At 47.3% G+C, this 144,179-nt stretch overlaps 1 protein-coding gene across 3 annotated transcripts; it reads left to right on the top strand.

Moving 5' to 3' along the window:
- Positions 1 to 65,201: 65,201 nt before the first annotated feature.
- LOC111152667 (ST8 alpha-N-acetyl-neuraminide alpha-2,8-sialyltransferase 2) lies at positions 65,202 to 127,290 on the top strand. 3 transcript variants are annotated; one of them, XM_022511220.1, is made up of 6 exons: positions 65,202 to 65,299; positions 98,074 to 98,136; positions 101,830 to 101,958; positions 105,672 to 105,929; positions 111,149 to 111,442; positions 126,743 to 127,290. In XM_022511220.1, exons 1-6 carry the CDS (start codon positions 65,202 to 65,204, stop codon positions 127,026 to 127,028), a joined length of 1,128 nt encoding a protein of 375 aa, XP_022366928.1. In that variant the 3' UTR covers positions 127,029 to 127,290. The 3 variants fall into 3 exon arrangements, with proteins under 3 accessions (XP_022366928.1, XP_022366929.1, XP_022366930.1); XM_022511221.1 differs by lacking the exon at positions 98,074 to 98,136 and having other exon boundaries at positions 126,743 to 127,028; XM_022511222.1 differs by lacking the exon at positions 101,830 to 101,958 and having other exon boundaries at positions 126,743 to 127,028.
- Positions 127,291 to 144,179: the final 16,889 nt, after the last annotated feature.

The following is a 144,179-nucleotide window of genomic DNA, read 5'->3' as shown; positions in this document are numbered from 1 at the left end:
TAATCAAGGCTTGCCATTACCTCACTGGGCAGCTGGTGTGGAGAGAGCTTGGGAAAGGCTGGTAGGAGGCTGCAAGCCTCTCAGCTCCCTGTGTGGACAGCAGAGCTGCAGCTGGGCCACTGAAGGGGCCACCTCCCGGCTACTGGATGTAAGCCTGAAGCAGGCTGTGTCCCGAAAAAGCTTCTGTTATGAGGGAGCCCATATACCACCGTCTTTTCTGGAGGCTGAGGGTTAAGTTTCATCATTCAGCTACAGAAACCCAACCACAGTGACTTAACCAAATACAAGGTTATTTTCCCCCATAAGCAGGAGCCGAGGGGAGGCTGTCCAACAGTGATACAGAAGTCCACAGTGCCATCGCTGTCCCAGGCTCCACCATCTATAAAATGTAGCTTTTATTACTCATGCTTGCCCCCTCACACCTCCCCTCAACATCCCTGGCCAGAAGAACAAACAAAGAGGAAGCAGAAAGGAGTTGACAGCTCTGTCAGAAAAGCACAAACTTCCTCTGAAATCCAATTTATATGGGCTGGAACAAGCCAACCGTAAGAGTTAAGAGCACTGACTCAAAAAATTAATTGGGTTCAAATCCAGGATCCGCCATTTAATAGGTGTGTTCTTGGGTTATTTACTTAACCTCTCTGTATCTCAGTTTTCTCAGGAGTCAAAGAGGGATAATAGTACCTACCTCCTAGAAAGTGCTTATAATCATGCCTGGTCTGTCATAAGTGCAACAGGAGTATTTGCTAAATAAACACTTGACCATGTCCTGCAGGGAGTCAGGAAAGGCAAGTACTTTAGCTGGGTATATTATTAACCTGAACAAAAACAGAGTCCATTTAACAAGTAGGAAAGAAAGAATGAGTCCAGAGGAGGCACTCCGCCATGTCTGCCACAGCCAACAAGATGGGCAGGGGCAGAATTGAGTCTGACAGGTGACGTGAGCAAGAGAAGGAAGAGTCAGAGGGCTCTCTGAACCAAAATCTTTCATCAGGGTTAGGGGAGAGGGAGGCTGGGAAACACAAAGGCACAGTCAGAGTGGGGCCTAGAAGCTACAGGAAAAGAAGAGAAATATGATATCATCATAAGAGCGCTCACATATTGGAGCTCCCACCTCTACCTGTCAAGTACTTCACACATTATCTCACTTAAAGCATAGTTATCCCCATTTTACAGATGATGTAACTGAGCTTCTAAGTTCTTCAATAAATTGCCCAACATCACCCAGCCTGTAGGTGGTACCACCAGTCTTAGACCATATATCCAACAGCCACCCACGGCCTTGACATTGACCTTCTGCCCCTGAGGTTTTGACGGACAATCTTGGGTGAAGAGCTGGTCCTCAGCACAGAATGAAGGTCTGCAAATGCCTGAGATCATCCTATGTGACAATGCACTTGTCCTCACTCAACGGTGCTTGGCTGCAGGGGTTTGCTATGACGGGTCTGGATGGGGAGGTTAACCAAGAGACCAAAGTGCAATGTTCTGGAGGCCTGGCAAGAGAAGGTGCTCAGAAGGAAGGTGCTAACTAGACCTATGCCACACTTTAAATGTGCGATAATGCAAGAATAGGCGAATACAATAGTAGGTATATGTGGCGGATACTTGCAGAAGGTTGACTCTTTAAATTCAAAGCAATATCCTAGTTAGTAGTAGGGGGTGCAGGATGGGATGTGGGGATTGCAAACAGAGCACAATTTCCAGGAAGAAGAGGCAGGGTAGGCTGGATGGAGGTCAAGCCTTGCCTTCAAAGATGGTTCCTAGGTACTCGGGACCAGGGGGCAAAAACAAGGCGATCAGAAGAAATGCCTAGGGATGCCTGGGTGGCTCAGTCAGTTAAGCAGCTGACTCTTAATTTCTGCTCAGGTCATGATCTAAGGGTCCTGGGATCAAACCCCATGGCAGTCTCCATGATTAGCAGGGAGTCTCCTTAAGGATTCTCTCTTCCTGTGCCCCTCCCCTCACTCCCGTTCCACCTCTCTCTCTCTCTCTCTCTCTCAACTAAATAAGTCTTTAGAAGAAGAAGAAGAAGAACAAGAAGAAGGGGGAAGGGAGGGGAAGAGGAGAAGAAGAAAGGAGAAGGAGAAAAAGGAGGAGAAAAGATGCCTAGACTCATATATATACTCAAGACATCACACAAGCAGTAAGGTGGGCCTCCTGAGCAGGTAACTTGCTAGATTAGCAGTCTGGAGATCCTGCTATGCCAGGAATACTGACCCTTTAGTTGCTGGACTGTGGAGAGGTCTAGGTGTCCAAGAGGATCCCACGGAAGGGGGTGATGGCAGCAAGTTTCCAATTCCTAAGGAAGCATTTCAGTATTTTAGCAAATAGCATATCTGCACCAGTGCCTTCTAGTGAAATGTCAGCCCTACACTTAAATCCAGACACCATCCCCACCACTGTGGGCTTATATTGCCAGAGGGCCCCTGTCCTGCTCAGAAGGGCTCAGGAAAGAGCAGGGCCTAATCTGCAGGTATAGGTTCTCAGTTCCCACAGACCATGAGACAGAGCTGACCCCCTTTCCCTCTGTTCTTTCTTTAAATTTTCCAGTCTCTAAAGCAGTGGGTAGGAATTGTCTGCTTTCTGCTTTGACATATATGTGGAGATCAGGTAGCTGTTTGGGGGTCCTGACAGGGACTGAGGGCAGGCCCAGGTGAGTTCCAGAGCCCCTGCCTTCCTGACACAGGCATCATGGAAGGTATACCACCCATGCTCTACTAATTGCTTTATATCTTTAGGCAGCAGAATTTTTCATAAAAACCCAATTCTGTTTCTACCAAGTCACCGTCATCCCCACCCTCAGAAGTTGCTTTCCACCACCAGCAATTTCAAAATTGATCTTTGCAATGACTCCTCACTTAAATCAGCTTCTGGGTTTTAAAGGGTAAGAAAATGTCTCTTACTCATTTAGACTAAAATAATGTGCCCATTAACCGTGTTAGAGGCATGCAAAGTCTACGGCCTAGAAATTATCCATTAGCCTCATTTCAAGCTCTCCCACCTGCCAGCCTTCCTCCCAGACGGCCTCAGGAGTTCTGTATTTCAGACTTCATCTTGGCATTCCCCTCCTCTAAAGACTAACCTTCCAAAGCTCTCCACTGCCTTAAGGGTAAAATCCAGAATCCCCAGCCTGAGATCTGACCTTAATCTTTTCTCTTTCACTGTGTCACTCCCTTACTACCAGCTTGGGAACTCCAGACTCCGGCTCTACCAGACATTTCACAACTTGATCCCACTGATTCAGTGTCTTCCATCTGGAGAGATCTCACCCCTTCTCCACCTGTCAAATCCTAGCCGTCCTTCAAGGGAGGGACTTAATTCCAATTTACTCTAAGCAGTCCTTCCAAATCCTCCCAGACTGGAGGATTACGTGTACTGTGTGCTCTCTCCCTCTACATCTAGTTCTCATCTGTTACAGCAGCCCAGCACATCTCTCCTGGGCCCCAGCTGATCAGCTAATCCTTTATTCTCCAACTCTGTCTAATTTCCGTTATTCCTCGAAGGCAACTTTATCTATTGTGTTTTTGACGCTTCCATAAATGTTCATTCCTGGACTCACCTCTCTCCCCTAATCCATCCAACAAATTCAGACTCATCCTCCTAAAGCAGTGGTTCTTGACCTTGGCTGCAAGTTAGAACCGTATGGAAATCATTCAGAAAGCCTGATGCCCGGGCTTCACCCCACAGTAACTAAACCAGATCCTCTGGTGGTGAGATCCAGATGTCGGTGCTTTCAGAGCTGCTCCAGATGATACCAAGGTGCTGCCAAAGTTGACAACACCTGTTCTGGAATGATCTCAAGGTTGTACCTACTTCATTCAGATTATTATTTGTATCCTGAGAGCTTAGTTTGATGCTTGTAACTAAGTTTTTGTTGAATGACTAAATAAGTAAGTGGATGGATAGGTAAATGGATGGAAGGAAGGAAAAATGGAAAGATGGACAGATGTTGTGCTACTCGGGAAAAATCCTAGGCTGCCTTCCACTGCTAAACTTAACCACTGGAAGGAAATATTAACCCCACACTCTTAGCAACACAACCTCTCTTGGTTTGTAAACTGGCCTCCATACACTCAGGGCAAGGAAAAAGGGATGAGGCAGCCCACTCCAGATTGGTAGGTGGCAGGTTCAATAAACAAGGGAACTTAACAGATGAGGCAGGTCTCAGGCATCCATAGGACAAGATCTCCACACCTGCTCACCAGAATCTTTAAAGTCAATATAGAGGCCTTAATGGGATTCAGTCACACATACCATCCAGAGGGTCTCAATAGAACCTTACTCTCAAGGCTACGTCATTGAAAATGGCTCTAATGGCATGAACAGTGGGCAGGGCAGACATTCCAAGAGCAAGGGAGGGCTTGAGGATCTTCCAGTTGCCTGGGTCTATCTCATGGGTCAACCAGTGGTCAGGTCCTCTATATGACCACCTCCACAACACTCTATACACAACATAGGTGCCGAGTGAATATTTGTAGAATTTTTATAATTTTATTTAAATTCCAGTTAGTAAACATACAGTGTAATATGAGGAATATTTGTAGACTTAACCTGAGTAGTGGTTTCACTCAGTTGTCAGGTTATCCATGGAGAACAGTTCTCCAACTCTGCCTACAGAACACTCCAGTCTTGGCCTAAACCAAAATGGAGTATGACTAAAACTGAAGTCGGTAAAAGTCAACCTTCTAATTTGCAGGGGAACTTGAAATTTTCTGTTTTAAATTTCTCCTTCAAAATGCTTTCTTAAAATGTGCCTCCCTACCACTGACTTCTTTTGCTAGCAAGTATTCATTAATCAATAGAATGATAAAACCTAAGAGCAGATTAATAAAGGAAAATCTCTAAAATATGATCAGAAAATAACATCCAGAGAACGTTTCTTCTGGTCAAGTTAAGCATCTTTCCTTACGTTCTGTCCTTCCTCCTTTCTTTCCTCCCTTCTTCCTTTCCACAGATATTTATTTAGCATGTACTAAATATTAGCATTATTTATTTAGACGTTTATTTAGCATGCCAGGCACTGCTAAGATTAATGGTATAATACAGATATGGTCTTTTCCCACAGGAGAGGTACTCTGAATATGTGAATATTCCATGATTCTCACAAGGTATGCTGTGACTTTCAGGACCCTAACACTTTGACCAGGTGAACACCACTGACACATTGATATTTCACAGTCAGAGCTCAATTAAATATCGTCCACACGGTTAATGGTCAGTTTAAGTGGCCCATGCTTGGTGAGTGAGCAGAGCCCCCAGAACGCAGGAGTAGCTGGGCTGAGCTTGGGTGTTCCCCCTCAGAACCCTGCAGTACCTTGGGAACCTGCAAGCCTCCACAGTCAGGCCATCAGATTCCCAGATCTTCTTGGGTTTTGTGCTACTTGGCCCTCTATCATCATACCAGCAGAACCCCTGAGAGTTTCTATCTCTAAATCCATAACTGTCTTGCTGTGGAAAGGCTTAAGGCTTATAAACCTTAAGGCTTATAAAGAGAAAAAACAAAAGAATGTCATGGAAAACCATGGATCAACCAAGTTAGCTGGATGGAATTGTGTGCAAGGACAATCCTTCCTAAGCCCAGATTTCTCAACTATCCCAATAGCCAACAGAGGTGGTGGTGCTCCTTCAGATCTGGTAGGAAGCAGGTCTCTCCCAAAACTGCTTTCCATTCTTATTGGGGCCCCTGGCTTGTACTTGTGGCCTCAGAAGTCTTAGCATTTCCATGCAACTGCCCTGTCCACAGCATCTCTGCACCTAAACCCTGTTCCTATTTACCACCAAAGAACCCAATGCTGGGCTTCTGGTCTACCTGATGCCTCTCTGCAAAGCCTCTGTCCCTCCTCCTGAGGACTGTGTGCTACAGCTTCCACTCCTAAGTACAGTCTTTTCCTCTCCATGGGACATTCAGTCAATGTATTTAGTTCTGTGAACCATTTACTGATCTGCTGCCAAATCCTACTCTTGAACAAAGCTAGACTTCTTAATTTATTGATTTTACTGAGTGCTGAGCTCCTCCCTCCAGTATCTGAAAGAACATTCATTTTACTTTAGGGCTCCTCACCACTGTCTGAGGCCTCATGGAAAGTCACTCCTGATCTCAGAGCCTAGATTTCACTGTGGTTCACCTAGCAAATTTCTATTTTGCATACAAGAGACCTGGCTAACATCCAACTATGACATGAAGCCGGGGAGAGAAAGGCCTATGGTCTGCTCACACTATAGTCAAGTCATTCTTGGAGGATTCATCATTCAACTGGAGGAAGGAATGGAATTTTCCAAAGGCCACTTAATTGTGCTCTTATAGACTACAGTATTTTAAACATTAATACTCTGTAATAAAAGAAAGTAGGAGAAATTTGGATTAATCAAAGGCAGGAGTTGGAAGAGAGGACACATTATAGAGATTGATGATTTGGGTTAGATAATCACAGACAGCTATGCATTTGGTCAAGAAAGTAATTTGTAAACTATAGTCCTAAGATACTAGGGTCCCATGGGGGTGCTTCAGGTCTTCAAGGATTCCATACACGTTTCTTCAGAAATTCTGTAGAGTTACCTCCTTCTCAAGAGGTCTAAAAAAACTCACATATTCAAAGGTTATGTTTCCAAAATTTTGCTATCATTTGGACCCCTGTGGTTTCATTTGTGTGCTTACTTGCCAACTTTACAGTAAGGATCATAAATATGAACATATAAACGAAATTTACTTGTGTTGAACACACAATATGCACCATGTAGGACATTAAGAATGTGTGCAGAGGGGCTCCTGGGTGGCTCAGTGGGTTAAAGCCTCTGCCTTCAGCTCAGGTCATGATTCCAGGGTCCTGGGATCGAGTCCCACATCGGGCTCTCTGCTTGGCAGGGAGCCTGCTTCCTCCTCTCTCTCTCTCTCTGCCTGCCTCTCTGCCTACTTGTGATCTCTGTCAAATAAATAAATAAATAAAATCTTAAAAAAAGAAAAAAAAAGAATGTGTGCAGAAAAAAATGTGCTTTAGTGTATTTATTGTTTTCTCTTATGAAAAACTGAATGAAAAATTATTTTTGAAAAAAAAAAAATGTGTGAAAACGTTTTCTCATTTCCCTTATAGCCAGAGCCCAAATTCCTCCTGGGTAGGGAATTGTCTTTACTTTCTTGTTTTTTTCTTGCAAGCCCCACTATGTTTATATTTATTTGTTTGTTTTGTTAACCAGTTCCCCTTCTCATCAGAATCCATTAGTCATGTGGCTTCCATTGTCCCCCCACAATCACTCTTCTAGCACATTCTATCACTCTTCCTTCTGTCCAAGAAGCAGGCCTGAACGGATGCACTAATGGCGTCCTGTGTCCTTTGGCTTTTTGTTGAGCAGGCCAATGGAAAATCTCCAGCTACACCATCAGGAAAAGAACAGCATGAAGTCCTGGTAATGCATCCCTTCTTCTCTCCCACTGGTGTGCCATGGCCCAGCTGGGTCCTTCAGCTGCTGAAGGCCACTTCTGCTCTCCTGGCAAGCCTCCCTTTACAAGTGTCTCTCCTCCAAGTCTCAATAGCTCCTCCAGCCTCCAGTCCCTCCAGGCTGGGTTGAAATAACAGCTCAAGTTCCACTAACTCTGGGTTTCTGTACTACCTCTTACGGTTTCCCTACACCATCCTGCACCTTTGTGAACAAACAAACCTATCTCAAATTACCTTATTTTTGGTGTGCCATCTACTTCCTGCTACAACTTTCGCTATACATCCATCCCCTTCCCATGATGGAAACCATCCATGTGCACTTACATGCTTCTGTTTATATGTGTTCTTGCAAAAATGGTGTTTTATATGCACACATTTGAACTTTCTCATAAATGTATTGAGTTATAGATTTCATTCTGCTTCTTACCTTTCTCACTAATAACATTTTTTTAAAAGTTCATCCTCATTGCTATGGCTACAGCTAATCTGTTGTCTTTAAACTGCTATCTTTTGCTCTGTTACTTGCACCCTCTACATTTACCTATCTAATCTCTGGATGATGGATGGACACCCAGGTGGTCTCCAACACCATAACAAATACTGCAATGAAGAGTCTTATACATGCCCCTTGGGAGCTGTGTCAGAATTTCTTTGGACTACACAGAGAAGGATAGAATTGCTGAGTCATTCTGTGTGCATCTTAAGATAAAAGTACCAGGTATGCTCTATGCACATGTACACCATCTGCTCTCCTGACAGCAGTGTCAAAGAGCTCATTCCAAAATCCCCACCAACACTTGGCATATCCAGCTTTCTAGTTTCGCCAGCCTACTAGAAATAAGGTAATATCTTATGTTATAATTTGCCTTTGATTATTAATAATTTAAGCATCTTCTCAGATATGTTTGGTTTCCTCATCCACAAATTATATGTTCACTTTGCTTTGATTATTTTTCTATTGGAGTTGCTAGATCTCTTATTTATCCACAAGGAGTTCCTTATTTATTATTTTTTTTCTATTTATCTTTTTTTAATTTTATTTTTAATAAACATATATTTTTATCCCCAGGGGTACAGGTCTGTGCCTTATTTATTATTTTTAATACTCTATTGGCTTCAGTTAGCCACTATTTTGTGTAAAATTTCTTATGCCTTCATTAATAAGTGAAATGGGGCTATAAATTTCTTTTTTCCTATTGTCCTTACAATTAATTGTTCCTTATAAGAATCTGATGGCTCCTCATCATTACACCCTGGTCCATATCACCACTATTCTGCAATAGTGGTGTACCCATAAAAGGTACTCAGTGTGGGAGAGTAGAAAGACACTGGGTTTTGGAATGGAATCCCCACGTGGGGTGTGATAATTAACTGTTTTTGTATATATCCTCCCTGTTAAACCGTATTTCCAGTACCTGGCACATGTATGCATAAAATAAATATTTAATTCATTGGTGAATTGGAAACCTGTCCTTCTGCTTACTAGCTTTACGATTTGGGGAACATAGGGAACCTCATCTCTAGCATCAGGATAATAAGACAAAATCATGTCCCACATTTGTGGTAAGGGTTAAATAGAACAATGCATGTAGGATGCCCAGCCCCAAGGTCTGATGCATTATGGTACCCATGTGTGGGTGGAGGGCAGCTCAGGGATAATCCCCCAACCTATTTAAAAGTAGAACTCAGGACACCAACTTGTCAAAAACAGGGCTGATGTTTCAGGGTAGAGGAATTCCACATTAACTAGTGCATTCGTCTACATAGGAACACAGATCCAATAGGAGAGTGCCCTCCCTAACTTTTGGGGATCCCAATACTGATTAGCATGTGAACAGGGCCCTAATTAGAGAAGAGCCCAAAGGGAAGAAGAGAGGGAGTCTCTCTTCTGGTCCATGGATCTGCTCCCCACACCTTTTACATCCATTTGTCTCCACTGATTAGTGCATGAATGGGGCATTGATTACCAGGCCATGCTATTGTGCAGCCTTTCAATGGAGTGGCTTCATGCGGGGATTTATTAGTAATTAAGCCTTGAATAAATGTTTTGCAAATGGGGTCTCTCCTGATGAATAGGAAAGGCTTTGAGGGTTGAGAAACCCTCAATGCTAGGACTATCGAGGCCTGCAATGTATGCTTGCACTTCTACGTAATTGTATGTTTGTCCACTTCAAGGCTTCCAGAGCCCCAGCTGGTAGATAACAACCAGCTCAAATGCAGGTCTGCTCTCCAGGTTGTGCCCTTTCCTGAAAGAAGTGGGTATATTTTGTGGATTATTTATCTTGGCTGTTGCCCGTACAATGGCTCCCTCAGTGTATCTTTCTAGAGAGAGATGCTGCACAGGCAGGCCTGTATAGAAGTTCCTAGGTCACAGGAGGGCTCCAATTCTCCATGGTGCCTTGGACCTACCTTAATCCTTCACACCAGGCTTGGTCTGGCCCACAGTCCTCAAGGTGTGATGACTCTTAGCCTCCTGTGGTGTTCTCAACTTTGATACTATTAACATTTGGAGCCAGTTAATTTCTTATCATCAAGGGCTGTCTTTAGCATTGCAGCATGTGTCAAGGTATCCATATCTCCACCTTCTAAATGCCAAGAGTACATCAAACAACCAAAAAGTCAGCAGGCATTGCCAAATGTCTCTGGAGGACAAAACTGCCCCCAGCTGAGAACTGCTCCCTCTGCTGGAATGGATTTCCAAGTGATTTTGACAAAAAAATACTGGACTGACTTGGGAAAAAAAGTCTCTGTGGATCAGTGATTTTTAAGGTGATAAAGGAGTTTGCTTAAAAAAAATCTATTAATTCATGACTTCATCTATTTATTCCACTCTTCCTTGGCATCCTCCCCTGTTCTGGCACTGTTCTGGGTGCTGGACATCAACAGAGAACAAGACACATGAGGTCCCTGCCCTCATGCAGCTTGCCTTCCAGATTCGGTGGTGGTGGGGGGGGTCAGGCTGACAATAAACAAGTCAACAAATGAACCATTTCAGGTTTAGGTGAGTACTGTGTAGCCGATATGATCAAGAGTGACCTCAGTGAGGGATGGAGTGGGTCCCTATTTTAGGCAGGAGGTCAGGGAAGGCTTGAAAGATAAGATGGAGCCAGCCAAAGGATTCTTCAGTGGGGAAGAGTTTTCCAGGCAGACAGAATGGGGAGGGCAAAAAAGAATAAAACAATGTGGGAAGGAGGGTCAGGCAGGTTGAAGGAGGAGTCTGGTGTGGCTAAGCTAAGGACTAAGCTGCAGTGTGGGAGGAGGTAGACTTTGGAGGGGAAGTTGGGAGACGCATCATCATCTGGATTGTACTTTATGGGAAATTACCCACCACCACCACCACCACTCCTGCCATTACTCCTCCCAATACTCCAATTCCAACACTTCTTTGGTCCCACGAGAGCCTCCAACCCCACTCTCTTGCTATCCACTACTTTAACTTCTTACTCTGCTTCTTTCTCAGCTCACATTAGTGGCTTATCACTAGTAACACTTCCTTTTATACCTCTTCAATTCTCTTCCCTTCTTTCTGCCATGGCACTTGCCTAGCAAATTCCAACCCTGCTTAAAAACATCATGTTTGCCTTGGGGTTGCTGAGTGTAACAGGAGAGAAACTCAGGAAGACTTGTTTGACATTAAAGTTATGCTCAGAACTTCAAGGGAACCATCAGCCCTGCTGGTTTCCCTACCCTAGTTCTTAGTCAACTCGCAATCCCTCTCCTCAAGACAACCATTCCGTACCTTTTCTTCCCACCTTAAACCACCTACATCTTTCCTTCCGCTTCACTTTCAGCTAATGAGGTTGCTTTCTATTTCTCTCATTCTCTCTCTCTCTCTCTCTCTCTCTCTTAAAAAACAAGAAAAAGAATAGTATTTCTCCAGTAATTTCCTTGCCTCCTCCTTCAGATACTGTCACATTCAAAACACCATTAGCCAAGTCTCAGTCATTGGTCAGAAGATCGTAACATAGTCCTTTGTAATTCGTGTGAGTTACAGTCTTCACTGATAAGACATGGCAATAGAGATTTTATTTTTTGCCCCCTTCATTTTTTAAATGGAAAACTGTAAATAGCATTTTGTGAGCAGGGTATCAATGTAAAAAGAAGACTGTTTGTTTTAAGCACAATGTTTAAGTTAGGTCTTGACTTTCTGGACATTCACTCTTATCACCTCTTTTCCCCATCAGCTCTGGCCACTGTAGCAATGATGAGAACCAAAGCAAAGATCAGCACTGTGTACAGCTGCATATCAGACATGCCAGCTCAGCTCACAGTGCTTATTTCCATATCAGGGCCTGAAACAGGTAAATCCCTTAAACCAGACAATATTGAACATGTCAGGACTGACAATTCTCTGAGGCTGAGACACCCCTGAACCATAAGGAACAGTAGCTAGTAATGTACCTTCTGAGTAGGATACAGTATAATGGAGAAATCAGCCTTAGAGATCTTTACACCTACTGGATCCAGGGACAGTAAATGCCATTCAATCAATCAAACAATCATTTATTCCTTACTAATTACAAGCCTGGTCACACCCCCTCACTGTGCCAGTGCTGGAGATAAAAGAGGCAATATTGTAGATATGGATTTATGATCCCAGGAGACTTACTACCTTTTATTTAGAACCTGCTATGGGCCAGTGACAGAGAGGAATTATTGGGAATGCAGCTCTTGTACTTAGAGTCCTCCAGCCAACACCCCACAGAGTTTATACCAGTCTTCTGATTCAGGAGGAACCAGTGGATGGAGTGAGCTGGGAGGGAATTCAAGTCAAGGACAAATCAGGTGAAACATACCTTCCCCCAGCCCCAGAACCCACATGAGGGCTTTGGGGTGTGTGGATTATATCACACCCTTTGGGGTTAGGCATGTGCTGATTCAAATCACTTCCTGAGAAGATTAAAATATTCAGATTGAGTCCATCTGCAGAGCCGCCTTCCATTCAGGGTGTTTTTTTACAATTGTTTCAGCAGCGCTCGGGACCCAGCTGTCCAGGGACAGGCCATCATCTGAGGATGGTCATTATCACAGGTCAAAACTCACGTCTCAGAAAATGTGGTGTTATCTCTTGAAGGCAGGAGGCAAAATACATTTTGTTCTCATCACAGGGACAGGAAAATTCCCTTTCAGAGAAGGCACTGCCAGGAGCTGGTGTATGCAAGAGCACAGGGCTGACCCTTATTGATTGTAGAGACAGGAGTAAAGACAGGGCTGGCTATTTTGAGCAGCAAAGTGAATATAGTTATTTCCATGGATGGCCATTAATAATGGTAAATTAGACAAAAGCAAAGTGCTTCCTGATGCCTGGCTGAATTATATTTCTGATGTAATGAAATTCTGATGTCAACATCTTGAAGTCTAGAAAACAGACGGCCATGCACACCCCACGCTCTTACTCTTGGCATCTAAGGATGTAGCATGTACGGCAGACACCAAGCCCCCACTTTGAACTGTGGGCTCGGCTTTGATTCATGCTACCTCTTCTGAGTGAGGGAACCTAGCCAGCACCCTCTCCCTGGCCCTGATCTTAGTTAGGATGGAGTCTCAGGGGTTTAACTTGGGGCAACTAGAGAGTTTACTTGAAATGGCCAAAGGCAAGAAGATTTCGACTGTGTGTAAGATGCACATGAGAAGAGCCATGAGGGAGGAGGATAACGGGCAGCACTTTTCATTCATTCATTTAGCATTTCATAAATACACATGGTACACACACTCTGGGCCAGGCTCTGCAACTGGCAATGGGAACTCAGTGATGAACAAAATGCTGCTTGCAAGTCTTCTGAGCTGATGGGCAGGATGGTTTAGCAGGAAAAGCATGCACATGCTAGGCAGTCAGGTCCAGGCCACTGTAGGGATAGCTGATGGTCTCCCCATACTCCATAACCCATACTCTATCCCTGTCCTCCACTTTACATGAGTGGAGGCCTGGGGTGTGAGAGGGTGTGATAGTACTTCCACCTCTGGAGATGGACCCCATTCGCTGAGGCTGATCACAAAATCCAGAACTACAATCAGCCTACAGGTTCCCTGCCCTTCACCTCATGCTTCAGAAAGTCTAGCTCTGATACCTGCTTCAAGTATGCATTTCACTGTGAGAGTCTGAGTGACTGAGGTGACAGACCCAGAAGAAATCTACACCTCCCATGATAGACCACACCCAAACTCCGCTCCCTAGGACTGCTCTGTCCTCTTTCCCAATTCTTCCTCCCAAAGGCACTTTGTGCTGGCCATGGGCATGTACCTAGGCCACATGTGGAATCTGGACACTAGAGCAGGGCCTAGATACTAGAGCACATGCATGTGAGCCTTTTGTAGTATGGGATTTGTAGTATGGGATTTTTGCAGTATGGGATGGAACATGGGGTAAACAAAAAAAAAAAAAAGTGGACTATTACCTAGAAGCCTCTGTTTGTATGCTTGCCTGGAAGCCATGAAGGTTAGTGCAAGCCTAATATACCCCATTTTCATCAACTCTGCAAACAACTCAGGAGTGGGCAAGGAAGTATGATTAGTTCAATCAGAGTGAACTTTAGGAATTTTGTGGATTGTAAAGGAAGGATTGTGGAGGAAGGAAAACCATCTAGGACTCTAGGACTACTCTTGCCTAATGCCTGCCCTACTCCTGAAGGTTTTAGGTTTTGGAAGTCAATCAATTCCCTTTATCATTTAAGCCAGTTTAGATTGGATTTTCCCTTTCTTACAACCAAAAACATCCCAATAGGGTCCCACTGCCATCAGCTACCAGCTGTGTAGTTAGAAGCCAGCAAGACGTTTTCATCTCAACAAAGTTCACTTTCCTCAAATGTACAATTAGGTTGACAACCTAAATGTCACTGGGCACCCTGGAGGAAAGAGTGAAATCATAAGAGGAAAAAATTGTCTAACATGGTAACTGGCATGTAGTAGGTGCTCTGTAAACATCACTTCCCTTTTGATCAATGTCAACGAAAGAACTCAGGCAAACTTTCTAGGGAAATCTGTGGCATGCCACAAACACTTACTAGACCTCCTTTTAAGCATTAGGTTCCACATCAAGGGCTGATGATCCAAACATGAAAGTCAGAGGCTCTGTCCTTAAAGGGCAGACAAACTCATGGAATGGCAGGCAAGCGAGACAAGTACACAATTGTGCCAGCATGTAATGATGCTGTGCTCATTGGTCTGAGACCTACCCAGGGCTTGGCACAGAGTAGATGCCCCAGTGTTTGTTAAATGATTAACATGTGAACAAACCGGGGATTAAAGAACAGGTTAGATGTGTATAAATAAAGAGAAATCTGGAAGGCATTTTGAGTTAAAAATTGTTTCAGTTGTTATTAACAGGAACCTAATTTCCATGGCTTCTATATATGGAGATTTTCTCTCTCCTGTAAAGTTCAGAGGCCAGATTCCAGGGCTTGCCATGGTAGCTCCATGGCACCCTTACTTTTTTCTATCTTTCTCCTTGCTTTGTATAACTTCCTTGTCAAGGTTTTCCCAAAGGTCCTTGAAGGCTGCAATAGCTCCAGCCATTATAACCATATTCCAGCCAACAGTCAGGAGGAAGAGGAAAAGGTGAAATGATAAAAGGGCACTTACTCCAGCTGTCTGTCCTCCCTTTTCAGGACACTCCACTTAAAATCATTAGCTAGAATTTAACTCTGCAAACACACCTACTGACCATGAAAAAATGGTCAGCTAGGCACAATGATGTCTCCATAATATAGATTGATTGGTAGCAAAGAAGGGGAGGATGGAGGTTGAGGCAAAAACCAGCTACTACTCTTGCCAGGGGCACCATAAGAGAAGAGATGAAGAGGCTAATAAACAGGCCATTACCAGGAGCAGGGAGAGGGTCAGTCTGGTTGGAGTAGAAGGTAACAAAGAGATGGCAAGTTGGGATTTGGGATAGGCCAGAGGTTCTCAAGCTTTAGCAAGAATCACAGGTACCTGGTTGTTCCAAGTGTTGTTCCAACACAGATTGCCGGACTGAACGCCCAGGGTTTTTGATTCTATAGGTCTGGAGGGGAGCCCTAAACATTTGCATTTCTAACAAGTTTTCAGGTAATATCAATGCTGCTGGTCTGGGGACCACACTTTGAGAAGCATTTTTGGATGAACTTAGGACTTTATCCTCTAAGCAACATAGAACCCCTTAAAGCTTTTGAGTTGGTAAAAAATAATAATAATAAAAATAATGAATGAACTGATTTGTAAAGTTTCCTTCTACCAGAAGAGTCTGTGGCATGGGCTGGAGAGCATGGAGATGGAGGCAGAGGCTGAGATGGTGGGAAGGTGGAAACGAGATCAGCATTTGGGATATGCTTGGGCTGCCTTGACTATATTAGAGACAGCAATCCCATCAAGACTCTGACCTCCAAGCCCCATCCTTGTCAGCTGTGAGCAAACCAATCAAGATAGCCACCTTCTGCCCAGAATAACTCTGGTACTAAAGGTGTGTTGGTATTGACTGATTTAAAAAAAAAAAAAAAGCGAAGATACGTGACCCTGTCTCCTTACCATATCCAACTGCAGTCCAAAGCAGCTTAGACTAAGAAATGAGAAGCAGCTGGGGGACCCACAGACAAATGATGATCATGGTTAGAAGTGAGAAGATGGTAGGAAGAAATGAGGTCCCGGGATCCCCATTCCTTCCAGCTTTGAGTCTCCTCCTACTTTCTCTTTGTTTTGCCCAAACCTGACTTTGGACCTCCTTGGGGATACAGGATAGCCAATTGAGGATTTGGACCAACCCAAGTTTAACCTGAGTTCTACCTTTGAAGCAGGATGGTGGCCACTCTCTGGGAGACCTTTGTAAATTAGTGAAGGCACCCTCTGGGCACAGCTTGACAGCCAGGCTGTGGTTAGATTTCAGGCCCCATTTGTCCATGTGGCCGAGCACCCTTATGCAAGACACAGCCAGTAGAACTCAAGAGGTGGTCCTTGAAGGTCCTGAGGTGACTTACCTTCAGGAGCCCTGGGTTTCTCTTCTGTTGGATGGGATGGTAAGGGAGAGGCCCCAGATTTGTTGAGCAGGTTGAATGGAATAAACCAGATAAAGTATCAGGCATACAGTCAGTGCCCAGCGAGCACGGTTTTCCTTCCAGATTTCCTTTTGAATCAGTGAGGACAGCCGGGTGGGTTAAACCTTTTGGGCTGCCGGGGAATCATCTGCTCCTCTAAATCTTGGCACAGCTGCCCCTGCTTGGCATTTGCAGCACTGTGCCTGCTGCCTCTCTGCCAGCAACTCATTGTCTGGCACAAGGAAAGAGTGCCCAGCTCCTCCTGCGACAAGGAGATCAGCAAACGGAGACCAGCTGAGCTCCCACAGTCAGCACATTAGCTCCCTTAATACTGCCAGCTTCAGGGGTCGCAGAGCCCCTGATTGCAAGTCTAAAATCCCAGTGACTTCCCTCCCTTTTCATTAATTTTCTAAGCTCCAGCGTAGCTTAGATAATGCCCCGCCAGGTGCAAGGACTTCTCTAAACCACTTTGCTTGCCAATCTAACCCATAGTGGGGTCCCTGGGCAGCTTGCTCAGGTGCTGGAGAGGCCAGGAGGGGCAGGGACATCATTTCAGCAAGCCCTGTAGGTGTGAGTTGATGTGGAGAGTTTTCACCATTGATGACTCTCTTTCTAAAGGGGCAAGCCAAGAGTCTGAAGCGCCAAATACCAATTAAATCACAAAAGAAGTGGGAGCAGCCAGAGGATGACTGGGGAGGGAAGGCACTGTCACAGATTCTCCAAGGGCCACTTACCCCACTTGCCTGAGGCTGAGCAAGGCTTGCTGGATGGGGACTTCTCTCAGTCCACACATTATTGTAACAAATGCAGAGAACCAATTATGGGTTAGGCATAGACAATCCAGAGATGAATGAGACCTAGTGAACGAGCTCACATTTTAGTCAGGGGGAGAGACCTGTAAATGGAGCATGGCCATGCAATATGGCAAATGCTCTAATAGAGATTGGTATGGGGTGTCATGAGTGCACAAAGGAATGTCTAGCTCTGCCTGTGGAGAGTAGAAGCTTCAGAAGGGAAGTGGTATTGGGGCTGGTTCCTGATGGATGGGCAGGAATTTGCAAGGCAGAGAAGATGGGAATATCATGCCAGGAACAGGAACAGCACAGGACAAGCACAGAATCCTAAAACATGGTATGGGTGGAGGAACACATAGGGCAATGGGCCAGGGAAGTCGAGAGATTAAAAGGGTCTTTAAAACCAACAGTCCTGGAGGCAGGAGTGGGCAAATGAGAGAGAAGTCTTGCAGACCAACAAGTAAGAAGAAAAAATCATTAAACAGCTCTGTCATACCACACACACTTACCCCATCTCCATTTTTCAGGGCTAGAGAAGGGCAGGCTGGTAGGATGATGAAGCTCTAGGTGTTGCGTGCTTGATACCATATCTAGGCTGGCAAGAAGCAGAAGATAAATCCTAAACTCTGAGTTCAGTGCAGAGGGCAAGGAGCTGGGAACAGGAGTTTAAGTTGAAAGATCTGCAAGGAGGCAATGGATGGGAAAAAAGAAGTTCAGCTGAGCAAGAGGTGAGAGCATCTGGGACTTGACTATGCCCAGGGCTTTTTATCTGCATGATCGCCTTATGCTGTATCAGTGAGGTGGTCTGACGGTTCTCTAATTGCCTATAACTAGATTCATTTGGTATCAAAGACCGTCTGCCCTCTGCCCCCGATCCATGCCTGCATGTAGTAGTTAGTGTGTGGAAAGGCAGCCAGCAGGGAGATACCAGGGGCATACAGTCTGAATCTTATAGGTACAAGGTTGTGTGGGTTAATGGTTATGGATTTTATAGGGTCTGACCCTGCTCGAGGACTTTGAATGGGGAGCATGGGAACCAGATGCAGGGCTTAGAATAGATGTGAGCTATCCTCCAGCCAATCAGGGGAAACCAACATCATGCCAATTTGATTTCTCCCAAATCAATGTGATGGAGAGAATACACAGGTGAGCCCCACCAGTAATGCAAAGAACAATGCATCTGGGGCTTCTAGGAAAAGGAGCTGATTTTTCACTGTGTATTGGCAATGTCTGAATAGTCTAAATGGTGTCTCTGAGACCCTAAGGGCAATAGGCTAGGGGACAGGCCATGGCAATTCAACCCAATAAATATTTATGGATGCCTACTTTAAGATGGGCTCTGTGCTAGACACCAAAAAAGAGGAGAACAATATCAACATAAGCCTGACCCCACCCCCAACAAGCCTACAGTCGAGTTGGGAAATAGGAAATTAAACCATAGTTACAACTGACCTGTGCCAGGTGTATGATTGAGAAAGCATGGGTAGCCATGGAAACCTGCCCCAGGGACCTAGTATGGGGCGGTGCAGTGTGAAGGCTGTTCTGGGCGGAAGAAAGAGTATACAGGGCTCTGAGATTGTGGACTGGCACAGATGAGCAGTGAGAGAAGGGCCCAAGCTGGTCTGGGAAGTAGGTATGGGCCAGAAAGGAGTCCTGAGGTCATGATCAGGAAAATAGATGTTATGTGGAAATCACGAGAATCCATTGAAGGAGGTAAAGCAGGGGAACAGCATCACTATCTGGGGTAATAATTTACCTTATGGAAAAGGGCTGGCAAGATGGCAGGTAAAATATCTGTTAAATGATTACTGTATAATTAGACAGGAGATGATGGAACTGGCTTTGAACATAGCAAGGGAGACAGAGGGAAGTATAATGGCTTAAGAGACACCTAGGAAGTAGGATGGGCAGGATTTGGATACAAAGCAATGATGGAGACATGGGGTGAGGGAGCTTGTACGAGGCTGGATAATGACTTAGAGTGATACCAAGTCCTAATCCTTGGAACCTATAAATGATACCTTATATAGCAAAGCCTTTGCAGATGTGATTGAGTTAAGGATTTTAAAATGGGGAGATTATCCTAGATTATCAGGCGGGTCCTAAATGCAGCCACAAGTGCCCTTATTAGTAAGAGGCAGAAGGAAATTTGACGCAGAGAAGAAGGCAGTGTGACTGTGGAGCAGAGATCAGAGATATGTTGCCACAAGCTAAGGAATGCTGACTGGAACTTGAAAGAGTCAAGATATAGTTTCTCCCCTAGAGCCTCCAGAGGAAGCACAACCCTGCAGACATCTTGGTTTCAGCCCAGTGAAACCAGATTTTGGACTTCTGGCCTCCAAATTATGAGAAAAAAATTTCCTATTGTTCTAAGCTTCCACATTGTGGAAATTTGTTGCAGCAGCCACAGAAAAATAGCAGAGCACAGAAGAATAAAATCTATCTACGAGTTTCCTAGCTTGGGCAGCTGGGGGGATGGTGGTGCCCTCCTTGGAAATGGCAAAGCCAGAAGAAAGCGGGTAGGAAAGAGGGGCTCAAATGGCCATGTTGAATGTGAGTGTTCTGTGAGCCATTGGAGAGTAGGTGTCTAGTGGCTGGTTGGAAATATAGGATGATGCTCATGGCTAACATCCGGGCTAAAGTCTACACCCAGTCAAGAACCACTTGTGTAGAGAAGAGAAGAAAGCTTAAGTCAAACACCGCAGGCCACTGGCACCTGTAGCAGTGGGTTTCTAAGTGCAGTCCCTGGACCACCAGCATAAGCATCACCTGGGAACTTAATAGAGACGTAAATTCTCAGGACCCGCCCCAGACCTCCTGAATCAGAACTTCTAGGGGAAGGGGCGCCTGGGTGGCTCAGTGGGTTAAAACCTCTGCCTTCGGCTCAGGTCATGATCCCAGGGTTCTGGGATCGAGCCCCGTGTAGGGCTCTCTGTTCAGCAGGGAACCTGCTTCCTCCTCTCTCTCTGCTTGCCTCTCTGCCTACTTGTGATCTCTGTCAAATAAATAAATAAAAATCTTAAAAAAAAAAAAAAAAAAACAACTTCCAGGGGTAGGGTCCAGGAGCTTTCCAGGTGATTTGAATGCACAGAAACATTTTGGAGAATCACTCAGTTAAAGGACTGCCTTCAGAGGCAAAGAAGTTCTCCCCCAAAAAAGAGACTGAGTAGGGGGCGCCTGGGTGGCTCAGTGGGTTAAAGCCTCTGCCTTCGGCTCAGGTCATGATCCCAGGGTCCTGGGATCGAGCCCCGCATCGGGCTCTCTGCTCAGCGGGGAGCCTGCTTCCTCCTCTCTCTCTGCCTGCCTCTCTGCCTACTTGTGATCTCTGCCTGTCAAATAAATAAATAAAATCTTAAAAAAAAAAGAGAGATTGAGTAGAAGTAGCCATCAAATTATGTGGAGATCCAGGAAAATATGCTAAACTGACATCCAAAGGAGGCAATAAGTTTCGTAAAGAGAGTAATACTACCAGAAGATCAAAGAGATGAGGGCTGAAAAACACGCATTGGTTATAGTGACCAGTTGGTCTTTGTTGGCCTTGATAAGAGCACTGTCAGTGGGGCGGTGGAATTATGATGGATTGCAGAGACCCAGGAATGGGTGAAAATAAGGATGTAGGAACAAAGAGTAAGAAAGAACTATTAATGGAATATTGATGAGGCGTGGGGGTGGAAGGGTGGGACTGAGGCTAGATGGGAAATACAGATACAAAGGAGATTGTTTTCCATTTATTTTTATTTTTCAGGGTAGGGATGACTTCAGAATCTTTGAACATGGAGCAAAAGGAGGCAGGATTGAAGAAGAAGTTGAAGATACAGGGCAAAAGAGCAAAAAGAGCCCAGGTGCTGAGGAGGCAGGAGGGAACGAAGCCCAAAGTACAGGAGGCTGGGCGGCCCTGGATGCAAAGAAAAAGGAGAAAGTTATATTCAGGTGTAAATCCTTCTGCAGGTTTGCAGAAGCTTGAGGACATTTTGAGGACATTTGCCTGTGGTGTAGCTTTTCTCTGGAGGTAGTGCTTAAGATCACCTGCTGAGACAAGTTGGGGGGTTGGAGGGCTCAGTAAAGGCCACGGCATACAATGGGATACAATAGGACAGAGAGCCAGCTGGAGAGAATAGCGCTAGTTCTGGGCCATGCCTTAGTTCCACGTAGAGCTAATTGTTGGAAATTCATCACGGCCTCAGTTTGCAGGCTTATTTGATTATCTTTTTTTTCCACAATGCTCAGCAGAAAGGCTAGGAGTGGAAGTGGGACAGGGTTCAGCTTTTGTGGGAAGGGTGAGGGGGAAGGATTTGCATTGAGGGTGCTGTCAAAAGAGTGGCTGATACCATGGGAAGATCCTGGACTGGGAGCTAGACAGGGCAGGCAGGAAGGATGGAGCTCTGAGGTACAGGGAACACAGATAGGCCAAATGTCAGGGAACAACGATGACTGTAACAGGTGACAAATGTGGGCCAACACGGGGATGGGGTTGTGATTCTGATGGAAGCAGACTGGAGTCACACTCAGAGGAAGTGTCTGGTCAGGGCCATCCAGTGGAGCTAGGATGCGGTAACTGAGCTCAGAGGGTTGCGGTGTGGTGCTGGAGAGACCCCTCTTGGGTGGGAAGTATCAAGACCCCGTGGTGCTGGGCTGTTCTTGCCTTGCACATGACCCCTGCCAGATGTGGTGTTGGAGGCTAATGAAGCCAAGCTTGCTTTATTGTTGGTGCTTTTACTGATAGTAGTACATACCATGAAGTCAATGTCTGTAACTTGCCTCATCTGAGCCCACATTTTGGAGACAGTGGTGGGGTGTGGGGAGAAAGAAAATGTATCATCATCTATTAGAAGCAATTTCTCTGTTCTTCCTCCACTCTCCTTCCCCACTCCCTGTCTGGCCCTTTATTCCCTTCCAAGGGGTTTCCTCACCTCTTTCTCCTTCCCAAGCTGGTGCTGAGCTGGGAGGAAAGCCAACATAGCCTCACAGCAGGGAGAAGCAGGACTTCTGGTCACCCACTGTCCTCTGGGTGCCTGTGCCCTCTGCTAGGCAGACTCTCCTTTCATCTCCTCACTGGGTTTTTGTGCCAATGTTTGCTGACAGGGAACTGCTACTGTTTCTTAGGGATCTTGCTGAGGTCCAGAGTGGTCTGAAGTCCCCCCGCCTTCACGTAGGAGGCTCCGAGATGCTGGGCCACTTCATGGCAACATTCTGGACACTAGGATTTCTCAGTATTTTGTGTACCCCACTGGTGCATGCAGAAATTTCTGAGGTTGCACCAACCCATGGGTGGGCATGGGCAACTGGGCATTATCTCAGGGGCAAACATCCCCACCAGTGCCACACCCTATGCACGAATGCCAACCTGGGAGCAGGCCTTTTCTGAGAGACCTGTGGTTTTCCTGGGGGACACTCTGGGAACCAAGGAGCAAACCCTCTTGGTCTAGGACTCACTGAAATTGATGAGGGACCAGAAAGCTGGCTGAGGACAAAACAAAAGGCTGACACCTGGCAACCTTCCCCCACCCCCACTCCTGGGTGGGACATATGTGACAGTCTTTAGGAATCGCCCAACTATCTTAATGTTAATACCTTCCTAAGAAGGGGGAAACGACCTTGACAATGGCAAGGCCTCTGGTATCCGGTATCCTGTAGGTCTTCTTTAGCATATGAAAGTTCTATTGAAACCTCCATTTTTCCTTACCTGCACTAACCCCACATACAGAACCCGCCACCCTTCAGAACCGCGAGGCAGCTCTTTCTGCCAGCGGGTCCTGCCCTCATGCTTTAATACACCACCATTTTGCACCAAAGATGTCTCAAGAATTCTTTCTTGGTCATCAGCTCTGGGCTCCACCCCACTGAACCTCACCTACATTCTAAAACTTCATCAAAATGGTCTGGATGTTTCTACAAATCCCACTCAGCCTCCCAGAGGAGTTGGGGAGGAGCAAGGACACTTATCTGACTTCTTGCCCTTTGCATGCTTTCCCATTTCTCTGTCTTCCCAGCAACGGAGGGGCCTTCTACTTCCTCTTTCTGTCTAGTACAAGCTCTCCCTCCGACAACTCTTTCCTCATTTGCATCTTTGTTCTTCCCTTCCTCAGGCAATGAGGGCAGAAATGTCAAAGAAAAAAAAAACTGGGTTACTAAGAAGAGAGATAACTTGAGCAGTACTTTAAAAGTATGATTCCACTTGTATTAATAATTTACTTACACATATTGTTTCATAAAGTTGCATGGAGAGCCTACAAGAGAGTTTTGTTATCACCATTCCACAGATGGGGAGACTGAGGCTGGGCAAGCCTAGTAACACTCCCAGTCTCACACAGCGAGTAAGTGAGGGACGGGGACCTCAACCCGGGTCCATCTGATCCAGAGCCTGTAGTCTTCACTAGACTGCCCTGCCTTGACTAGCCCACCCAGATTCTGTCTGTCTCCAAATCCCAGAAGATACGGGCCTGGTTTTTACTATGTGCTTCTGGTGCCCCAAAGTTAGCTTCTTCAGCATTTCTCCCTAACAGCAACTGGAGGATGGAAAGGACTGGTTTACCCTCTCTCCAGAGGCTAAACCATTGGGAGAGAGGCCTGGGTTGATAATCATCCAGGTTACCCCAGATCAGTCATACCAATTATCAAAATATGGAAAACCGAATTGTTAAAATATTTCTATTCCAACTGGTAAATAGCTGACATCCTCAAGCCCTGTAATCACTGTCCTCCCATGCCTCATGCTGGTTGGTTGGTATCCAAGCCATACTCAGGGATAAATATATTGAATATGGCCCCTAGAAGGGGAAAAGAAAAGTTTCACCCTACCAGGATTGGACATACGTGTATAAGTGCTACCTTGAGCTACTGATGGTTCCATAAAATGAGAGTCATTTTCTATAACATTAGTGAGACAACTTATGTGAAAGCGCAGAGCATATTACCTACCACTTAGCAGGTGTTCACTAAACATTAACTCCACTATAATCTAAGTTATGTTGCTAAACATCTCCCTTGAGGGAGAGTTTGGAGCCCAGCAATTCCCAGAGTTGATAGAACTGACACATTCTTTTAAGAGGCAACAGTAGAGCATTTTCATTTATGTCCCTCAAGTGGAGACATGAATCAGATATGGCTAGAATTAAAGCAATTGTCTGGCCATCCGAACTGCTGGACCCGAGTGGGCACTAGCTGATAGGCAAAAGCAAAGTGAAAGAGGAAAGAGATTTGTTGCCAACAGCACAAGCCAGTGTACTCCCACCAAGTCCTCCATGCGGACGAATATTGGACGCTCACATTTACCGAGAGGTTTGTCCTCTTTGAATCCTCACATCCACTATAGAAAGACTGACAGCATTCCCATTTTCTGATATTTGGAAAATATCTGAAGTTTAGAAACCATGGGTAGCTTGTCCAAAGTCACACAGGTATCAGGACATAGAGTCAAAAATCCCACCAACACTGTCTTCTTCTAAGGCATTAGTCTGAGCCCTCCGCCACACACCCAGGTATCCCCCACTGGTGTGGTTTGTTTTAACAGACTTTTTACAAGGAGATTACAAAAGTAATGACCCAAATATTCACATATTCCAAATTGGACATGTTTTTAATGGAATCCACCCACAACCCAGAGAGGTCAGCAAGGTCTGTGATGATGGGAACAAAGCATAATGAGATGCAACGAACAGAACACCCACACCCATGGCTGCCAAGGGAAACAAGGAAAGAAGGTATGGGCTGATAAGACAAGGGATAGCCAAAGCCCTCTCACTGCCTCAAGTGCTTCCACTGTGGGTGGAGAATTGTTTGGTGCCAAGGATATGCTCTGCCCATTGATGGCAGCCCTGGATGAGAAGGGTTGGCCTTGGCATGGAAGGGAGCTGTGAGCAATAAGGCAGCTCAATGTCCACGGTGAGGCTGGTGACCAGATCAATGCAGCAGGAACACACATCCTGGACTGTGCATGTTTTCAACCAACATCAACACAGAGGGGGTGGGCTGAGGGGCACATACCAGAGGAATTGTAGCCTGGAGTCTGTTTATATGTTCACACAGCACCTCTAATATCCAGCCTTTGCTAATGTGTGCCTATGTGTGTGTGTTTGGCTCTTTGTTTTCAGAGTGCTCTCTCAGACAGGGTGGTTTTTTAATTGGGTGAGGATTTTGAAGACATTCTGTTAATCCAGGTCACTGGAGTCCAGTCTTTTCATGATCCGATGAAAGAATGAGATTTTTTTCCTTTTCTTTCTCCCTCACTAGAATTAGCTGCTTTCCAACTGGTCTCCCTGTCTCCAAACTGGACCACTGTATCCATCCTTGAATCCACTTCCTAAGATGCTTTCATAAATACAGATCTATGTTTGCAGCATGCTGCTGCCTGCTGTAATCTGTCCACAGATGGATGATGTTCTGAACATGGAAATGTGGCCAATAAGTTTGAGGAAGTGCTGCAAACCATACCTCTCTGTGTTTCACAAGGCACAGTGGTCTATTAAAGGGAAGAGAGACATTTTCCTGTGTTTTTGGTCTTCTCAAAAAGTTGGACTACAGAAATATGCTTAGCCCTCTTTAAATATCTGCTAAAATCTTGGACTACATCTTGTAGAACAAGCTTTAGAAAAGGTCTGCCTAAAAAATAATATCCATACTCTTTAACTTGATGTTCAGAACTTTCCAGAATTTTGACCTAATATTCTTTTCCAATAGTGGTAAGAGTTCAGAGCCATGAATCAGACAGATCCCGGTTCAGATTACAATGCTGGCGTTTAATTGCATGTGACCTTGGCTTTAGTTACTCCTCTACTCTGTGTCACAGGATCGTTATCTATAACGATGCCTACCTAGAAGGGTTATATAGAGGACTGAGATGAGAGCATCAATGAAAAGCCCATGGTAGAATATCTAGTCTATAGAAAAGAACTCGATTAATGGCATTTCTATTATTATGATGGTCCTATAAAGCCCCTTTGCCAACATGCTGTGACTCACTCCAACCAATCTACTTGCCTTTTTCCAAATATTGCCCTGGAGTGTCCAAACTTCTAAGCACCTTCCACATGGAAGCTTCTCTCTCTTCCTCATTTCCATGAAGCAAAACTCCTTCCCATTATTCATAGCACAAGCAAATGGCAATCACATATTCAGTTTCCCTGCTGTGTGAATTAGTAGGGTCTTTTTCATTCCTTTCACACCTAGCTTCTGTATTTATGAGGGCACTTAATCCTCCTAACCAGTGTGGCTTTAAGTCCATGCCTGCCTTGTAATGCAGTGAGATGGGCTTAAGTTTTGTAGCCAGAAAGCCTTGAACTTCCCCCAGAAGGGTGGCCCTGTGACATTGGATAAGTGTGTTCCCTATCTACAAACTGGAATGAGTATTCTGATAGGATTGCTACAAGGACTTAGGGAGACAGCACATCAAGTATCTAGTGCTAGCATTAACTCATGTTCCCTCCTCTCAATATTTACCTCACCCCCATCATGCAATTACATACATAAACCAGCACATGTGAGGGACATAAAGAATAGTGAACTGACTGGTCACGCAGCCTTGATAAATTTATAGTATCTTTTAAATCAACATTGACGGTCATACCTACTTACCTAGTCTCTAATTTACCTTGCTTTGTCCAAAAAAGAGTGAGGCCATTTCTGAGCACATAGTATCTAGCTTTCCTTTAAAACTTCCAGAAGTTTTCTGTTCCAGAAGAACATGCTGGGAAGTCAAGACGGAAAGCAAAAAATAAGATTTCTTCTCTGTACTGATGTAGTGCCTCTTGTTTCTGGTTCCCTCAGAGCCAGTATATTTATCCCCTTTGATGACAATACTGATTAGGATTTTTGTTTTATGGTTTGACCACATGGTTAATGCTGCAGAGGAATGGTAGAAATCTAGTCACTAATGGGTGAGAGATCACAGATTGATTTGTTGGTCTGTTAGACTAATCTTCAGTTCTGGTCAATGAAGAACTTCATGTCCATAAGGAATGAGATCAACTCTTTGAAATCTGGGTGAGCAAAGTCTTGTGTTTTGTATTTACTTTTAACTTCTGGCGGAAGTTATAGAACTGAAGCTACAAACCCTCTCTGTATGACTGTCTATAACTGAGAAAGGCCTTGATATCTCACTGTAAGAATGTGAAGTAGTATCTGACTTCTGGAGAATATTGATAAATTAAATTGTATTTCTTCATTTAAAGGAGCACTCTTCTGACTTGTGTATAAACATAAATAATCATACAATTGGAATACTCCTAAAAATCCCACAAAATTAAAACACTGAATTTCTGATACTTTAATATGCTACACATAAAAAAAAATCCTTCTTACACAAGTTGTTAGCTCAGAAACACTCTGAGGATCTAAGCTCACATTATGATAAGTTTTGGCAAATCACATTACTATAAGGAAAAAAACAGCTATTTTAGCAGTGTTAAGTATATAATACAATAGTATATTTCAACTTACTTTGGTTTGTTTTTGCAAGAAAAAAGTCTTAAGTCCCCTAAATTTATACAGGGTTGCTAACCAAATAAGCTGACATTACACCCAATGATGTTTAAGATTATAAAAGAGGTAAATTTGTGTTCAACTAAATTTAGTCATTATCTGACAAAGTTTTCATATCAACAGTAATTATATTTTATTTTGAGCCAGTTTGGACATAATTTCCAAGATCTTTAGGTGAATTGAAACTTTAGAAAAATATCAAACTGAGCTAATTAATGGATAGTTCTTAGATGGCTAGATATTTTCTAAAATAGAATACTGAAACATTAATTACAAAGTATAACAAAATTTAAGTATTTTTGCTTATTTTTATATGTTATATAGTTATATATTCAGGTCATGTTAATAAAAATATTCATCTTAATGTGTAAAAGTGATGTCTGTGGCTAAATAAAATTGTATTATATGTATCACAAGCTTTGTTAGTCTGCTAAATGTTCATATATGACAGACAATTCTCAATTATCTACACCCCAATTTTCTTTGTAAAATAGAAGTTAGTTACTTTAGTTACAAGTCATAATTAATATGGACAGTTGAGACTATATTAGAGGCCATAGTGAGAAGCATCTCTGTGCTTTCATTTTTCAAACAATCTATTCCAGAATATGAAACAGGGTAAGCGAAGGACAAAACTTGGAAAGTGAATTCTCTTTGCCTGGGCTTATAATACCTAAATCTGAAGAGAAGCCATGAAAATGTTAACATTTTGGCAAACTTCCTCTTGTTTTGAAAGGTTAACTTGGTTTATTGACCAATGTCGTTATCCACAATAAAGAGGAATATTCTTTACATCTGTGTAATCTGCCTAGCTAGCAAAGGTGCTTTATCTTATCAGAATAATTTTTTATGCTTCTGCCTGTGCTTTAGGTTTACTTCATTATGTCCTCGATTATTAAAAAAACAAAGGTTCGTGACTTGTGAAACAGCTAAAATCCTTTATAGGTCTGTTATTTTAAAATATGTAATACTTGGGGCGCCTGGGTGGCTCAGTGGGTTAAAGCCTCTGCCTTCGGCTCAGGTCATGATCCCAGAGTCCTGGGATCGAGCCCCACATCGGGCTCTCCGCTCAGCAGGGAGCCTCCTTCCTCCTCTCTCTCTCTGCCTGCCTCTCTGCCTACTTGTGATCTCTGTCTGTCAAATAAATAAATAAAATCTTTAAAAAAAATAAAAAAAATTAAAAAAAATATGTAATACTTGCTTTGAGAAATGGGTAGCCAATCATTACTTTTCAGGCATCCAATGATCCTATCTAAGGATCCAGTTCTTCTCTGGTAACTCATTAGATTCTGCCTTCCCTAGATTGGATCCTAATTTAGAAAAAATAAAATAAAATGCTTAGGGGGTTTTCTAGACCTATTTTTGAGAATTCCCAACTGGCCACTGAAAAATTATAAAGGCTTGCTCTTTCACCTTACAAAAAGACAGATGCTGAAAGAATTAGGTTTGTTTGATGTGAATCACATTCTTTGATTGGATTCAGTATTGTGAGAGATGCATTTGAAGAGTTTTCAGATGAGAAAGGCTGCCCAGCCTTCCCTGCCTAAGACAAGTTCCTGCTCCCCATACAGAGGAGGCCCTGACAGGGGCCTGCCCTCTGGTCAACACAACGGTAAAAGTGTCTTGGTGTCCCTCTTCCATCTTAGTTTCTACAGGGTGAGGAAATGTAGGCATCCAAAGGATTTGGGGTAGGTAAGAATTCAGGGATTGAAGGGTATACAGACAAGCTTCTTGAAAGCTTTCCCTCCTCCCCATGCTCACAAGACCACCTTCTTCTAGATGCTTCTTTCTACGGCTGACCCTTGAACTCCATGGGTCCACTTACACAGGCATTTTTTTTTTCAATAAATACACCACCATATTAAAAATGTATTTTCTCTTCCATATGATTTTCTTAATAACATTTTCTTTTCTCTAGCTTACTTGATTATAAGAATATGATATATGTGTAACATACATAAGCTATGCGTTAATCAACTATTTGTTATTGATAAGGTTTCAGATCAACAATAGGCTATTTGTAATTGTGTTTTGGGGGAGTAAACAGTTACATGCAAGCTTTCAACATCGTGGGAGGTCAGCACTCCTACCCCCTTTATAGTTCAAGGTCAACTGTATGTGTAATGAGAGTGACCTTTAGAAATCACGGAGAAACAGAACCACTTGGGTGGCTGGGTGGGAGGGTGAATGGTGGATGGATGAATAGATGGATTGGTGGGTGGGTGGATGGGTGGGTGGGTAGATAGGTGGATAGGTCTGCTACAGCAGGAATTTGGTCTTACGAAGTGTACGTCCCTGTAGGCCGTTGTCTTCTCATCTGATCCTGCACTTGGTCCTCAGGACAGGCAGTTGGGAAGGGAAGAGAGTTGTAATAAGAGAGAGAGAATGGAAAAGATGGCACTCACAGGATGTGCTGAAATCTATGTTAACCCTGAAGAACAGGTATCCTGCAGAAGCTGGGTTTAGGGCATAGGGAAAATACGGCCGTTTTTGCACACACCGTAAGAAACTGTGGATTTCTCAGGTTCTCTCTAGCACATTTTCCAGGACATTTTTCTCCCCTAGTAGTTAGTCCTTAAATTGATCTAGGGGTTCTTTTTTTTTTTTTTTTTTTTTAAGATCTTAATGTTTATTTGACAGACAGTGATCACAAGTAGGCAGAGAGGCAGGCAGAGAGAGAGAGGAGGAAGCAGGCTCCCTGCCAAGCAGAGAGCCCGATGTGGGGCTCGATCCCAGGACCCTGGGATCATGACCTGAGCCAAAGGCAGAGGCTTTAACCCACTGAGCCACCCAGGCACCCTTATCTAGGGGTTCTATCAAGTAGGCATTGCCCCACTCAGCCTGAAGGAGGAGCTCACAAGGGCCTACTGTCTTCCTTCCTCTCTGACTATTCTCCCCCACCCACCCCCAGCCTATAGAATTGTTATAAGTCTGTGTTTACAGAAGAGAAAGAGCTGCTTGGCAAACAATCTTCCAGAATTTTTCCACCACACTATTGGGCCGTGGCTCCTTAATCTTGAAAACCAATCACATGTTGTCTTTTCCTCTTTTCCTCTGACTCTGCTATGGTCATCACCTTGCAGGACTGAAGTGAACTTACATCTGCTTTCTGGGGCTGAGGGGCAAAGAGAAGGTGAGGAAAGGTGGAAACAGCAAAAAGATCTTGAGGAGCAAATGGGGAAATGCAGAATGTAGGGGGACTTATCAGACTTATCCCAGAATTTTCCCCACCACCCAAATACTCAAAAACAAGGACTCCCTGGGCAATAATTTCAACAAATACTTTCCAGTAAAGAAACAAACCTACTGCACACACTGCCTTTGAGTCCACTGAGACATTCCTCCTGACCACCATCTATGTGTCTTAGTGTGACACCCCCCGCAATAAGATCCTACTAAGTGACATAAAGAAAAGGAAAAGCCATTGGTGATAATAAAAGCTAAAGCCATACTAGAAATCTACTGTCCACCTCCCACTAGCTGAGCTCATCTGTCACCCGTGCCTAGAAAACCCAAAACATGAAGACAGAAGGGACAGTTTGATGATGCACTGGTCCAGCATGGGTGGGGCCAAATCAATGGGCTGATATGGGCTGCATTCTTGGTGGTTTTAGAAAGAAAGCATCCACCCATCCAATCCAGCTTCTTAGCCGGCTGCTAGCAAATTGCTCGCCATTCCCACACTCCTTGCAGCCTTTTCAGATGAGCTTTCAAACCTAATTAAGCTTAGCATTATCATTGTTTTTATCACATTAAGTTCCCACTTGGCCCTCAGCAGCAGAGACCACAAAGTCAGCACTGCATCTTTAAACAGAAACAACAGATTTTGGTTCAATTAAAAATTCATTAAAATGCAAATTAGTTTGTAAATTTTTTTTCCCTCCTTCTGATGATTCCTCTACATGGCTTTTTAATCATAGCTAGCGCTGAAGGGGAGGTGAACCTGTAGCTAGGAAGGAATAGAGAGGGAGAGTCAAAACTCTGGATCCCCTCTCACCGCTGTAGGATGAAGGATTCTCTGAGAGCCTCACCCACCTTGTCACCCCTCCACCACCCCATTTGTTCCCCAGAGGGGACTGGTTTCATCCTCACTGTCCCCCTGTGCTGGACTGATAAACGCAATCAATTTTCTGATCTCAAGCTTACTGAATAATGTTATCTTAAGGGAAACACCATGATAAAATGAGTAATTAACTTTATCCACCTACATTTCCCTGGCTGTCCTATAATATTTTGGTAATGCTTTCAGGGATCTTCCTCCACTAACAGCACAATGAAATTTGACTTGGGGCTCTGCAATGACTTAAAATGACAACTAACCTTCCAAGTGCTTAGCCAAGTAACCAAGTAAACTTTTTGCCCCAAATCTTCAGAATCACAGAGAAACATCTACAAACTAATAGCAATGTCCACTAAACACGGGACCTATAATGCTTTACGTGTACTTTCTCACCAATCTACCCAGCAACCTTAGTGAGCTCCCTATTTGTTACGCTCAGCATATAATGGGGAAACTGAGGCTTAGGGATCTGGAGGTTACCTGCCCAATGCTGCATCACTAGAAAGGCAAGACCTGACCTCATGTCCCTTGGATCCCAATCACCATCACACTAAATCCATGATACTTTGTTTCCATTTTCATAGAACTTGTCCAGCTTATTGTTTCGCTGATTGACCAGCTGTTACATTGAATTGATCCTAAGACAGGTTGGATGCATACAGGGACACTGCCTTTCAAGAAGACAATGCCATGCTGCCTCCGACGGGAGCAGAAATGTTCCCAGCACTCTGTATGCTGTGGGAAACAGGCAACTACTGCAAGTTCATTAGATGCCCCTAATTGCTAAGAACACGTTCAGGAAGTATGGTAAATGCAACTTAATTGAGAACTAATTAACTTGTTATAGTTACCTCGTTACATGCCAATTAAATGTCTAAATATTCTTTTCTTCTCAGATAAAGGAATTAAAAAAAAAAAAAAGAAAGAAAGAAAGAAAAGAAAATCCATGAAGAAGCTGGATCCCCAAATGAGAGAATTCGGGTAGTAGGGCCTGGGAAGGTATCAAAACCCTGAAGGGGCAGCAATAGGGCTTCCTGATCCGGAAGAAGTCACGCTCATTAACACCATTTTAAAGGAAGATGTTCAAAGACAGCGGGCTGATTTTGACTTTGAGAAGAATTCTCCATTAAATCTGGTGTGAAATGGGATTTGGCCTCAAAGGCCCCAAGAGACAGGACCTGGCAAGGGCTGTTCTACCACCCAGCTGCTGTCTAGCTATTTAAGGTTTGGGCTTCTTATCCCTTTGTTTGCTTTTAATCTGCCCTTTTCCATGAAAATCCAAGGAGACCTTCCACGTAGCAGTATGCTGTTATCAGGAGCATATTGCCAGAGCCGGGCTCAGTTGCAACTCAGCTCCCAAGTAATCATCCGCTCTTAATCTGTTTTCAATGGCCATGTCGTTTAACATCTCCTCGACAGAGTTTCTGGAAACTCTTCCAAAGAGAATCAGCCGTAGTGGAGGAGCCCAGAGGTGCCTCCCCAGGGAGCAAGGAGAAAGAAGTCGGTTCATAGGACTCTACCTTCAGCCCGGATGTTTCTTTCTAAGTGACATCCGTTTAAATCACAGAAAGGCAAATTCTGCCTCCCCCCCCACCCACCCCCCCATGTCAGAATCTCAGATCAATATCCAGCCCTGGCAAAAGAGGGAGGCAGATCTTGTTCTCACCAGCTCGCCCCTGTCGGAACTGATAGGCAGTGAGTCAGGGCTGTCTTATGGAGATCGGATGGTGTTGCATGAGGAAAGGGCGTATCTGGTTTTCCATCTTAATTAAATCAGGCACCGCTGCTCTGAAATGTTCCACTTGAGTCCCTCAACCTCTCCAGTTTGATAATCAGTGCCCGTTCCAGGGCTTTCTGGCTCCACGTCTCGCTGAAGAATGTCCCAACCGCATCATCCCTAGGGTTTTTCCATTCTTCCTTTCTCACAGCCAGTGTTCATTCCCTCTTCTGGGGGCTGCTGGTGAGGACATAACTCGCAGCAGTCTGAAGCTAACTGCTCATCCAGTCTGTCCCCCCTGTCTGACCCTCCAAACCCCACAGTCCAGGTGGGTTTCTGCAAAAGATCTTGATGAGGCTCCTTAGTTCAGGCCTTTGTGAAGACAACAGAATTAATTGAAAATAATGAGCCCACCCTATAGAATGAAAAATTATAATCCACTTATTATACAGTCCATTTAAGTGGTGGCGCACACAGCAAACTATAAATAACACACAGTGATATTCTGATACGAATTTCCAATATCTTTTCACGACACCAACGAGGGCAACCCCTCCTTAGTATCAGGAGAAGCTTGCCTGCCTCTGATTCATCTGGGTTTTTGAAATTTACTCAGTTGCCTAGGTTTGGCCACTTTGCTTTCACGGAGCCTCCGACTCCTTTCTTATCCCACTTCAGTCTGTTCTGGGATGTGGCTTCTTTGTGTGAAGCCTTTGCTTGCCACTCTTTGCAGGAAACACTCAATCTCTGTTTATGCATTTGTTCAAAGTTCACTTTAAGTACAGAGTATTTATCAACTGTATTGCTCTGCAAAGCGCCTGCCGCCGGTTACTCATTATAGGGAATGGCTTCGCTTCCTATTTTGCATGGCCCTGAAGCTTTCTGTCTGTCTCTCTCGTTTGAGCGCTCTGTTTTCTTTGGCTAGCTGCCTCCATGCTCCGTCTGCAACCTGATGATCGTGGCATATTTCAAACTCTACTCCTGGAGGGTGGGGAAGGTGACTACCAGTTTGGGACTGACATGAAAAGAGCTCTTCCATCGGATGGCAACGTGGTGACTATGTTAAAATACTCCTCGTGGAAGCAGCACCCTGGTAACGGGGGTTCAAGCAAAGCTTGGGGGATGGAGGTAAAGGTGGAGGCCACGGAGAGGTGTGGTTTCTGCCAGGGAATGGTTCTCTCAATCCCAGCTACATGTTGCAGTCTGCTGGAGCACATCTGAAAATTCTGATACCTCTGTCCCATCCCAGAGGACTTGACTGAATTATAGGAAAAGAGGGAGCCTGGACATCCGTTGTTTCAAATTACCCAGGTGAAACTGAGAACCACTGGACTGCAAGTCTGAGCAGTCCGACTCCAAATCCGAGTCAACAAGAAACAGCCAAGCTTCACATTTAGGGGAGAGTAAGACTTGACCTCAAGTCCAAAGGGCCAGCAATAGGATTGGAGTCCATGGTGCAAAGCCAAGAATTTAAAGTGGGGGCAGAAATGAAACACAGTATTTTTTTAAAAAGCCAACCAGACAAGAGCCACAAGGACCCACAGTGACCTCTGCAAGAGCCATGGCCTGGTGGGGTCCAAGTGCAGCCTCAGAGGCCAAGGTGTCTGGAGCCCCAGTTGGTCTACACGGCTTTATGTCTGAGGCAGGACCCATGGGATCTGTGATTTCTTACTTACACCTCTTAGACACCGTTCTGCCTGTGGTAGCTAAGGGTCGAACCACTTCCTGCCATTGCTACAGATTGTAATGACCAATACAATGGCGTAAAGTGATAGAGTGTTAGAGCCCCAAGAAGTAATGTAGTCTGACCTCCTCCATTACATCAGAATGAGATCAGAGCCTGTTTCTCCTCCCCAAGATCTCCATTATAAAGACTTAAACTCTAGTCAGATGTTCATAAACAAGCACAATGGCTTAGAATATTAATAAGAAAGTTTCAGTTGTCATCAACTCTGTTACTACAGGGAAATGGGAGAGAATCCTTTATTCAGCCTTTCCTGAACATCATTGTGTTTGAAAAGTGCCCAAGGAGGAGTGTATTAAAAACTAAAACTCCTGGGCCCACTGCAGAGAGTCCCACTCAGTAAGTCAGGGAAGGGGTCCCAGGAATCTGCATTCTTATCATGTGAGATGCCTTACTTACTACTACAGGATTTCTGGTACATGTGGTTCTAGAGCCAGGTTTTAAGAGATCCCAGTTCAAGCAATGCTATCATCATGTGATTCCTGAGCAGAAAAAAGCAATACTCCAAATTCAGTCATCATGGCAGTCACCAACCACGGTTGTACAATAGAGTCACCTGGGCAGCATTTTGAAAAACACTAATGCCTGGACCTCAACCCAAACCAATTAAATCAGAATCTCTGAGGGCTGAGGCCTTGTATTAGTCAGACATTGCTATAATAATGCTGTATAGGGGTGCCTGGGTAGCTCAGTCGTTAAGCGTCTGCCTTCGGCTCAGGTCATGGTGCCAGGGGCCAGGGATCGAATCCCAAGTCAGGCTCCCTGCTCTGCGGGAGAGCCTGCTTCTCCCTCTCCCACTGCTTGTGTTCCGCCTCTCTCTGTCAAATAAATAAAACCATTTTTTTTAAAATGATGCTGTATAATAAACATCTCAAAACACACTGGCTCAAAACAAGAAACATTTGTTTCTCCCTTGCAAGTCTAGGGCTGGACTGCAGTCAACTCACCTAGGCTGGGCTCAGCTGGGCAAACCCCACAGACTACAGGTGGCATTCAGGTCAGCTCTAAGTATATTTCATTCTCTCTAGACCAGTAGCTACCTAGCATATGCTCTCATGACAGATCACTGGTGTATAAGAGACAAGCCAAACTAAGCATTTGTAAGGTTTCTGATCATGTCACGTCTAGTAACACTCCATTGGCCAAAGCAAGTGCTATGGCCAAGCCCCATATCAATAGGATGGGAAAAAATATTCTGCTTAATGGTCCAAACTACCACAAGGCTCCATTCCAGACCAATTAAATAAAAATTTCTGGGTGGAGTAAGAACAATGAAAAAATGCCCTAAAATGTGCAGCTGGGGTTGGATTCTTCTTTATAAAGCATGATTCAGGTTCCAGACCAACCCACAGATAAGTAGTTAACCCTGCATGAAGAAATTATAGGACTATATAATTAGAATAAAAGATGTCACATGAGTGACAATAAAATTATTAATAATAGAGAAAACAATAAAACTCAAGCAAAGTGCATTATTTGTCCATGTCAGCCCTTCATAGATTTGGACCCAGGGTTCTGCACTGCCGACCCCCAGCTCCTTCCTTCTCTGAGCTTTAGCGACTTATTCTACTGATTGTTGTCCACATGCCATGGTTTCAATTTCCCACACCATCTGACCTCACTTTTCTCCAAATGCACTCTATAGGTTATATGAGCACCCCTTAAATCCTGGATCCCTTTGCCACCCCACACACACAGTGCTCCTACTATGGTCTTGATACAGGAATAAATTAGCCTCTGTCCACATCTTGAGACCAAATTCCTGTTAATTCAGCTCAAGGAAGACCAGCAGGGAGGGGGCAGCTCCCCCCCAGCCCAGCTCTGGTGCAGCAACCATGGCTCACTGTCAAGACCAATTCCTCAGGCAAGTGTCCTCCCTTTGGGGTCTACGACCAGCTTTGCCTCTGACTCCCTGAGTTCCATTAGACAAGTCACTTCCTCCCTTTTCCATCCCAGTTTCCTCATCTGGAAAAAGGGGTATCTGGAGACGGCCATGCCCTTTCTACTTTAACCTTGAGTACAGGCTTATGCAGGCTCAAGAGTGGCCTTCAGAAAATGACATGGAGATCATTCATCCAACTGCCTTTGCCCTACCCAACGAGGTCTGTGTGGTCTGGCCCTGCCTCCCTCTCTGTCTCCTCTCTCCACATGCTTTACCATGGGCCTGCCATATTGACCTCCTGGACATCCCTAGAATACACCACATTCTTCCCCTCTCACCAGCCTTTATACATCTGCTCTTTCCTCTGCCTGGGACTGTCTTCCTGGGGTCATCAACCATCCTGATTTGCATAAAACTCCCCTGATTTAAGCACTGAAGTTCCCCCTTCCCAGGAAATGCCTTTGTCTCAAGCAAATAGGACAGTTGACCACTCTACTGTCCTAAATAGTCGTGGGCTGGCTTTTCCTTTCTATTCAGGCTCTGCTCCAATGTTACATCTTTTTTTTTAAGATTTTATTTTATTTCTTTATTTTTTTAATTTGACAGAGAGAGAGAGAGAGAGAGGGTCAGAGGGAGAAGCAGACTCCCCGCCAAGCAGGGAGACTAATCCAGGGCTCGATCCCAGGACTCTGGGATCATGACCTGAGCCAAAAGCCAATGCTTAACCAACTGAGCCACCCAGGCGCCCCTCCAATGTTACATCTCTAGCGAAGATTTTGTAGATCACTGTTATGAAACAGTCCACCCAACTTCTTTTCATTTTTTTTTTTTTTTAGAAAGAGAGAGAGAGAGCATTGTGAGCAGGGGATGCAGGGGGTAGAGGGGCAAAGGGAAAGGGAGAGAGACAATCTTAAGCCAGCTCCACACCCAGCATGGAACCCGATGTGGGGCTCAATCTCATGACCCTGAGATCATGAGTTGAAATCAAGAGTCAGATGCTTGGGGCATCTGGGTGGCTCAGTTTGTTGTGCATCTGCCTTTGGCTCAGGTCCTGATCCCAGGGTCCTGGGGTCAAGTCCCACATAGGCTCCCTGCTCACCAGGGAGTCTGCTTCTCCCTCTCACTTTACAAAAAAGAAGAAAGGAAAGAAAGAAAGAAAGAGAGAAAGAAAGAAAGGAAGAAAGGAGTCAGATGTTTAACCAACTAAGCCACCCATGCACCCCTCTTTTCACTTTTTATCACTTACCGTATGCTGAACTTGGCTGACATTTATTTATTCTCTATCTCCTCCTTCTATCTAGAGATGAGAAGGCTAGTCTTATTCCCCATTTAGAAGGAAGTCTGGCACATGGGGGCATTCTGTAAGTATTTTCTGTTGGAGTGATTTTAGGTAAACTGAATTGGTGTCTTTTCTTCTCCAATTACAGACTGGAGTCCGGGGGTGTTCCTTTGAACACCACACTCTCCTAGAACATTTTAGGAGGCCGACTGGTCCTTGAGTCCCAGGAGTTTGGACTTTTGCTCACATCATTACTTGTTTAACATCAGAACAATCTGCCCAGAGATGCAATAGCCCAGGCAGCAAAGAGAATTCCATTAGCTATTTAAACCTGAAGCAAACTTTCATGGAGAAACATGGGACCTGCTAAGCACAAATTTAGAGAAGAGAGGTATGGTATGCCCACGAATCAGAATCGCTCAGGATCACACATCTACTCTTTAATCACAATGAACATGGCAGCCAGGTATAAAGTGCCAATCTGCAAGGTATTTTTCCTCATTGCATCCTCACACCTCTATAAAAGTTAGATGACATTACTTCACTTTAGAAACGAGGTAACCAGGGAACAGAGAGAGGAAGTAATTCACATCAACTGGTAAATGGCAGCAGATATTTGAAGAAAAGTCTGTCTGACACTAGAGACTTTTGTCTTCTCTCAAGACTAAGTTGCTCCCTTATTTCACTAGCTATGCGGAAACTTAAAACTATAGTAGGGTGTTTCCATAATAACTTGCAAAACTCCGTGTTGTAATGTTTCATTAAAAATATAGGGTGCAAACATGTATGTATGCTTTCTTAACATTTACATTTTTTTCAAATTGTACATAGGAAAAATGTTTAATCTAAACCAAAATAATACAGTGGTTGTGCTAAGTAACGGGTTTTTAAGTAGTGTTTTTAAGTTAGTTTCCAAATATGTGGTATTTTTACATTAAAGAAAATTGATGTAGTTATTCAAAGGGAAAGTTGCCAATACCTTGTTTACCTTGATAAGGTGAGAGGAGAGCTCTGGAGATGTCTGATCTGTAACTTCATTTGGTTCTTCAGTGTCTGGAAGACAAGAGGAGACTGTAGAATGAAAGCAGCTTTTCAGCAAGAAGTTGGACGTATAACAGAGAAAGGTTGGGTGGGGATGGGCAGTGTTTGCTTGACATCAAAACTAAGTCAGGGTCTCACTGACAAGGGCCAAAGACCCCTGTGGTCTAACCACCCTGAGTTAGTGCCCCAGGATTAGGGCACTGGCAGGCAAGGGCCTTGAACCAAAATCATTCCAGAAAAAAGGTGGAGAATGAATTTGGTGCCCAACCCCCCTTTTATTCACAGGACAAAATACCAGGCATGATTTCCTTTTGTCTTAGGTATTTTGGATCTGATGAGTTTCCTTAGAAGCTCTTAGTATGGCTCAGCCTTCAGATGCTCTGATGAAATGTATGTTCGACCATGAACAAGTTTTGTGTGCGCTTTCAACTCAGTATATTTTCCAAACGCAAAAATTGGAGAATAGTGAAAGAAGGACTTCTATGCACGGGGAAATTTTATTGTTTAAGATTTTTAAATAATTTCTATGAAATAGACTTTTTTATGTAATTTTTTATTATGTTATGTTAGTTACCATACCATCATTAGTTTTTGATACAGTGTTCCATGATTCATTGTTTGAGTACAGCACCCAGTGCACCGTGCAATCTGTGCCCTCCTTAACACCCATCACTGGGCTCACCTATCCCCCCACTCCCCTCCCCTCTAAAACCCTCAGTTTGATTCCTGGAGTCCATAGACTCTCATGGTTCATCTCCCTCTCTGATTTTCCCTCTTCATTTTTCCCTTCCTTCTCTAATGTCCTCTATGCTATTCCTTATGTTCCACAAATAAGTGAAACAGTGTAATAATTGTCTTTCTCTGTTTGACTTATTCCACTCAGCATAATTCCCTCCAGTTCCATCCATGTTGATGCAAATATTGGGTATTCATCTTTTCTCATGGCTGAGTAATATTCCCCTGTATATATGTACCACAACTTCTTTATCCATTCATCTGTTGAAGGGCAGCAACTTCTTTCAAAACACATCTCCAAAGGCAAGGGAAACAAAAGCAAACATGAACTTTTGGGATTTCATCAAAATAAAAAGCTTCTGCATAACAAAGGAAACAGCCAATAAAACAAACAGAAAACCCATGGAATGGGAGAACACATCCGCAAATGACACTACAAATAAGGGGCTGGTATCCAAGATCTACAAAGAACTTCTCAAACTCAACACCTAAAAAACAAATCATCAAGTCAATATATGGGCAGAAGACATGAATGGACACTTCTCCAAAGACATACAAATGGCTAACAGACACAAGAAAAAGTGTTCAACATCATTAGCCATCAGGGAAATTCAAATCAAAACCACCCTGTGATACCACCAGACACCAGTTAGAATCGCAAAAATTGACAAGGCAAGAAACAGCAAATGTTGGAGAGGTCGTGGAGAAAGGGAAACCCTCTTACACTGTTGGGGGGAATGCAAGTTGGTGCAGCCACTTTGGAAAACAGTGTAAAGTTTCCTCAAAAAGTTAAAAATAGAGCTACCCTATGACCCAGCAATTGCACTACTGGGTATTTACCCCAACGATACAGATGTAGTGAAAAGAAGGGCCCTATGCCCCTCAATGTTCATAGCAGCAATGTCCACAATAGCCAAACTATGAAATAGAGTTTTATAGAACCCGGACCATGTACAATAGGTGGATTTCTGTGGATGGTGGAAGTATTGATTATAGATTCTATATTTCCTATAGATAGGAAAGGAATTAAATATCTCCCTTTGAACAGCATCCTTATGACAAGTTTAAAGACCAAAAAAAAAAATCCCAAGAATATTACAAATTTCTCAGTGTAGTTTGCACGTGTTTTGTCCCGAGTTATTTTACCATTATGGTGTGATACATTAGCAGAACATCATAGTGGAATCGCGGATCATCCTGGAGAGGTGGTGGGATACACTGGGATGAATATGGGTGTTCAAGTCAGGTACACAAGGACTGAAACCACAGACTGGGTGGCTTCCACAACAGATACTTATTTTGTCACAATGCTGAAGGCTGGAAGTCCAAGATCAAGGTGCCTGCATGATTGGGTTCTGGTCAGAACACTCCTCCTCATTTGTAGACAGCCACCTTCTCGCTGTGTCCTCATATGGAGGAAAGAAAGAGCAATCTCTCTGATGTCACTTCTTATAAGAGTGCTAAGCCCATCATGAAAGTCCCTACCCTCATGACTTCATCCTAACCTAATTATCTCCCTATGGCCTCATTGCCAAATACCATTTTATTGGGAATTGGGGCTTCAACCTATGAATTTGAGGGGAGACACAAAACATTCATTCCATAACACTCAGGCTCACCATTCGGTAGCTAAGGGGTCTTAAGCAGGCTATGTAACCTGAGTTCCAATTTTGTCACCTCCAAAGCTGAAAGAGTTGGGCAGCTCTCCAAGTTAAATGAAAACCTCAACATAGTTCATGGCACATAGTTCACCCCACATATGTTACAGGTGCAGAATACTTTTTTCACAGACAGAAGCACCATCTACACAGGTGACAAGGGCAGAACTACTTCTGATAAGGCAACCCTTCCACCTGGGTATCACTTCTCTCTGGAAGCAACACTAGGACCCAGGACTTCAGAGGACATCATTTAAGAACTGCTTATGTGGCATAAGTCCACCACGCCTGCTGGGTGGTGATCCCACCCTCAGTTCCGGGGTCCTAAGTATATAATGCACATTCATGTGAAGACACTGTCATAACTCAGGCAAGCCTGGACTCCTGGGGCCACATCCACACCCTCCAGACAGGTGTCTTTCTCTGCACCCCCATCTTATCCCAATGCCCTATCTCCTCTCTTTGATGTCTGTACATGCTTCCCTCTCCAAGAATGGACTTAGAGTGATTCTCAGCCCCCTTTCAACTTGTGTTTAAAACTCTGCCCCCTCCACAAGAAAGGAAAGGAATCCAAAAGATGTATTTCTTTGACATTCCAGGTTAAAAAATTTGGGACATCACAGTGTGTGTATGTACCATGGGTCTCAGTGTAGACAAACTTAACTAGAATTAGGAGTCTTATTTTTCTCTTAAAGAGTTGTACGCGGGTTAAAAAGTGTATGATTCGTAAGTTTTGCATTAGTATCATTTCTATGCTGCCGAATGCATAATTCTGACTCACAGTTCTCACTGAACCTATAAGGAAGAGGATTTATTTTATCCTTTCATTTTATTCATTTCTTTCCCTTCCCTTTCAGTGTTTCCTTAGGACTGTGTCATGGGCAAAATTTCGCCTGTGGTTAGATATGGGATTACAGCGGTGGGAGTTGGGCATCTGGGTACCAGTCTCCCATTGGATGGTACCTACACCTGGGTGGGATGAGGATGTTTCTGAAGAGAGTTGTGACCCCGGCCAAAATATTTCTAGCCAAGGCAGACAAAGACTTAGCCCTAAGGTATTAAGACCTCCTCCTTAATGTTTTGTATTTTTGCTCAGTAGCTTAGACAATGTATTTTCCTTTTAATCTGACTACCCTGAAGTTTATAAGTAGTTTCCACCATGAAGAGCCGTTCACAGAAGAAACATAAGATGTTCATTCTCACATATAATGAAATAATTTGCATTTAAAACAACAAAATACCAATTTTTTTTCCACCTAGCAGATGGCAAAGATCAACAAGTTTGATACAACGCTATATTAACAGGTGTGGAGAAACATTATGAAGGAAGAGTATATTTGCATAGCTCTTTGGCAATGGCCACTAAAATGTAAAGTGTATATGATTACCAATTCAGCAGTTCTGCTCCAGCCATGTGAACATGGCTGGAGAAAACCACATGCCTGTACAGACTGGATTCCCATTAGGTTTGCCCTCAAATCTTAAACAGGAATCCAGATCCTGCTCAGAGGTTATACCACTCTTTTCCTGGTCTCACGACTTCCTGCTTTTCTAGATGATCACATCATTTGGACACCTGACTTCTTAAACCACCAACTTCTCTCAGTTGGAGACCCCTTCTCAGTCTTCATGGAGAAAGAGATGCAGATACAAACTGATTTTCCCAATTAAAAAATTGTGGCAGGTCTATCATGGGAAGGGAAGACAGCGTAGGATTTGCTAGGTCAGCCTCAGAGGTAAATGGGTTTAAATATCACCTATTAGCATGACATTTTGGCCAAGTCATATAAACTCTCTAAAATTCAGTGTCTTTGCCCATGCCCTTGAAGAAAAGAGAAGAATCAAGAATGACCAAAGTTTCATACAAATAGGTAGCATTTAAATCATTTACCCCTGAGGCTGACTCATCACCAAATTCTGCGCTGTCTTCTCTGCCCAGACAGATCCTCCACAAATTTTCGGTATGTTGTTTCCTCTGGGTTTGTTTTCTTACAGTTATGAGAAATAAACTAACTTCCCTACTTGCCCTCAAAGCCTCTTGTCAGGAAGTAACTTTTTTTTTTATTAGAAAAGAGATTTTATTAGACAGAAACAGGAATGAGGCCCTAGGCAGGTCTTTGTATCTTCAAAGGCAAGGGCCTTCTACTAATTTCCTCCTACAAGTACTTTCACAGAAGGGGAACATTCAAAGACATAACAGGGAGAAGAAATATCCACACTCCTTCTTCTTGATTGTTTCAGGTTAATAACCCAGTATTTGTGCAAATGGATTGACTCTGATGGCCACATGAATATGCGCCTGCCAAAAAAGATTACTCCCAAAATGCGCACAACATGGACAAGTCAGTGCCACACTGGGATGGGGTCATAATCTGCCTGTCACTCACTGTCTCCCTAAAGACATCAGATGGCATTACCTCCCCAGCTTCTGGGCCATCAGATGGGCCATTAAATCGGAATTTATCCTGTGTGTGTACAAAATGCACTTGATTTAGTCAACTTAAGAGAGTCTGAAAGCCCACAGTGGGTTCCATAAAGTTTTTAAAATTATCTCCTTATCAAAGAGGCTGTGAGCCCCAGCCAGCATGCACATACAGGAGCTGGGGGAATATTCATGGGTGCTTGATCAAGGGAGCCAGACATAAGACTGGATTGAGCAGGGCTGTGGGTGTCATTATTGTGTACCCTTGAATAGTGTAGGGTCCTTCCTCCTGGGACTCAGGAACCTCTTCAATCTGAAACTCACTGAAACCAAGAATATAAGTAAGGAGGTGTAATATCTTATTGAGGTGATTGCCCCCAGCCTTCTGCTCATCCATCCTTGGATTCTTCCGCCTGTAAAGCTTAGGAGCACCCTGCTTGGAGTCCACATATTTCATTTCTAGTGCCATTGTGTTCTATTACCTGTCTCCATAAAGTTCTGAATTTTCTGTGGTCAAGCTTCTTGGATGCCACTCCTGTCCTGGTCCTCATCATGATAAATGTCCCCACCTGGTCTCCATTATTCCCATCTCTATCATCCCCATTGCTCCCAGTGTGCCCAGTTCAGTGACAGCTCCTCTTACTACAAGCCCTAGCTTACAGAGGAGTGACACCACTGAACTTTCTAGTGATGCTGGTGCCTCCTCACCACTGGTCTTAGAAAATGGTATATTCTTTGACACTTCCTTAGAATATCTGTTGAATCTCCTGGCTTTATATAGTATACCCACTCCAGTCCTTCCTAAGGGACGTACAGCTATTAACTTACACAGCTAAACAGCAGGGGGAAGTAAATACTCAAATGTTTGGAGGACTGTTGGACACAGGACTGAGTTAACACTGACACTCATAAACCTAAAACATCACTAACCTCGCATGCTCTGTTAGAATGGGGAGCACATGGGGGTCAGGTAATAAGTGGAGGTCTGGCTGAGTTCTGGCTTATAGTAGATCCTCGGGGTCCATGAACCCTTGTAGTAGTCACTTCTGGAACCCAAATGCATATTTAGGGCTTACATACTCAGGAATGGATGCAACCCCCATATTGGGTTCTTGATCTATGGGGTGAGAACTAGCATAGTGGGGAATACCAAGCGGAAGCCTCTGGAACAGTATTCTTGTTTGGAGGTAATTCTCCATAATTCTGGCATTTCTGCTCATCCTTTGAGCCAAAGGCCCTGCAAAAAAAATGTTTCTATAACAGACAGCCTTCAGAGCTAGAAAGAGTGTCTCCCTAAAGATAGAAATCCCAGGAAACATTCCAGGATAATAAAGTCTCCCTCCTCCCAGGAGAGGATTTTCTTACCTTCCAGGATAGGAAGTCTAATCTTTTTCTGGAGAGAAGGATGGGCATGTTTGCCAGCAACCATTATAAGATTTAGCCTCTCCTAAGCTCAATGTTTCTTGGCTGTGGCACGGACCTGCATGTACAGCAACCCCTAGGCCCACCCCACATCACCCCCATGGAACTTGGTGGGTAATGGTAATCCATGCAAACATATTGTGCCATGACTAATAGATTGTCTAAATTCATTTTGTCTCATTGTTCTCTTACCAAATTTATGGAAATGGAGAAAGCAAATTTTAGGAACTGCTTGACTGCTTGACTTGACACATCCTCCTTCTCCAACACAAGATAGCAAATCTTTCTTTAGGATGGCAGAAATTAGTGACACTCTTAAAGACCTGAAGCTGGGATTGGCAAATTACAGCCCACGGGCCAAACCCAGCCCACCACGTGTTTCTCTATATAAAGTTTTATTGGAACACAGCCATGCTCATGTGTTTATACATTGTCTGTGGCTGTTTTTGTACTACAGCAATAGTATTAAACAGTTATAACAGAGATTATGTGGCCACAAAGCATAAAATATTTATTATTTGGTGCTTTAAAGCTTTGCTAAGTCCCCATTTTAGGATTGCAGAGAATGCAATCCCCATTATACCTCAGATGAATTCATCAATCTGGCCTCTGGAAAAACCCAAATGGATCCTGAAAAATGACAATAAACTACCACAAACTCAACCAAGAAGTAGCCCTAATAGCAGCTGTTGTGTCAGATGTATCGACTTGGTTAGGAAAAATAAACATGGCCTCAGGTGCATGAGGTGAAAAGAGGAACTGAAACAGTTTGCATTCACATGGAATGGGCAACACTATAAATTCATAGTTCTGTTCCAGGGATAGAGGAACCCTCCTGATAAAAGGGATATAGATGATTTGGACATCCCACAGAGCACCACATCTATCTTCTACATTGATTACAGTGATAATTGGGCCATATAAGAAAGAGTTGGCTAGCACACTGGATGAGTTGGTATGACACATGGTCCTAATGGTGGAAGGTAAACTGTGCCTAAGCAGGGCCTGCTACATCAATACAATTTGTAGGGTTACAGTGCTCAGGGATATGCCAAGATATCTTCCAAGTCAAAGATAAAAGATTACATTTTATATCTCCAGGCTTGAAGAAGGAAGGAAACACAATGCCTGGTAAGCTTCACCAAGTTCTGGGTGTATCATATTCCACATCTTGTAGCACTGTTCCAGCCTATATACTGGATAAATTGAACACTGTATACTTTGAGTGGAGCCCAGAGCCTGGGCTGGTCTATAGTGAAAGCACATTGCTATTTCTGCCATATGACCCAGAAGTACCTGTAATACGGAGTTATTGATGGTGGGGAAAGTTGCTGTGTGAAGCAGATGGTATATTCCAGTTAAAGAACCACAGTTCAGGTCCCTAGGATTTGGGCAAGGCTTTGGTATCTACAGTGGAGAACTGTATACCTTTTGACAACAGCTACTAACAGAGATGAAGCACCTGACCATGGAAACATCACAGGTGACCATGAGTCCAGAACTTTCCATTATGACCTAAGCCTGTCAGACCTGTCATATCCTAAGGTTGGGTGGGCCCAGTAGCAATCCATCATAAAATGGAAAGGATACTACTGCACAACAATGTGTTCAGCGGGGCACAAGCAAGCTACATGAACAGAGAGCCCAGATATCCATGATTTCTCCCTCAGCCCATGCCCGCAGCTGTATCAGAACCATGGATGGCTAGCTAAAGAAAGAAAAGGCCAAACCTTGGCTTATAGATGGATCGCTTCTATGAGCTACATGCTTGTGTTCCCTTAAAATGCATATGTTGAAGCCTTAACCCTCAATATGATAGTATGGGGTGGGGGGAATCTTTGGGAAGTAAATGGATTTAGATGGGTTGTGAGGGTAGGGCCATTGTGATGGGATAAGTGTCCTTAAGGGGAGGAAGAAGCCAAAGTCCCTCTCTCTGCCATGAGAGGATAGAGAGTGAAGGCAGCTGTCTAAAAGCCAGGAAGAGAGCCCTCAGCAAGAACTGAATCTATGAGAAAATAAGTATCTATTGTTTAAGCTACACAGTTCACAGTATTTTGTTTAGTAGCCTGAGTTAAGACAGCTTGGTATGTGAGTGTAAGCCAAAAATGGATGACAGTTGCACAAGAACCTCACTTGGGGTGGGGGTGCCTTGAAAGACAGTGGTGAGGACAATTCTTCCAATTGGTGGCACGTCTAGCCTTTCACTTCATTGTCTACTTTGCATGGAAGGAGAAATGACCAAAGGTGAGAATATATATATGTCTCATGGCTAATGTGACTAGCCTGGCTGGATAGTCAGGAGTCTGGACGGGAAGATCTGGAGATTAAAAACAGAGATTTGGGTAGTGGCATATGGATGGACATATGGCAGTGGGCACAAGGTGTGAAGATCTTTATATCAAATGTTAATATCTACCAGTGAGCATCCACAATGGATGAGGCACAAAATAGCCATGGGGACAAAATAACTCAGCCATTTGGATCATCCACCCTAGGTTATTGGTCACATGAATAGAGTGGCCACAGAGAGAGGGGTGAATGCTATGCACGGTCTCAACAGCATGGGATCCCACTTACCAAAGCTAGTAAATCACGGCTGCTTCTGAGAATCCATTTGCCAGACACAGAGAAAACTCTGAGTGCCTAATATGGCAGCAAACTAAGGAATACAGCTGGCCACTTCAATTCTTCCCTTCCAGAAGAGCTAGAGGTTCCTTTTCGGAGGAATAGATATATATTTCAAATATGAATTTGCCTTTCCTGCCCATCTGGCCTTGGCCAGCACCACTTTCCAGAGGCTTAAAATGTTTGATCCACCAATGTGAGATCTTACATAACATTGCATCATAAGAGACATACTTTGCAGCAAAGGAGGTGAGGAAGTTGGCTCATACCACATAATGCACCACCCAGAAGCTGCCAGACTTATAGAGCAATGGAATGGCATCTGAAGTTTCCACTGAAGCACCCTTGGATGCAATATTCCCCAAGGATGGTGTACCATTCTCCAGGATGCAGGACACACATTGAATTAGAGACCTGTATATGGCACTGTGTGCCCAATGGAAAGAATGCATGGGTCTGGGAACCAACAGATGGAAGCAGGAATGACCTTATTTGACATCCCTCCCCCTGGAGAAATTTGTGTTTTCCCTCCCTATAACTGGGTTCCACAGAGTTAGAGGAACTATCTCCCAAGGGGGACACACTTTTGCCAGAGCCAGAGCAAGAAACTCATTGATTTATAAGCTGTGGTCACCATAGGGGCACTTCAAACTCCTTCCATCCATTAACAAACAGCCGAAGCAAGGAATCACCATCTCAACAGATGATTGTCCCTGAATGTGAGGGGAGGTAAAGCTCCAGGTGATCTGCGTGGTGCCTCTCAGTCCGTCCTCCCTTCCAAATGGGAAGGTGAGAGGATAAGTGCATGACCCTGGCCTGAGGAAGACACTGTGATGAAGGACTCAGACCTCTGGGTCACTGTGGCAGGTAAGCCATCAAGACCAACAGAAGTGAGGTGAAGGAAGTCTAGAGAACAATGAGCTCCAGGTGGGCCCCAAGACCAGCTGCTACAGGTCTTTCTACTCTTCTCCTACGTTTCCCACAGGAGGGAGGAGCACACTGGGATCTTGAGAATGTACATGAAGAAGTGGATCTGAGTAGTACAAAGAGAGGACCATGGTCCCAGAGCCATCCTCCAAGGTCCCTGTGAAAGAGAGGACCTATTGCAGCTACGGGAAGTGCTGTCACAGGACAATTTCTAGTTACCAGCTCCTCCAGCCTTTCTCAGCTGCAGAAAGTGACATGCCTTTCTCAGCCAAGGGCATGCCTTTCTTAGGGCAGCACATCGAATGACCCATTGTGGGGAGTATAAACATCCAGCATTTTCCACTCAATGGGGAAAAACTATGATTGGCCAAATATGGTCAAGGGTTCTCCATGTGGTGGGCCAAGCTTTTGTTAGGCCCACATAGCAGTCCCACCCCCTTACTACCAGCCCAGCCCGGCTTCCTTTACCTCTTTTCCAAATGAGCTGCCCAGAATCCCATTCAAGAAAGGACATGGTGTCCAGTATGGAAGGTGCAGTCAGCAGCCTCCAGTGCCAGCTCCTTCCAGGTCTGTGTCGGGGCATAGAGTCACCAAGCAGAAGTCACCCCCCTCTTGGGGGCACCTGCATCCAGCAGCTCAGCAAGCGGGGCTATAGAAGCTTTGCCATTTCAGCCCCATTCAAGACACATCTCCTGGACAGTATTTGCTCCAGAGTCCCCCCACCCCTGCACCATCCCGGTTAGATGAGGCTGTATTGGCTTGCACTGCAGTTCAATTCACTTTCTGCCCAATCCTGCTCCCTCCTCCTCCTTTCACAGGTGTTGATCCCTAATAAACATCTTGCAACCCAAACTCTGTTTCAGAGAACCCAACCTGCAGCAAAGAGAAGGGGGAAATATGAATTAAAGTCACCCCAAATCATAGTCCCAACCATAAATACAGAGTGTGTCTCAGAGACATGATAGCTCTGTCATAAGTATATGAAATCAGCCAAATAAATTGTAAACTGTTAAGTCACCCTTCTGTTTACTCAATGACAGTGTCAAAATCTCAATGTTTTCATCAGAATAAAATATAAAAGCCTGCCAGTACTTCATCTAAGTGATGTGTAGTCCCCAAACATTTTAAGAATGCTACATTTATGCCATCCAGACATCCTGACATCCACTACTCTCCTATATATACCTCCAGATCTCCCACCCTGGGTATTGGCTATCTATTGTTACATAACAAATTATGACAAGTGCAACAGCTCAAAGCAACACACATTTATTATCTCACAGTTTCTATGGGTCAGGAATCTAGGCACAGCTCTTTTTTCAGAGTCTCCCACAGGATGCAATCAAAATGTTGTCCAGAGTGGGGTCTCACCTAAGAGGCTCAACAGGAGAAGTTTGCTCAATGGTTGTTGGAAAGATTCGATTCCCTGTGGGCTATTGGACTGAGGGCCTCAGTTCTCCACTGGCTGGAGCTAGGGGCCATCCTCCCTTCCCTGCTAGGTGGGCCTTTCTGATATACTGGTTGCCTTCATCAACGTGAACAAGCCAAAAAAGCAACAGAGCCCAAAAGCAAGATGAAAGTCACAATCTTTTGTGACCTAATCATGGAATTGACCTCCCCTCAATGTTGCTGGATTCTGCGGGTTGAAACAAGTTACTCACGCAGAAGGGTTATACAAGGCTGTGAATTCGAGGAGGCAGACGTCCCTGGGCGCCATCTTGGAGGATACCCACTGAACCATGCAAATATGTGCGTGTTAATGTTTGCAATGTGGGATCATATTGTTTTATAATCTCCAACTTCCTAACATGCAAACCAACTTCTACATACACAAATAGCACCAAGCTATGATTGTTAATGACCACGTGGTACTCCACAGCATACCTATCACGTGATTTTTTTCACAAACACCTACTGCTGCTAGCCATTGGGTTGTTCTCAATACTTCATTTCTATAAATGACCTTGTTATAAACATCTTTGTAACTAGACACATCCACATTCATTTATGTATTTCCTTAGGAAAAAATTTCCAAAGATGGGCAGAATCATTGGGTTGAGGGCATGTGCTTTTTAAAGACTTCTGTTACTTTATGAGATGTTTCCAACTGCAATTAATGGACTCGTTTGGCTAACAAGAGGCCACCATTCGTCTCTATAACTCATACCGCTAACTGCTCCCAGAGCATGCGGTCTGTGCAGGAGAAGCAGGCCTCCATGGGTCTGCATACTTCTATTCTCACTGACCACTAATTCACCTTACAGAATAAGTGTCTCCTCTAATAGGGCTTCTGTATATCGCTAAAACGACCACCAGAGAAGTTGTTCCAACCTACCCTCCTGTGAACAGTATATGGGAATCTCCCCATTTATTGAAAATCTATTATATGAGAAGGTGCTGACCCATCATCAGTAAAGTATGCACATTCTGGGTTCTTTTTCCCAATACTATGGGCTTCACATTAAATCAGTTCCTAGATGTCCTTAGAGCCAGGCAGAGATCACAAGTATATGAATCAGACTAGATAGAAAATGTGTGGTGGAGCCTGTTGAGAGCTGGGAAGTCTGTGGTCCCCTAAAGATTTCCAGACTAAAAAAAAAAATTTTTTTTTTTAATTTTATTTGTTTATTTGACAGACAGAGATCACAAGTTGGCAGAGAGGCAGGCAGAGAGAGAGGGGTGAGCGGCTCCTGAGCAGAAAGCCCCATGTGGGGCTTGATCCCAGGACCCTGAGATCATGACCTGAGCCGAAAGCAGAGGCTTAACCCACTGAACCACCCAGGCACCCATCAGAAATATTTTTAAACACTTTGCTGGTCCAAGAAAATATTTGGGAGCCTCGGATTAAACTTGAGCTGTGAGTTTATGATCCATGATTTACACTTGAGAGAAAGTTAGTGGAGAACAGTTATTACCTCTGAACATGGGGGAAAAAAAAGCATTGCCTAAGCAAAGCCAATTGCCTCATACAGGTGACCCAAAAGCAAAATATCCTTACTACAAAAAAAAAGGTCTCATACAAAATGGGCCAGTAGGTACTGCAAGATGGACAAAGGGCACAAAAATTAATAAGCTTTCTCTTCTTGGGAAGCAAACTAGGTGTCATAAAAAGCATAAATGAACGAATAAAGGATGACAGGTTTTGGGTACCGTGTTCACTTCCTCCTTATCTGCTGCAGGAGCAGAGCTCACCCGCTTTCAGAACCTGGGAGCAGTGGGAGATACACTTATAAATACTCCCACACTTGCCGTGAATCGGAGTCGCTTCAACTCCGCATCCCTGGGGGACTGACTATATGAATCCATTAAGTTAATGAGGGGTTGGGTGCAGCTGTATCTGTGCGACATGTGACAAGCATCACCTCATACATGCATCAGGGATCTTTTCCAAAGACTCCGGGGGAAAATCTCCAGATTTTCCAAATTTCTTCCTATCAGGGCACTGGGTACAGTGCTGGACTCCTAAAGGGAAGGTACTGAACAGTGCCTCCTGGCCCCTGCGTGAGCTGTGAGGATACAGGTGCAGTACGAATATCACGCTCTTCCTCCATCCCCAAGGAAGTGGATTTTCTATTTTATATACCTGCCGTGGGCGGGGAGGGGCAGGGAGAGAAAGGCTGATTCTTGGTCTAATTAATATGTCAGGATAGCTGGGGAAGTGGAAACATTTCATAATTTCTCACTCTCCAATTTAAACAGCTAGAAATGCACATCGACTGTAGTTGTGCCCAAATCAGGGACAGGGCAAGCTGTTGATCAATTATTGATTTTCACTGATTGTGCAATGTGTCCATCTATCATTGATTTCCATTATTGATTATCTGAAGAACTGCTCAAATTTCCTTTCTTCACCAAGGCTAGAAGAGGCATTAAGAAAAGAACCCCTCTGCAGAGATAACTGGGATCATCCAACCAGTTTCTGGTGATTCATGTCCACCCCCGTTTCATTGGCTTTGACTACTGATAGCATTCAACACCCCAAGATAGTGTATCTACTTCTTTTTTTTTTTAATTTTTTATTTCTTTTCAGCGTAACAGTATTCATTGTTTTTGCACCACACCCAGTGCTCCATGCAATCCGTGCCCTCCATAATACCCACCACCAGGCTCACCCAACCTCCCACCTCCTGCCCCTTCAAAACCCTCAGATTCTTTTTCAGAGTCTATAGTCTCGAGTCAATTATCATATGGTTTCACTTATTTGTGGAGCGTAACAAATAACATGGAGGACAAGGGGAGATGGAGAGGAGAAGGGAGTTGAGGGAAATTGGAAGGGGAGGTGAACCATGAGTGTGTCTACTTCTTAATCTCAACTCCAGTTACATGCTTGAAACTGGCTGATGGGAGCAGGCTTCCATGGGTCTAACACAGGTCAATAAGCAAAATACAAGATTTGCGTCCTCTGGGTGTTTGTGTCCTTTCTCTGTTCTCATTCTATTTCTCTCTGACCCTCCCTGGCCCCGCGTCTACACCGCACAGGCTCAGCCCTGTCGTGGCGCTTCATTTTGGAGACCCTCGTCTAGCACAGTGCCACCTGGTGGCCCCTCTCCGCTGTTGCAACAGGACAACAAAAACCAGGGAAGACCACCACCTGGGTGGTGGGCTTGAATACACCCGATATCGACCCCATGCAAGAAATCAAATGACGCAGAAAGCCAGAGAGAGATTCCTCCTTTTGAGGAATGGCCCATAATTTCCCAAGTTGTATGAAAGCACAGGAAGGATTGATTCTGCGAAGACTGTTTTACAAATATCAAAACTATACTCCTCTCCACGCTGGCTCTCAAAATACCTTTTCTATTGTATTTTGTCAGCGGACAAGGATCACTTTTGAGTGGTTAACCACTCCCTACGGAAGCCTTCTCTTTACTGGCTTCTGAAAGCGAGACTGTAAAACGGTTTTCTATTATCTAGCAAATCATGATGAATCATCAATATTATTGATACTTAAGAGTTTATCTGTTCAAATGGCTGCAGCCACCTTGGAAGGGTAATTCCTGCTTTGAGGGAGGGCCCTGGCTCTCACAATGGCGAGCTGCGCGCTACAGTCCTGGATCCCCAAGGGTCGTCTGCCGGTGAGGAAAAAAAAAAATAAAGAACAAAGTGGCAATCATCCTTTTTTTTTTTTTTTCTTTTTTAAACTACGCTTTGGTAATGACAACAAAAATGTGTGTTTGGTATGATTTTTAAATTTCTTCACCTTTAAAGTAGATGCTGCTGAATGATTTCCACCCTATCATTATTTGTGGTCAATTCCATTCTAGAAACAGAGAATAGAAGTTCTTTTCTTGCTAGTTTCATCTTTCCTGTTGGGTTTCCTCATGCCATGTGAGCCCCTAATGGATCTTGAAATAAATGCTGTGTTGTTTTGGTTCCTTGTTTGTGGGCACACCTCGGCCAGGGTCCAGCTGTAGTCTGAGCGGTGGGACGCTCATCCTGCAGGAAGGGCACTGACCCCTCCCAGAGGCTGGCCAACAGGAGGGAAGAAAGGGGAGGGGAATATGTGTTCCCCTTTACTGGGCCTGGAACCATAAGAGAATATTATCTTTTTTTAAAAAGATTTTATTTATTTATCTGACAGAGATTATAAGTAGGTGGAGAGGCAGGCAGAGAGAGAGGAGGAAGCAGGATCCCTGCTGAGCAGAGAGCCTGATGCTGGGCTTGATCCCAGGACTCTGGGATCATGACCTGAGCCAAAGGCAGAGGCTTAACCACTGAGACTCTCAGGTGCCCCGAGAATATTATCTTTTGACATGAGCCTTGCTACAGAACGCAAAATCTTCCTGAAATACCTGAGAGTCAGGAAGTGGGCAATTCAGGTGGAAAGGGAGAAGGGCAATGCTGGAAATGGGAGAGGTCCTTAGAACAAGCCAGACGAAGTCCCTTATAAACCTTCCAAGTTTTTAAATTACAAAGTAAGTACTACAGGACTCATCTTGAATGGTCCAAACTGGGGATTATTCACACAGAGACTGAGAGGAAAGGAAGGACGTTGTCAAGAAAGTGTTCAGAGTCCTATTGTCAATGGTGTCTTTTTGACCTTCCCTACGGAGGCAAGAACCACGATCCATACACAGCTGAATCAGTGCACGGGAGCCAGTGGGTCCCTCCGGTAAAATTTAGAGAGTTTGGCTGAGGATCTTATGGGCACTTAGAGAAGTGTAATAACCCACTATGGGGCCTTTCTGGATCTGAGACCCTGGCATTTTCCTTTTGGAATAAAACTGAAAGATCAAGCTTCCTAATCCCTCTTGGACCTATGTTCTGCTATATTGGGAAAATTACATAGCGGTTTTCTGACTCAGTATGTGAGTAACTTAAATGTTCATGGGGGTTGCTATTATCTGCCCTGTCTACCTCTTGTGATGTCACATGACTGGAGGCCATGGCTGCTCCCAGGGCCACTCAGGAAAATTTATTAAACTGCTTTCTGACCAAAAGGGTGACTCAGCACTTATCTGTCATCTCAGTGAATTTCCAGAGACCTGCAAAATGGACGGTGTTTCCTCCCTTGGATCAAATCTATAACTGGGGTTCTGTTACTGATCTAGGTCTTGGAAGCAAATAAATCATGGCTATTACCAATAATATGTTGATCCAAAGGCCGATACACAGCCATAAATCTCCATAATCATAGGGAATTGTCAAAATTATCTCCCTGTTGGTAAACATTTACTCTGAGCTTTAGTTATTTTTTATTTTTATTTTATTTTATTTAGAGAGGAGGAGAGAAGGAAGGGGAGGAAGGGAGAGAGAGAATCTTAAGCAGGCTCCACACCCAGAATGGAGCCTGACTCGGGGCTCAATCTCATGACACAGAGATCATGACCAGAGCCGAAATCTAGAGCCTGACACTTGACCGACTGAGCCACCCAGGCGCCCCTAAGCTTTAGTTACATGCAGGACCCCAATGCTCTCCGAAAAATATTTGTAAACAAAAAACATGCAACACTACTAGGTCATAAAGATCATCTCCCTCTCCCTTCAAAATGTTAACTATGATAAATGTTAGGTAGCAATAATGCCTTCTTAGAATCTGAAAGAGTTTGAGACAATTTGGATTTTACAGTTTGGATTAAAAAAAAAAACTGTTTAGAGAAACAAATTATTGCCTTCTTTTTCATTTCAATAAATTTCCTCCCACCAAAAAAAAAGGGGGGGATGGATATTCTTTTTTTTTTTTTTTAATTTATTTATTGGACAGACAGAGATCACAAGTAGGCAGAGAGAGAGGAGGAAGCAGGCTTCCCGAAGAGCAGAAAGCCCGATGCGGGGCTCGATCCCAGGACCCTGGGATCATGACCCGAGCCAAAGGCAGAGGCTTTAGCCCACTGAGCCACCCAGGTGCCCCAGGGGGTGGATATTCTAAAATATGAAGTGGTCACAGAGCTGACTTCGAGGTGAGGGTCATTCTTCTCAAAGAGAGCTTTGCACAGTAAAGTGACCTGATGATTACATAGAGCCAAGGGCTTTATGTAATGACTTGAAGAGGAAGGATTATGACCCTTGATTATGACCCTCATGTTGGTCTCCCTCTCTGCCCCTCATTTTAATGTATCCTCAGTATCACTGCATGCACAAAACCATGGGTAGCAGAGTTTGAGCCACAGTGAGGTCGAGGGGAGAGTCTGTCCCTTCAGCGCTGGGAGCTGGGGAGACCGGGGTGCCATGTGGGTGTGAAGCCACTGCTTGCTCTCCCTGCACACATCTCTCTGAGTCACCCCTTTGCTCCAAAAGCTGGGACTTGCCCGTGACGCAGAGCAATAAACAGAGAAGCCCAGGTTAGGTGACCACTGGGTGACATCAGGTGAGAACGTAGGAGAGGGACTCATCTCTGGGGCTTCCCAACGCCAGCGGGCAAAGTTCTTTAGACCGTGTTCTCCTTCCTCAGGAATATTGGGCAGCTGCTCACAAAACATCAGAGAAAGGTTGGAAATTGTTTGCAAAACCAATTTTCTTTACTAAATATGTGTGTTTCTCTTGGGTTATTAAGAAAGAATATTAAACTCTGGCAGAAAAAATATTCAGTGCAGTGCAAATAGGCACTACAAATTGTAATGACTTTTTTTTTTCCCTGATTACAGAGTAATTTATGGTCATCATAGAAAATTGATAAAATGGAGAAAAGTGTGGAGAAAAATAAAGATCAACCCAAATTTCAGCATCCGGAGATAACTGCTTTTGCATTATATATATATGCATATATATATGTATATCCTTTCTATTTTTGCATTATCCTAAATAATAAGCAGAAGTCCATATATAATGAACAGTTCCTTTATGCCAGCATGCTCCTAAGTACTTGAGTTATACGATCTTAGTTCATTCTTACCAAAACTCATGAGCTAAGTGTTATTATCTTCTCCATTTAATATCGGGAAAACTGGAACCTAGATCGAGATCACACAAAAAGCTAAGTTCCGAACAGCCATCTGCGTGTCTCAAAATCAGCTCAGAGCAAGAACCGCTTGGAGTGTGGTCCAGGGACCATGTGTGAACTGGACGTTCCTGGTCCACGCTGAGATGCGTCTAGACATTGAAGACAAGCCTTTAGAAACATTCATAGAAGTTTCACGTGTTGTGGCCTCCGCGTGATCAGTGACTCCCTCAATGAAGAGTGTGCAGGTGCTCGACGCACGTGGTGAGGGGCCCATGATGTTACTTGCATGCTGGTCACGTGGTCAGACACCTGTTACTCTGCGGTCGATGAGATTTAAAAACAAAGAAAAACCCCGGTCCTGTACCACAAGTAGTTTGCGAAGTTCAGCTCTAAAAACCTTGTTTTTAAATGTAGCTGTTGTTATAATTCAGCTGCGGGGAAGGGAAGCCCATGATCAGGAGGCCGTGGCCGTTGAAAAGATAATCTGTTATACAGGCCACGCCACACGGGAACACACGGGGAGGCTCCTGGGTCAGTCAGCAGGCAGAGGAGAGGGAAGAAAACGTGGCCAAGAGGCTTCCGGTTGGTTGTCATGGGAAGGAAGAGGTGAGTCGGGGTAAACAGGTTTAGGATTCACTCTGTGTAATTTCGGTGGGCTCTGGGGCACAGGGGGTGTCCCTGGTTGTCTTGTGTAGGGATTTGGGGTGATTTAGGGCAGGGGGATACTGGCCCAGAGAGTGAGAGTCCGTACAGGAAGTGGGTGGGGTGTGGGTCTGGATTGGCTTGGTTTGCATATGGAAGACACACTCCCTGTCAAATCCCTCACTCTCTCTAGGATTCACTAGCCCTGGGAGAGCAGTTTCCAAGGTGAGGGAAGGCCCAGATGTCAGCGCATTAGAGTAGAAAGATCTGCTTAGTACAAATCATGCCTCCTAGGATGCCTCCCTCGGGTGATAACAAGGAAAGAATGTGGCAAAAGAGGGTGCTAAGAAACAGGGAAGTGGGGTGCCTGGGTGGTTCAGTGGGTTAAGCCTCTGCCTTCCGCTCAGGTGATGATCTCAGGGTCCTGGGATCGAGCCCCGCATTGGGCTCTCTGCTCAGCAGGGACCTGCTTCCCCCTCCACTGCCCCCGCAACCCTGCGCCTGCCTCTCTGCCTACTTGTGATCTCTGTCAAATAAATAAATAAAATCTTAAAAAAGAAAGAAAGAAAGAAATGGAGAGAGAGAGAACTATGACAGTATGAAACTTGGCTGCACGAACAGGTCTTGTACCCGGCATTTCTGCCCAAGACACAATCATCTTAAGGCAGAGCTAATGCAGAGAGAAAAACCCTGCGGTGGTCTTTTCCGTCCCCATTGTGGCAGAGCACGCCCGTTGCCCCTCACATCTGCCCTCCCGTTCTTCCACAATGGGCTTCTCAGCTGAGTGCACAGAAGGCCAGAGTCGCCTGCAGCGAGGTGTAGCCACAGGACAGTGTTCTGGACCAAGGGGAGTGAGCCAAAGCCCTGTGCCGTAGGCTTCCGGAACTTTCCTTTCTTTTTATCTCTTCCTCCATTCTACCCCTGGGAATCTGGAGGTGATGAGCTATGAGAACGGGCCTCATCAAAGGGATGGCACACAGGAAAGCTGGAAGGACCTGAATCCTAAAGACTTTAGGGAGCTCCATGGCCAAACCAGCCCAGGCTGCCTACTGGGGGCATTTGCACATGAGAGAGAAACAAACTTGTTTTAAAGAAGCCATTGGCATTTGGGATTTACTTGCTTTACCTAATCCAAAAATGCTCACTGTCTCTTAATCCTTCTGTGGTTTTCCAGTCTACTTTGTCAAACCAGACTGGGAGAACTGGGAAGAGAGGATGACTAACCACAAAGGCTCCATGTGGGGTAGGGAGATGTAGAAGAGGACTCCCAATGGGACATTTTACAAGAAGCCTACTTGAGACCCAGGGCACTCTCTTCCGCCCAGTGCGCTGTGCCAGGATCCGGGCACGTTCACTTTCTGTTGAATGCTGCCATGGCTTTGGAGACTCTCCCATCTGGAGTTTCGTTTAGAAATGGTATTTTGCCAAGCATGCTCACCAGTTCATTGGGACAATGCCAACTTCTTGTTGCCGGTGGTCACCAGTATCGCGCTGGAGGCAGCTTGTGCTGATCGTGAAACAGAGCCATTATTAGAAATCAAAGCCTGCAAACTTTCAACAACATAAATTTATTAAAACAAAGGCCAAACATGCTCAGAACTCGTCACTTCCTAACTTTATTTTCTACCTTTCACCATTTTCCGTCCCCTTGAGATGATTCATCTGTTGTACGTATGTGGTAGGCATCCATGTCATGGCGGGTTAGGGCACACGCTTCCCAGTGTTTCTTTCAGTGACATGATGGTAGTGGCTTGACATTGACCATGGGGGGGAACATGTATTCATTGAATAATGTGGGACCAGAAGAGGAATAAATCTCCCTACCTCTTGGGACTTTCATTGAACTGTCATGGAAAATGACACAGAAGAGTGTAGGTACCGGAAACCTGGCACAGAGCTCAGCTCGGAGACAGGAGAGGCAGAATTCTGCTCTCAGTTCTCAAACTAGCAATGGACTTGTGGGCCATCTCCCGGTCTCTGGGTCCCAGGGTTTTCCATCTGTAAAAATTCCACAGGACTCCAACCTCCGTAAGGGCAGAAACTGTGCCTAGAGTTTATTCGAGACACGCCATGGTTGAGTGAGTGAAGGGACAGGGGTGCACCTTCTCTGCCCAATGCCCCAGCTCTGAGAATGCAGAGGTCCATGATCCAAACAGAGGCTAGAGAAAGTGACACGAGACAAAACAGAGAGCCAGGGAAGGCTGACCAGGGCCAGCTTCCTTAGATGCTCTTGGGGAGGGTCATGCTGGAGTTTGGGCAAAACTGGATGAGCTGATTCAGAGATCCCAGTCGTCATTTCGCTGAAGCACTGTTGAGAATCATGAGAGGACGTTCCTTTTCATTTATCTCTACCATCTGACCCTTGACTTCACTCTTTGGTTCAAAACCATCTCTAATCCTGACTGAAGAATTTGGAAAAATCCCAGCAAAAAATTGAACCTCTGCCCCCCCACCCTCTGCTATCACTTCCAGCTCCCCATGGAGCTCATGCCCACGTCCCTCCCAAGGTCTCTTGCAGATAATCCCAGAAACATTTACAACACTTGCCTGGGTATATTTCTTTTCTTTCTTCAGCTAATATACAATTTTGCTATTTACAAAAGCTACAAATGGAGTGCAAATATGCCCATTTATTTTCCCATATTGTTATCGCTGGATTCTGATTTTGAAGGGGGAAATGTTGCATTTGTGAGAACATTCAAATTTCATGTAAATTTCAAAAGGGAAGGCTGGTTCTCTCAGTTATGGGAGGTGCAGAAATACAATAGCTTATTAGTCTATTCCAACTAAGATACTCTGTGACTTTACACCCCGCCCCAGAAGACCCTCAACACTAAGAATCCACAGCTCCTCCTTCAGAGATAACGATAGAGCAAAACTGTTATCACTCTAGTTTTTTCTCAAACATTCTAAATGGCTTTCCAAGCAAGTTCAAGGGTGATTCGGTACCGGGTCTCAGAATTTTGGATAAGAAAAATTATTATTTATTGTTGAGGTTTTTATTTAAAGATTGGGTTAAAAGGACTGGTTTCTTCTGTGTGGACAGATGAAAACTTAAATTCACGATTATGGTCTCACCAATGGTGGAGGGTGGGCAGTGAGTGAAGATAAATTTGTTTCGCTAAACTTGACGTACCAGAATGAAAGGGATTCAGTAAAAATCAAACGTGGTGCCTATTTACAAATCCATTTAGAACTGTGCTGGAGAGGACCTTGGCATTCCCACAATCCCAGAAGTCACCAAGGCTCAGAGGAGGCCAGCTCCATTAAAATTTCCTTTCTGCTCACAGAGGAATCTTGGGAAATGAAGCCCCTTCTGAACCTCAGTTTCCTCCATAGTAAGATGAAGATGAAGATGATGGTACCTGTGAAAAGGATTGCCAAGAGAAGTCTTTATCACCCCCCAAGAAGCAGTTCAGATGAAAACACTCTGTATCTGGGGTGAGAAGCGTGGAGAGGTTAGTTGATGTGTAAATGATACATACGGTGTTTGGGTTTTTGGGAATTTCAGCTCTGGGTGGGGGTCCCCACTCTTGAGGTCAGCAGCTGGAAGGAGAAGCACACCTTTAGTCAGAGTCAGAGATAAGGAAGGGCTGCCTGATTCTGGGCCCTGAAGAGTTCCCTGCTCCTCTATCCCCCATTCATATGAACCTCCCAGAGTCTTGTCAGTTGCCTAAATAGCTAATCTACTCTATTAATTTGAGTTAAAATGTTAATGGGTGGTAATGACTTTTAATTTGCTGCCACTCCCATATAACTCTTGTATTTTAACCCCAATACTCAATAATTTAACCTAAAGAAGAGATTACTATTTCTTAGAAAGACCAACGCAGGAAAAGGGACTCATTTAAATAGAGAGGGCAGGAAGAGTGGAGGGACCTGGAGGGCTGAGCCAAGTGTGTGCCCATGTGGCCGTTTACACAGCTTCAGCAGACGTGACACTTGCTGCCAATTCAATCATCTTCCCTCTTTCCAGACCCCAGAAACAAACTCGGTTTTCAGAGACAACCTCGAGGCAGTGGGCACGTGCACAGACCACCATAAAAAGGAGCTGGCCCATGCGGATGCAGACGCAAGTGCTGCTTCCAGACAGTGTCCTGTGGTCAACTATCACGAGAGTCCCTACCACTCTCCAAGTAGAAGCCCGTCTCAGTGGCTCTCAGTGCAAGGATTACATGTTACAAAGCTCACTCTCTCCCAGCAGGTGTACTTGATGGATGTTGCTCTGTGTGGGTCTGGTTACAAGGATTTCTCTAGAAGGGATGGACGGGTTCAACAGTTTCCATGTTTCCTGTCCACTCAAAATGACTGTTCTCAAGTGAGTCCAAAGAAGGGAGACCCTGAGCCTGGGATTACCACTGGGTCACCTAACAGGAGATGGATACACTCTGTTGTAACAGTAGCAATTTTGATGAGTTTAAGATGACAGCAAGCTCTCCATGATGTTCACAGTAAGAGCTGGTAGAGAAGCTGAGAGCGGCGAAGAGACAGGCCAGCCCGTTTCTTGTTGCTCTCTTGTGTGGTCTTATTAATCAATTATAAGCTATTCGGAAGACCATAGCTGTACTGTAGCTTGCTCACATCCCGTACCATAATTACAGGTCTTCCTTCTAAACCATGAGCCACTAGAGGGCAGGAAATGCCTCTCTCTCTTTCTTTCCCTCTCTCCCCTTCTCTCTCTCTCTCTCTCTATTTCTCTCTCTCTCCTCTTTGTAGCTCTAGCCCCAAGCACAGAGTGTCTAGCACAGGGTAAGTGCTCAACAAACACGTTGAGTAATGGAATCAATCAATGAACAATTGAAATATGGAGCAGTGTAACAGGTGTACCCCATTCTTACCTCTCTGTTCAGATATCACAACCATTCAGAAAAACAAGACAAAAACAACAAATACAATCCTACCACTCCTTAACCACCCATGAAGTAGGACAAGGGAAAGATCAAGGCACTCAGAAAACTTGGAGATGTGATGGTTAAACCATGTGGCCAGCCACATTGATGGTAAACCCTCCTTTGATGCCCGTTACCACCTCTAATGGACCGGGAGACAGACATCCAACACAGTACTCAACCTCACAAAATCTCACTCCAAGAAAAATAAGTGGTATTCTGGAGGAGCTCCCCGTAGGCATGGAGGTGCACAGATTTTGTGAGGTGCTAGAAAAGAAATGAAGTGATGTCATGGGGATCGGTCTACCCCTCCTCTGGGGAAAAGACATCTGTAACCCATACCCAGAGCTTTCCCCCTTTCTCTGGAGTGCTTCCCTCTCCTGCCCTCCAGGCAGGGTAATGGGAACTCTTCCTATAGGGAAGATCTTATCTTGGCTTCCAGGGTCAACAAGAGCCGTCCAGCAGCCCCCTAGCTTGGAAGACTTCCTCCTGTCCTCCTTCCTACACACAAAGAGGCAGGAGGATCCTGGGCACAGACAGCCCTCTTACCTCCCCAAGGTGCCCCTGAAGGGACTTAGCCACTGACATCCCCCTCCTCAGCCCTGGTGAGAACTAGCTCTGTGTGGGTGGTCCTGGAGGAAACAGCCAATCTGCACCATGCCCCTTTCATTCCACAGTCCTTTTCAGGCCATTAGGATACCCCATATCACTTCTTGAACAGGACCCTTTTCCCCAAACTCAGACCTCGAGGACCCTTTCATAAACCAGATGATCACTTCTAGGAAGTTACATTTCCTGATTTGAGGATTGTTACAATTAGTGCAAGAAAAAAAAATAGGTAATTATCTAATTCCAGTAAAACTTAATGGGGCCCTTGCCAGGCTAATGGTTGGTGCAGAATGTAATTTCAGTTAAATTGTCTAAGGCTGGGGAAGCGAAAAATATTCGGCTTGGGGGGCACTACCCCTTGTGGGAGCCATAATTTCTAGCAGGCCTTTAGATCAAGACAGGAGCCTCCCCCCCGGGGTGGGGGGGAGGGCGGGTACTGATTTTGCTAGGAGAGGGCAAAAGCTGGAGAGGGAAGCCCAGCCCAGAGTCAGAAGGGCCAGGGCAGAGGCTGGGCAGGGCCGCCTCTGAGTCTGCCATTGTGGGTAGAGCAGCCGCTCCAGCAGGAGCCCAGAGTTCTAGCCCAGACTGCGCGACCTCAGGCAACTCAGGGAGCCTCTCCGGATCCAGTCTCTCGGTTCTATCAATGGTGACCAAGATGACCGCCCGGAGGGGGTGGTTTCTAGGGGGCTGAGCACCTAGCCCACAGATTGCAATCAGCATCTCCGCTGAAGTTGGCCTATCTTGGATATCTCTTCTCTCCTCCCCTCCCCCCCCACCCCTCCTAATTCGTCAACTGCTGAAACATCTGCCTGGTTGAAACCGCCTCCTCGCCGAGCGCTGGGGACTGTCCCCAGGTGTAGGTCTTTGTGTCGCCAAAACTTTGCGAGAAAGCGAGGGCGCTGGACAAAGAGCGAGCGTGGGAGGGCGTTTGCCAGCCGGCTGGGGACGCCGGGCGGTGCGCACTCTTCCCGGGTATCTGCTCGGTACCCGGACGCCCGCGGTGCCCCGAGCCCAGCCTCCCTAGGCGGGGAGTGGCGGGTTCTGGCCACATCCCAGCGCCCTCGGGGACTGAAAGAAGCCAGGCGGGAGGAGCAAAGGCGGATGACTGGACCTAGGAGTTGACTAGGGTGGGAGGAGGCGAGCAGAGGCGCGGAGCAAAGCTGTCAAACTGCACTAGGAGCCCCGCGCGGGGGGGAGGAGGGAGGGGAAGGGAAGGGGAGGGGAAGAGGAGGGAGGGGAGAGGAGGGGCGGGCGAGAGCGAAGAAGGAGCGAGCGGGCTCGCCGCGCCTGAGCAACCCCCGTCTGCCGCTGTCGCCGCCGCCGCCGCTGGCCCGCACTAGCCCGGAGCGCAGGGTGTCTGCCCCGCTGCGCGCCGCGCGCGGAGGCTCTGGCGCCTGCAGCTGCGCCCTCCAGCCCCCGCTCCTCGCGCCGGCCCGCGCGGGTCCCGGCGGGCGCGAACCCACCATGCAGCTGCAGTTCCGGAGCTGGATGCTGGCTGCGCTCACGCTGCTCGTGGTCTTCCTCATCTTCGCAGACATCTCGGAGATCGAAGAAGAAATCGGGTAAATAGCTGCACCCGGGCCCGTGCAGAGCCCTAGCGGGATCTCTCCCACCGCGGTACTCCGCCCCCAACACCCGCTTTGTGTGCGCCGCGCCCCCCTAACGCTCAGCTGGAGAAGTGGGGGGAAGGTTTTGGCCCGGGGAGGCGGTGCCGGGGGACCGGGACGGTTTGGGGCGCGGAGCATGGGGGCGCGGCTGCCGTGGGGTGTCCCCAAGCGGGGAGCACGGGCAGCCTCCAGCTGGCCCGCGTCAGGGAGCAGACTCGCCTACCCTACCCCCCTTCCCTAGCGTGTCCGCGAACGATGTTGCCGGGGTCGAGGGAGGGCGCCGGGGAGTGTCTGGGGTGGGCGGAGGGGCCGAGAGTGGAGGAGGCAGGAGTTTCTTTGTCTCCAGCTCGGCCGCTTTCTCGCCTGGCAAAGTGGGCAGGGGGCGCGCGGGGATCTTTGCGCTGGGGGAGGGGATCCCCGGGTTGGAGCGGAGGGCGGGGGCTCTGCACTGGCTCCCTGGAAGGGGAGTGTCCCCAGTACCTACCGACTGGCACACCCTCCTCCCGCCCGCCCGGGATCCCGGCCTTGGGGCGCCAGCTGGTACCGCTAGAGGCGAAGCGCGCGGGGCTGGGCTGAGACTCTCTCCCTCGCCTGGGTTTGGACTCTCAGCTAACCCCACGGCGCCCCCTGCGCCCACGGGTTCCCGTGCGCTCTCAGCGCGGAGACAGAGACCTTTCGGGAAAGTCTGTGTTGCCGCGGGGTCGTCTTCGGGGCCCCCAGGAGCGCGGTCTCGCCCCGGCTTCTCTCCCGATCTCTCCAGAGCTAGGGCGGGACCGCGAGCCCCTGCCCTGGCGCGGGACTTCCAGGAGCGCTCACTTGCGGCGCGGGACGCACCGGCTGTCGGGCGGGGAGACTGGGACTCGCGCCCCGCCCCGCAGCCTCCCCGCACGCTCCACCGGGTCTCTCTGCTTCAGCGCCACAAAGAGCGTCCAATCCGCGGCGGGCAAGTGGGGAGGCAGCTAGGGTTCTGAGGGGCCCAGGAGAGCTTCCTGGCCCAGGGCTGTGAAAGGGTGAGGTCGCCGAGCGGCAGAATGTCCCTTCCTCCTTGGGGCTAGAGCCGAGCCTGGCGCCCTACTCGAGGCCCGCGCCGCGTGCGCCCCCTCCTTTGTCCCATTTGTTTCATTCATTATCAGCTGGAGTTGAGGGCCCGCTAAGCTGACAGGTCCCTCAAAAAGGAAATGACAGGATCCCGAGGCCCTAAGGACCCAAATCTGGGGCAGGCGCCACTTCCTGCCCTCTCCTTTTCTCCCGGCCCCTTCCCATCTCAGAAACCCAAGAATTCCTTCTGTGAGCTCCACTACCTTTCATGAACCCCTCTGCCAGCCTCCTGCTCTTCCTCATTCTCGGTTCCCCCACGAGCTCCGGAAACTTTCGCAAACACTGTTCAGTTAATACGTGACGTGCTCCCACGCAGAAATAGAGAAATATGTTACTTTCCATAGCTGTTTGCCCCAAAAAACAGGGTGGGAGTGGAAAGCGGGCAAGCCAAGTCTTGGATGATGGATGGCCCGGTGGGGAGGGCCTTCCTCTGGGTTCTCCCTCCCTTCTCCCAGCTGTGGGCTCTGCTTGGCCCAGACCACTTGCTGACCTTGACAGGTGAGAGGGAAGGACCAGCAGCTGCCCATTGTTCTGCTATAGAAACATAAGAAGTGCGAGCCCATTCAGGCATCCCTGGCTTTTCCATTCACTGAACTTTGACTGAACAGCTTCTATATGCCAGGGACTTTTAATTTTTAAAATGCAATCAGGAAATCACTTTGCACATAATGCTTCACTTTCCTGCCAAATGCTTTACAGAAACCCCAGCGCCCCACAACCCCACCCCACATCAGGTTATTTCAACAGGGTATTCAGGAATAAGCTCCTAGGCCAGAGCTAAGAAGGGCCTTTACCTAGATATTTAAAACCCAGGGCTCCTCTGCTATGCCCCGCGACCTGTTTCATTGGGGAGGGGAGTATCTGTTTGGGCTGACGCTGGGAAAAATTGTCAGACGGGTCAAATGCGTAATCTTCTGTGGCATCACCCCTCCTTCTTGGTGTCCCTGTCCTCAGGCTGATCCCCCAGCTAGACCTGTTTTGACCCAGGCTTGAAACATCTCCCCCACTCACTCCCTCCCCCAGTCCCACTCCCAATCTGTCCCATACATGTTTAAGTGGAGGGGAGGCATATCTGGGATTTGCCATGGCTGGAGGAGGAAGGATATCGGGCAGAGGACCAGAATCCCAACAGGTGTGATGTCTGCTTAGAGGCTAGGTTCCAAGCTCAGTCACTTTAATCCTTGAAACCACCCCAACTTTGAGTGGTCAGCCAGGGCTCAGTGGGTTAAGGGCCCTGGCACAGTGGCCAGTGAGGGGTGCCAGGAGCAGGGCTCTGTCTTCCTCATCTTATTCCTTCCTGGGAGACCTGGACACATATTCAAGACCATGGTGCCACTGCCCCAGCCGTGCCCACGCTTCCCCATCTTGATCTCGACCTGCACCAGGGATGGCTGTTTCTGGAAGGGGGGACCCCATGGTGTTATTAGGAAGGGAGGAAGGAAATTTCTTTCTGGACTAAATAGTCAAGGATTAAGGAATGAAACGTGAATGAGGGAAGAGAATTGCACATGCATTGTCTGGTGGAACAAAAGTGAGATACACTTTTCTTAAGCTCTTGTACCCCCTTCTTCTAAAATGAAGCTTTTGGTACGGTAGTCTCAGAGGTCCTGTCCTGCACAAGGAATACAATGGGTTGCGAGGGGCAGGTTTTTCTTCCCGAAGCTTTTTCTGAGAGACTCGTTTCTTTTCCTCAGTGATGCTTTTCACCTTCTAACTTGCTTGCTTGTGGAAATGCCTCCCTGGGGCCAAGAGGGAAAAGGAAAGGTAGAAAGATGAGTTCTCTGCAAAGCACTCAAAGAGTGAATTCAAATTCTACATCAGACATTGGGTGGGGCTTTAATAAAACAGCCCCCAACAATTCATGCAGTGCCCCAATTTTTAGTCCAAGTTGTAAGCTAAAATGTTTCTTTCTGATTGTCCCCTGAACTTTAGTCTTGAGGGTAACCTACAACAGAGGGGTGTGAGGCATGACTCTCTTGCCCACCAAGATGTCCCCAAATCCAGTGCACAGAGACATTCAATAAACTTCTATTGCACTGGCCCAGTGATGGGCACATATAGCATCTTTGGGCAAAGCAGACACCCACAGATCCTTAGGTTGGGAAGGAAGTGTGAGGTTCCCCCCCAGGAAACCTCCCCTTTTTTTAAAGTTAGTGTAAATTTGACCCTGTGAAGCAATATCACTTATCCAATATCACACCCTGACCTGGTAAAGCGAGGACAGGCCTGCACAGGTCTCCTTATTTGCAACCCAATGCCCTCATCCCTGAATGAGTTCCTTGAACATAGTCTCTGGTTTCAAAGAAGGTAAATAGTAATAATAGTAATAATCACGATAATGGTGAAGATGAAGGTGATGATGGTCATTAGCATTTATTGATTTATCGAGTGCTGGCTATGAGCCAAGAGCCATTCCAAGTGTCTCATTGATATTAACATACCTTTTTGTCATGGCAACACAGTGGTTACCTCCCGAGGGGCAACAAGACCTCCTACTGGCCAAACTCTGTGTGCCAGACACTGGGCTAATTGCTTTAAAGTACTACTTCGCTCAATCCTACTGTATCTCTTTAAGCTAGGTGCTGTGGCTATCTCCAGATTGTCAGTGAGGAAACTGAGACTCAGAGAGGTTTGGTGATCAAGCAAGGGACTCCAGTTCCGTAAAAAGCCTCTCTAGACTGCCCTGTCCTCTGGGTTCTTTCACCCTGTGGTAATACTACACAACGGGTCTCAGAACTTCACTCATTTCCCAGGGATGTTGCACAGGCCCAGAGTTTTCCTAAGACCATGGTATGGCCTCAGCAGCTTGCAAAAAGGAAAGGTGAATGAAGGAGACTGTGGGAAGGACAGAGGGCTCGTCTCCCCAAAATGCCCCTTTGGTCCCATCAAGTTCAGTGTGATGCCAGAGGACAGAGGATGGCACTATCTGTCCCCTGGCTGTGCGACAAACTCAGGGCCACAAGCAGGAGCATCCTAGACTCACAGGTGGGACCTTGGGCTGAAGCTTCTGGAGGGAAAACCCCTATCCGTTTGCAAATCTGATTTAGATGTCAATTGAAAGAGAATTCTGACATCTACACACCATGTATGATTGGGCATCTGGGGGCCTGGAGCAGGCTTGATGGTAGAGATATTTCACAGTGGGTCCCTGTGAGCACTGGCCTATTGGCATGGACATGTGACTGGTCAGAACAGATGCCATCCAGTCACCCTGGCCAGGAGTCCCAGTGCACCCCAAGCAGACATCAGACCACTACTGTGGAGAATTAAGATGGGGGGCGGGCTAGCTCTGGTCCTTGGCTGTGACCAGGTCTGCAAGGAGGCAGCCACTGTGGCCATCCGCCAGGAGTGAGGTGAGGTGCACCTTTTGGTCGTGGATGAGTCCAGGCTGATGTGAAAGAAACGAGCTCGTCTTTGAGTCCTGAAGCACAGGGACCTTGTCAGGAGAATACATATTTGCTCAAGACGATGCAATCTTTTTTTCTTTTCTCTTTTTCCTTTTTTTTTTTTTTTTTTTTTTTTTGGAAAAAGCTCATTCTTCTTCCCAATCCTGGTGTACTTCCCTCTCATATAAACATGACTGGAGGATAAAATAGGAGAGAAGGCTCTGGTTTTTAACTCACTTGCCCAAGTCCTGTTGCCAACTGTTCCTAGCATCAAATTTAAATTGTAAATAGATATCCATCTTGGAAACCAATTCACCACTCAGGGCCTCTTTCCCCCTTATAAAGCAGGGTTGCTAGGTTTTAAAATTGTTTAGGTTTTACAAATTGGAGATATTGTAAATTGCAAATTATAAATACTTCTCAGAGAGAGTAGAATTCTAGAAAGGCTCCCATGCTTTGAACGCGGTGTGCAAGGTAATACATAATCTGGCCCCAGCCTCCTGTTTCAGCCTCCCTGGGCTCTAGCCATTCTGTTTTGCTCACAGTTTCCTGGAATGAGCCATGACTCCATGCCTCCGTGCTTTTGAACACATTTGTCCTCCTTTCAGGAAAAACCTCTTTGCACACCCTATCCCTCCTGACTCCCACCCCACACTCTGCTACCTTCCCCTGACTCCACCATCAAGGCTAAGGTCTGGTCGCATTTCCTTTGTAAAGCATTGCCAGGGCCCAGACCCTCCTTGGACAGTCTGGGGTGGCCATCCCTCCTGTGTTACCCTTAGCACGTGGTCATGCCAGTATCTACACCCATGGAAGATGCGCTCAGCAATTCTGTTTTATTTCTCCCTGCCCCCAGCCCCTGGTGAGGAGCGTATGACTTAGTGCTTGAAAGCCGTAATATATTTTTCTGGACTAGATGTGGCCAAAATAAGCGTTCAGTCTTTCTGCTCCCAAAGGCCTATACTATTTTTTTTTAAGATTTTTATTTATGTATTTGACACAGAGAGAGAGCACGTGCAAGCACAAACAAGGGGAGAGGGAGCGGGAGAAGCAAGCTCCCCACTGCACGGGGAACCCGATGTGGGGCTCGATCCCAAGACTCTGGGATCATGACGTGAGCTGACGGCAGACGCTTCACTGAGTGAGCCACCCAGGGGCCCCTATACTATTCTAATAATAAGTAAACACCCTCTGCTTACTTGAAAGGTCCTGCTTTTCCACTTTGCCTGCCTCCTGTATCCGACATGGAGGACACAAGCTCAGTCAAGGGCGTTGTTCATCATCTTGGAATGTCGGAGGCCAGCCAGTGGAAAAGCCCTTTCTAGTTTGTAAAAGTAGAGGATTTAGTGGTTCTGTTTCCAACTGCCAGTTCAGATAAAAACCAAAGCTGTCAAGACCCACCCCACACCTCTGTTCAGCCTTTATTCTCCAGGGAACCCTTTCTAGCCCTCTAGTCCCCAGTCACCGTCCTTCTGATTGGACAGAAAGTGCCAGCTCCATCTGCCTTTGTCACCTTCATGCTTTCATACTGGCCTTAAGAGCAGACTTAACCAGGAGCCAACTGTTTCCTTCCAAGGGCTGGTCCCCAGAAAGGATGCTGGAAGTTGTATGTTTGACACATTGAGAGAGTAAGAAACATGAGGTCGGACCATAGGGGTTGCAGGGGGGCGTTTCACTTCAGGTGGCCGTCTCCTGCCAAGGGGTGGGGTCGGTGCATTTCTCCAAGAGAAGCCCTAGGGAAAGACACTTGGGTGCCATCTGCGTCCAGGAAACCCATCTCCTGTGTCTGAATGACTGCCGGTCTGGGGCTTGTCCTTAAGTGTTGAGATTAGTCACTCTCCTGGGTGGCAGCTGGGCTGGTTTTAAATTCTCCCCAGTGGCCTGCAATCCGTCACTCGGCTAGGAAGCCGCCCTGGTGTCCTGACGGGACCTGTTTGTCCCAACGTTTTCTCAGCTTCAGCTGTCACAGACTTCACAGGGGCGAAGGGAACTGCTCCATCCGGGGAGAGCAGTGGCCGTGACAAGCCATGTATCCGTGTTCCACGCCAGGAGCTGCTCCTCCTGGCACTTGACAACTTGGAATCCTGATTCACTGCTCTCCAATCTGAGTCCCGCTCTGCGGACTGTGTGTGTGTGTGTGTGTGTGTGTGTGTGTGTGTGTGTTCCTAAATGGCTCTGCAAGGAGGCTCATGCTTTGTCGGAGTTTCCCCAGCATCTTTTTTGTTCTTCCTGGGGGAACCCAGAGGCCCCCCTCAGCCGTACCTCCCAGTCCCTTTTTGAGCCTCAAGGCAACAAATTTTCCTCCTCCTCTGGCCTCTTAGTCAGCGGCTGGGGGTCAAAATGACCCTGAGGTCAGTGGTCCCCAAGGCTGATCCGCAGAAGGCCAGGGATCCAAAAGGGAGAAGAAAAGAAAGAAGAAAAAGTAAAAGCCCAACGTACCCATGATGATTATGCTGGTTAGAGTTGCCGGCCGCCATTCCTGAGAATGAGTCTCCTTTATTGCGAGGTGGTGTTCTTTTTTCCTGTGGGGTAGAAAGGTGTCCTCTCTTTCCTGAGAGAGAGCGATAGTCTTCCGTGGCTGAAGAGATTGGTGGCCCTATGACTCCCCGATGCTATCGATGTTACCGATCCCTGAAATCTAACAGTCTGGGGTCTGAGTTTGCCTTGAAGGGTAAGCAGAGGGGGTCACTCCCCGAAGCACAGCTTCTCTCCTCACACATCCTTTCTTCTCAGAGGCCGATGCCACAGAGAATAACGCATCACTCTGGGATGCCTGCTCTGAGCCGAACGATACTCGAAACCCGTTAGCCTTCTTCGCACCTGCCCTATCAGCAGTCCCGTGAGGTCTGTGCTGCTCTGTCCTCCATTGCACAGAGGAGGAAACTGAGGCACAGAGCAGTTAAAGAATATGACCAAGGTCACACCGCTAGTGAGCTGCAGAGCTGGGATTTGAACCCAGGCTGCGGCAAGCAAGGAGAACGATCCAGAAACCACGTACTGAATGGCCTCCAGTGGGGGAAATCTGCAGAGGCTAACGCTGGGAAACATGAAGGTCTGTGGGGAACAGCGGTGCTGAGAGCGAGCTCCGGGGCCGTGTGCTAGCGCCAGGCTGGGGTGGCATCCTGGAAGCCTGTGGGCCGATGCCCTGTAGGGCGGCCGGCTCCAAGTCACCTGTTGCACGATGGTACCTCCCCCAGCCCCCCACTTGCCCTCACCGAGTCTCCTCAGAATGGCTCTGGAGCGTGGCCTCATGCGACCGTCTCATTGCCAGAGAGACTGATACACACTGAAGGAAGAGGAAGACAACACAAGTAATTAAGGCCAGGAGGAATTTCCTTCTGGGGAAAGACAGAAGGGCTGGTGCTTCCAGCTCCCTCGGGCTGTGAGGGGCCCTTTGAGGAAGGAGGGAAGGAAGGAAGGAAGGAAGGAAGGAAGGAAGGAAGGAAGGAAGGAAGCTGGCAGGGACAGGACAGGCTAGTGCAGGGAGGAAGTACGTGCCCAGGGAGCCCTGTTTTCCAAGGACTGATACGTGCCCACCATTCTGCTGGGGACCCCATGGCTCACTCCCTTAACCCCCACAGCCACCCTGTTTGCCTATTTGCAGATGAGGGTGGGAGAGGATCCAGGATTTGCTAAGGTCACACAGGCGGGAAACTGAGGTGCTAGAATCCTAAGCAGGTTTGCCTAGGCAGGCCCTAGCAGGCCTTAGCTACTTTGGGGAACTGGAATTATGGGGCTGCTGCTCCTGTTCCCTGCTCGCTAGGCCTCCTCTGTATCCTCTGTACCACACAGAGGGTTTGGAAAGGGAAGCTGGGGACATCTGAGACTGCAGGGAAGGCTCATGGCAGGTCAGAGGAGCGCCCCAGACACAGTGGTGGCCACTGCCCTTGGGTGCCCCATTTCAGTGGATGCTGAGGAAAGGGCGGCCACACTCAGACTCTGCCCAGGGAGTCGTGGGCTTGTGTTGTTAGTTCCCCATCTCCGATTTCCAGAACAAGAACGTTGGCTGCACTTGGAGGAGCGATACCCAGGATTAATTCACACCTTCTCTCTCAGTAAATGCCAGCGTGGCTTAAATAATGAAGGGAGGAGGCATACGATCTCCGGAGAAAATGAGCTGGTAAATTGACAGGGCCGGGGACTTTCAGTTGCTGTTCCCGGAAGAACGCCGGCGGGGGGGGCTCAGTCGGTGAAGTGTCTGCCTTCAGCCGCGGTAATGATCCCCAGGTCCTGGGATCGAGTCCTCCGTGGGAGCCTGCTTCTGCCTCTCCCTCCGCCTGCCTCTCCGCTTGCTTGTGCGCTCCCTCATGCTCTGTCAAGTAGATAAATAAAAGCTTTAAAATAAAGAAGGAGAAGGAGGAGAAGGAGAAGGAGAAGGAGAAGCAGCAAAGCCATTCTGACCGCACCTCCATGGTTCCCAAAACTTGGGAACACTCAAGAGGACTCTGTATGACATCTGACTGTACCGGGATCCACAAGGAGAAGCAAAGAGAAGGGCAAGACAGAAACCCCCAGTGCCGTATTCACCCCAACCCGGGGCAGGATGCCTCTTGGGCCGCTGTATACAAGGACAGAACCACAGCTGGCCAGCCTCGGGCGTGGAACCAGCGTGGAACCAGCCAACCTCTGCAGCCCCTTCCCCACCCTGTCTGGTGCTATCCAGTAAAGCTCTAACCTCCACTGGTGTCAGAATAACTCACTTAGGTCTTCACTGTTCATTTCTCCCAGCTGCCAGCACAAGGGTAACCGTGGGAAGATTGAGGCTCTCCTGTCTGGAAAAACACTTACTACCTGTGTGACCTCAGGCAGGTGACGTCACCTCTCAGAGCCCCAGCTTCCTAATCTAAATAACGGGGTTAATAATATCTGACTCACAGTGTTCTGAGGGTTAAATAAAACACACATCATGGGGGTGCGCCTGGGTGGCTCAGTGGGTTAAGCCGCTGCCTTCGGCTCAGGTCATGATCTCAGAGTCCTGGGATCGAGCCCCGCATCGGGCTCTCTGCTCAGCGGGGAGCCTGCTTCCTCCTCTCTCTCTGCCTGTCTCTCTGCCTCCTTGTGACTTCTGTCTGTCAAATAAATAAATAAAATCTTTAAAAAAAAAAAACAAAAAAAAACATCATGGGAATGAAAAATTGTGCCGCCGTGATGGGAATCAATATGGCGGTTCCTCAAAAAATTGGAAGTAGAATTACCATAGGATCCAGCAATCCCACTTCTGGGTGTGGACCCAGAAGAATTGAAAGCAGGAGCTTGAACAGGTGTTTGTACACCTGTGTTCAGTAGTATTTGCAGTAGCCAAAAGATGTCCAAGGATGCATGAAAGGGTAAGTAAAGTATGGCATATAGGTATGAAGGAATATTTTTCAGCCGTAAAAAGGAGGGACATTCTGGGACCACCTAGGTGGCTCAGTGGGTTAAAGTCTCTGCCTTCGGCTCAGGTCATGATCCCAGGATCCTGGGATTGAGCCCCGCATCGGCTCTCCGCTCAGCGGGGAGTCTTCTTCCCCCTCTCTCTCTGCCTGCCTCTCTGCCTACTTGTGATCTCTGTCAAATAAATAAACAAATCTTAAAAAAAAAAAAAAAAAGGAGGGACATTCTGACACAGGCTAAGACATGGATGGACCTTGAGGACATTATGCTAAGTGCAAAAAACCAGTCAGAGAAAGATGGATACTGAACGATTCTACCTCCGTGAAGTGCCGAGAGTCATCAAATTCCCAAGACAAAAAGCTGAATGGTGGTTGCTCAGGGCTAGCGGAGGAGGGAGCGACTATTTAAGGCATACGGAGTTTCAGTTTTGTGAGATGAGAAGAACTCTACAGATGGTTGTACAACGTCCTGAATGCACTTAACACTAGTGAACTGTACAGTTAAATATGGTTAAGATGGGAGGTGTTTTGTGACGTGTATTTTAACCACAATTAAAAACACGCATACAGATGCAAGCCACCAAAACGCACTGGACAGGTGCTTAAGGCACATTGATTTATTTTAAGAGGGTAGTTATGGTCTTAACCAAGCAACATCAGTGGGAGTGTTCTTCAATTCAAGAAATAATATAGTACCAAAAAGCACGGTGGGGAGGAAGTCAAGGGAGAAAGGGGAGAAGGAATATAGAGCTAGACTTACAGAAATACAAACCACTTGCTGGAGGGGGCAGACACCCAGCACCTGGGATTTGGAATTGTGGGAAGTGCAAACACGTAATTTCTTTGTGGCATTCTGTAAATACCTGTTGGCCTGCTGGCCAGCCGGCCTAAGTTCAGTGGGAGCAGCCCAGGCTGCGTGGAATGTAGGGGATGGTGGGAGGCGTAGGCAGGGAAGGGGATAGACAGCCCAAACTACCCTCCCGCCACATCTAGTTCCCTAGCTGCCCCTTGCCTTACCATCTGCACCCCGGTAGCCTCGGTTAGTGTTTTTGGTTCAATGGTGAATCTGAAAAAAGAAGAGAGCCCCAAATGCTAACCCCCAGAGATTTGGCTCTCTCTGGCCTAGGGAAGGCTGACATACAGCTGTCTCCCTCGCTTGTAGGCTCAGGCCACACGGTTCCCCTAACACAGGAGGAATGAGGGAGTGCCGTGGGTTGCGGGGGCGGGAGTGCGGAAGCTGTGGGTCAGCGTCCATGAGGGCTGTAAGAAACAGTGCCAGCCCCAGGCCAGAGTTTCTGACTCCGCAGATCTGAGTGTGGTCTGAAAGTCCAAGTTCCAGGTGATCTGTTACCATTGGTCCCTCCAAGGACCACATTTGGAGAACCACGGGGCTAGAGCCTTGTCACTCAAAGGGTGGTCCTTGGGCCAGCCACATGGCATCATCTGGAGTTTTGGTAAAAATGCAAAATCTTGGACTTCACCCCAGAACCAGACCTAATGAAATTGAATCTGCATCATTACAAGACCCCAGGTGATTTGCATGCACACTCGCTCCACTGGTGGGTATAGCTGGTTTCCTGGCCTTCTGCGGAGCCCCAGCCCAAGTCAGTGAGGTCGAACCATCAGACCAGGGGAAACTTGTTGTAGGATCCCTGTTACTCGTCACAGAGTTGGCCTAGAGTTACCCTTGAATGGATGTCAGAATAACTTGCTAATAGTTATTCTTAGAACCACTTGCCAAATGCCTGTGTAAGCACCAGGAGCTTTTCAAACATTATTTCACACATTTATTATAAAACCCCAACAAAACCCACTTTGTGGAGAGGTAAACTGAGACTCCAGTAAAGTAAATGCTTCCTAAACACAGAGAAAGAGAACTGAATTTTCTCAAGGTCTAGCTGGCCATTTTCCGGGTGCTGGAGATTTAGTCCCAGAGATTAGCCTGCTTCCCCCCCTCTGCCCCTCTCCCAGATGAGGCCCGAGACAGGAGGCAAGGCAAGGAGAAATCCCAACCAAGGGTGGAATTGATCTATGAAATCAGTCTTCAAGGAGACTGCAGTGTGTCTATACCAGAAACAACCTCGTCCCTGGGCTGTAGCACATGATTGGAATTTCTGGAGAAGCTGGGCAGCGAGGCCCTCCTTGGCTGGATCATTAAGCCCCACTCATGAACTTGGCCGGGATGTGGTCATTCCCACAGGAAATGCCCCCCTTTTCTAGCTGGTATATGCCGTAACAGACTCCTGGGGTTCCTGGGTTTTCTGGGTGGTTTTGGTGGCTTACCCAGCCTACAGTCTCATCCCAAACTGTGCTCTGTTATAGAAAGCAGAGGAATTAAGGTGGGGGAGGCCACTGGGGGTGATCAAAGGCAGGTATAAGAAAGCCATTAGAACCTACCTGCTCCTTCAGGTAAAGATAGCCTCTGGGCAGGCTGGTAGCCAAGAATTTAATTGTATTTATTCTTGCCATTATTTTCTATTTAGGGCAAGGGATATTGGTATTCTATTTATGGTACTGATATAAAGATTCCTTTTATGATAAATTCATTTAAGTTTTTAAGCAAGTCATTGTAAAGAAAAATATTAAGTCAATAAAGTGCAGTTAGCAAAACCCCTAAAGGAAGATCCAGGAAAAGATTGACGTCTGTGCAGTGATGATGCACTAGCCTTACTTCTTCCCCGTGATCGTTATCTGCCCCTTTGGTAGCAAAGCTGTGACAATCCTTGCAAAACTTCTATAGGAAGAGGAAGAGAGCTAATCTTCCTAGAAAGTGCCTGGTTACAGAGGCACTTGCTCACGATACCTGGGGAATTGCCCAGGGTACAAAAAAGGAATTGGCCAATGAAACAGTCTTGTGAATGCTTTGAAAAGCAAGGGTGATTTAGGCCCGAGAGACCCCTGGCCCCCAGCAATGCCACAAGGTTAGGCCCCCATCTCACTGTCTCCTGGCATGCTCTACTTCTGGTTTGCGCCGCACCTTAGGCTTCGTGTATCTGGCATGATACCTTTCTTGCCTGTGGGATGGTAGCCGCAGGAGGCTGGGGCCACCACAGCAGACCTGTGCTGCCTTGTGCTTCTAAGCTCCTTGCACGGGCCTTGCGGAGACTATGCCCTGGTTTGGAGAACAAAGGCAGGAAGGGAGAGAGATCAGGAAAGGTGGGGATTCCTTCCTTGAGGCTCAGAAAGGTCCCTGCCACCTACATCCTGAGATCGTGTCTACATTTCTCTCCATGGCCGAAGGAGAGAAAACGTGAATTATACAAGCCCCCCCTCCGCCAAAGAACTGTCTGATTTGAAGTCCATCAAGTGCCATCCTACTTACAGAGGAAGCCCACTTTCCTTTTGGCTGGTTCCATGGAGAAAGACCAGCGCGCCCCCCCCCCCCATTAACATAAGTATCCCTCGCAGGGTAACTTGAGGTTTTCTATAGTCTTCGTGACCTGGTACACAGAAGCCAGAGGACTGGAGGGGTGTGGCCAGAATCAGGAATCTGCTGGCAGGCTGAGATCAAGCTGATAACACGGAGATTAATAAAGGTCTGCAACCCCCTCCATCCTGGAGCACGAAGGAGGGTTTTAAAATCAATGTTCGTCTGGCTGGCTTAATGGTACCTAATCTTACCTTTTGAAGCTGGAACGTTTGGGAGTTGAGATCAATGGAGAGAAAATAAAGTAAAATGTGTTGACTTTGGGGTTTTTTAGTCTTCATCAGAGTGCCATTGTGTAGCTTTGTTTTTATTTTCTGTCTTGGAAATCGGCGGAGATTAGCCACTGAGACCATCAGCCTGGACGAGGTGGTGGGGTTATTCAGTTTTGATTTTACTGTTTTCATCCACTGCAAGACAATCTCTGTGAGGGAAGAGTCCATTTCCGCCCCGTTCACCAACGTGTCCCCGGTGCATCACGCATGGTAAATGCTCAGGAACCGGTTTCTCAAATGTCACATTTCGGCGTAACCAGCACACTCTACCTACCATAGAGAAGTCCACTGTCCGAACCTGCTCCCAGCGAGGTGCAGAAACAGCAGCCTTGCAAGGCACTCGAGGTGCCACCGGACAAAAGTGTCCCTGGTACCGAGATGCTGTGACCATTACTGCGAGCTTCATGTGCTTACCACAAAGCTGTATGAGTCAAATGGATCCGACTCGCCATCCACAGGTGCTCACAAGCCCTGTGTTGGAGGCTGGCACCATGCAAATCTGAACCCAGTACAGGAAAAAAGGCTCAAGGCACTTGTGGTTTAACGGGTCAGAGACTTCTTAGGGATTGATGACAGATGGGTCTGGAGTGAGCAACAATTTGGGGATCGGGGTTTTGGTTATGGATTCACCAGCCCCAGGCCATTCACCTTAAGGGCAGGCCCAAAGATCTCTGGGACTTAGTTTCCCCATCTGTAGAATGAGCATAAGATGAGCCCACAGTTCTTCTCTAGCTCCAATGCCTCACAGCTGGTGCCTCCCTCGATGGGTTTCCTTGTTGGATGGAGTCCAGACTCACTGGAAATAGCAAATCCTTTTGTTATGCTTCTGAATTCCTTGCCCTGAAATTTTAGAGGGGGGCAATAAATAGGTGCTGGTCTATTTTCACCCACCAGCTGCTCTACATTAAACAGAAAAAAAAAAAACGGCCACCACTGGAGAAGGCAGACTAACATACCAGGCACTGCAGTAGACACTCTCACATCTCAAAGAAGCACCTTATAAACTTGCAAGAGAGGTTCAGTAATATCACTGTTTCCTGTCTTCCAGTACCACTTGGAGAATCATTATATTACAGCAGGATTGGTGCTGCAGATAAATTATGCTCAATATTCCATGTGTTAGAAAAGCACTAAGTGTGTGTAGTAAAATATAAAAGGCTATTATCAAATATAGCTAAGTTGGAGAATTTTTGGAAGCTTTCTTCCTTTGGTTATCAGGAAGATTCATTGTCACCAAGAAACCTCTGGTGTGTGCAATGGCAGTGCCTGTCCTCAGCGGTGAGCCCTGCCTTGCAATAAAAATAAAAGTGACATTGTTGTGCTAAGGGTACTGATGATTCATACTGTAGGAGCTCCAAAGAGGGCTGAGGACAAGAAAGACATTTCGCAGAGGAGGCAGGATCAGGGTGGGACTTGAGTCCAAGGATGGGTCCAAGGACTTAGCCAGAAAAAGAATGAAGGTGGTGATCCAGATGGGGAGAATGGTCCAAGCCAAGGAAAGGGTGAGTGACAGCAAGGAGCTGGGCTGGAGTGGAGGCTTCAGGAGTGCCTGGAGGTGGAGGAAACTATAGCAGGACAGAGGGCTCAGAGCCAAGCTGTCAGTGCTGACGCTATCACACTTGGTTCTTTTGGGAGCCACTTTGGATTAAGCTGAGGTCCAGAGACCTCTAAACAGTCTGTGATTGATCTCAGGAGATCAATGAACCTCTTGAAATTCTAGGCATTTTTCTGGACAAAGGATCCATATATTTTCAAGGATTCTCAAAGAGATCCATAAAGCTGAAGAGAAGATGTTATGGACAGTAGGAAACCTTGAAGGGTTTTGAACAGGATTGTGCAGAGAATATGTGAGCTGCTGAGAGGGGGACGAGCTGGGGACACCACTCATGTCATCCACAGGAGGAGCATGAAGGGTTAGGGTTGCAGTTGTGTCAATGGAAAGGAAGAGAGAGTTAGGGCATCATTTTACAGAGAAGAAGTAACAGCGCTCAGGGGACCATCAGTGGTGGCTAGGACAATGGTTTGGCCTTAAACATGGTGATTATAAAAGGATGGAGTTTGTCTATGTGGGAATGAAGACATTTAAAAATCACTGCCTGAATCAACAATTAGCAGAGCATTGGGACAAAAGGCTAGCTGGCCCATTTTCCTTTATTCTTTAAGTATGGCAACAAAGGCTTAAGATGGGAAGAGGTTGTCCATGGTCATGTACATGGCGGGCAACTGGGATCAAGCCATAAGAGAACAATATCTAGGAGGGAGGTTGTGGAAGATGGAAATGGAGATTGGAAGCCATTTGTAGGGAGATATTAGTTGAGGCCATGAATGGAGACAAAATCCCTAAAGAAACAGAGACTCCAGGATTAAGCCTTGGCCATTGCCCTCATTTAAAGGATGGAAAGGAGAAGCCAAGGTAGCAAAGGCCATAGAGCAGGCTGGACAAAGTTGAGAGGGGAACCAAGAGACCAAAGCAGTGAGCAAGAGAGGCAAGTGCTCCTGGCAGGTTTGAGGGTGCTCAGGGACCTCTGGACTTAGCCATCAGCAGGTGTCTGGTGACATTTGGGACAATGATGAGATGAAAGAAGATTTCAAAGAGAGGTCCCTGATCAAAGAGGTGGTGTTTACCGTCTGGCTGCACCAGAGGTTTGAGAAGGAGGGAGAAGCAGGTCCGGGCTGTGAAGAGCAGGCAGGAGAATAGTTTACAAAGAGAAGATCGCATTTGTAAAAATAAGGTAGAGAAACAAGGAGCGGGAGAAGGAAAGGAGAGGTTATATGATAAAACTACCATGTTGAGGTGAAAACAAGACCAATAATCAGAGTTGGGGAGAGGAAGAGTGGGATGAAGGCTCGAAGACCATATTCTGGATTGGGAGGCTCCAGAAACATGAATTTTAAAGGAGGGAAGATCTGGGATCTGCCGACCCATCAGGCTCTTCTTGCCTAAGCAGATCCCTCTGCCTGGGGCTCTTCCCACAGCCCTTTGTGAGGCTGGCTCTTGCTCAGATTCCGTGATGCTGACGGAGTGCCGGCTCCTTTGGCAACTCTTCCTTGTCTCCCGCCGAGCCTGCCCCCAGTTCCTACACACTCATCCCTGTCCTCCTCCTTTCCTCTTGGTGCCACCAAGTACATGTTTATGACTCTTCCTTTGTTGAGATATTTGTCTTTCTCGTATGGGTATGTGTGTGCTTCCAAATTTAGATTTATTTTAAAGATTTTATTTATTTATTTGAGAGAGAGAGAGAGCACAAGCAGGGGGAACACTAGGCAGAGGGAGAGGGAGAAGCAGGCTCCCTGCTCAGCAGATGTGGGACTCGATCCCAGGACCCTGAGATCATGACCTGAGTTGAAGGCAGACACTTAACTGACTGAGCCACCCAGATGTACCTCAAAATTTAGATTTTAAGCACCTTCAAACCTGGAGGGTGGGTTACTTTCTATCCCCATTGTGCCCCCAGGGCTCAGCTTAGGGCCTGCCATATAGTAGGTGCCTAATAAGTGCATGCTAATTGGAAGAAAATGATGGGAAGGCAAAGGAATCCAGCCATGACCCGTCTCTCTTCTCAGAAGAGTTTTAATGAGAACAATAATAGAAGTAAAATTGAAATCGCATCTGCCAAGCTGTTTGTATATATTCATTACCTCATTTACTCTGCAAAGTTTACTCACTTTAAGCAGTGAGGAGGCTCAGCTTTAAATACTCTGCTCGCTCACCAAAGCCTGTGTTCTTCTGTCGCTCTTTTCTTGACGGTATTGAATCAAAGAGGCATTTCTGTCAAAAAAATAAAAATAAAAATGCAGAGAGACTAGATCCCTTCCTGCTTTCCCTCTTCCAGGGAATGGGGAGGTTCTGGGCATCCTCTCCCCACTGCTCCCCATTCTGAACATGCCCATGCAAAGCCCTTTACAGGCCAGGGTGTTTTACAAGAGCCTAAGAAGGGTTAAATTTCCCATCCACTTGTCCAGTCCACTGTGGTCACATGGAGAAATAAGCTGGTGAAGAATTCTCTTTGCCTCTGGATTGTTCTCAAGTCCAAGGAGAGAACAGACTAACCCTCACTTCCCCCTAGCTTCTTCCCTGGCCTTTTCTAGGTGAATTCAGTGGCAGGAGAAGTGGAGAAGGGATAAGGCTCAAAGCCAGCCCCAGTCCAAAGCCTGAGATGCTACCTTGAGCCATTGTCCCCAGAGCACCATGCAGAGCCACCAGCCCAGACCCCTGGAGGCAGACGGGCGGAATGCCCCGCACACACCTGGGGAGTCCGGACTGATGCTCAGGGCAAGAGGGAAAGCAAGGGAGGGGTACTTGTCCAGTCCATCTTTGCGCCTCTCACTTTTGTGTGTTTGCAGCAGAGACCAGGCTCCCTGAAAAGCTGCTAGAAACATTTGAAACATTAGGGCCAAACCCTCCTAGAATGAGAAGGTAGGAATCCAGTGGGATAGACAACCCCAAGTCCCTGTGCACAAACCCCTTGGAGGACTTGGCTCCCTGCTCCCTTCTTTTGGCTCTGCCAGGGGACAGCTGGGCCTCTGTCTGGAGTCAGGTGTAGGTCCCAGGTACAATTGCTGTCTGGCCCTGCTCTCTGGCTTCTCTTCTGGGTTTGCGCCAATTACACAAAGCCCCAGTTTTGACTCCACTCAGGCTTTGACCGCCCCTGCCCCAACCCCTTGCCCCATGTTCCCAGCTTAGAGACAATCTGTTAGACAAAGCCAGGTTCAGATCCTGCCTCCAGCTCCTCCTTGCTGTAAATCCTTGGATTCAATGTTTAACGTCTCTAACTGAATGGGATTACTAAAAATGCTCACCTCGTAGGGTTATGATAGAGACAAAAGGAGAAAATCCACAGTGAGGGCGTGGCCTGTGGGTCCCGGATGCTAGGTACCCAAGCAGTAGCAACTCAGGATGGTCACTCCTCTGGGCTCTACCATCCAAGCAAAGTCCTTCTTGAGTCCCCACCCAGACACCTGTTTCTAGCATCAACCTGACACAGGCTTGGGTGCCACCATCCTCTCTGTGCCCATCCCGACCCCACCCCCACCCGCTTCAAGCTACAGTGACGTTTGTTGAGTGAAGTCATTTTCTATGCCCTAACTCAACATGGCAGGAGGTTGCGTTTTCCATCCTGAGCACCAGCTCTGGGCTTTTCTCCAAGGCAATCAGGAATTGGCTCACAGGGAAACAATGGGCAGAACCCCTCCACAATTCCTCCCCAGAGCCCCCAGACTCCTCCAGAACACAGGGTAGGGGTGGGACTGGAGGCCATGGCTGACACCTGAAGTCATGGGGGCTGAGTATCCTTCCAGAGCTCGGTCTGGTTTCCTCTTACTGTTCTGTTAGTTGGAAGTTCAATCAGCGAGCCCTGGGCAGGCAGTAGCCTTGCACTGTATGGTAGGAAGAAGGAACTTTCCAGATTTCCTTTCCAGCAGCTTTGCTTCTACAGGGGGCAAAGGACTCAGCCTCTGGGTGTTCTTCTTCTGCTTATGGTTGAATTTATCAATAAGCACCTTGTCAGTTGTCATTGAGAAGGAGCAAGAAGCTAGTGCCCCCTGCCACTCCCCGCACACCCTCAGGTCCAGCAGGCTTGCTATACTGGCTTAAGAGGGGCTTCTGAGTCAGGGGCGTTAATGGAGAAGATGACATGCCATGTTTTGCGACGTGAGTGGCAAAGAGTCAATCCAGGGATCTCAAACTACAGAGTCCAGGTAGGACACGTACATAAGTGAGGCATCTCAGGGTAAGACAAGAGGGAGTGGTGAGGACTGTGGCGAAATGAAGCATATTCCCGCCTGCCCCCCCGCCCCTGCTCAACTCAACCAACCACTCTGACTCAGTGTGGCCAGATCTTTTGATTGTTCATAAGGATCCAGAAATTAGCATGCTTTATAATAACTATTCCCTTGAGCTTTAAAATATCGGCCTCTGATTTTTAAAATATTTAGAATATGCAAGTCATCCCCACCCAGACACGTATTGAGGCCAGATATGACCTGGGGCCGACTGTTCATAAACTCGGAATTTAGTAAATGCAGATAGAATAAAGGATTCCTGAGGGAGAGCATGATGTTCAAAGATACGACCTTGGTTGGATCCAACCCACACATTCCAGAAACTTCCCTTTGTGGAGTTAGCAAGTGGCAAGTGGGAAAATGGAATACGAAGACAGAGGGGGCTACCCCAGAAAGTGTCTCCTGTGCTCTGCTCTTTAATCTGTACTCTTTATTTTGAAAGCTGGGAGGGTCTGTAAGGGAACCCTGAAGAGTTTCAAGGAGGGACTGCCAGATTACAATTTGCATCTCAGAAAGCTGGGTCCAGTGTGGGAGGGGCCGGCAGAGAATGACTCTCCAAGACAGAGAGGGAGAGAATATGGAGACCAAGCCATGATCCAGGGTGGGGCCATGAAGGTCGGCACCTGCTCCCCTCAAGTGTACAATCTGAAGCCTGGGTGGTCTTGGAAGGCGGAGCACGGTGAGGGCACGTGGGGAATATAGATGCCACCTGGACCCTGGTCAGGTTTGAGTTGTGTAGGGAGGTATCCAGGATGTGCATGATTCTGGAAGTGAGGCGTGCCTGCTGGGAATCAGTCAGTCATGGCATCTAGACAAGCAATGAAGCTGGGGTTTGGACAAGTGATCCATGCTCAGCAGGGCTTTGAGCCATGCCAGCATGGAGGGGGAGGGCAGGCAGGTGGGGAGGAGCCGGGAGAAAGTAGTGGGAAAGGTTTAGGGAACACTTGGAGACGTGAGGCCACTCGATGGAGGAGGACAGTGTCTGTGGCTTGCGGCCTTTTTCGGGTTTTGCTCAGTCCAGGGGCAGAGCAGAAAGAACCAACGTGTGGTCGGACTCATTCAAGGACCAATCGGTACTCCGGGAGTTTCTGCAAGGAGTCCCCCTTGGAGCTCAGTCCAGCACAGCCTGCTAGCCAGTCGAGCCTAGGTCTCAACAGCGTGACCTCTAGAGGTGCTTCCTGCTGTTTAGCTGAGAGTTTCTTTGTTGAAGAAAAGGAAACGCACTGATTCATTCTCTGGCACACCATCGGTGACAGCAACAGCAGCAGGTACCACAGCTCTGCCACGGGGAACACACGCATTTTCTTCTACCTCCTGGTCCTTATTTCTCCCTTGAAGGCTGTACTGCTGAAAGGCAGCTTCCCTGAGGACAGCTGTTCCACGGGGGTTTGGCAGAGTCCTTGCCCAGCAATGGTTCTCTCTGATCCAGAGGGTGGCAGCCGTCACCTTAATACAAAAACTGAGGTCCCTGTCCGTCGAGTGCTTCTCACTGCAGTCCCACAACAGGACCCCACTTTACCGAGAAGGACATCAAGTTCTAGAGAGTCTAGAGTGGCAAAGCCAGAACCATCAGGACCCAGAACCCCAATTCCCTAACGGATGGTCCTGGCCGTCCTCATTCTGCACGACACCCACTCTCCCTGCATGGTGACCGCTGGAAAGGCAGGGTGGGGACACATCTGACACCCAGAAGAGACAGGACTTCAAAGTCCTCTCCAACATTGGTGCCCTCGGGGGGTTTCCTCGGGGGAAAGGCTGCCACTGGTATTAATGGGAATGGATGCTGTTTCTGAATGCAGCTCCATCAAGAAGGGAATAAAAGAGAGGGAAGAAAGGCCGGCTTAAGGTAGAGCCCTTTCAAGTGCTGCAAGGCGAGGCGGGTTCAAGAGCAAAGCGCAGCACTGTGGCTGGGCATTCTGCTTCTCTTTAAAGAGCACAGATTTATCCATGGCAGGCCACATGAATGAAAGGAGAGGCTTTCAGAGCTGCCAAGATCCCACTTCAGGGGTTTTGCAGGAGTCTATTTCTAATGCAACGACGCAAGGCGGGGAATGACAGCCGAGGTAAACACTGTGTCTGCAGCAGGAGGCGCGGGGACTGCCGATAAATGGACACTGAGTAACTGGCCAGTGGAGGTGCTAGGGTCTGAATGCTTGTGATCCCCACCCCCACCTCCAGATTCATATGTCAGAACCCTAACTCTCAATGTGATGCTGTTAGGGAGTGGAGCCTTCTGGGAGGTGACTCGGTCGTGCGGGCGGGGCCGTCATGATGGGATGAGTGCCCTGTCCAGGAGACCCCCCAGAGCTCCCTCATTTCCTCCACCACATGAGGTTAGAACAAGAAATCAGGCCCAGATGGGGTGGGATATGGGGGGGGCTCCCCCGACCGTGCTGCCTCCCTGATCTCAAACTCCCAGCCTCCAGGACTGTGAGCAGTAATACATTTCTGATAAGTCACCCGGTCCCTGGTATCATGCTCTAGCAGCCCAAAAGGATGGAGACAGTAAGATTGAATGAATTTTCATATAAAACCACGCGTGGATCACGATTCCTCCCTACTGGTGTGGTGCAGGTGAAGATTCTAACTTGACTATTTCTGCAGTCCGCTCACCAACTATCTCACAACTACTTGTGGAATTAACCTTTGCTTTCTTTTAACTCCCTGGCATCTCCCTGACAGTATGTTGAATCCTTACCCGCAGCAGGTGAAGGGCAGGGTGGCGCCATTCTCCAGGCACAGGAGACCCCAGTTCCTGCTCTGCCAGTGTTTTCACTGGGCACATCACTTAACCTTTTGGGGCCTGTGTGTTTTATTTTTAAAACTAAAATGTGAAAATTAACAGGTCCCTCTTACAGAGCCCCACACATCGTGGGGTCAAGCAAATGAGGTCATTAACATTTTTCACTGATCTCTTGGAATCTGCATCCCCTTCCTAGAAATATGTTCTAGTAACATGTCCATCTGGGACAGGGATTTTCACCTGGGTTGGTGAAGGTGTCACATTTAGGGAGTAAATTTTGCTGAGAAAAGAGAGGCTGATTCGTTTGAAAAACAAAACAAAACAAAAACCATATTCCAGTATGTTTTGTATTTGAAAATTTCATAAAATGAATAGTCTGTAAGAAAAACTGTAGAAAGTAATGCTGAACAAAATCTTGCTGGGTGTGAAAATAGAGAAAAATCAAGACTTTTAATTGGGGGCACCCTCTATCTGGGGAGCGGTGAGACTCCAGGAGGGATTTTATTCATTGTAAGTGGAACCTTAAAGTGTTGAGTGGAGATGATTTAATATAATAATGGGTTTTCTGAGCCAGAAGGAATCTTAACGATGCCCTGAGGACTCTAACCCATCTCTTGGGTAGGGATTGTTCATCATGTCCCTTCCTAGTAGCAAATTTCCTCTAGAGGGAAATCTGTCCCATGGCCTGACCAAGGGAGCCCTGACTTTACCTATCCAGGAAGGACAGAAGGAAGCAGCAGTCACTATCATTCACACAAGGATGGGTCAAATAAGGTGGGGAATGAGTAGCATCCATCGCGAGAGTTCTTTTGATGGGGGACATAGACCAGATTGGAGAGGCACGAGAGGGTAGAATGAGGAACGCAGATGACTAGTGTAGACAATTCCTTAGGAAGTTTGCTAAGTGCTGGCAAGACATAGAGAAAGTACAGAAACCTTATCGAATTAAGGTTGGGTTGTTTATTTAAGATGAGAAAAGCAGGGGCGCCTGGGTGGCTCAGCGGGTTAAGCCTCTGCCTTCAGCTCAGGTCATGATCTCAGGGTCCTGGGATCGAGCCCCGCATCGGGCTCTCTGCTCAGCGGGGAGCCTGCTTCCTCCTCTCTCTCCACCTGCCTCTCTGCCTGCTTGTGATCTCTGTCTGTCAAATAAATAAATAAAATCTTTTTTTAAAAAAATGAGAAAAACAAACATACATATAAATGCTAGTGGGTATGAGCCAGTTGTATGGCCGAGGAATCGGGAGCTGGGATCCTGAGCCCACCTCCTGGGTCCAAGCCCTGGTGTCCCTACTTAGTCCCTGTGCTGCCCTAGGAAGTATTTCACCTTCTCTGTGCCTGAGTGTCTTGTCACGTGGAACGGGTAAGCAGTTCTGCCTCACAGGGCTATTGTGAGGTCCAACATAAATATCAGAAGTACGACAGAACTAGAAGGATGTTGTTGAAGATATGGAAGGGAGAAGAAGTAGTTGATAGAACAAGAGTCTCCAAGGCAGGAAGGGATGCGATTCAGAGCACAGGCAGGTCTGGATAAGAGAACAGCTAGCTCCTACAGGGCTCCTGGGTCTGGATAAGAGAACAGTTAGCTCTTCTCTTGCAACAAAGGAAGGGACGAGGCAGACTTCGTCTGTTTACAAATATTCACTGAGCCCTTATGATGTCCAGGCACTGTGCCCAACACTGGGGGTGCAGCCGTAACAAGACAGACACGGCGCTTCTGTCACGAAGCTTACATTCCGGGGGCGGAGTCAGACAGTGCGTTCAATACATGAATATGGTGATAAGAAGACAGAAGGAGATGGGAGCGGGGAGGCCAAGGTGGGGAGAATAACAGAGCAAATGCTATCTTAAATGGGGTGGTCAGAGATGGTCTCTCTGAGAAAGTGACATCGGAGCCCAGGTTTGAAAGGGCAGGAGGGAGTCATGGAGAGATCTACAGGAAGAGTGTTCCAGGGAAGGGGAACAGCCAGTGCGCGAGCGCTGAGGCTGGAGCACCACCTAGGGGGACATGCGTAGGTGGGCAGTAGTGGTGGCAGTAAGGCTAAGATTTCCCTTCTTCCTTTCCAAGCCATGCTTCTGGGAGGCTGAGTCTTCTTCTCTACAGGTGGAGGGATACCTTCAGCCTTCCTGACTCATCTAGTCATTCAACAACCCCCTCCCGGGCATGTTTGATGTGCAAGAGAGACACACCCCACCCCCGCAACACAGAGATGAGCAGGACCCTGTCCTATGCTTGGCTGCGGTCTGGTGAAGTCATGTGCTAGGTGACACTGCAGTGGTGGGGAGCACCTTGGTGCAGGTAGGACCAGGACCCAGAAGTAGGACAAGCACTCTGGCTTGCTGTAAAGCAAGGACTTCAGGATGGGGTCAGGGGGCTCTCAGAAAAGTCTCTACAGCCTTGAATGATTTACAGAAGTCTTCTTGGCCGATAGCTTTACTGTCTCCAGCTCAAGCCACAGAATAAATATGTCTCACCTCTGAGTTTTAACTGCCTTGGTTTCTGGGTTTTTGAGTGTTTTCAGGGTTTAGGAATGCAGCATTCTCTCAGAAGTCTTTCTATTATAAAGTCCATCTCCTTTATAAAATGGGTATGGGTTTAAGGAGAGTCCCACATAGATTGGTAAACAGTGCCTCAGTTTATGCCAAAAAGACTCAGGTTTGAGTAAGAAATCATATGGTCCCTTTCTCCCCCACCCCATCAAAGGTAACAGTTTCATAATGAGAAAGGATCAGCAATAAACCGGGTACAAAATATTTGGCATCCAAGTGACTTATTTACTTGAATTTGGATGTGTAGATCCCTATCTGTGCTTTTATATGAAGACTAGAGAAATTGCCTGGAACATAATCAAAGCCCTAAGTTCACATGGATGTTTTCTGAACTTGAGCAAAGGGAAGAGCCAGGAGTGAGCTGGGTCCTTTTTGTACACTGATGAAAGCTGATTCTCAAGCAAAAGTTTGCTGAAATCAAAGCAAATGGGTAATATTTAATAATTTAGTAATACACTAATATTTAAAGTGAAAGAAGGGAGGACAGCCGAGAAAAGAGGTAGGCGGTTGACGAGGAGAGCTCAGGGGCATAAGAGAGACACCTGTAAGCTCGCTGACTTCACCCTGGTCCCTGACACCAACAGCAGAGATCTCGATCGTCATGGAAACACCACTGTCAGGGTTGAACCCTACCGAGGTCTCTTCAGAGCTCTGTGCCTGGTGTGTTTCAGTATCTGTGAGGTTCAAGGGCTTCTGTCCAATAAGACTAATGTCCAGGAAAGGGTGTCCCAGAGACTGGTGAGCACATCAGGAGAGCTTCAGGCTTGACCTGATGAGCAAGAAGCTGAGTTCATGGAACCAGAAGAGAGAGGCAAACTGGTGACAAGCCTGGGTGACCCTGGGAATAAGTCTAAATCTGATGGAACTACCAAGCCAGAAGCATCACTTGCCGCTTATAAAACTGAAGCTGCTGTGACCTTTAGAGTCACAAGGAGTCCTGCCTAGCGGTCCCGAAGTGACCGGCCAGTTCCAGCTTTCAGTGTGATCCACGGTCGTTGTCAACGCTGGTAAAGAGCTGGCAGTGCTGGAGTTCATGGTCCTCCTTCTTGGAGCTGTGCCTTCAGGAAGCCTATGCAGGATCAGAAGGACATCCTCAAAAAGAAATATGGCAAAGACGCCTCTCACATGGGGGATGAGAGGCATTTTGCTCTTAACTCCTGAGAGCAGAGGTCAGCAAAGTGTGGCTCATCGGTCATATCCAATCAGCCACCTATTATCATGTGGCCCTCAAGCCAAGAATGTTTTGACATTTTTTAAAGGTTGGGAGAAAAAAAAAAATCAAAGGAAGTGTAACACTAATATCGAGTGCTTTATAATCTGTCCTGCAGTGTTCTAAAGCCTGGAACTCATTAGCTCATGCACTCCTTACTAAAACCCTGTGAAGTGGTTACTCATTCTGTAGACCAGGAAACAAACGGAAGCTTCTAGATAGGTTAAATAATAGGCAAAGATCACACAGCTAACAATTAATTCAGCTAGAACTCAGACCCAGGGAGTCTTATTACAGAGCCTTGTGTTCTTAACTTGCATCCCCATATGAAAGGTTCTCCTACCCCATAAGTGTAGATAAAGTAGAAGTCCAAAAGAGAGACTCAAGACACACATTTTGATGAGTTCGTGGGAGGGAAGACTTTATAGAGGAACGATGCCACCTTTCTATCATGATGACAGGACTACTAACTTTGAATCTCAATTAATCAAGCTCCAATCTCCCCCCAGAAAGAATTGCATTCTTCTCATTGCAAAACCTTCCATTTTTCCTCTTGGTCCACAAAGCCTAAAATATTTTGCTGTCTGGCCCTTTAAAGGAAAAGTTTGCTGACTCATATCCCACAGAATACAGAACGTTGGAGTTGCTATGGGATGTGACTAGAAAGCCTGGCTACCCTTACAAGGTGACGAATGGCATGAATGCAGTAGCCTCTAGTTCTTAGAGTTTGGAAAGTATGACCTCGAAATTCAGGTCTCTTAATGAACCCAGCCATTGCATCACTCCTGAGTAGCTGGTGACTGGGTCCAAGCTTCATCAAGGACTACCCAGTGGTATCTACTGAAGATGCCCTAGATCAGGATGGCTAGAATGCTGGGAAGAAGTTCCCATGAATGCAGGTAGTATACAGGAGTTAGGGGATGGTCTCACGGTGACCGACCCAAAACAAATGACTAAGCCTATGGACAACACCACATGTAACTGCCTCCTGCTCAGAGTGAATCAGACACCAGTGACAGAGTGTCTTCAGGAATGCAAATTGGCCTGGTCCAAAGGATGGGGTGCCATGTTTCCCACTGTGCTAGGGCAACTGAAAATACTTTTATTGCCAGCTTCGTGGTGAGGCTGTGCACTGGATCAACAAGGCTGGGCCCCTTGCCCATCTGAGCACTTGGCCAAGTACAATGAGCTCCATGAAGGAAGAGATGGACAGCAAAGCTTAATTTTCTGGCAACAAATTCAGGAAGCTCCTCACCAAGTAAGCCCTGGGCCAGAGAGCCCCTGACCCATCCAAGCACTGGTCAGCTGGTAGACCCTCTGCTCCTGTTTTAATCACAGGGGCTCAAGGATCAAGACACAAACACTTGGGAGGGGTCTTTCCCTCTCTTGTCTCTGAAGTTCTGCCTCCTTAGAACAGCCACATCAAAAGCTAGGTTTCCAAAGCATGCAACTACATGGAAGAATCTTTAAAAAATTACACTAAGTGAAAGAAGCCAGACACAAAGGTCAACTATTATATGAGTCCACTTACATTTTTATATATATATAATATATATAATTTATATATATAAATTATATATAATTTTATAAGTCATATTATTTATTTAATTTATATAATTAATTTATATTAATTTATATAATATATAAATATATATATTAAAAATATGGAATAGACAAATTTATGAAGATAGGAAGTAGAATAGAGGTTACCAGTGGGTGGGAGGATAAGGGATTAGGGAGGTATTGTTTAATGGGTATAGAGTTTCTCTTTGGGCAATTAAAAATATTCTGGAGCTACGTAGTGGTAATGTGCCTACACAACATTTGGAATATACTTATGCCACTGAACTGTACACTTTAAAAGGGTTAAAATGGGAATTTTATGTTAAGTATATTTTGCCACAATGAAAAAGAAGCCCATCCTCTAACGCTGAACCCAGAAGCCCTAACTCTGTCTATGTGACTGACCCCAAGTGAATTATCCCTTTTCTTACAGTCTTCCCCACCATGCATTTCTGGAGCCATATATTTATAGTGTGTCCCTTAGACAACCGGAAGGAACCCCAACTGGTTTTATGCAAAAATTGAAGGAAAAGAGGCTCCTGGGTGGCTCAGTTGGTTAAGCATCTGCCTTCAGCTCAGGTCATGATCCCAAGGTCCTGGGATCGAGCCCCGCATGGGGCTCCCTGCTTGGAGGGGAGTTTGCTTCTCCCTCTCCCACTCCCCATGCTTATGTTTCCTCTCTCACTGTCAAATAAATAAAATCTTTCAAATTTTTTGAAAAAAAAAAAAATACCATTCAGTATCCTCCCAAAACTCTGAAGGAAGGAAGGAAGAACCATCTGCAAATTCATGATTTGTGCTTTAGTTTAAACTTTTATTCTCAAGACTAGTCAGTTGTTTAAGTTGGGTCTAGACTCTTAATTAAAGCTGACAGTTTGTTTACTGAGCCTCACTCTCCAGTGACAAACAGAGAACACAGGAGATTCTAAACAGCTATAAGACCCCAACACACTGGATATTCCCTTACCCATCAACAACTGGGCTTGGGCAAAGAGACAACACAGAAATGCAGCTTTCAGATTTGCTAATTGCTTTTCACCAGAACAGAGCTAACTATACATGATGCCTTTTTTTTTTTCAACATATCATTTTTATGCATTGTCTTAGTTTACCAAGTACACTCTACTCAGAGGGAGTATTAGGACAGTGGTGGAAAGGAGATCACTGTCCTAAAATGCAGGACTGTAAAGCAATCAATTTCTATCATCATTATGGCTGAGAATATTTAACAGGGTCAAATGCACAGTGGTTATTACTAGTATTATACCTTGTTTTATAGAGTTCTTTAGGTGTGCAAAGTGCTTTTCCATATGTCTTCTCCTTTAGATTATCCAAGTGCCTTTGTTTCTATGACTTCAGCACACTGTGAATTATCTTTAGCAAATTTTTCTCACCTGATCATCTTCTTATGTCACTCAACCAAGCAGGTATCAGCATTCCTTCATTGTAAGGAAGGCAGGCTTATTTTAATAACACTGAAGGCAAAATCCTAATCAGAAAAAAAATAAAATAAAAATCCCTTGTCAGTTCATGTGATTCTTGTTGAGCCAAACATCTGCTGTCTGTTTCTTGGAATGACGGTGTGCCCCATCCTATGGATATCTGAGAGGGGAACTGTATCTTGTACAGGTGTAAATCGTACGCAGGAACATGGCATGCTCACCGGGAAGGGAAGACTTTGGAAGAAAAGTCCCACTTAGCCTGGAAGTTAGATTTGATTCAGTAAGCCACAGTTGGGGAAGGCTGTGAAGGTGAACAAGACAGGGTCCCCGTCTCTTTTAATACAGGTTTTATCATCATTTAGGTACGGTCAGACCAACAGGTCAGGGGATGAGTGCCACTAAAACGATATTTTATTATACTTCCAGATCCCAGGTCACCCAGGAGGCAGAAAGATGAGGAAGACTGTGGACAAGAGCCTTTATTGTCATTCTCATAGGAAGGAAGAGTGAGGCAGGGCAAGCAGGCTGAGGCTGGCTAGGTTGAATAGATCCAGCAGGCTCTGGGACATAGGGGCTGCCCCTAGCTGTCTAGTACCTGGCTCTGGGGTAATTAGGACAGGGGGATAGTAGCCCAGAGTGTGAGACCCCAGTAAGGGAGATAACAGGGGGTGTGGTGTGGGCGCTAGATTAGTTGGTTTGCCTTTGAAAGGTACACTCCCAAATGAGTTGTTTACTGTCTCTAGGAATTGGCTAACCCTGGGAGGGTCAGTCCCTCCAGAGTCCACAACGCTTCAGAATACAGAAATTAAAGACCTGGTTAATACATGCCCTCCAGGGGCTGATGTTCTAGTGTGGTGAGCAGCCAAAGAAACTGCAACCGGGACCAAATCTCCAGGCCCCGGTTCCAACTCTAAGAGGAGGAGTTTGGACCATGCACATGAGATTTCTTTAAAGCCCCCCCACCTGTGAGTTCAAGAAATAGTTGAAATAATTAAATACAGCACGGAAGTCACAAATGCTGTAAGACAATTGAATGCTCTGGGAGGAAAAGGAAAAGATGGAAAAATGAAAATGGGGTGGTTTGGAAGGGAAACACAGATGTTGGCTCGGGGGTCAGCTGAGGAAGGTGACAGCAGATAGGCTGGCTGGTGGGAGATCCCTCTTCCCAGGGACACCAGGCAGAAACAAGAGTTGGAGCAGAAATTCTGAATGGAGACAATTTTGCCCCCCCTGCCCCAGGGGACATTTGGTGAGTCTGGTGACACATTTTTGGTTGTCATAAATTGGGAGGGGGGGCTGCTGTTGGCGTAAAGTGATGGGAGGCCAAAATGCTGCTGAACTCCATGTGTCTTGGCGCCACTCGGGACCTGGTCTGGAGGCAGAAGAGAAAGACCTGGGACAGTTGTTGTTGGGCACGTGGTTCTCTCCAAACCCCTGGTCCCATTAAACCAGAGGGCTGCATAGAGACAGTGCTCTCTCTCCTGATGCCCGCTTCGATTTCATGAAAGACACTGTGCATGGGGTTTGTTGAGGATTGCTTTTTTGTATAAGCCAAGTTTTAAGTTTTTATAAAGTCAGATCTGTCTTATATTTTCTCTTATGACTTCTTCTTACCCTTCTGAATTTTAAAAAGTCCTTTGCATACACTCTTCATACCTCATCAAAGATTTGATAAATATTCTCTTCCATTTTCTCACCGGTTTCTTATGGGATCCCTTCCTTAAATGGGTACCTCTGCAATTTAGTCTTTTTCAGAGGGTTCTAGAAGTGTTCTCAGAGATAATATGGCTTTAGGAATTCCAGTGATAAATATTTTATATTAATGACGTTGCGTTCTTTTCAAATGCCATCTAATCCCTATATCAAACATGTATTTTCACAGATGGCATTGCTTAGGATCAGGGGTTTTCAAAGATGAGTCAGTTTTAAAACTTAAGGAAGTAATGTTGTGTGTGAGTGATAAAACATGGTGAACTGGTGGTAAGAGAATAGCTGGCATTTAGGAAACACTAGTTAAATCACTTGAGATCATTTTGATGTATAGACTAATGTAATACTCAACTGATTCCCCTTTGCCTCACCTCCAGGTTGTTAACCAACTACTCCAAACCGTTTACTGAGTTTCTCATTGATCATGATTTTTTAAAGTCATATATCAATTCTTATATGAAGTCTTTCTGGATGATCTTTTTTGTTCCATTAACCTTTCATTAGCCTTGAGCTATTACCACACTTTTAATTACTGCACTTGACTGAGTATTTGGCCCCACAGGTCTTCCCTCCCTGCGAAGAGTACTGATTTTGAGGACAGGGGTCAGGATGGGGGGATGTGCAAGGTCAGTGACATGTGGACAGCAGTACACCCAGGAAAGCCCATGGGGTTTGATCTGAGTAGATGTAGTTACAGGTCCAGAGCTGGCCCGATATTCCCAGACCCCTGAGTTAAAAATGCCAAAGCAGAGCTCTGTCTTCCCAGGGAGAGACAAGGAGGGACAAAAAGGAAATACTAGACATTGATTTAAAATGTGAAGAACCAATGACATTCCATGCAGTCAAGAACTAGACCGGAAGGGATGGAAATTGGAGACCTGAGGAAAGACCTAAGGGAGGAGGCTCTGGGCAGGACATAGCATACTTCCTGTTGTCGGACTGTCTGGCTGTGAAGTGGGAGAATGTTGCCTGATGCCAAATAATGCTGAAAAGATGTTTCAGTCCATCAGGAAAAGGCATATATGTTTTCACACACATGCATACACAAAACCCACACACAGCGTTATAACTACAGATAAGGTAACCCTAAAGAAAGCAGACAGAAAAATCCGGACTCAACAGTGTAGAGACAGGCATTCACTTCCCCCAAAAAGTTCTCATTAAATCACAGGATCCCTTGAAACATACAGCTTCACCAGTGATTTAATCGTTTCTCTGGAGTGCTCCAACACCCTGATGGAAAAGCTAGATGGAAGTTTAGAAATGAGAAAAGTGTGAAGAAAGAGCTCCTCCACCACACATCCTATAAATCAGTGGGAGAAAAAAATATTCAATTTAATAAAAATAATTAGTCTCACAACTTTTTAAAAACACACAGAGAGCACAGAGTGGACTAGGTACTGAGGGTAGATGGATTCATCTCTTCCCTGGCCCTGTGTGATAGCAAAGCAGGGTGACACTTCATGGCCCTAGAGGCCTCCTTCAGAATGGAATTTTCCAGAAGGAATAGGTGGTGGGGCTGGAAAGAGCCCTAGAAGGTTTCTACTCCAAAAACCTATATTCTAGAGGAAGAAGCAAACGACCCTATTAATCACCCATCTCCTGCTCCTTGCCCCCAACAAAGTGACACCACTTATTTTTCCTGCCACCAAGAAAGCAAATCATTATCACATTCAGTCTTCTGTTGAACTTCTGGTGTCTCAGGTTTAGAATGTGAGGGACAACATCCTAAAACGTGAGTGAGAGCAAGAGAAGACCAGGGGCAGATGCTGAATCATGCTAGAGTGAAGGCCAAGTCATGCTAAAACATGCTAGAGCAGATGCTGAGTCATGCTAGAGCAGATGCTGAGTCATGCTGAGTCATGCTGAGGGATTAACTAGGGGAGATTCATCTCAAAGAAGTTAGTCTCAAGACTCAAATGATCTCAAGTGGAAACACTCCTACGAATTGAAACAGTGTTCAAGTGGCGGGGGGGTGGGGATCTGGGAGGCCTACTTCCCTGTAAAATGCTTGGGTCTGTGGCTGTGCCAGGATGTTGCTCACTCTGGAGAATCCAGAGTGAGATCTCATCCTCCCTCTACGGTTCTCCAGGCAGGCTGCAGGATCTCCTGGTGATTGAAGAGGGCTTTCGGAAGAAGAGCTGGATTTATAAATAATGCATTTCCTTTGTCTTGCAGGGATTCTGGAGGGAGAGGTACAATCAGATCAGCTGTGAACAGCTTACATAGCAAATCTAATAGGTTTGTAAATTAGATTTTGTGTTCATTTGTTTTTGCTGTAAGGCAGCTATTAATCTGTTTCTCCTCTTTGCTGGATGGTGCCCTTCTTACTTAGCAAATAGATCTGTTTTGTTTCACTTTGGCTTTGCATTTCCCTAATCACTTTTGGGGAGGAGCTGTCAATAGAAGAGCCCAGGAAATGGCCCAAGGTCTAGAGGCTATAGAGATGGAAAACTCAGATGGGAAAGAGCTCGTTTCTGGAAAAGAGCCCACACATTTTGAAGCACTTGAGCCACCAACGTGCTTATTCACAACTTGCATTTTCCTGAGCAGTGGAAGCTCTAAAGAGAATCCGGTCTCTCACTCAATTTCATTGTGTAGGTGGCTTATCCAGGGGATGAAGATGGAAAATAAAACATTCAGGAGCTTCACAGAGACCTCTTAAAAATATTTAGGGAGTCACCTCAGTGATGTTCATCTTGACTGTTGAATGCACAATCTAAATTCGGAAAGCAAGTTTTATCCTGTGATGATCCTTGGCCAGAGGCTGCTTGATACACAGAGACGAGCAAATGCTTTTGCAAGCTAACAAACCCACACTTGCCACTGGCTATGGTTGGACCATGCTTTTGAGTCCGCATTCTCCACTGAAGACAACTGCCCCATAGCTCTGACCTACAGGCTATGAGCCTGAGCTTAAGGAACATTGGAAGGAAGAAATATTGCCACACTGTTTGACACAAACAGTTACTACTGAAAATGAAGTCCTCGTCTTACTTTCTTTTTTTTTTTTTTTTTAAAGATTTTTATTTATTTATTTGACAGAGAGAGATCACAAGCAGACAAAGAGGCAGGCAGAGAGAGAGAGAGGGAAGCAGGCTCCCCGCTGAGCAGAGCCCAATGTGGGACTCAATCCCAGGACCCTGAGATCATGACCTGAGCCAAAGGCAGTGGCTTAACCCACTGAGCCACCCAGGCGCCCCTCGTCTTACTTTCTAAATATCCTACTGTGGTCAGTCTGGGGATGAGAGATCCAAATGGTTTGGAGTAGGGTCTCTTATTTGCCCTTCCATAGATTTTTTTTTAGGTCTCTTGACCATATCAGACCTATTCAATATGTCCATTCCTGACCCCACATGATTCAGGAAAGTGACCCCTCTCTCCTTGACATCATTGCTTCTAGCTCTCTAATGACCTCTTAACCACCTGGGAGCTACAAATGAAGCTTGCATTATGCCTAGTAAAATGCAGAAATAAAAGAGGAGGCCATGTGGCCCTAAGTTCCTCTCTTTCTACTGTGGAAAAATGTTCCCTTTTGGAGAAACAAGATCTTGACCCATGATCTTGCCACAGATGTGCTCCATGGTAACTTGAGGGAGGAAGAGTCTTACTCAAAATCAAGTATGAGAAGAAGGAAGAAAAAGCCTTGGGAGCCAGGCAGACCAGGATTCATTCCCCGTGCTTGTTAGTTGGGGCCATGAGCAAATTATTTCTCCCATCTGAACCTGTTTCCTTATGGCATTGGAATAACCCACTAATCCAGCTGAGTTTGTGCAACAGAGAGCATGTAAAACCAGTGACTTGAGTTGGCTCCTGGGTCACCTAATCCATCCCTCCAATGTTACAGAGAAGAAAGCAGAGGACAGAGACCCAAGGTGACTTGACCAAGTCCCACAGCTTAACAGCCACAGAGCCAGGATTAACTCCAGGAAGACCACAACTAGAGGCATAAGGTCTCCTCCAAGATTTCACTAGGAAGTGGAGACAGAAATGGAATTTTACCACTAGTCATGCCAGCGTTTATCTCTTTCCCTTCCTCCCCTCCACCACTCTGTCCCAGAGAAGCGTGGAAACTCCTTCTGGATTTTTCCAAGAAAATTCCCTGGGCAAGCACCCAGGATAGGTACCTCTGCAGATCCTTCTGGCCTGAGAGAGCCTGAGGTCAACCAATGTGCCACAGTTTCTAGGAAGCTTCCCCTTAAGACTGAATCCACATTAAGCCATAAGATGCCAGGTTCTGATCATTTATTATCAATGAGAACATCAGCTAGCCTGTTTGGAAAATAAGTCAAGTTTGGAAGTCCTGTTTGGAAAACACAGAAGTCAAGTGTTTCTATCACAAATACTGTCTGATGCAAGCTACAGTGAAGTGTGGGATCTTGAGGTGTAATAGCTAGATCTGTGGTCCCAAGTGTCACTGCTCCTACCTGTGGCCTGTGCAGAAGGAGGCAGTGCCAAAGGGTTTAACCACAAGCAGCTCCTCCTGCAGCCTTATGAGAGGGCCGTCAGTGACAGGTGCAGGAGACCTCGCGGTCCTTACAGAATTCTAGGTCCTTAATGCTGGATATCTTCCTCTTTCTATAAATGGGGAAACTGAATCTCCAAGAAGTAAAATGATTTACCCACAGTCACACAGCTTGTGAAAACTTTCCATGACACCTTCTGCTTCCTTTCATGAAAACAACAAAATTTCCAAGGGTCTTCCGTTTCCTCTTCTAGTCCTCTGCAAAAGTTACATATGTTTGAATCCAAAACAGGAGATATCAGCCAGAGGAGTCAGGAATATTGAGCAATGGAGGTGTGTGGGGAGAATGTGCAGAGATAATTTGCACCCCCAACTGAATTTCTTTTCTACCTACAAAAAGCAAAGTAGAGCATCGGCTGTAGACTTCATTCAAAGAACTGCATCTCTTTTAACTTGGCTGTTTCCAGATAAATGCTGAGGACATAGATGTTTGGTTTGAATTCTTTAGAGCTCCAAAATTTGGCATCACAAATCCACTTATCACTCAAAGTGGGAGAATCTGCTGTCAGCACAGACAAAAGCAATACCTGACATGACCCACATGCATCTGTACACATCTGATAAAGGCAGGCTGGCGACTACGCTGCCTTTAGAGATGTAATTGTAACCTAGTTTCTTAGAAACCTACTAGCATAGATTTCAAACCTCGGAATTCAAGCGGGTCCCGAATGCTTAGTGTTCCTGAGTCAGGTAGAGAGATGCTGTGCGGCCAGAATTGTGATTTGCCCCGGACATGCAGGGCCAACCAGCTCCTTCACCCATCCAAGGCTCCCCCAGGGTGAAATTCAAGTTCAACGAACATTTACTGAGCACCTGCTATGTTAGACCTTTAGACAAAAAAGAAATGAATGAGGGAGCTCCCCTGCTTACAGACAATGGGAGAGGGAGACCAAGCACCGAGAACTGTGGAGCAAGGTGTGAGGTGTCATCTGAGAGTGTGAACAGGGCAGTGATACGATAAGAGGGAGGAGGGGAAAGCCACAGGCTGCTTCGTTTTTCCCTGGTATGAGCTTTTGTTTTCTCTTTATTAAGTTTTGTAGACCATCTGATGCCCCCTAGCTGCTAATGTAACTGCAGAGTTTTGCAAAAGTAACTCGAAGGTGTATTACTATTCCAACGGTTGACAGCTAGGTTTCACTGGGAGGAGACATTGGGGTGGGGGAATGGAGAGAAAGAGAGTTCTACCACCCCCTTCCCCGTCTCCACACTGTATGTACCGTATACCTGAGGGAGAGAATTTGTGCATTCTAGAAGATAAATAGACTTCCTTCCCTTCTCAGGTAATAACTGCAATTTTGCTCTCCCGAAGTTTACATCCAAGCCCATGCAAAAACAAAACTATTAGACTTGTCATCGGCATGCTAACAGATCATGTCTACCCTCTTTCTCTTTTTTTTTTTTCCTTCCAGAGCTGAAGTTGTAATAAATGGCTCCTCGTCGCCAGCTGTTGTTGACAGAAGTAATGAAAGCATTAAGCACAACATCCAGCCAGCCTCGGCCAAATGGAGGCACAACCAGACGCTCTCTCTGAGGATCAGGTAGTGGTAATTACCTATAGGACAAGAGAGAGCCTTGGCCTTCTTCGGCACAAGCCGGCAAATTGCCGCTCTCCATCATCTAAAGAAGTCAGGAAAGAAATAAAATGTTTACCTCCCGCTGAGCCAGGTTTCATCCGTAAGCAATCAATCGGAAATAAAAACCCGAGACAACCCCAACAGCCCAACACGTGTGTGCAGTGACTAGGACTGGGGAGGTGGCAGGAGCTCCCTGCTGAGGTCCTGGATTCTGGAAGGAGTGAGGCTCTCGGGTCAGCAACAGCAGGAGCCTGAGTGGTGGAGACCACAGGTGGCTTCTCCCAGGCTATCCAAAGCAAGAGTCCTTCTCTGGCACTTGCGCCACCGTCTGTGGGTGACCCAGGAGCTGACGTAAAGAGGAGAGGTGTGCTTAGCCAGAGAGGAGCTCTTGTCCTGAGCTTCTAGGATGATGTCTCAGAGCTCCACAGTCACTGCTGGGTGGCAGGGATGGAGAGCTGTAAAGAAGGAAATACAGCATCAACATTTTGAGTACTTGACATTGATATAGCCATGACTGACCCACCCAAGCTTGGTCAGTAGAACCCTGGCATCGTGCTGGGGGCCCGAGGTGCTAACATAAAGCAGACATGCTAGTGGAGAGACACAGATATAAGACAGGACAGCGCCATGTGACACACACATTAGGTGGTGTTGCATCGCATGAATCAGTGGAAATGCAGAGGAGAGAAAAAGGGGATGAAGCAGGAGATCCAGAAAAGGAGCAGTGGGCTTAGAAAGGTAATTAGGAGTTTGACAGGCATGCCAAGCTTCATCCCACTTGTGCGCAGCCTGGCATCCAGTGTCCGTGCCCTGTGCTGCTGGGGCACGAAGTAGGAGGTACAGAATGTGGGTGGGGAGGTTGGCGAGGTAGCCTGGACCAGATGGAGAAAGCCTGGACTATGGCGGCCAACCTTCGCTGGCCTTCCACCTGGGGAGGGAGAGCAGGGGGCCCAGAGCTACCAGGTGTCCCCACAAGGAGCAGGGAGGTGCCCCCTCCAGGGAGGCTCCCTGTCAGAATGGAAATGCCCCACCCCCTAGTCCAAGGCTTCATTGGGGACATGAGGGGGAATGGGGGTGGGAGCTAGAGACACATGAGACCCGGGACCCAGCAGCTGAGAAGCCACCTGAAGGAACCGACTCCTGGCACCACAGTTCTGCCACCCTCACCAGTGCCCCTTCTGAGGCCCCCTGGGCGGACCAGATACAGGCCTTTATCACTCGCCCTTGGATCAGCAGCACTCTTGGATCCATCCGTGAGATCATGTACAATAGTCTCCCAGGGTTGGGTTGCTCTTAGCCAATTCCCACCCACTTGGTGGCTTAGGACAACAGAAATATATTCTCTTCCAGCTCTGGGGCCGGAGTTCCAAGTGCTCCCTCTGCGTGGCGGGGGAAGGGGTGTGCAGGGGGGAGGGGGGATGTTTCAGCCCTTCCTCAGCCCTGTGGCCTCATCTCTCCAATCCCTGTCCCCATCTCTTCTGTGTCTGGGGGGTTCCCTCTCCCGCCTCTTGTAAGGACACTTGTCATTGGCTTCGGGGCCCACCAGGTAATCCAGGACCATCTCAAGAGCTTTAGTTTCATTACGTTCTCAAAGGTGCTATTTCCAAATAAAGCCACATCATGGGTTCTGAGGGTTAGGAAGTAGACATATATCTGGTGGGGGGAGCACCCCACCACACCATCTGTGAGTGAAATCCTCCCACCAGCACAAGCCCACCTGCATACCCCTGGCCTTTCCTCTGCCACTGGGTAGAAAGATGGACACTTAACACACACACACACACACACACACACACACACACACACATATACTTTCAGAGGGGACCAGACCATGGCAGCCTACAAACACAGCCACACTGGCAAGAACAATGTGCCTTCACCCAGGGGGAAAAAGAATTTCCTTCAACTCCCTTCAATTAATCACCCAAATTATTATTAATAAAAGATGCTGTGAGTGATTCGGAATGATGTTTAATAATTGATAGTAATTTCTCATAATTAGGTATAAATCAATCCACTCACAGAGGTGTTTATTTTATGGACTTTCTAGGAACTCTCTTTACTTTTAAATACTTTGGGGTAAGTGATTGCAGAGGTTTTAGCAATCTCCATGCTGTATCAGTTTGTCAAGTTGTAGAATCCTTGGTAAAGGGCAGTAAATAAATATAATGCTTCTTTTCCCATCAAGAGATACAAATTATTCAGCCAGGAGTGTCTCCCCTGCGTGATGGCAAGAGATCCAGGTCATTAATAAGACTAGTGGAAGAAGAACTTCTTCCAGTGTGCCCTGCCAAGCATTCTAGCCACCCCTTGGCTACGCCAGAGGCTCCCAAATCCAGCCACATGTTAAAGCTCCCTGCTGAGCGTTAGGAAGCACGCAGAGCCTGAACCACTCTCAAAGTCAGGATTTCTCAGGTTTGAGCCCAAAGCTTCCTAATTCTTTATAGTTCCCTGGGGGCTTGAATGGGCATGCTGCTGGGACACACCGCTGGTGACCAACATCTCCAATCCTACAGGCTCTCAGGCATCAACGTTACCATCTGCACAATGCGGCAACTGTCTTGCAAATTCTCACATTTGCAAAGTGCAGGAAGAAGTTTTGTCCTGTCAGGGCTCTGCGGAAAAGAAGATTGGCATCATTGTATCTATGCTCGAAAGGGGCTTGCAGCAGGAAATGAATGACTTAAATCATTTCTAAAGATGTTTTAGGAGATTCAGACAGTAAACACCTCCACCCCAGCTAGAATCCCCCAGCTAGGTCTGAGTGGTTTAAGTAAATCTCCCCAGGCGATTCTGAGAAGACACCCATCCTTTTTCTGACCACACTCCATTCCAGCTGTGTACTTTGCTAGATGATTCTAGAACATTCCCCCTAAATCAAAGTCATCCTGGAGACTAGGGAGCTGTCCTTTGCTCACCTTTGTTCTGAAACAGCACAAAGGAATTTCTCTGAGGGACCAGAGGAGGATCAATTTTTATAAACTCGAACTAGATAGCAGTGGGGGACAGAGCAGCACAGTCCACGGAATGGACCAACTCAGGGATGGCAGGCCACGTTCTCAGTCTCTCAAAGGTAGAGGAGTTGACACACCTCACAGTATCTACACTCCCATTCACGCCATGGGATATCCCCTCTCCTAGAGAAGATTTTTGTGGAAGAAAATAGACCGCTGAGGAGTGAGGGACATGTGTCATCCTGGCTTCCTAATCCTGGCTCAGGACCCCCTATCAGAAGCTGGCCCCGAATCCCACTGAGAGGGAGTGTGATATCTGGAGATACTGGAAGTGTCCAAAACCGGGGTTCCCTGGGACATTGGATTTCAATGCTAAAAGCAGGCTGTCCTGGGCAAACCAGAATGGTGGGACACCCTTCCTCCCAGGGCCTTATGTGGTGAGCTCTTACTATGTCCTAATAGAGTCATCTCCCTGGGCAGTTACCACCTCTCAGAGGAAGAGGCCATAACCACAAAAACCAGACCGGTCCTCACCATAGTTGCCTCTGGGCCATTTCTGATACTCCCCACCTAGAATGCATTCTCAGAGGGCACCCGAACTCAGCTTCGCCTGTGTGCTGGCTGTGTCAGGCCACGGGGGGACAGAGGACAGGAAAAGCTGGGTTGACAAAGGGCAGCTGGCCACAGGGAAACTTGTTCCTCATGTGTGTCTGGTTTCTGTAGGAAGCAAATCTTGAAGTTCTTGGATGCTGAAAAGGACATCTCTGTCCTCAAGGGGACCCTGAAGCCTGGAGACATCATTCATTACATCTTTGACCGTGACAGCACAATGAACGTGTCCCAGAACCTCTACGATCTCCTCCCCAGAACCTCTCCCCTGAAGAACAAACACTTCGGGACTTGTGCCATTGTGGGCAACTCGGGGGTCTTGCTGAACAGCGGCTGCGGGCAGGAGATCGACACACACAGCTTTGTCATCAGGTAACCACAGCAGGGGCTCTGGGCCCAAAGCGACAGGCAGGTTTAAGTGGTGCACGGGCAGTTATCCCAAGAGGTTGAAATGAGAGACTATGCTTGGGTTAGTCCCCATTCTCACCTTTATGCATGAGAATTTCTTGAGGCACCTTTAAAAGTCCCAGTGTCCAAACTGCACCCCAGACTGATTAGGTCAGTCTGAGGGGTCAGCAGGATGTAGCCGAGGAAACCCAAATGGTCTGGTGTACCGTCAAGGTTGAGAATCCCTAACCTGGCACAGAGGTAGGCAGACTACGGCCAACAGCCTGTTTTTAATCAATAAAGTTTTATTGGAACACAGTCATGCCCATTCATTTTCATATCCTCAATGGCTAAATTAGTTGGGCAGAGTTGAAGTGTAGCAACAGAGAGAGCATATGCCAGAATCCGAAAATAGTACCTAGCCCTTTATGGAAAAAGTCTGCCGACCCCTAGATAAAGCCTAGGCCAGCCAGTTGTCAGTTCAAGTTTGCAAACCTCATACAAGTGTTCTCGAAGGCAGTGCTCTGCTAGTGACTATTATCCTGTAGTCAAAATCTGGGAAGTGAGCGGGTGGCAGAGAAACTTGGACTTGACCATCATTCTCCCTGAAATGTCAGCTCTCATTGTTCTGTCTCTTGGGACCCAATTGGACTCAGTTACCCATGGCCCTGATACCTGACCCCCAACCCAGATGGACTGGGAACAAGGCTTTGCTGTCCCTTGGTCAGAAGTAGGGCACACAGAGCCTCGAGTTTCGTCCCAAACAGTGCCCCAGCCCTGGCAGAAGGGCATACCACATCTCACATTTCCTCTGGGGCTGTCCTGATGCAAAGAGAGCCTTGTCCTGGGGCTTTGGGAAAAGACCTCAGGCCGTGGGATTAGACGCTGTGTTGACTCCTGCATCCACTGTGACAGAAGCGCCACGGCCACCTCGCAGCCAAACCTGGTTTAGCTTGGGAGCCTTTGCCAGATTGTGCCTATACCTGGTGTAGCCCAGGACTTGGCCCCCATTCTCAAAGCCCTCCTGTCTACAGACTTAGGGACTGGGGGGAATGCAAGGGGGAAGGAAGCAGGGCAGGCGTCTGATGGAAGCCAGGGCAAGGGTGAGGGTTGGGTGGCGGGGTTTAAAGGTGTGAGCAGAATGTGAGAGTAGGGGGTACCAGGCCTTCCTGACTTGGGGTCACACGCATAAGCAATGCTTCTTCCTTTGCCACAAGCTTCAGTGGTGAGGTCTGCATGGCCCACCCAGCCCTGCCCTGGCAATTCAGGACAAAATTACAAAGGCGCACTGCATACAGAACCCGCATGATGCCAGGTGGCAGCCCTGGCTGCCGTCAGGGACCCCCTGGGCTCTTCTTCCTTAGGGAGACCACCCACTTTCCCTCTGGGGGATCCTATAGGTCACAGCCCCCACCGAGAGGAAATGCGGTGAGCTGCTGTGGCCACAGCCTGAGTTGGCATATGTGTGTCTAGATGGTGTCGCCCACAATAGAGCACACTGAGAGTTCATTCCCTGCCCTGCCTTCCCCTGAGGTGCGGGGAGGGAGGCCACCCCACAATTCCACACCACCTCTCCTGTAGCATTTGCTTCTCTGAATGAGAACTCTCCAGGAACCCTGTGTCTCCACTCCACCCACCCCATGCTGACCATGAGCTCCCCCAAAGCAAGATGCTCCTGTCCATCTCTGGGCACCAGTCCAAGCCTGAGCCTGGCAGACAGGGGACTCTGAGCTCGGGCTCCAGGCTCTGTGAGATAAGAGACACCAGGAGGGTCCTGATGGGATGTTCTCGGTCTCTGTCAACCAAAGTCTTCCACCACTTTGCCTTGCTCTGTGGTAATGGGGCCTCTCCCCTGCCTGGGAGAACCCAGGACCTTACGCCTCTCAGAAGCTCCACACTGAAAAGGCCTGCATGCAAAATGCAGTGAGCTTGCAAAACGTTCTGCATTCCTGAGGGGAGTTCAGGTCAGGCTTCTGGAAGAAGCAGACGTTAGCAAATGAAAAACTTGAGCAGGAGGAAGCAGCAGGAGGAAAGGCATGGAAGCAAGAGACTAGATTCATGGATGGTGGAGGCTGGGGCTTGACTGAGCCCGGGCTGCCCACCTAAAGTGCTGCTGGGAATTGGGGCCGGACAGGAGTGCTGGTCCCTGCAGTGTCCCCATGAGGCTGCAGTGGCAGGCAGAGGGGACTGCCTAACTCGGAGTCATTTAGTACAGAATAAATTCCCAGATGTTTGGGAATCAAAACTTCATTGCATGCTCTCTCTCTCTCTCTCTCTCACACACACACACACACAGACCACACAGACACACACACTCACCTTCAATAGAGAGAACCTAATGAATGAATGCCCCCTCACAGACAAATCATCACTCTCATTGTCACGGTCATTGGGCACTTAGCATGCACCAAGTGTAATTCTAGGCACTTCATGTCAATTGACTTACGCAATTCTCACAACAACCCTATCAGGAATGTTCCATTTGGGGCTGGCTTTTGCAGGAAGGAAACTGAGGTACAGAGAGCCACAGGTCCATAGCATGCTTGGGTGGCCAGGCTCAAGCTGTGGGCCCAGGCAGTATGGCTCAGAGCCAAGCATGAGCCGCTGCTCTCTCCAGCAGATTGCCTCTCCCCCTGGACCTATGGACATGCCTGTTTCTGGAAGGGACAGACTCCTTTCCAGCCCAGAGTCATGCCCGTCAAAGCAGTGCAGCCCACCAACAGCCCCCCTAGAATTTGCTTTGGGAGACCTGGCCTGCTGTTAGAGCAAGTTTATTCCCATCCTGATTCCCCCCGACCACCCCCATAAGGAAAACTGCCCTGGGAAGGAGGGGTACAGCAAGGCAAAGCTGCCTCCATCATCCTCACTCAAGGAGTGGCCCTGAAACATGGTCATGGGCATTGCCTGGCCCTCACAGCCCTCCCCTGCCTGGAACACCTGCCATGAGCTGGGTCCCAGGTTGAATGAAGTGGGGAGCCCGCCTCAGGCTGCTCGCAGTCCCAGAGCTCCCCAGAGTCTCCAGCAGGGCACTTGGACGACACCCCAACTGACCAGTACTGTAGCTGAGCGTGCACGCGCCCGTTTTCCCTCCCTTGACCAACCTGGAAGCCTGTTGGGGGGCAGCCCCCGCTGGCCCGTGGTAGACTCAGCAGATGTGAACTGCATTGAATCCACTTCCCTTCCCCCTGCTTTCAGGACCTGGAGGTTGGCCCAGGGGAGGCCCCAGGCTCTCAGGAAGGTCTTGAAAACCTGGCTCAGCGGGGTTCAGGACAATAGGGATAATGGCACTCCATTCCTCTGAGGTCCGAGGCAAGGGCCCCTGAAGGTGTCCCAAACCATCTACCCCCTGCAGTGTGTAGCCACAGTCACATAGCAAGGCCAGGGTGGGAATGAGGATGGTGGGTATTTCAGGGGGTCTAGTCTGAGCACCTAACAGGCCTTAGAGTCAGACACATCAGAGACGGAATTCTGGGGCTTCTCTTACTCGCTCTGGGCAAGTTACATTGCACTTTCTGGCCTTGGGCTCCTCATCTGTAAAATGAGGGTGATTAACACGGAGTCAGAATAAAATGAGCTGATCTGTGTTAAAGGACTGGGGGCTGGCACACACCAGGAGCACATGGATGTTCATTTTCTTTCTGATCATCCTACTTTTCCTCCTCAAATGTTGAAGGAAGAAAAGTCCTGGTTTGCAAGGAGGGTGAGTGGTGTCTCTCTGGGTCTCATCGTTTGGCAATGACTTATGGCCCTGGTCTTCATATCTCCAGTCTCTGTTCTACAAACACTTATTCTAGTTCCTCAGACTTAATTCCACTGGTCAAAGGGCTCTTCCACCATCAGATCCTCTGTGCAGTAAGCAGCCAGGCCTCCCCTGTGGCCAGCCCAGGCCTATTAGCTTGCAGTATAGACAAGAAGTCCCAGTATGCACACCCAAGCTAGACCCATGAAGGTGGGAAGGTCCCCCACAAAGCAGGCCTCTGGTGAGATATCAGAGGTTGCCCACCCAGGGACCCTGGCTAGTTCAGCACAAGATTGCAATGGCCTTTTAGTTGTCCTCCCAGACCCAATTCTATCCAATCCAATACCTACTACAATTTCGTCTTATTGCCTACCTGTTACCTAAAATGCAAATTTGCCGTGTTACTCTCCTGCTCAAGAATCTTCTGTGGCTCCCTTTTGTCCTTGGAACCACATGCCCAACATATACGCTCTGTTTACCTCTCCAGCTTTGTCTCCTCCACACAATATGTCCCAGGCAGAGTGAATTATTTGCCTCCCCCTAAATCCCCATACTCTTTGGCACCTCTACACCCTTAGATACATTACTTGTGCTTATAATGCCAAAACACAATGTTCCCTAAACTGCCTGGTCATAAGAATCACCTGATGGGCTTATAAAAATAACTACCAGTTCCTCTGCTCACCTGCTGAATCTGGGTCCCCAGGCGAGAGACCCGGTGAATCTGTATTTTTAACTACCACCTGAGGTGATTGCTTTGCTCTGACAAGCTAGAGAAACACTCTTCTAATTGCCTCATCCACAAAGGGATTAGTTCTCCTCCATCCATCCAGATGTCCCTCAGTGGTCACCGCCTCTGAGAATACCATCTAATGCTCCTCCTTCCCGTAGTAACGTGAGACTAGATCACATTGAGATCTTAGTGTGGTCCAGCAGTGTTCTGAGTACTGGGTATGTGCTGACTCCTTTAATCCCTGGGAGGGGGTGCTCTTGGGATCTCCATCACAGCTAAAGACACCACCGTGCATATTCCTTAGCTGTAGGGAAGCTCTTGGGAAGCTCAGAGAGGTTGAGGAGTTTGCCTAGAATCACACAGGTAGAAAGTAGCAGAGCGAATTCTGAACCTGGGAGTGTGCCTTCAGAGCCCTGGCTGTTACCTAACGTGGCCAGGTAGCACCTGCTTGTAGCGCCAGGTAGCATGGCCGTCTTGTGGGTTGAGGGCTGGCTTAGTTGCCCCCTTCCTGCTCCACTAGATCTGGAACTCCAGAAGGCACACACTGTACAGCCCCAGGGGCCAGCGTCTATGTGGTAAGAGCCTAGTAAATACGGGAAGCAGGGATGATCGGGGGGTGGCGTGCTGGAAGATGAGGAGGAGGGGACGGGAGGTAGAGGTTGGATGAAATGAAATGTAGGCAGCAGCGTCTCATCTTTCCCCAAAGGACCGTGACGCCTTTCTCTCTGGCAGGTGCAACCTGGCCCCGGTGCAGGAGTACGCGCGGGACGTGGGGCTCAAGACCGACCTGGTGACCATGAACCCCTCCGTCATCCAACGGGCCTTTGAGGACTTGGTCAACGCCACGTGGCGGGAGAAGCTGCTCCAGCGGCTGCACAGTCTCAACGGCAGCATCCTGTGGATTCCCGCCTTCATGGCCAGGGGCGGCAAGGAGCGCGTTGAGTGGGTCAACGAGCTCATCCTGAAGCACCGCGTCAACGTGCGTACTGCGTACCCCTCTCTGCGCCTGCTGCACGCCGTCCGCGGGTGAGCGGCCTCTCCACGGGGTGGGCAGGGGACCGGCGCGGAGCCTGGGCGGGGCTTGGTGGGCGATATTCCCCGCCCAGACGCATTTGCATCCCAGCTTACCACGCGTGAGTTCTATGACCTCGGCATCGGCCTGGTCTTCCTGCACGTCCCTTCCTGGAGACAGGAGCTGGGGCTTGTAAATGGGTTTCTTCCGGCACACCCGGTTTGACCAATCCGTAGTGCCCGCCCGGAGAGCTGGGTTGAGAATGGTCCTCCCATCCGGGCTGCGTAGGGAGTAAACCATGAGGGGCAAGGATGGAAAGAGGAAAATGGGCTGGAAGCTCTTGCAATGGTCTGCGTCCTGACTGCTTGTGGCCAAGACTGGGGTCATGGTAGCAGATAGGCAACGGGTCGCTCAGATTAGCTGGAAACTTTGGCGTAGGGGCAGCAGGATTTGTTGGTGGGTTCTATTTGAGGATCTCGAGGAGGGAGAGAAAGAGAAGAATCCAGAATGGCTGTTAGGATTAGAGCTTGAGGGGTGTCTGGGTGGCTCAGTGGGTTAAACCTCTGCCTTCCGCTCAGGTCATGGTTTTAGGGTCTTGGGATCGAGCCCTGTGTGGGGCTCTCTTTTCAGGAGTCACTCGCCCCTCTCTCTCTGCCTGACTCCCTGCTTACTTGTGATCTCTCTCTATCAAATAAATAAATAAGATCTTTAAAAAAATATTTTTAAAAAAAGAATTAGTGCTTGAGAGTATGGGTGGACAGTGGTGCCATTTTCTGTGAGAGGAGAGCCCATGCGCATTTGGGGGTATTAAGTTTGGACATATTAAGTTTGAGATGCCTGTTACAAATACGCCTGTCCACACTCCTGAGCTTGCAGCTTGGGATCAAGCCCTGTACCCACCTCACCCAAACACGTGGCACTTCACCGTCCTGCTCCAGTGGCACAAGTGAGCGCATTGTACAGACCCATGTTGATATTGAAATGCTCTTTCCTGGGGCCCAAGCATAACTCAGTGTGGCCCCCAGAAAGCTCTCTGTCCAACCCTCATAGATTCTTGCTGTTCTCACAACGGTGACCCCCGAGACCCCCAAGCCTGTGACGAGCCCTGATCTGATTAGGCTGTGTTGCCAGCACGGATAACCCATTACCCCCAAGAAAAACCGAGCGAAACATTCAGGAAGAGGTGGCTACGCTTGTGGCTGACGGAGCAGAGTGACACCTGATGGACAGAGGGCTCACTGGGGCCACATTCCTTATCCTGGAGGTTGACCTGTGAGGTCTTCCTTAAACATCTACCTCCTCCCTGTCTCAGCAACCCCCCCATCTCATGGAGTCTAGGCTCCATGCCTCATATGTTGTCTCTGCCTGGAAGGAGGAAAGGTTTGGGGGTCAGAGGAGATGCAAGAAGGGGAAGGACTCGCTCATGGTAAAGAGAAATAGTCCCTCAGACAGGGAATGGGCTACTACCTATAAGAAATGTTTACAGCCAGAGCTATTTCCAGCTATAACTGACTCACTTTCATCTGTCAAAATAGCATTAAGCACCAGTAATAAGCCCTTTAAACAAACAGACTGTTAATCCTGGGATGGCAACATCTTCCCTTGCAGGAACTCCCTGGAGGAAATATTGCAGGAGAGAACGGGGCTGGTTTTTGCTTTTAGCAAGGGGAAGAGTTGGCAGGGAAGAGGGCTTCAGGGGCCTCAGAATGGATTTCTGCCAATGGCCCTCTCCCTCTACAAGGTGTGGGTCCGGTCGGACATTACTGGAAAGGTGGGTAGTGTCTGTAGCGAGAGCAAGGGCTTGCCCAGACAAGGCGCGAACTTACCCTGTGGTTTGCCTCAAGAGGAAGAATGGGCTGAAGGGATGGGGGAGGCAGAACAAAGCCACAGGAGAAAAGACTGAGGGTTCATAGAAAAGATGGCTGAAGAGGAAACTGGCCCAGAGGCAGTCTGGTCTAGCATGAGAACCATAGGCTTTGGAGTAGGGACACCTGGGTTCAAATTCCACCTCCATTACTCAGGTGGTGGAACAGGTCCATTACCTCCCTGAGCCCTGCTTTTCTCTGTCTCTCACTTTTCTCTGTCTCTTGCCTACATCCGAATGTGTGGTCTGAGCTGGCCAAGGAAGACACACAGTCAGTCAGTCATCCCTATGGCCACCAATCACCCAGCAAGGGATTGGACTTGCCCTATAGACTTCAGAGGTAGAAGTAGGACCAGAGGGTGAAACCACAGGGAGGAGGGTATATTTAGGCTCAATTGGATAAAGGATTCTGTAGAAGAGTGGACAAAAGTTAGATTCACCTGTCAGGATGTCTTCACCTCAGAGTTCCAATGTAGACTGTAGTTTACAGAAAAATCTTGTTTCCATACTTAAAAATCTATTGTTCAATAAACACTCTCTTTATGAAGTGGAGGATATAAACATTTTTATTGCGGTAAAATAGACACAACATAAAATTTACTACTTTAACCATTGTTAACTGTGCAGCTCAGTAGTTAAGTATATTCCCAGTATTGTGAAACAAATCTCCAGAACTTCATCTTGCACATCTGAAACTCTATACCCATTAAATAACAAGTCCCCTTTTCCCCAACCCTCCCTCCCTCCATCCCCTGATACAGTAACCTTTCTACTTCGGTTTCCATGAATTTGGCTACTTTAGATACCTCATTCAAGGAGATTGCTACTGCACTTGCCTTTCTGTGACTGACGGATTCCACTTAACATGTCGTCCTCAGGGTCCATCCTTGCCATAGCCTGTGTCAGAATGGCCTTCCTTTTGAAGACCGGATAATATTCTGTTGTATGTGTGCGCCAGATTTTGTTTGTCCGTCCATCCATGGCTGGACATTTGGGTTTCTTTCACCTCTTGACTGTTGTGAATAGTGCTGCTGTCAACATGTGTGAGCAGATAGCTCTTCGAGACTCTGCTTTCCATGGCTGGATCATACAGTCGTCCTGTTTTTAATTTTTTGAAGAACATCCATCCCGCCTTCCATGGTGTCTGCACCATGTTGCGATCCACTAGCAGCACACGAGGGATTCAGTTTCTCCACATTTTCCCCCACACCTGCTATTCCATTTCACCACATCTTTGCCAACTTGTGATTCGGTAGTAACCCATCTTGACCACTTTCAAGTGCGCCATTCGATTAGAAGTAATTGGCTGTTAGAGGAAAATGTAGCAGAAAATCTTTATGATCTTGGGTCTAGCAATGGTTCCTTAAGTATCACACCAAAAACACAGGAAATGAAAGAAAAAAGGAGATAAAAGGGACTTCATTAAACTAAAACTTTTCATGCACCAAAAAGCCAATCTAGTATGGCGGGGCGGGGGGGGGGACCTACCCATAGAATGGGGGGAAATAGTTGCAAATCATGTATCTGATAAGGGATTAATATCCGGAGTATATGTTGAGTACAACTCAACAACACCATAAATAATCAAACAACCTAATTTTTTACAAGGGCAGAGGACTTGGATGGACTTTTTTTCCAGAGAAGATATACAGATGGCCAATAAGCACATGAAAAGATGCTCAACATCACTCATAATTGGGAAATTGTAAATCAAAACCTCAGCGAGTTACCACTTCCCACCCGCTGGGATGGATGCTATCAAAATGTGGGAAATAACACACGTCAGTGAGGATGTGAGGAAATCAGAACCCTTGTGCCTGCTGGTGGGAATGTCAAGTGGGAATCACCTTTGAGGCATCTTAATATGTAATTCTGCAAAGGAGGAAGTTGACGCCCAGATGAGTTGGGTGATGAGTAGGAAGCCACCGAGCCAGTAAGGGGCACAACCAGGAACTGAAGCACAGCACCCAACTCTAGCCAGGACACCAGAGGCAGCAAATTCAAACCCAGCCAGTTCTGGATTTGGGGCCCCCATCAGCTCAGTGGGGTAGGTGCTGTCACACCAAAGAAGTGGTGTGAGGAGACCACACAGCAGCATATCACGTCTCCCTGGGTGCATGGCAGTTCTTCTGAGTCTGGGACAGTGTTCCCACCAGGCAGAACAAGCTGAAAGGTCAGAACACCTCAGGGTCCCATCAAACACCCTCTGGCATCTGAGGCTTGACACAGTCTTGTGGAACCCCCCATTGAGGCTCTCAGTGTTGTTTACCCCTTGACGTTGCCTTGGCCTTTGCCTCCCTCATTTGCTTGACTGCTCCTTCACAGCCAAGCCATCTTTCCAAAGGAAAGCTGCCATCCTCAGATATCAGCTGTGTGTCCACTCACTCTGAATGCAGCTGGGTGGCTTGACATGCCCAAACATGTCCACATACAAGTCATTGTGCTCCTAGAACCGGTTTAGTGTCCCCAGTCCATCCATTCATGGGGGGGTGGGAACCATGAGATGCTCTAGTAACAGCAAATAGGCTTTTCATGAGGACCAAATGAAATCATTTACATAAATCACTTTAGAGCCCAGTGCTGGTCATATTAAGTCTGTCTAGTACTACAAGCTGGCACGTGGTAGAGCCAGGCTTCATGTGAAGGGACCACATGAACACAGTTTCCGTTCTCCTGGCTAAACAGTCTCCTCCTACACATTTGTGGTTATTAACCTACTTCTTATTATTAATTGTTCAAGTCGTCAGTGCCTTGAGGCTAGGATACTGCCACTTTGTGCTGCATTCCTCTCTCCTGCATAGTGCCTGATACTCGGAGAGCTTCTGGTGACTGGTCAGGGGGTCCCCAGTGACCTCAGATTGAAGAAGGACATGTAGGAGAATAGAGGAGGGGCACAAATAACCGTCCCTAACACGGCTATATTAGACACCATGCTAAGTATTATGTCATGTGATGAGAGAGAACTAGAACCAGCATTCTATGCTGAAGACTGCAAAGTGAGCCTCAGGTGGTAAGAAACTTGCACAAGATTGCATGGCTCGTGAGCGAGATTCAGGACTCCTCCCTTGCTCCTGATCACCACCCATTTGCTCCTGTGGCAATAACCAGGAAGTAATAACAGGGATCCTAGAAGAATAATGTCAGAAGGCCAAAGCCAGAATGTGAGCTTATGAAAATATTAAGAAAAAAATAGAAAGGGGGCACCTCTGGCTCTTGATTTCAGCTCAGATCATGATCTCAGGGTGATAAGATGGAACCCCTCGTCAGGCTCCACCCTGGGTGTGGAGGCTGCTTCAGATTCTCTCTCTCCCTCTCCGTCCACCCTCCCTCCCAAAAAAGAAAGAAAAAACAGAAATTGCATTTTATGGTTCAAGTAAAAAGAACCAAAAAGTTAAGGGCAGGCAGTGTAGAGGCTACAAAAGACAAATGGGAACGAGACTCTTGATTCCTCTTCTTCACCTGTCTTCTCAGCAAAGGAGAGCTGTCTTTTACCTGGATAGCATGACAAAGCCTTTGGTATCATTACGTATAATCCCATTTCGTTGCCCTAAACCAGTGGTTCTCAACATGGTCCCTGGACCAGCGACATCAGTATCACCTGGGTACTTGTTATAAATGCAAATTCTCAGGCCCAACCCCAGCTTACTGAATCAGAAACTGCATGTTTGAGGCCCAGAAATCTACATCTTCACAAACCCTATAGGTGATTCTGATGTACAGCATAAGTTTGAGAACCTCTACCCTCAACAAAACCAAGACCTACTAATATCTCAGAAGATATCATGCACTAAGACCACTGAGCAGTTGGCCCTGATCTTCCCCAAATCATGCCCCAATTTTCTAAACATGGGGAAAGCATGGACTCCAGTGAGCTTGTTGTCATCCCCAAGCCAGAGTTTCAAAATGGTTATCAGTGCAATGGCTCAGGAACACCTGAAGATGAAGAAGCAAATATCAAGACCAGATGTCCTCATGGGAAAGCAGCAGGGCACACTGCCCCAGTCTGCACTTCTGAGGAGGGTAGTAGACAGTAGACCCAGGATCGGTGGAGTCATTTTCATATCTTGGTTCAAGTCAGATACTTTGACAAAATATTGCTTGAGCAGCATGGAGAACTGTGACATTTCAGGGAGTAAAAGGGAGCAAATGTTAAGTCTCTTCTTAGAGAAACCTTGTAAGATAGATACTATTTTTATCCCCATTTTACTCACAAGGAAACAGGCTCAGAGACCAGGTAACTCAGATGAGGAGGAGGGGGACTCAAACCCATGTGTATGGGTTTCAGTTGTGTCTACTGCCATGCCCCTTCTCATGTCATTGACAGACTGGCCACTGTCTGTTGACCACAGACACCCAAATGACTAATTAAAGGTTGACTTCATGGGGGTCTCTAAGAACACACCACCAGCTTCCTGTACTGCCAACTGTCCCCATTTTTACCAATAACTTAAGTGAAGGCATCAATGGTCTCCTTAGTCAGTTTGCAGAAGACACAACTTTGGGGGGATTCCTAATAATTGGGGCCTCAGAGTTGAATCCAAGCTTCTTTTGATAGACTGAAACAATGAGCTAATCTAAGAGGGAGAAATTTAATACAGACGAATGCAAGATTCTGTGCTTAGGTTCTAAACAATTGTACAGGTGTGATGAACAGTATAAATCAGCAGCAGGCATGCGGTTTCTCAAAGGGATAAGATGATCTTAGATCACAGCGATGGATGTATAATGTTTTGAGACTCAAGGAGGTCAGCAATGACCTTGGTCAAATCTGACCTGGAGAAGTTTTGGGACCCAGGCTGGAGAGGGACCACAGTGGAAGAGAAATTCGAAAGTCGAAAGGTTTGGGGAGAGAAGTCTCCAAGGAGCATGGGAGCAATCTTTCTTCAATTAACAAATATTTATTTGCTATAACCTAGAAGGCCCCGGGCCTGTGCTGGGGGAACACAAAAATCAATGAAACAAGGCTTTTGCCCTTGAGCGGCTCACAGATTTGGACTGCAAGGCTCCAGATGTAGAACCAAGGTTGAGAAGGGATCTACGAGGATTCTGACTTCATCTGAGTGCTAAGAAGAGCATTCCAACAAATAAGGTTCTCTGAACTGGGCTTGGTTGCCCCTTGTTCAGGCAGCAGTGAATGCTCCTTGCTGGGCCATGACTTGGGAACTCCGCATCCTACAGAGTTAGTGTATGAATCTGTCAGCACTGCTGTGAGAAAGGACCACAGGCCAGGTGGCCTAAATGGACAACAGAAAGTTATCGTCTTGCAGATCTGGAGGCTAGAAGTCCTTCTCAGAGCGCTGAGGGAAGACTCTCTTCCAGGCCTTTCTCTTGTGGAGGACCATCTCCATCATTCTCTCTGTGTGCCTGTGTATTTCCAAATCCCCCCTGCTTATAAGGTTGGGTTGGAATAGGGATCCCCTTAACAACCTCATTTTAACTTGCTTACCTCTGTAAAGACCCTTATCTCTAAATAAGGTCGCATTCTGAGGTACTGGAGGTTGACCTCCACAGATGAATTCTGAGGGAATATCATTCAACCCATAATGGTTGGGCTAGATGGTCCACCCTTTCCACTCAGAGATTCATTGATTCATCACACCTGTGCCAGCAGAACCTCTAACCACCGGGTCCTCTGGAGATTCCTGACACTTCGGGGCCTTTATGGGCCCTGGGCATTGTAGGGAGGGGGCAGTGTGGGGCAGAGAAAGTCTACCCTTTGAATCTTACTTCCAGGGGGCTTTGGGTTCTGTCAGCCTGCAAGAGCGGCACAGTGCCCTGGCTGGCTATTGGCAAGGGAAGCGAACAACCCAGGGGAAGGACACCCTGGCAGTTGAATATGGCTGCAGGAAGGGGAAAACTCTGGTCTGCAGATGGTGGTGAATGGCTCCGATTCAATTACGACAATAGAGAAGGCTGTGACCTGTGGAGAGGGTGGCCCTCGGGCAGGAAAGCAGCCTGCTGCCTGGCCCATTTAGCCACCCAGACCACAGGCCTGGTGCAGAGGAAGCCTGTGAATTGGTGCTTAATTAGGCACCAAACGTGCTGAACGTCAGCCCTAGGATGGCAGTGGTCCAGCGGGCATCCCTGCCAGGGCTGGAGCAGCAGATCAGCATTGTGGGCATTGCTGTGTGGCAGTGGGGAGCAGAAACCTGCACACTGGACGGGCAAGAGAGTAAGCATGGCGCAGAGAATCAGAGCCGAGACCAGGGCAGGTTGGAGGCCCCTCCTCCGAGACAGGGCCATTGTATGGTCCTAAGAGCATGTCCCCAGATTCAGTCCAGGAGCCGGGTTCCGGTCTCCTCCAGGAGACACAGAGTGCAGAAGTATATCCCATCACAGTGTTACATAGAGAAAAAGAAGGAGGTCTGTGGTATTAAGGCACAGATGGCATTTCATCATTTTTCATAGATTCTCAATTTTTTTTTTTCAAACAGCAATGCACATAGTAAAAAGAAAAATCCAAACAGTATAAAGGATTTAAAGTGAAGAGCGAGTGAGCCCTCCTCCACAGAGGCAGTCTGTTACGCTGGTTTTCTGTGTGTATTCTTCCAGAAATATCCACTTTTACACATAAGGGAGCATGTTTTAAACATCGTACCTTGCTAAATTCTGGAAATTATTCCACATCAAAGCACAGCACCTTCACAGTGTCTGGACCATAATTTATGGGAGCAGAAGTCATTGGTGGCCATCACAGGTTTTTCCAATCTTTTGCTAGTATAATCAGTGCTACAGTGATCATCTTATCCTGGCATCTGCACACGTATGTACATCTAGAGGCTCACTTTGAGGCATGCCGCTGCTAAAAAAGATGCATGTAAGTGTCATTGGTTTTTATAGAGGTTACGAAATTGCCCTCCCTAGAGGCAGGTACCAAGTTACACTCCCACCTCCGATGATTGAAAATGTCTGCTTTCCCATAGCCTCACCAGCTCACCAGCGTGGTAGGTCACCAACAATTGTTCTCTGTGCGAATCCAATGGAAAATGCCATCCGATTGTTGTGTGGAATTGGATTCCTTTCATTATAAATGAGGCTAATTATAATTTTTTTCCTGTTTGGAGTGGTATCCGCTTAGAGTCCAGAATCCAACCAGCCACAGGTTTTCAGCCCCCAAGAGGTGGACTTTCTGAAACCCTGCTGGGCCAGAGGTGATCCCTGTGAGTGAGTCACAGTCTCTCGACTCCCCCAGGGGCCCCCCATGAAGGAGGAGGAGGCTCTGAAGTTATCAGCCATCATGATTTTTCTTCTTTCTTTTGGTAACAAATGGTCTAAGGCACGACTAGCCTGCCTCTCCCATGTACAGACCTGCGGGTCTGCAGGAAAGCCAGCCTCCTTGGTTTCTGCCAGTGCCCCCCAAGGGGACACTAGCCTCTGCTTGCTCATTTTCACTCCTGGCTTCATAAACTAGAGATCTGTGGTGCACCCACTTTGCACATGAGCTATGAGGATCTGGGGTTATATAAGGAGTAGGAAGTCAATCCACTGGCTCACAGAATTGTAAATTGCAGGGGAGGGGAAAGACAAGTAAATAATGATAGCATAGTATGATAAGTGCTGTGATTGGAAAAGAACAATGTAAAATGGACCCATCTGGGGAGGTCTGGGAAGTGACATCAAAGCTGAGACCATAAGACAGAGTTTCTGGCCAGGAGAGCTGGGAGTTGTTGGTGTCTTGGTAGGAATCAAGAAGGTCATTATAGCGTGTGGCTCTTCCACCACCTCTGAGGGCCAGGTGGTGGGAGCGATCTCAGCCCCAGGTCACAAGGGCTTCCCAAGCCTGGCCAAGGCTACTGGGTGTTGTCCTCGGGACTCCAAGAGTCCCTGGAGAAATTCTGGTGGCATGGTCATCCTTCAAGTCAACCTTGTTCACTTGAGTGAAGGACACTGGTTTGGGTAAGCACCGAGGCTTAGGGACCAGGAATCGACCTCAAGCATCAACAGGACTTGGTCAGCTCTGCACTCCAGCCCCTAATCTTGAGACAAAACCCCCAGCTCTCCATGCTCACAAAGCTGGGCAGCCTCATCCTGAGGTGTTCCCCCAGGAGACAAGATCCCTGGGCAGTGTTCCCAAGGAAAAGACAGCAATGGGCTATGGACCCCCAGACCAGAGCCCAGGCTGCTGGTGTGGATAATGGGAGACCAGGGGTCTGAGGGTCCTACCCCCAACTTTGCTGCTCATCTCACACAGAGTGTCCCCAAGTGTGCCATGGCAACCACCTGTAAGGCATTCCTGCTGCTTAAGGGACAATATGAGCTATGTTCCACAAAGTGCTTTTAGCATCTTAGAGAAGGCTGTTTTGGTCCCTTTTTCCCACAGTGGCAGCCATGGTGCTTGCCACATACTGAGCTCAGGAGTTCAGAAAAAGGACAAATGTGCTTTGAAGATGATTTTGGAGATCCTCGTCTATAGCTGTCCATGCTCATAAAATACGGCGCTTAATCGTCTTGGCAATTGGGATAACCAATTTGGAAAATAATTACTGCCTTCTTTATGATTACTTTGCCTTCTAATTAAAATCTCAAGACTGGAATATTAAAGGTGCATTGTCAATACAACGTCCCGGATGCACCCAGCTAACCTCATTTGGGAAGGCAAAATTAATTAGTTTGTGTTTTAACACCCAGCTGTTATCCTGAGGAAGGAAATCGTCTACAAGTCGGCCACACACACAGTCTCTAAGCTGGCCAGAGTGGCCGAGGGGGATAGAAAGGAAATCAAGGGTGATTTGTTCCCACGTAACTCAGTCAGTGGCTATTACAAGCTGCTCATTAAATGGCGCCCCCGCGTCCCAGTCAGACATGGCTCAGGAGTGTTCTTGTTCACCTGTGGTGCCGGGATGGGAAATAAGTCAGCCCCCCAATGCCACTGAGCTCCCCATTCATTCTGGAGCCTCCTGGGCTGTTAACACCTCTCCCAGTGATTGGTTCTTGGGAGAGAGGTGGCAGCAGATCCGAGACGCTGCGCCCCTCTCTCTCTCTGTCCCTCCCAGCCACAGGTACAAACCTGTGTGCCATGCTGGCTTCCCTCTTCCTCTTTTTTGACTTCTTCCTATTTTTCAGTTCCATGTGAGTCAGACATTTGCTGATCACCTGGAACCCTGGATGATAGTGGTTCTAGGCTGCACAGCAGTAACGACCCCCCAGCCCCTCGAGGTTTAGCCCAACAAGCTGATTTCTCGTTCATGGGAAGTGTGATGCAGGTCGTCACTGGCTCTCTTCCAGTCGGTGATCCAGGGATCTAGGCTTCTTCCTTGTTAGGCTGACACCATCTTTACGGGAGGCTTGGAGGGTCCCTAAGGCAGAGGAGAAGGTTGGCCCCCAAAGGACACACTTCCTGTCACAGCTTCTTGGCCAGAACTGGTCACGTGAGTGCAGCCCCATCGCAAGGAATGCTGGGAGATGTAGGAGGGCACATGGAGTGTTTGTTGAGTGCTTCTGTCCATGCCACAGTGCCCTGATTGTGCCATGCAGGGAGCCAGGTACTTCTGAACCCCTTACCAGGGGTGTGAGGCATGACCCCTGCCCCCAGGGAGATGCCAGCACTGTTCTGTGCAGGAGGCCAACCCACATAGTGGTGAATTGTCAGGCCAGATTGACAAGCACAACAGCAGAAGTAGAAGCCAAGTTCATGATAATACGTGGAAGTGATTACCTCAGCATGAACCAGGAGGAAGAGGGCGGAACAAAAGGAACATTTCCAGGAAGATGTAGTTCATGTACTTAGTTTTGGTGGGGAGGGAAGACCGTTCACCTTGGGGACAGGAGGAGGAAAGTCCCACCTGCAGGCAGGGCACAGCATGTGTCCGAGTAACCTCAGACCTCCCACGGATCAAACTCTTCCCTCCACGTCTCTGAGCACAGCACTGATGTCCTGAAAAGAAATTCATTTCTGAACGCCTTCTCAGGCTAAGGCCTTACAATAGGAAAACAAACAAACCACAAATCCCTAATAAGGCATTTGTGACCAGTGTTCAGGCTTAAATTTGCTCAGGGAGCAAATAGCGCTGTGCTCTCAGGCAGGGACACTGCAGTGGCATGCACGTCCCTCGGGAGGGTCGACAGCCAGCTCATGTCGGCCCACGACCCTCCCAGAATCACCATGGGGAGGAAAAGGCCCAAAACCAGGAGCGGGGAGGCTATGCAACGTTTTTTCTAAGCCTTCCAGCAGCTGGAGGAGTGCCTCTGCTTGAGCCTGTCTCCCTGGACTCTCCTGTTTTCCTTCTGGAACCTGAAACAAGAGAACAAGTTCAATCTGGGAGGCCCGTGGATCACCCACACAATGGTCTGCTGACTCACCCAACAGGACCTCACATGATGTTTCTAATTTTTTTTAATTAGTTGCCAACATTCAAAAATTTGGAGAAATGGCATAAAAATCCAGCTCTCTCATACACACTTTGACACACTATACTGGACAATAATAAAACTGGCTACCCCTTTAGATGCCACAGAACCATGGGACCCTCCCTGTTGTCTTGGCAACCCTGAGGCCAGGCACTGGTTTTCCCTACACACATCCCGGCTCCCAGCTCACTCAGTTACATCTCCTGCCAGGCCACTGGGCTTGACAAGTTCCCCAAGCCCAATCGTCTTTAAAACTTGATGACTGTTCCTGAGGCTTTCTCTTTGCCTATATTTTCTCTAAATATACCTCATTCTTAGCAGAACCACCCACCAGTGAGAGCAGGGCTTCTTAACCTTGGATGCGCATTTGAATGACTGGGGGAGGTTTTAAAAATCCCAGTGTCCAGCCTACACCCGGAGGTTGCACTCAGGATCTGTCTTCTTAAAGCTCCAGGTGACTCAGTGTACAGCCTTGGTCGAGAAGCATTGAGTTAGAACCGAAAATGCAATGGACTAGCTTTAGGAGGGGGTGAGCTCCCCATCATCACAGGTAGTTAAACCAAGGTGGATGAGCACTTTGGAAGGATGTGTGGGGTGATCCAAACATTGGCTGCTACTCTGCTGGGGTTCTTTCCTCCTTCCACTTCCCTGCCTTTGCCCCTCAGCACCTTCCCAAGCTCAGTTCAGCCACATTGAACCTACAGTGTGCAAGTGATCTCAGGAAGGGCATCTTATCTCGTGAGCCTCAACCACGGACCCCCCCTGAGCCAGCACCATGCCTTCCGCATATCAGCTGGGAGTAAGCCTCTCAACAGTTCAGGGAAGAAATGATGAAGGTCTGCGGGATGTCCACACAGGCTTTTCCCTATTACTTCCCAGTTGTGTTTGTGGTTAGTGAAGCCATTGTCTTGCTCCCTGCCTTTGTCCCTTCCATCTGATTCTGGGTTGAAAAATTCACCCATATGGAAGTTTCTTGGCCCAGACAGAATGAAACAGGAGGAGAAGCAAGCAAAGTGGTCTTCAACTGACAAGCTTACAACAAAAGACTGGCTGTCTAGGGGCTCTCCTGGAGGTCGGCACAGTGCCTCCGAGAATCATGTTCACAGGATGGGGTGAGGGGTCCTTGAAATATGTTTCATTATATAAAATATTACATTATTTACTAAAATTATGTGGGTTACTAGGAATCTGTAACCTTTGTCTGTTTCAAAGGCTAATCTCCTCCAAAAAAAAAAAGAGGATTTAAGGTGACCTTTCTGGAACATCTTGGTGTTTCATTTTTGGGTCGGTAGAAAGAACCACTTGCAAGAGGAAGGGCATGCTGGAGCTTCTAGAAAATCTTCCCCCCACCCACCCAACTTTTCCCCAAAAGCACTGTGAAGAATATGAGACAGTTTCAACTTTCAGCAACATGTAAATGTTTTGCCTGGCATACATTTGCTTCTGGCTTGAATTTAATTGGTGCATTTGACTATAAAGTCACACCTGCCACTGGGCTGAGGTGTCCTCAGGAGGCGCGCTGGGGTTGGGGAGTGGATGTTTTTCACAGTGGCAGGTGGACCAGGTGCGATGAGGTGCACAGAGTTTGAGGACAGAAAAACATGGCCAGTGTCTGGTGTGGACACACAATAGTGAGGAGTTGATGGTAAGGAACTCCATCTTTCTACCAAGGCATATGCATTGCATTTAAAGGCATCCAGCGTAGGGTTAGCAGAAGCTTTTTATGAGAAATAAAGAGGTTAAACCACACATCCCGGTGAGTTCTAAATCCAAGCAGAAGAACCATAGTGGAAAGCCAAAATGGCGGCAAAGAGAATGGACGTTTTCCAGCTTCTGGAAAAAGGTCTAGATTGTGTTGGAACTTGGAGATCCCCTAGTCTATGGCCCATCATCACAAAGATGTGAAAAATTGGGTCCAGCAGGGAGAAGTGACCAGCCCAAAGGCACGCAGGTAGCTATTAACAGAACTGTCACTTGAAACGCAGGTCTAAAATGTTGGTAGCTCCCCAGACCTCTGTCTCCTCATCTGTGGAATGGAGCTGGGTTCTTCCTCAATGCTGTCTTGATTAAGGTAAACTGAGACCTTCTATGTGCAGAGGTAGCTCAGTGCCTCCTCCAGCACTGGTGTCCATTAGCCCAATGCCGTGCTCTTCCCAATTCTCCATAGCTCCTCTCATTATCCCTGCCAGATTCCTAGGTAGGAAGTGGGAACTCTCATTTCAGAAGGAGATACACCAAGCGCCACAACAGGCCTTGAGAATAGAGCATGGCAGAACCTGGTTTCACTGGGCAGAGCACCCTCTGGTGTCTCCTCAACTCTCAAGGCAGCCACCCATGGTCAGAGGTGGGCAACCCACATTAGAGGGTAGGGGTCCTGCAGGCGGGGATGGAAGGAAATCCTATGATGCTCAAGAGACAAGGAAGTCTCTGCTGGAGTCAGGAATGGTGACATGCAGAGGGAAGCACATGGGACCCTCCACAAAGTGAAGATGGGGGGGCACCGTCCAAGAGCCGCCCCTTAATAGGGGGTCTGCGTACAGCGGCCTGAACAGCAAACTGCCACACCCACATGAGTCCTCTGTGGCTGGCTCTCTCGTGCTCCCACAGCAGAGGCCACGAGCATGACTGCAAAGCCAAAAATATCTACCAGCTGGCTCTTTATAGAAAAAGTTTGCCCGTTCCCACTTTAGATTTCAACAGGCCTCAGTCCAGGTCAAGGTCTTGTCCTTTCTACCTAGGTGGCATATGGGGCAAGCCACTTTTGTCTCTGTGCCTCATTTCTGCATCTGTACCTCCGAATGGGCTCCTCATGTTTCCATAAAAATCGTATATGTGAAAGCTCACAGCATAGGGAAGAGTTCTGTTTCTTAATAAAGGTAGGTAGTCAGTCCTCTGTGAAAGGAACCAGGGGTCAGTGGCTGGATTGGTCTCCGCAGCTCCTGGAGTGGTGAAGACGAGGCGGACTGCTGGACAGGTTAAAATTGTCCTCTTCCTGGAAAGGATGATTCATAAACTCATGTTTCTTTTCTCTTCTTTTTTTTTTCTTTCTTTTTCTTTCCTTTTCTTTTCTTTTTCTTTTTTTTTTTTTTTTTTTTTTTTTCAGGTACTGGCTAACCAACAAGGTCCACATCAAGAGACCCACCACTGGTCTCTTGATGTACACCCTGGCCACACGTTTCTGCAACCAGATCTACCTCTATGGCTTCTGGCCCTTTCCACTAGATCAGAACCAGAACCCCGTCAAGTACCACTATTACGACAGCCTCAAGTATGGCTACACCTCCCAGGCCAGCCCCCACACCATGCCCTTGGAGTTCAAGGCCCTCAAGAGCCTGCATGAGCAGGGGGCTTTGAAACTGACTGTTGGCCAGTGCGATGGGGCCACGTAAGGTGGGCACCCTGTGGGACTCAGTGGCTCACATTTCCTGCCAGCTACACCATAGGCAGATGGGAGTCGGGGTGGCGCAAATTATAGAACAAGCAGGCTAGTGGTTTTCTTTGTTAAAGTGTAAAACAGTGACCAGAATATATATATCTATACCTGCATATATATATTGACCTGAGTATTTATAACTGTGTGGTGTTCATCTAGCATTAGGCAGATAAGCCACAGGAAGAAGGTGTGGAGAACCCACCCAAACCGGATTGAGACTCAGTCCATCTTTAGGGGCAGAAGGACTTGACATGAAAAGAAGCCAGTCCCATGACTTTGGATGATCTGGGTTGGAGAGATCTTTGGGCTCATGGATGAATGGAGAGCCCCTTCTTGGCAGCTGCCCCGAGCCTCTGAGACACGTGGATTCTGGGTGAGCCAAGACCCAGAGGGGACAAATGGACCCAAGTCTAAACTGGTGCTGTTCACAGAGGAGAAGGAGGTTGAGGGGTTCAGCCTGGCAAAGCAGGACAAGGACACCAAGAAGCAGAGGCCACTTCAGGGCCGCGAGCCTTATTCCACAAACCTAGAGTTTAACTGTCCGAGGGATGATTCACGGTGGACCCGCCTGTTCCAGACAGGCTTCCACAGCTATGGAAAGATGCCTAGAGAAGAAACCAAGGACAGTCCATACTCTGGCTTTGCAAGAACCACCAAGAACCTGGACAGACCAGGCAGATGACCTTGAAGACCACGGGGGGTGTTCATCTGGCGTTTCGGAAAAATTGAGATATCCTGCTTGGGGACAGCACTCCACCCCACAGTAAGGCAGAAGAGTGTCCAGAACGTGGTGGTCTGGTGGGTGTTCTTTAAAATGACTAGAGTCCACCAAGGAGGAAGGGACCCTGGGATGTCACCTGCTGGGTCAGCCCCCTTCCTGCTCTATTAGAATGTCACATGAGGGACCGTCCTGTCCCCTTCCTCCACCAGGGAAGCCACAGCCAAAGCTTGAAAGGGCACCGTCAAGATAAATGTCATCCTTTTTTAAAATACATATGATTGCCTTTCTGGGCGCCTCATAGAGCCCCAGAGTGTGAGACCTAAAAGGATGTTAAGCACCTTGCTTCATTTCTCTGTAACCACTCTGTTTGCTTCCTGCATCGTGTGCTCACGGGGCCTCTGCAGCCAGACTGCCACATCCATGTCACTTTCTCGTCATTTTCCTCTCCCGATGTCACACTAGCCGGCATTGAGCTCCAACACTGAACATCTCCAGCGTGCAGGGAGAGGCTCCGCTGCCCACCCCCACACACCCATCCTCTCCACAGAGGCAATGATTTGAGAATTTCACAAAATCCCTTTTGCCCCCTTGAAGATTAATTATAAAGATTTTTTTTTTTTTTTTTTTTTTTTTAGCCCAAATCCAAATGCAGTATCCAAATACTGGGCATAACCTTCCCGGGGAAATCTGGGCTCCATGCCAATCACTTAGGGGCTGGAATCAGAGGTCACATATAGACAAGCATTAGGCGGTTTCGATGTATTCCCTTGCCTGATAAATAACAGTGTTTTAAAACATATTTGAAAGATAAGTAAAAAACCATTATCTGGAAGGTGAAGGGAGTTAAGAAAAGTAACCGAGATCTGCTCCCAAGCACATGAGACCGGACATAATTAATCAGCAGCAATTCAGACCAGGACATTTGCTCTAAATTAACGGCTGGTGGGCAGCAAACGGAGGCAGTGGGAGGATGTTCAGAACCATTCACCTGCACGTGGGTGCTCCATGTCCAAGCCATGGCTGCGACCGCCACCCTGCCTCTCTGTGTTTCTTCTCTTGTTGTCCTTGCCGTGGACGCTTCAAGTCTGAGATTTGGGATTTGCGTTATAAAATGAATATTTAAAAAGCAACAGCCCTAACAGCCTCTGTGGGAACTGCGTCGTTTGGACTTCCTCGCAAGAAGTGGAAATAATTAGTATCATATTTTACACTTCTCCAGAACCATTCATCGGAAGGATCTCAAAGGCCCTGGAAGACATTTAATGTCTGAAGCTGGGAGTGGCCTGGGGAGCAGGTAGAATTGCCTGGGACTCGGTGGATTAACCGGGGCTTTGGACTCCAGAACGTTCCAGTGGTGAGTCCTGAGGGGAGCTGGGACGACAGGTCCTGGATTGGCCCCACGCTCCGTGTACCAGCCAGCAGTACACCCTGTGGGGCAGTTTAAGGCCAGAGCTGCGTGGAAGAGCTGGTTTTCCTTCTGTCCCATATTAGTCTGGGTTCCTTAAACAGACACCAGTGGCTGTTGAAGTAGAAGGAGCCCTGACAACCTGCCCTGGGAAGCCAGGACCCTCCGCACTCCTCCATTCCCCAACTCACAGGTCCTGCACTGCCTAAGTGCACCGGCCACCTGATGGCAGGAGCTCCAGGACCTGGGCTTCCCCCACCTCCTCTTGCTCCTCCACCTGGGCACGCAGTCAGGAGGCAGCCCGTCCCCTCTGTCCGTTGAGAGCAGCTAAATGCACAAGCCAGCTAGCCTGGGTGGCCCCGAGGAGTCCCAGCCTGCAACTTGTCCCCGCCACCCTGGTCCACCGCCTTGTAACTGCAGTGGTCACAGCCATCCTGGGAGCAGGAGACCCTTACGGTCACCTCCTGTTGACGGTTAAGCCGTCCCCAATCACCCCACCCTCACCCACCCTGGAGCTTCTGAGACCTGCATGGTGGCCAAGCCCCCAAATGACCACCCACTCCATCAGCCGCCTCCTTGGCTGAAGAGAGGAAGCCACCAGAAATACCATCTCTCCCCCAGATCTCCTGATCCCTTTCCTCCACACGCCTCTCCTTCCGCCCATTTCTGAGGACATGACATCCATCCTCTGGGCAGTGTCATTTTCCTACACACCCCAGCCACTCTGCCGCCTCTGTCCTCACTTCCACCAGCACACACTCTCCCACCCATCCCGGCTCCAGCATCCTCTTCCCTCCCTCCCCTTCCCTGCACCAGCAGCCCCAGGAAGGGGTCTCCGGTGCTTACAGTGCCGTCCCCCATGACCTGCCTATTCTCCATGCTCTGAGGACCGGAGATTCAGCACCCTCCGTGTTGCCTCATCAGAAGACCCCTCATCACCACCAAGCTCCCCACATCACTGGGCTCCACAGCGACCCCTGCTGGACACCCGTCCCCTCCGTGCCTACAATGCCATGTACTCACAGTGTTTCTCCTCCCTTCCCAAAGTCTCTTCATCATTTATTTATTTATTTATTTATTTATTTATTTATTTATGTATTTATGATTTATTTATTACCACCCTTCCCTTGTTCTAAAAAGGACCCGAGATGGGTCAGGCCATTATTTCCCACCTCCCACCTTGCCCCACTGCACGGACACTCCCTACATTGGTGCCTTCCATTGTGTGCCCACCCCACCTGCTCCAGAGGCGCCATAGACTCCATACCTCGAAGCCAAGCTTATCATCTCTGCTTCCCCTTCCTCCACGGTCCCCCCCTCTTCTTGCTAGAAGCCCCGTGAGCCTCTCAACCACCCAAGTCTGAGACCCTAAAGTCATCTTTGACTCTTCTCCCTGGGTTCCCTTGTCACCCTTCCCACCAGCACTGCCCTGGCTTCTCCCTTGCTTGCACAATTTTAGCAGCGCTCTCTTCCCCCTCCCTGCACCCCCATTTCCCTCTGGGCGTGCTTGCACACCCCCACCCATCCTGCATATGCATAGTGATTTTTATCTCCAGCAATTCAGAAGCCTTTAAAAGTTCCCCTGGCCCACAAAACAAGGTACAAGTCACCACCCTGACATTACAGATCACCAGATAAGGACCTGTTCCTTCCTTATTCCCTGCACTGGTCCATCGAGAATCGTCATTGCTGGAAGGGGTGCCTGGTTTTCCTGTCTCTGTGCCTTTGGTCTTGCTGTTCTCATCTCCTGGGACCCTCTCTTCTGTTCCTTTCAAGGCCGGTGCAGAAACCACATCTTCCATGAAGCCCTCCCTGATCTACCAACCACTGGGATCTCTCCCTCCGCTGAACCACCGTAGCACTTTATTTGTACCTTTCTCATGGCACTTACCATATTCTGCCTTGTATTATAGTTATTGTGCACTTGTCCTATGACTGTTCTTAGATTGTAAGCTCGCCAAGGGCAGGGACTGTGTTTTATTCATCTGTGTCCATCACAGCACCAGGAGTGGTGCAAAGCACACAGCAGTTGCTCAATAAATGTTTGTTGGATTAAATCCTTAATGCTTGTGGAGGGCTATGTAATTAATGAAGTCATTTTGCATCTGTAATGTCATAAAACTCTCCAAAAAAAAAAAATCACATGTGTTGGGCAGATGCAGAAATCATTGTTCTTATTGGATGGGTCATAAAATCGAGGCCAAAAATACTGCGTGAAGCCCCATAGCTCATTGGCAGAATTTGCACCCCAGTCTTATCCCCAACCCATGGTATCTTCTATTAATCCCTGTGGCTGGTTCACTGCAAACTGGAAACCGACCTCAAGCACAGTCTTGGCTGCCATGGGTCTGGGATCACCTTCAAAGAGTCAGACATACCTCAACATGAACCCTAGCTTGTGTGCCCATCAACAAAGGCAAAGTCTCCCTCCTTTTGGGAGAGGACAAAAGCCATTTAGGTCTTACCAGGCCCAGGGGGTGGGGCTGTGGGACCTCATAAATCATTCCCACTGCTGTTGTCACAGGGTACGAAGTCATCCGTCCAGATGGCAAAGAGACCAACAGCTCCAAGGGGCTGCTGTTTGATAAATCTCTTCATGCCTAATTAAAGCTCCCCTTCCCGAATGAATGGAACAGGGACATTTGTTGATGCCGGTCAGATGGGACTCCAGACGTGCGTGCTGCCTCATGAATGCCCTTAATAGCATCCCCAGTGACACCAACAGCCTGCCCTAGCCTGCCTGTCTCTCACCAGCACTGCTGGATGTCATCATTCCTTCCTGTCTTCATTCCCATCCTTCTGCTTCCCTTCCCCAGGGCTCTTCCCTTCGGCATCCACCAGGAGCCTGGTGAGCCGAGGGACCTCTTCCTGGGACCCTAAGCCCTGCCTGGGGTAAAGTGGTGGGATGGCGGGAAGGGAGGAGTTGGGGAGTGCTTGGTGCCATCTCTCCAGGTAGCAAAAACACCAGGGGTCTGTTCCAGTGCCAGGTTATCCACAACAGATGGCGGCTACCAGGGTTTCCATGGTTACTACGTAGAAGCAATGTGTTTGTTGCCCTTGGGCTTCATGGTGAGGGTAGGAGTTTCATATCTCGCCTTAGTGATCCAGGTGGTGGGACCAGTTTCCACAAACTGTGCATCAAGCCATCCAGTCCAGCGTCATCCTGTTTCCAGAATCATCCCAGTTGTGTACAGCCACAGCCCCGCGAAACCATCCAGTGAGATCACTAAAGGTCACTTGTGGCCCTTCTCAGTCTTCCTCACAACATCCCTCCCCTCCCTAGAACCTGGGGTGTGACATGGGTCTCCCGAGGGTTCCAAGGGCTGTGTCAGGAAGGACCCAAATGCTCCAACCATGACTGCATGTTCTAATATTAAAGAGGTTTCTCCACAACTGACCCAGCAACAGCTGCGAGCAGCCAGTCCTTGGGGAATTAATAGAAAATGAGAGCCCACAGCCAAGCAGTGGGGCAGCTGCCCAGGGCCTACGTGGACCTCAGCAGTGGGGATCCCACTGCGAAACACAGAGGTGAGTCACATCAGATTTGGCTCTTCGATTTGGTTCAAAGCACCTTCATTTCCTAAAATGAGGTTGTCACAGTAGAGCTGCTGGTCATAGTCTATGAAGGAACAACTAACAATCAGAACAATTCGCTCTTCATGGAAGTTGGATGCTGCAAAGGAGACCACTCGGGGGCAAGCTGTTTTGCTCAAGGAGACCCAGCATTGTGTGTCTCCCTTCCAACCAGGGGTGGCAAGAATGTAACTCACTGTAGTGACAACTGTGGCTGCTGGTACTCCGCAGCAACCCGTCTCTCCCCAGGAGCCCTGGGACAGGCACCAGACCATCCAGAAGCCTGCCCTTGGGAGCAGCAGCGCACAAAGGAAGCCAGTCGATGTTGGTGCCATCTCATCTGTAACACGGATAGGACACCTACCTACCTCCCCCACGGAGTCACTGGGAATAATGCAAATAAAGAATGGGGGGCGGGGGAGAGAAGCTGGGCGGGGAGGAGGTTCTGGGCCATAAAGCAGATCAAGCGCATACAGCTGTGACTTTGCAGGATCTCTCCATGTCACTGCCCCGCCAAAACATGTTAGTGGCTTTCCTTTGCTCTTGGAAGAAAATGCTTATGTTTGCAAGCCTGCAAAATTCCATGACTTACACGGTCTTGAAAATGCCTCCCCTCTGGTTCACTACATTCCAGCCACACCGGCTGGTTTGTTTCTCCTAAAACTTTCCAGCCTCATTCTAATCTCAGGGCCTTTGCACGTTCTCTTCCCTCTGCCTGGAAAGCTGCTTCCCCTGCTCCTTGCAAGCTGCCTCCTGCTCATCTTTCAAGTTTCATATTGCATGTCACCTCCGGGAAGTCCATCCCTGGTGCCCCTGAACCAATCACTCTTTATTATCTTTCCTATATCCTGCTAGCTGGCCTATATAAACTATCTGAATTATCTCAGTTATTTCATAGTTCTCAGCCTTGAGAAATTTCACAAAAGACTCTGATGCCCAGGCCACACTCTGGATAAGTTTAATCCAGATCTCAGAAAACTGATCAGGGACATCAGCACTTTTTAAAATCTCCTTCTAGGGGCGCCTGAGTGGTTCAGTGGGTTAAAACCTCCGCCTTCGGCTCAGGTTATGATCTCAGGGTCCTGGGATCGAGCCCCTCATCGGGCTCTCTGCTCAGCGGGGAGCCTGCTTCCCTCTCTCTCTGGCTGCTACTCTGCCTACTTGTGATCTCTCTCTCTCTGTCAAATAAACAAATAAAATCTTTAAAAAAGGACCCTGAGATCATGACCTGAGCCAAAGGCGGAGGCTTTAACCCACTGAGGCACCCAGGCGCCCCATAAATAAATAAAATCTTAAAAAAAATTTTTTTTCATTCTAGTGCACAGCCAGGATTGAGAAACAATGACATATTTGCTCCCCTGTTTATTGTCTACCTGCCCTTCTAGAATGTTCAGTGGGAACTCATTTCTTATAGCAGTATCTTGTGCCCTGGGCAGTAGGTTATGGTTAATGCATTGGTCCTGGGCTCTGGCAATGGGCTGGCAATGTGACCACTTCCCTGGAACTCCTAGGAGGCACAGACTAGTTTTGACTTCTCCCAAGTGACACTCTGTCCCCTGCAGCCCCAGGTAGATGGCCAGCCTTTTACCCTGTTAGCGGGTGGGTGGAATTTATCCAGTGCCCTTTTCACCTACTCAGAGAGCTTCACGACTCCTGTCCTACTTGGGATCCTAGCTCAGGCCTGGTCTGAGCAGCCATTAGATTCCCAGCCCCACCCCACAGCAGGCACTGGGGGAGGTCTCAGACCCACTGGTACCTGGACCTGCCCCTAGGGACTCTGATGCAATTGGTTTGAGACGTGGCCTGGGCATCTAGAAGCCCCCGAGGCGGGGGGAGGGGTGTTGATGTGCAGCCCCAGCTGGGACCGGCTGACCCAGACCCAGCTCCAGAATCTCCGCCCTTCTTCCTTTCACAGCGACTTCACTCAGGCCTCAGGTTGGAGGTCTTTCCTTTGTTTACAGCTGCTGGAGTTTTCCTTCTTTGATTTGGAGCTTGGCTCTATTTCATCTGATGGGTTCCGTTGTTGCTGCTGATGGGTCCATCACCTCCAGGATTTGTGCTTTTTCTGTGTGCTTGCAGCAGGAGGAAAGGCCTGGCACTTCCTGTCTCTCCTTCCAAAATATAAGCTCTGGGAGGACTGGGCCCTGCCTGGCAGGTTCACTGGAGCACTCCCAGCCACTAGAACTGTGTGTGGCATATAGTAGGCACTTAATAAACTCCTGTTGCCTGAATGAAAGTATGGGCCTGGGTGCTTTAAGGGAGACAAGCACCCCACTGACCTCCAGAGTGGGGAGGACTCCTATCTAATGGAAAGAACCCCTCCTGAAGAGGGGCAGGGCTGCTTCCGTGTGCTCGGCTCGGTCCTGTTCTGGGCCCCGTGTTTTCTAGAACACTTATGCTTAAAACAGCCCTGTGAGTTTTATTGCCTGCATTTTATAGATCGGATCACCCAGGTTCTCAGAGGCTCAAAATTTGCTCAAGATGTTAAAGGTCCTGAGTGGGTGGCTTGATGCCAAAGCCAACACCTAGCACCGAGTCCCCAAACCTCTATTATCTGGTCAGAGGGTGAGCTCGCATACAGGGGGCACGGGGACAACAGACTAGACTGGTTCTCCTTCCATCCAGACTGGTCACAGGCTGCTGCTCTCATTGGCCCTTCCCATGGGTGGAGCTGCTATAGACCCTGGACACACTCACATGACAATGTCAATTGTTAAAAATACTTCCTTGCCAGTGGGTTCAGAGCTACTGCGCTGAGACCCCGACTCCCCAAGAGTGCGGTGCTCCAACACCATGACAGGAGTCCGTGCTAACTGGCCAGGACCCCTCTGAGTTCATAACTATTTCATCCATCATCTCCTGCTCCCAGACCCTCCAGACGAGAGGGCAGTTTGAGCATCTGGACTAAAGGGCAGGACACCAGAGCTTTGTCTCACTGATGTGTTCATGGTAGCCAGGCCTGGACATGGACACAGCCTTGACCCAGAGCAGTTGTCCAGCTCATGTGAGTACAGATTGTAAATTCAATTGTGGAAGCATCGAGAGGCATAAGAAGCAGAAGAGGCATCTTAGGGCAATCAGCCAAGATTGATCACTAGAAATGATTGCCTTGAGGAGTAACTGTGAGGCACAGTGGAGAGTGGGAGATGGGCCAGGGACAGAGGGAGCGGCAGAGGACCCAAAAAGGCAAGCTTGTTCCCTGAACACTCACTGAGTGCTTTACGTGGTTGGACTCATTCATCCTCACAGAGGTCCCTGCGGGTGGATGTTATGATCATCCCCACTTTACAGATGAGGAAAGTAAGTCTCAAAGGGTTTATTAACTTGCCCAAGGTCAAAAAGCTAGGCAGTGGCAGAGCTGGGATTTGAACTGAAGCTCACACTTTCCAAAGTGGTACGGGAAGCCCCTCAACTTCACCTTGATTGCCGTAGCCTCCCCTGGGGGCTGCATTTGCCTTGTTGCCGAGTAACATGGCCACTTCCCATGGGGGCCATGCCCATGCAGACCCAGCCCCCCGGCCCCTCCTCGCCCCCAGCTGCCGCCACCAGGCCCACTGAGTGGAAACGCTCATTCATGCAGGGATGGTGACAGGCTCAGCTGTCAAGAGGCTGCAGCTGCTGCCTTTTGAACTTGGCGAGGAAGCCGGGACTGGATATGACCCTCTGCACATGCTGGGCCACTTGGCTCAGTGTCTGGGGATGAGAGGGGGGACAGCCAAGCCACAGGCTGCTAGGAAAACGTGGAAGCACCCTCTGGCAGAGGCCAACCTGGAAAGGAGAAGTAACAGCGAGCAGAGGACGGAAGGGAATGAGCTAAGAGCAGGAACAGAGCAGAGAGAGTGTGGGCAAGGTCGTGGAGTTTTCCTGTGAACTCTCCCAGGTGTCACCAGCTGTCCTCATCAAGCCCCTTGCTCCAACCGCCTGCCTCAAAACCACGCAGTCACACAAGGCTGGGTTACAGCAGAGAAGGGGCCTCAAGGCCTCCCTGAGGGCACTGAGGAAACCGAGGGACCCCGGATGACCCATGTCCCAACTTTTCCTCCACCGCATCCTATCTGAGCAACCTGGGTCCAGCCACTTCACCTCTCATCTCTGTTTCCCCATCGGCAAACTGAGAAGTTGCCTGCTCGGGTGCTCCTATGATTAAGCCTGACCCGGCGCCTTGAGTCCTTCTCCCCCGGAAGGCCAGCCGCGCATGGCAACTCGCTGCCTTCTCCGGGTGGCTCAGGCCAAGGGGGCAAAGACTAGTCCGTGATGAGTTATGGCTCATCCTGGCTCCGTATCTGTTGCAGAAGTGAGTGGCAGGGTCTGGCATGCAGTAGGTGCCTAATAATGAATGAATATCTGTTGAAAGACCAAATGCTTCCCAGTTTCCTGAAACTGCTTCTCTCCAGCTACTCAGCAGAGGGGCTCCCCAGCCTTGTTTTCATTCCTGAAAAAAAGAGGTGCATTCCTCTGCCTTCCTCTCCATGAGAGCCACAGCTGGGATCATAGTAGATCAGCAGATAACTAGGAGTTTTGAGGGCCAGTAGCACCCCTAAACTCCCTCCCCATTGCACGCCAGAAGAGGCCTTTTCCTTAGTGGCTTGTTGTCCCTGCAACAAGACCCTGACTCAGGTAGTCTTGGGACCTGCCATTTGTTGAGTGTCTATCGTGTGCCTGCTGCTACCTTGGGTGTTTTGCCCTCTGGGTCAATAGTATTATCCCCATTTTATGGATAAGGATGTCAAGACCCACCGCTTGTCAGATGGCCAGTATGGCAGAGCTGGGATCTCACTCAGAGGGAGAATTTCTTCTAGGAATCTCTCCCTACCTAATCCACACAGCTGTTTGAGCTCAATCATGCATGCACCCCCCCCCTTACTCATTCATCTCTTCACCCACTTAAGAAACACTGTGGGGGGGTGCACCTGGATGGCTCAGTTGGTTAAGCATCTGCCTTTGGCTCAGGTCATAATCTCAGGATCCCAGGATTGAGCCCAACATCAAGCTCCCTGCTCAGTAAGGAGCCTGCTTCTCCCTCTTTTTCGTGTGCTCTCTCTCAATTAAGTAAATAAAAATCTGTTGAAAAAAAGAAACAAACAAACCACCATGGCACATGAGCAGCCTGTCCTCACTCCTGAAGGGCTCGCAGTCTGGTGACGGGAGTGCCAGAAGGAGGGCAGATACGGGGCACAGGGCTGTAAGGGCAGGTGTAAGGGGAAGGAGCAGATTGCCCAGGGAGAGCAGAGAGAAAAGAGTGAGGAACTCTGTTTTCGGGAGGGCACACCAAGGAGAAGGAACCCAGGAGGGGTGGCTCCCAGAAGAGGAGGCATTTGAATTCTTACCATTGGTAAATGTTCCCCTTGCTGCTCAGTCTCCAGCCCACCCAGGTCAGCTCCTTCCTCTCCTGCTTGTCTGTTCTCCCTTTGATGACTTTCACTCCAGAGGAGCAGTAAAATTTTGAAACATGCCCAAGGAACTGAGACCGTGTGCCCGTGAAGATGACTCTCCTTTCCTCTACAGACACAGGAACCACAAGGGGAGTGAGGGCTGGGACACTCTGGTCCCTTCTTCCCCATACCCTCAATGCTTGGTGACCCTCCAGCTCAGAGGCCGTGGGGTATAGGCCACCTACACAGCACACAGCCCCCACCATTGGGCTCACCAACGGGACCAGGACAAAGAGAGGTGCCTAAGCATGACTGCTTCCAGCTGTTCATTCAATATCAGACACACTGAGAGCTGGCAATGGACTAGCTCTGCTCCAGGCACTGCGGGAGACACAGTCCCTGCCCCTGGAAGCTCAGGTCTGATGGGATGAACAATTATGCACCACCAATGGCAGAATGAAATAAAAGGGAAACACCAGCCCAAGTCACTGGGGGGATTCAGAGCAGACTTCACAGAGGAGATGATAGAAGAGCTGAGCCTTGAGGAATGAGTAGGATTTTGATAGTTGAATGTTGACTCTCTTGACTATCCCTTCTGGGATGGTTCTACCTTCCTCAGCAGCAGCAAGGGACAGGAGATGAAGGTTCAGGGAGCTGACTTCCTCTACCTTGGGCACTTTGCCCTCTGAGGTCAATAGTATTGTCCCCATTTTATGGATAAGGAAGTCAAGGCCCACCGCTTTGACTCCAGAGGGCAAAGTGCCCAAGGTAGTTACTGCCACACTGCTGCTGATCCCACCAATTTACAAAAGCCACCAAGAGAATAAGCCCTGCTGCCACCTGTCCAGCCTCCCCTCTAGGTCGAAAGACCACCCCCAGGTGAGGTTACCTGGATGCATGAGACCCTTGCTCTGTCCTTTTCCTCCTGGCATGGTGGAGACACACTGGGAACCAGCAATGCACTAGGTCCACCATGCCAGGGGTGAAAGGACAAGCAGGTGCCCACCCAAAATGCCCAAGACATGCAGTGGCAGCTTGTTTCCAAATACCCCCTCATGCCCTCATCCTCTTTCTACTTCACCTTCTTCCAGAGTGTGTTTGGTAAGAACTCAGTGTCCCCCTTCTATCCACAGCCTCCTTAGTCTGTCTGCAGCTCTTCTCACTGTAACACCAGTCACTGACCCAGTCCTTGAAGACATGCCACAGCTTCCCAGGAGTGCTGGTAACCATGCAGGCCATTGAGGCAGAGATTTGCTTTCTCATGATCTTTCTCAGGGAAGATGGAAGACTCTTGCTTCTCTCCAGTGGAAGTCAAGTGGATAGAAGGGAGGAGCCAAGGATGAACGTGGTGGCAGCTCCAAGGGTGAGCAAGCTCTTGCACTTTCTCTTCATCCCTGGATTTAAAAAAAAAAAAAAAAAGATGTAGGTATGAGAAACAGCCTCAGCACTTAATGATGTCATCAGTTGGGATCCCACCACGCTCACCAGAATCTCAAGAAGACAGGATGTCCTATCCTAAATGAGGGCATTACTCTTACCCTGCCGTGAGCATGAAGGATATGGGACAAGGTCCTAAATCTGAGCTCCCCCACCTATAAGAGGAAGAGGCAGGTGGCAGGAATAAATGGGGCATGGCAAATAGTGGGGCACCTCACAGCTTGCTTCCTTTGGTTAAAAAGAAAGGGGAAACTAACAAGACAGTCTACCCAGAATCATATCAGGAGGTAAGGGTAGAGGAAAGAAGAGAAGTCCACTCTACAATGTGGCACATTTTCCAAAATATTTAAGATAATAAGCTGACGTGACAATCATTAAGACTGGTGAAAAGACACAAGGGGGAGTGAGGTGAGATCAATACACAGAGACATATGGCTAAGTGGTGGCATTTAGCTGGTGCTTACGACCTCACACCCAACAACGCAGACGCCAGCAGGGCTCATCCGCTTTCATTCCCAAAGGGAGACACGAGCTACACTTCTGTCTGCAACAAATGGTGACTTTGAACTCAGCCTATTTAAAAACAGCATGCATGGGGACCCTGGGTGGTTCAGTCAGTTAAGCATCCAACTCTTGGTCTCAGCTCAGGTCTTGATCTCAGGGTCATGAGTTCAACCCCCACACTGGGTGCCACACTGGGTGTGGAGTTTACTTAAAATTAATCAATCGATTGATTGATTAACCAATTAATTTGATTAGTTAATCAATTAATTAATTTGAAAAACAGCATGCACAATGTGGGGGTCTAGCTGTTCTCAAGACCTGGGAGACAAAGAGGAGTCTTGTCTGCTTTTGACTCAGGCATTGTCCCTGCCAGTCATGAAAGAGAATTTTTAAAACAATGGGACTTCCGTTATGGAATTACAATAAGGATTCCCAGGAAAACACTAAGTCATAGACTAGACTGGAATCAAACTTTTCCTCCTGCCTGTGGCAGAGATGGGAATCTGGCCTAGATAGCTCATAATTCCAGCCCGTGTTTCCTGTGCTTAACACAGGGCAGCTGTCACCAGAGCTTAACTCAGAAGGGCCTGAGCTGTATATCAGGGGACCAGATAATATCAAATGTTCACATGCAAATCTGTATATAGGGGCTGAGCCCAAGATGACTCATATGTACCCAGAGTATGTTTAAAAGCAGAGTTGATTAATGGAGTCCCAACCATCTTCTAAACGCTAGATCAGGGCTGAGAGGCCAAATCCCAAGCACAAAGCATGTGTTTGTCCTCCATTTGGAAAGCACAAACAATCACCCACTTCTACTGGAGACAAAATAAGGCCTGTGAGAGCCTATTCCAGGCCCTACCTTCAATATAGTATGCCTGTGTTCCACAGACATCCCCTTGAAACCTCCTTTCATTCTGCCATATTCTCCCAAGGAAAAAAAAAGAAACATAAATTACAATGCGTTTCTGGAAATAAGGTCTTTTATAACTCCCTATAAAGAGAACAAAGTGGGCTCTCATCAGGCTTTCAATAAAACATCAAATAAACTCTTAAAACATTAAGAGATGCTGTGCCTCTTCTAAGTTGAAAAAGTCCATCATAAAGCCACAATATGCTTCTCTTCACACCCTGAAGGTTTATGGTACCAGAGTCGCATCGCAACAGTTTCGGGGCTTGAGGGCATATGCAGTGGGTGAATTTGTGTTCCAGGTGGTAAAATAGAAAACTCCCTCTCCACATTCAGTCATGCTCTACCAAGCTTCTTTGAAATCACTACGGCCGGTCATCTACAAAAAAGCTCCAAAGCTAAGACACCTACCTATCACCCTTACTAAAGAGAAGGAAGACAGGACGAGTAAAGGGCCCTGTTTTGCTTCCTGAATGGGAGTAGGACAGAGCTGCCCCAGGTTCCAATGAAAACAATTTGAAATGATAAGATGTATGTAAGGCTGTAGGTGTTATCATGTATCAAGAAATTGAGTTTTATAAGGATTGTGAGAATAGGTCTTCTGCCTAAAGATGGGCACTGAAAGCACCCATGGACTTCAACTTACTTTATAAGCCCTATTAAAATGATTTTTCAAAAAGGATACAAATCTTCTGGCACATAAATAATGGAAGGAAAAAAAAAAACAAGAGAAATTTTGGAAGATGAGAAGCAGATGGAAGAATGGGAACTGACTGAACTATGTTGTAAGCTGGCAGCAGAAAAGGTGGCACCAGGTGCCCATGAATGTGGGGGTGAAGATGCAGCCAAAAACAGAAAAATTGGTTAAGAGATATTAAGGAAGTGATTAAACCCTCTGATTTCATCTCCCCTCTGGGGAAACTGGGTGATGGCTCCTCACACACCTACCACTGGAGAGAATAAATCCAAAGAACTGTGGATACCAGGCACAGAGGTACTAAGTGACTCTATGCATATTAAATGCTGAGGTTCTCCCAATACACACATCCCATTTTAGCCTTCTTTCTTCTCCCAGAGCACTAGCTACAAGGACTGACTCTATAAATAAGAGATTAGAAGGACTTCTTTGGGAATCTGACCAGCTCAAGTCAGATCACTATACACTGGAGCCCATAGTCAAAAAGCTTGTGGCAAAGGCAGAGATGGTCAAAATGCATTCCATCTGCTCTCCCACATTTTCCAACCCACTTGCAGTGAGGCAGAACCTAACTCTAACTAGATCTGGCCAGTTGACTATAGGCAGAAGTGGCATACTACTTTTGGAATAAGACATACAAGAACCAGCACACACGCAACCATCTGGCTACCTCTTCCTGTACTAGGGTGCCCAGAGAGACAACAGGACCCAGATGAAGCAACTAGAGAATGACGGACCCTTCATCAACCCAGGTCCCTGAGTGTGGAGCAAAGTTCTAAAGCAATCTCACTGCATATGTTGTGTTAAGTCACTGAGCACTGGAGATTGTTTCCAGACATAAGTCTAAAGGAGCTCCCCTCTATTTGCTAAATGGGATACTGCCCAATTCATAAATTGCTTAATAAAGCTAATTAGATCTTCAAATTTTAAAAAAGCATAAATGTAGTCTCTCATGACTAACACAAAGTCACACATACACACATACACATACACATATACATACATACACACACACATATACATACATACACACACACAAGCACGAGTTTTCAAATGCTGTTTTGGTTTGCAGTGCTAAAATATAAGGACTCAAGGATGACCAGATATCTGGTCCATCATCCTTCCAATGGTAGCTCCTGGGCAAAATCTCCAGACCAAATCTCCTCTTCACATCCATTGGACTCATGGAAAACCCATAACATTGCCTCCCAACAGCCCCTATCCTCCCAGCTCTGGTGCCTCAATCTATAACTTAATCTTAATTCCATAATCCACAACTCTGATGTCTATCAGGGCACAGTCCACTGTGTCCCTCAATTCCAGGGAAGAATAGCTTTCCAGGTGGTCCTCCAGAAGCCGCTCTCACTTCTGCCTCCTCTCTCCTGCTGTATGTGGATTAGGGTATGGGGCAGGTCACATCATATACCAACAACTCTCCCTTAAAATATTGTCTCTTTGCAATTGCCATTTTCAACAATTCTATACCCTTGAGATGGGTGATGGGCTAAGGATCAGTACCTGGTTTTAGGTCAGCCCTTTGCAAGTCCTACACGGATATATAGTTCCTGGCTTTGGAAAGAAAGAGTACATGGCTGCTTTTGTTTTGTTCTTAGCCTGTGGCATCTCAGCTAAAAGAGAGGCAGGGGCACCTGGGTGGCTCAGTTGGTTGAGTATCCAACTCTTAGTATCAGCTCAAGTCATAATCTCGGGATTGAGAGATTGATCCCCACATCAGGCTCCTTGCTCAGCTGGGAGTCTACTTGAGATTCTCTCTGTCTCTCCCATTGACCTTCCTCCACTCATGCTCCCTCTCTCAGACAAATAAATAAATCTTTAAAGAAAAAAGTGAGAGAGGGAGAGAGACAGAAAGTTGCATTTTAATACACTGATGCAAGTAATGGTTCAGGTACCTTGTCTGAAAACCCATCCTGTAGAGTCAAGCAATCTCAGGGGCCTAGCTATCTCAAACCTCAATCTCTAACAACCCAGAAAATAGATATCTGGTAACTCGAGGGCCATGATTATGCCTGACTGAAATCTAAAGAGCTGCAAGAAGATGTGGGCCACACCTTGGTGATCTGGAAAACAATGAGATTCCAGTATCTGCCCTTTGCTTTTCGTTTACAATCTCATTAAAAGCAGAATTCTAGATTAGCTGCATCTGTGTTTCCATGACATCAGTCTGTTGTTAGAACTATTCCCTAGATGAGGAGTAAAGCTTCACAGCAATGGATGGATGGACATAGGGCTTTGTATGTAGGCACTCCACATGTTAGAGAATGGTTCGAAGCTCAAGAACACTTCTTCAGTCACTGAGAGGTTTCCAAATGGTGCTAAGTCTTCTTAAGGTCAATTGTTGAACAAACTGAATCATAGTTACATAGCTACAAAATTTTATTGCTGAAAAGGACCTTAGAGACATTCAATTCTGAACCAAATAAAAGGTGACCATGCTCATTCTCAGATCCCAGGCTCACAGCAAATATCT

This window comes from Enhydra lutris, unplaced genomic scaffold, assembly GCF_002288905.1.
Source record: "Enhydra lutris kenyoni isolate GAN:26980312 unplaced genomic scaffold, ASM228890v2 scaffoldscaffold29, whole genome shotgun sequence".
In the NCBI taxonomy this organism is placed as follows: domain Eukaryota; kingdom Metazoa; phylum Chordata; class Mammalia; order Carnivora; family Mustelidae; genus Enhydra; species Enhydra lutris.
This window is presented reverse-complemented; position numbering and strand designations above follow the sequence as displayed.

Coding starts and splice junctions, on each gene's coding strand:
- LOC111152667 (XM_022511220.1), top strand. CDS start 65,202: ATGCAGCTGCAGTTCCGGAGCTGGATGCTGGCTGCGCTCACGCTGCTC. Junction 98,137..101,829: donor TTACATAGCAAATCTAATAG/GTTTGTAAATTA, acceptor TTTTCCTTCCAG/AGCTGAAGTTGTAATAAATG. Junction 101,959..105,671: donor ACGCTCTCTCTGAGGATCAG/GTAGTGGTAATT, acceptor TGGTTTCTGTAG/GAAGCAAATCTTGAAGTTCT.